General features: G+C 45.0%; 1 protein-coding gene across 1 annotated transcript; it reads right to left on the bottom strand.

Moving 5' to 3' along the window:
• Positions 1-22,736: 22,736 nt before the first annotated feature.
• On the bottom strand, positions 22,737-133,758 carry ENPP6 (ectonucleotide pyrophosphatase/phosphodiesterase 6). Its single transcript, XM_044225638.1, has 8 exons — positions 133,457-133,758; positions 80,480-80,659; positions 56,427-56,538; positions 48,050-48,191; positions 47,151-47,330; positions 43,575-43,712; positions 30,728-30,851; positions 22,737-26,170 (listed from the first exon to the last, which is right to left on the bottom strand). Exons 1-8 carry the CDS (start codon positions 133,695-133,697, stop codon positions 25,965-25,967), a joined length of 1,323 nt encoding a protein of 440 aa, XP_044081573.1. The 5' UTR covers positions 133,698-133,758; the 3' UTR covers positions 22,737-25,964.
• Between the last annotated feature and the right edge of the window lie 10,421 nt (positions 133,759-144,179).

The raw sequence follows: 144,179 nt of genomic DNA, 5'->3' as shown, positions 1-144,179 counted from the left end.
AAATAAAAATATTGACTTTAATTTTCAGTCTCTTAATTTTTCATCGTAAGATTACATATGGAATTTCCAGAAATAGAATGCACAGGAGCACCTGGTCGGCTCAGTCATGTGGCTGAACTCAGTTGGCTCAGTTACATGGCTGCCTTCAGCTCAGGATATGATCCCAGAGTCCTGGGATCCCCTATCCTTCTCCCCCTCCTCTCTGCTTGCATGCTCTCTCTCTTTTTCATGTTGTCTTTATCAAATAAATAAATAAAACCTTTAAAGAGAGAGAGAGAGAGAATGCCCCAAACTAAATCTTGCCTGTTCAGCACTTGCCTTCCTTGAGGGAGTCAACTTCTTGTACTTCATTCGTCCCTGCTTGCCAAGTGGGGGAGGGCAGCACAGCTCTGGGTGGACCCCTCTGCTCTCTCCCTCTCTGTCTCCCCAGGCTCTTGTGGTCTCACCTATCACCTCTTGACTCCAAACTCTGGATTTCCAATCCTGACATTCCATGTAATTGATCTTCTACAGAAAATGTAATGTTCATCTCTACTTTTCTCTCTCCTTGTATGACACACAGCCCTTAAATGTCAAGACTTACAACACCTTCCGAACTGGTCTTCCTCACCCTTGTGCCTTCTTGAAATCTGTCTTTCATGCTGGGTTTAGCTTATATTTTCTAAAGCAACACTTGAAACACTGGTCTTTCCCTTGGTCCTCTCTGATGCCTCTAGGGTAGGGCACTAACCCTTCCACCTGGAAGTCAAAAGGCCTTCCAGTCCTGCCCTTATTTACTGGATCAGCTTCTTTTTCCCACTACAGTCCCAGTTTAGCAGAAGCATTAAGTTAGTATGTACTGAAAGTCCTCTATTGTTAGCCATGGCTAACATGGGCCTTCATGGCTAAGGAGATGCAGTTAGAAGCAAGGTTTGTCACTTCTAGGCCTGGCTGTCACAGCCGCCGTGTGACTCCCCGGGCCTCTCCTCACGTTTCATGGCATCTTCAGAGGCCACCTGTTTCCCACATGCAGCTACGAGGAAGTGGTGGCGCCTCCCATCAGCCCAGGGGCCAGGGATCATGTGGAGTAGAGCCCCCTGCTGACCCACGTTGGAGGTGTAACCAGTCCCAGGAACCTCAGGGAGCTCTGTTGGAGGTGTAACCTCCAACGTAGTAAGAAATAAGAAATGAGTTTGGTTTTGCATCAAGTCTTTGAGATTTTAGGCTTACTTTATTACTATAATGTATTACTATTACTATAGTATTACTATACTGTAGTAATACTGTACTACAATATTACTATATTACTATTACTATAGGGTATTACTATTACTATATTACTATAGTGTAGCCTCTGCCGTCCTGGCAAACATCCGTGCAAAGGCATCTTAGGGAACTCACGATTTCTTCAGCAGCCTCGTCCACTTTTGACCAAAGAAGGTGAGGACATTGAGAGATAGTCCACGACTCTGGTTCCAGACGACCAATGCAATGATCCCCAGACTTCGAGATTTCATCAACTAATAACAACTCAAAACAAAAACAGAAAGCTTACGGAAGGGTACTGACCGAAGGAATAGAGTTTGAGAAGCGCAGCGGAAGTCCCCTAAGTAAAACTTGAAGACCTGGAAGGAGGTAGGTTGAGCTTCACTCTGAGATGTTAGCTGGCCCCTGGGAAGCTGCCTTATTTGCAGACTGCTGGCCCTTGGGACCTTTGTGTCCTGTTGAGACCTCTCGATTCTAAGCGGCACAGCAGTTACACCATCTGTGTGTGCAGGCGGGGGTTGAGGGTGTGTGTGGGTGGTGGGGGGAGCGTAGCCAGTGGTGGCTTAGGGGTCTGAACCAAGTCTCACTTTATCATGTGAGTGCCACACTACTCTTGGGACCCAGAAGATATCTGTCTGTAGATGCTCCAACAGAGCTCCCTGAGGTTCCTGGGACTGGCTCTGTTGGGGTCCTTCTTTGTCTAGTATTCCTGTTCCCAGGGCCTGGAAGCTGCCTCAGCCTCCCCTGTTGGGTCCTTCCAGGTTAGGTTAGGTCCTTCCAGGCTCAGCTGTGGGTATCCCTTCTCCTCTAAACATTGCCTAACCCCCCAAGGGAGGACTTGATCCCTCCTACTTGTGTTCTTGGAACACTGGAAATATACCTCGGTAGAGTACTTTGCAGTCGGCTGTAGTCCTCACTGCTGTGTTGCCCGATTGAGTCGCTCTAGGGCAGCGGGGAGGCCCTTATCTCTGTATTCCTATCACCTCCTGAATCCCGCACAGCCTAAATGCGGGACACATATTCATTGAATAAATGAACAAACATGCTGGAAAGCCATATTTAAAAAACGCCATCCTGAGGGCACCTGGGTGGCTTAGTTGGTTGGGCATCATGATCCCAGGATCCTGGGATGGAGCCCCATGCCGGCATCCTTGCTCAGCGGAGAGCCTGCTTCTCCCTTTCCCTATGCCTGCTACTCCGTCAGCTTGTGCTCTGTCTCTGTCTCTCTCTGTCAAATAACTAAATACAATAAAAATAAAAATAAATAAATAATAAATAAATATGCCACCCTGTTATGTTGTCTTAGGTTAGGAGGAAGGTATGTGAAATGTTCAAGAACTTTTTTTTTTTTTTAAATTATCATTACTTTAAAGGGCTGACCTTTTCCGACTTCCGTGGTATCTGACTATAACCCATTGCCATTTTAAAAGTTTAAAATAGAATCTAGCAGCTTTTCGAGCCTCCGAGGCACATTTCAGAAGGTGAATTATAAATACTTCTCACAGGGTTTCGTAAATAGGTGCCAGACTCTGTTTCTGCCATGCTTTCTGTTAGCTCTCGTCATGTCTTAGGCGCTGAAGATTTTCCACGTCTGCCTCTTGACCTGAACCTGAACGTGATGGCTTGCTTTTCTCCCATGGCAGCCCTGGTGCTTAGACGGAGGAACAGAAGGGGGAGCTCTGAGTCAGGTAATAGCGGCCCTTTGTGGGGAGGCGTTGCCTTGCTTTCGACCTCGGTGACAGCTGGGTTAGGACGGAAAAGACTTTGGGAGGCAGCAGCTGTCGTGCTGGGCCCCTCCCCCTGGAGCGAGCACCTGCGTGGGAAAGGACAGCTCCCTCCTGCTGCGGTCTGGCGGCACACCTGTCAGGTGTGAAGTGACCTTCACCGTGGGGTCCGTCCACCGTCACCCAGCATCAGCGGGCCAGGAAACGGCGCTGGGGAGCAGGGAGAGGTGCACCTGCCATCTCTCAGGCGCCCATCCCTCTCCCCTACCCACTTCGCACGCTGCAGTCCTTAGATGTCCTAGCTGGGCTGCGGGCCCCAGAGCGCTGGCCTTCCTCCCCGCTGCCTGGAGAGGCTGCAGGAAAGGGAGGAGAATCCTGGCAACCAGGCACCAGATTAAGTTTGATCCCATTCCATAGCGTTAAGTGTCTGGAGAAACTGGGGAGCCCTGTGGCCTGGCAAACCTCACCTGCTGCAAGGCACATGTCCCCCATCCCCCACCCTTGTCGGGTTTACGGGAGGTGACACCCAGAGGCGGTTTAGTGGGGACAGTCACCCCTGCACCAGCTCTCCCATTCCTCTCCCTCACCCCTGCCCATATTCACACTCGCTGGCGGTTCATGTTTTGCTTGAGAGCACTGGGAATTTTCTTCCTGGCTCTCTTTTCTCGGTTTACAAAGGCACCACCAGCTTCAAGTTCCTGCCCAAGACCCCCCAGTCGCTGAAGGACCAAGTGGAGACTGGGAAGTCGGCCCAGTCCCTTGGCTGATGACATCAGCCAGGTTCTGGTTCTGGGCTCAGACCCTCTTTTGGACTTAACAATGGCAACCTGACTTCTTCCCATGTGAAAATGACTTGTATTCTAGCTGGTCATTTACAGTTTTAGAATCTAAATTAACGTTCAGAATTCTGACAAAGAATAAATAGCAGATAACCCAAAAGCAGAGTATTTACACGTCATGACTCTGGTATCATATTGATTTTCTTTAAAAATTTTGTATTTTGAAATTACTAAATTATTTTATCATCATGAATGATTTTTGATGGAGGTAAAATTCACTTCCCGTGAAATGGACCATTTTAAAGTGAACAACTCAGTGACATGCATTACACAACACACACTGTATTGTGCCAGCCTCACATCTGTCTAATCCCAGAACATTTTCATCACCATGAAAGGAAGCTCAGACCTATCAGCCCTCACTCCCCATTCCTTCGTCCCCTTCGTCCCCTTGGCCCTGACAATCAGTGATCCCTTTATCTGTGGACTTACCCACTTTGGAAATTATGGGTGAATCTCCATGCAGTATGGGACCTTTGTGTCGGACTTCTTTGTTTATTATTTTAAAGTACCATTTTGCGCATTATGTAAAGAAAGAAACATTAAACTTAGTAAGATTATTAATGAATACTGTTACGCTGAAAAAATAAAAAGTTTTTAAAAAAGACTGCAGATGAGAGCCAACAAGAAATATATTGAACTGACAATACAGAAGCACTAAAACAATTTATTTATAAAGAAATAAGTTTTATACAAAAAAAAGATTATTAAGTGTCACTCCTTAGCTTCCTTGTTGAAGGGTATGGTGGTATTTTATTTGTTCTTCCCCCCCCCCCCACCATACTGTACATCCCATCCCCAGGACTTATTAGTCTTAACTGGAAGTTTGTACCCTTTGACCCCCACCACCCATTTTGTCTGCCCCCCCGCTCCCCGTCTCCAGCAACCTAACCAATCTCATCTGTTCTCTGTATCTGTGAGTTTGTTTGTTTGCTTGTGTTTTTATTTTCTTTTTTAAATTCCACGTAGAAACGAGTTCATAGAGTCATTTGTCTTTCTCTGACTTATTTCTCTTAGCTTAATGCCTTCAAGGTCCATTGAGGTACAACAAATAAAAAAAATACGTATTTTATTTATTCTTGATGCATTCTTTCTCCTGGCAAAGTAGTTCCACTACCTTATATATGCTTTATTATTATTATTATTATTATTATTAATATACTTGATTTTAGAACAGTTTTAAACTTACAGGAAAGTGAAGCAGATAATACAGATGGTTAGTGCCGAGAATATAGGAATATGCTATGTCTTTTACACAATTTCCCTTATTATCACTCTCTTATGTTAGTATGCTATCTTAATCACAATCGATGAACCAATATCAATACATTATTATTAACTATCCTTCTTAGTTTATTCAGATTTTCTGAGTTTTTAACCTAACGTCCGCTTTCTGTTTTAGGATCCCACTCAGGATCTCACTTTATATCAAGATGTCTTGTCTCCTTGGGCTCCCCTTCACGGTGGCAGCTTCTGGCTGTCCTTGTGTTTTTGACGACCTTGATAGTTTGGAGGGATTTGGGTCAGGCCTGTAGTAGGATGTCCCACTATTGGAATTTGTTTGATGTTTTTCCCGTGATTAGACTGGATTGTAGGTTTTTCGAGAGGAAGGTCACAAACGAGCCATTTACATTGCATGCAGTTAAGGGCGCATCTCAAGGTAATATAGGACTATGGACCTTGACCTTGGTCATCTGCCTAAAGCAGCGTTGCCGGGTTTCTCTGCTGTAAAGTTGCTCTTTTTGTCTCCTTTCCTGTTTTTTAAGTTTTGAAAAATCTTATTCCCACGAATGAATTGTGCTACCTGTGTAACCAAGTGGATGATCCTGTAGACTCAGCCAGCCTCTCGGGTTTGAACGGCCCGGCTGTCTGTTCAGCAGCACAGTGGTCCAAATACAGGTAAACAGGTTTGTGGGCTCTGTGTGCTGAAAGCCTGTCCCGGCTGCAGGAGCGTCTACAGGGTGTGACCCGCATCCAGGGCAGAAGCAGAGTTCCTGCTGGAATGTCAGACACCTTCCCGTGAGCAGCCAGCAGTTCCCGTCTGCTGGAGAGTTTACTTAAAGCTCCTCCCCATTTCATGAGTCCTGAGCTCATAGCCAGTATGAACAAGAGCGTGAATGCCGGAGCGGATAGCAGAATCAAACCTTCACATACTCACTCAACGAACATTCCCCCAGAGTGGGCACGACATTCTGCCGGGTACTTTATCTGGGTGGATAGTTAAGCTACTTGGGATGAACGAGATCATTCCTCTACAGCGTCGCACAACCCTTAACAGGAGGGAATCCTTTTAATACATGGCACATAAGGAAAGCCTCAAATGTATAGCTTCAAAACCTATGAAAATAGTCTCACTGTTGCTTCCATGAAAATCAAGGAAGAGAGGGACTTACTATGGGCTCTTGACACTTAGATTTAGGACTGTGTTTTGGCCTGGATGTTTTCAGCTGCAGACAAAAGGTAGCAAGGTAGATCCGGACACTAGAGAGATGATGCCCAGGGTCCTCCTAGCTGTACTGGGTGACACTTGCAGAGTCCTCCAGTGAAAAACTCCTAGAATAGAGAACTTGGATATGGCACATGAAAACTTCTGAGAAGAGAGAAAAATAGGCCACACCTCCTTATCCGATGACACTGAGAGGGAAATGAATAAAGTTATTTGGGTAATTGGAGGCTTTCCACAATTCTATGGAAATGAACTTTCTGGGTCAGAAGCCCTGCGCTGGAGGTGTGGCCAGGGAACAAAAGGGGGCGTGGTCCTGCCTCTGGGACTTTCTTGACTCTGTCGGGTGTTCCCACTGAAGGTCCGAGCTTCTGGAAACCCTGTGTCCCTGATGAACCAGGCTGGTCTCTCACGCTACCACCCAGCAACTGGCCCTGGGTCTCTTCATTTTAATAACATGGTTTAGGAATAATCTGGAGTCCTTTCAGTCTGAAATTGGCAACTGGCTTCAGTGCGCGTTTCTGTCCTCGCTCTCCTGGGGCATTCTGACGAGGAAGTGGGTGGCAGGTCCCGGGTCCACTGGGAAAGGTCGTAACATCCCAAGGGTCCGCTGTTTCTCAGAACCTTGGGTGAAACCTTGAAGGCCATTGCTAACCACCATGGATCCAGTAACGTCATTGTTTCTGGTTGGCTGGTCAGACTGACTCTGGAGAAAGCAAAATATTTGCAAGGCCAGGACTTGGACCAGAGAAATGGCGGTTAAAAAAAAAAGATACCAGAAAGTCCCCAGGCCTGTGGCAGAGTTGGCAAATGCCCAAAGAGGAGCTCCTTGGGGGGAACCGTGCTACACAGGGCTCCCTACAGCCTGGCTGAAAAGCTCAGAGAGGGAAGACACATCCTGCGGGGGGTTTGGAGGGGTGGGGGACGGTGGTGTCTTTCCATTTCTAGTGGAGCCTCCATTGGGACTGTCACTGCTCCTGTGACCCTAACAGCTTTGATCTCCAGGACAGGCAAAATGGACCCCTTGGATCTCCTTGAAACTGTAGTATTTATTTATGTTTCTATGCTATCTGCCGACAAGTATTACATGGGTTTCCTCTGCTGTGTTTCCTCAGCTGCACTCCCATAATTTATTCTGCCAGGCCTGGCCTGGCCTTGACATACCAAACCATTAACTTGAAATCAGAAAAGTTCTGTGAGGTCTCTAAATTCTTTCCTCTGATTATCAAGCTGAAAATAAAGTCACTGGGCTGGAGGAGGAAAAATAATTGGCCTAAATGGTCATGGAAAAAAGTCTAAACAGAAGATTTTCTTTCTCTCTTCACTTGCACTGATTTATTTGCACGGTTTTATGAGACTTTAATGAGGAAACCTTATCTATATGCCTGGTCATTATCAACCAAATTCCCATTTCCTGTCAGAAAATTCACAATAAGTAACACAAAAATGGCGGAATTGGGAGACTCTCTGGCCTCTGACCTGCGTAACTGAGGAAAAACGCATTGCCACCTGGAGTATGTGACTGTGAAGCCTGCCTGTGACTTCTCTGACACACAGCTGCTTAAACGAGATTGCCACCTCCAGTGTAGCAAAACTCGGGGCAAGGAGACTTAGAGGCTGAGGATGCCCTGAATGCTGTCCCGTGAGCTAGCTGGGTTGAGCGGGAGCAAGTACGGTCTCCCTATGACATCATATAACCTCTCATCTGGTCCAGTTCCTTCTGCTGGGTAGATGAGGTCACACCCGATGCAGAGGCCTGACAAGGTTATGAACTTCACTTGTTGAAAAGTTGAGGATTTGGTTTATTTGGGTTTGGGGAGTTTTTGTGTGCGTATGTTTTTTTTGTTTGTTTGTTTCTTACAAAGGTGGTGGTGATTGTGTGCTATGAACTGAAGCTCTTGCCTGTTACAGTTTGGGTCAGTCAGTGAAGTCACCTCGACCACTGAATTGAGACTAGGTTTGGGTGACCCCCAGCATCTTGTGATTCAAGCCGGGAGCTCGTCAGGGTGTGGCGGGTGTCTCTCAAACCGCTAAGACAGAAGGGACAGGAAGAGGAGTTCAAACGAGCTCCCCAAAAAGATGGAGGGTGGCAGGAGTGTTAGAATCTTTTTAGGGTTTTCGGGCGCCATGGCACCCAAAGCAGCCAGGAAGGCAGGATACATCTGAATGTTTATTTTCAGTTCTAGTTTAGTTTTCAAGGTGAGAATCTCTTCTCCTTACACTTTTCTCTAGGTGTAAAATTTGTTATGCTCCCAAATAACCTACACATTTATCTCTGCTTCTTCTGTCATTTGAAAAGAATATTGTTAGTGCTTTCATCATATCTTTATTGGCTACTGGGCCAATGATAAAAGAACCGAATAAGAATGTAATGGCTTGCTTTAAATTTAAAAAAAAAAAATACTCTTCCAAAATGTATTTTCAAGTCACTGTAGGTAAGACTGACTGGATAGGCTTGTATCAGGGAGAAGGTCCCCTCCAGGGAGAAAGTGTGATGGCCCCCATTTGCTCATGTCCTGTCTAGAGCTGAGGTACCAGTTCCCTCATCCTGTCTCTGCATTCCTCCCCATTCATCCCTTCCCCATGGAATAGGTAGGAGCTGGGCACCAGGAGATGGAGCTACTCTCTAGCCCTCTATGGTCACAAGTTTTGGATGTTGTTGGGGTTTCTATTATCTTTTCAGTTATTAATTCATTTATGCCTTTTGACTCTTCATATTGTGAGGGTTTTATGTCTGGCTGGTTTTTTTGAATTAAGGAGTGAGCTGGGTAAGTCCTGTCTCCTCTTTTCTCTAAAGGGGCCATTACAATTGGCCACCCCACTATGACAGCAGTGAAGAAGGGACTCTTGGCACACAGGTATTATCCAGAAGGAGCACACTGAGATCAGGGAATCCTATCATTAAAACCCGGATACCATACTGACTGAAAACAGCACTGTCCAATAGAAATACAATGTGAGTCACATGACTCATTTAAAAACTTTCAGTAACCTTCAATCAGGCAAAATGACCTACTGCTTGCAGAATATTTTTCCATGAGCAGATTACATGAAAAGAAATAATACCCTCTTTCTGGCTGCTTCAAGGATACTAGGAAAATATATAAAATAATTTTGGTCCTGGTTGGTTGTGGGGGGAGGACTTCTAGTAACCTCAAAGGAAAAAGAAAAAAGTGAAATTAATTTTAATAATATATTTTACTTAATACAGTATTTCTAAAACATCATTTTAACATGTAATAAATAGCAAAACATTAAATATATTCTTTTCTTTTTGCACTTACTTTATTTTTAAATTTAAATTCAATTAATTTACATATAATGGATTATTGGTTTAAAAAGTAGAGTTCAGTGATTCATCAGTCTTATATAATACCTACTACTCATTACATCATGTGCCCTCCTTAACGCCCATTACCCAGTGATCTTACCCCCTAATCCCTCTTCCCTCCAGCAACCCTGTTTGTTTCCTATGATGAAGAGTCTCTAAGGGTTTGTCCTCCTCTGAACTCATCTTGTTTCATTTTTCCTCCCTTTCCCTATGATCCTGTTTTGTTTCTTAAATTCCACATATGAATGAAATCATATGATCATTGTCATTCTCTGAGTGACTTATTTTGCTTAGCATAATACTCTCTAGTTCCACTCATGTCATTGCAAATGGCAAGATTTCATTTTTTGATGGCTGAGTAATATTCTACTGTATATATGTACCATTTCTTCTTTACCCATTCATCTGTCAGTGGACAGCTGGGCTCTTTCCATAGTTTGGCTATTGTGGATATTGCTGCTATAAACACCGAGGTGCAGATGCCCTTCGGATCAATGTATCTTTGGGCAAATACCTAATAGTGCCATTGCTGGGTGGTAGGGTGACTCTATTTTCAACTTTTTGAGGTGCCTCCATACTGTTTCCCAGAGTGGCTGTACCAGCTTGCATTTCCACCAACAGTGTAGGAGGGTTCCCCTTTCTCTATATCCTCACCAACATCTGTTGTTTTCCTGATGTCTTCTTCTTTGCAGAAATGTCTGTTCATGTCTTTTGACCATTACTTGATAGGATTATTTGTTCTTTAGTGTTGAGTTTGATAAATTATTGCAAATTTTGGTTAATAGCCCTTTATCTGATAAGACATTTACAAATACCTTCTCCATTCAGTCAGTTGTCTTTTGGTTTTGTCAATTGTTTCCTTTGCTTTGCAAAAACTTTTTTTTTTTTAAAGATTTTATTTATTTATTTGACAGAGATCACAAGTAGGCAGAGAGGCAGATGGGGTTGGGGTGGGGAGGAAGAAAGCTTCTGCTTAGCAGAAAGCCCAATGCAGGGCTCAATCCCAGGACCCTGAGATCATGACCTGAGCCAAAGGCAGAGGCTTTAACCCACTGAGCCACCCAGGCACCCCTGTGAAAAAGCTTTTTATCTTGATGAAGTCCCAATGTTTCATTTTTGCTTTTGTTTTCCTTGCCTTTGGAGACATGTCTAGCAAGAAGTTGCTGTGGCCAAGGTCACAGAGGTTGCTCCTGTGTTCTCCTCTAGGATTTTGATGGATTCCTTTCTCACATTTAGGTCTTTCATCCATTTTAAGTCTATTTTTGTGTGTGGTGTAAAAAAATGGTCCAGTTTCATTCTTCTGCATGTTGCTGTCCAATTTTCCCAATACATTTGTTGAAGGGACTGTCTCTTTTTCCATTGGATATTCTTTCCTGCTTTGTCAAAGATTAGTTGACCATAGAGTTGAGGGTCCATTTCTGGGCTCTCTATTCTGTTACATTGATCCACATGTCTGCTTTTCTGTCAGTACCATACTGTCTTGATGACTACTGCTGTCTCATAGAGCTTGAAGTCCAGATTTGTGATGCCACCAACTCTGGGTTTCTTTTTCAGCATCGTGCACAGCTACTTTAAATCTTAGCTTTGACTAGCCACATCTTAAGTGCTCAGTAGCCACATGCGGCTAGTGGATACCCTATGAGACAGTGTGAATATAGAATATTTATCTGCTCCAACTGACCATGTCACCTCAGCCAGCGACCATTTGTTGCTCTGGGTACACAAGTGACTGTATTTAAGAGTAATGTGGAAATGTGGAGTTTGCCCCCCAGAAGATTGTGCTTCCTCTGTGCTCTCCACTCTCCACTCTGAAGCAAAACTTAGAATCTGGAGAGGCCCAGCCCATCTCTGCCTTCAGAGGTGTCAGTTCACTACAGACCTTTGGACTGTAAAATTTAGACCAGTGACTCTCAAAGTTTGGGACTCATATTTGGCTTATGGAAGTGCAGGTTCCTAGGAAAGCTCTAGATCACCCGATGATCATTTCCAGGGGTAAGGTCTGGAGTACAGCTTTTCTCAATATCACCAGGTGATTCTCATACACCCTGAAGTCTGAGAACAGGAGCACAGCGGCTCCAATAATGTACGCAGAGTTGTCCAGGAACATCCGGGTTTCCCCATTCAGGCGGTGGAGTCACACGCATGCCAGGCCTGCAGAGCATGCGCAGAGGCTGTTCATCAGTCTCTGCACTTGAGCCGTGAGCTCATCCTTGATGACACCGTTGGAGAACACAATTCAGACAACCAGTATGGCCTGGAAAACACTGACAATAGGCCTGGGAACGAAGTAACAGTTACTATCCAACTGGAGAGAGAGTGCAGTGTGGTTGTAGCTATGTGCTTTGACACTGTAGGCATGGAATAATGGTTTTCAAATGGGGGAAGGTCAATGGGGGGCATACTCTCTCCCCCCAAATCAACTATTATCATCCATGTTACTGGCGGTGGGGATATTCAGATTGCTATTCTGAGACTACCGTGTAAGTAATGGAGCTTAAAGCACATGAGTCAATATGTTATTCTTTGTTGAGTTCAGTCCTTTCTTAGTTTTAATGACTTGATTTATGTTGTTCTTTCATATCTTCTGTTGTTTTCTTCATGTGTTTTAGTTCATCTGGAAGTGGTAAGTGATGGTTTTGATTCATCTTGTAATCGGGCCTTTCTAGCACATTTCCATGGACTGTTGGCGCAGTTCTTCTGCTCCTGTCATTTCAAAATAGTATCTTAACATGGGATGACTTTAGACTTGGTACGACTTTAATACTTCTCACAGTTTTATATGAAATTGTTTTATCTACACATTAGGAGATGTGGTTCAGGATAGTTTTTTAAATTTTGTACAGTATCTTTTTCTGTTAGTTTCATGTAATACTCAAAAATAGGGAGTCTTGTTTTCTTAGAATGGCTCCTTTTTTTTTCTTGCTATGCTTATCTGGACCTTCTCTTTCCCTCATTTCTATTGTCCCTATCTTGCTGGATTCTGATTGAACTCCCAGCAGATTCTCCTCAGGTTTGGGTCTTGTCCTAGAAGTGAGCCCTGGCTCATCAGTTTCAAGGGTTCCTAGTGGATAGACTTCACTCACTCCCTCCATCAGATTGACCAAACTCCATCAGTTTCAGCTGTTGACTTCAAAATGACATTTCCTGCTCTTCAGTGAATACACATTGACTATTTTGACCTTGTTCCTAGGTCCATCAGATGCTTCTGTGTTTTTTTTTCTCCTTCCCTCACAAACACTGTCATGACGCAGGCTTTAGAGGCATTGGTCATTTGTCCACATTCACTTGAGTCTTGGGGTTCTTGAAGATAATTTGTAACTACATTGTGTTGCAAATGTTGACCATGGGTTGCTGATTTTGCTCTCCCGTTGTCCTGCCTTGTTAATGTGGGGATTCATGAAGATGTTAAAAAAAAAAAAAAAAACTGTCATCCATCCTCATCATCTTTCCAAAATCCTTTCCAAATTTAAGCAAAATTTTAAATGTGCGCAGAACTGCATCTCCACCTGTATCATCTCAGTGCCCACCCATCAGCCACCATTTTTTTTCCCCACATCTTTTAAGTTCCACCTTTTTGAGCTACTTACCTGTGCTTTCAGTGAAGGTACCAATTATTGCTTTTGTTGCTGCTCTGATTATAAAGTTGTACAGGTTTTGAGAAGTTGTTTTCAACATTTTTCCCCATGAGCTCTGTGACATTTAGTACACAGTTTTGCAGGATGTGAAGTGTTTTGAATATCATGTTGTCACAGAGTTTGGGGTTCATGTTCATGAATGGCATGTGGGAAAGAGCACTGGGAAATAATGAAGGATCAATATTGTGAAAGTGAATGAAGGATACCTCATTTGAAATGGGGTCATGGGGCCAAAGAGGGTGATTTCATGGACTACCACCCTTTGCAAGCCTTTGCCCAGCCAGCAGGAAGATGTCTGTACTTTACTACCCCAGCAAGTGCAAGAAAGATTTTCTCTTTGCCCAGCAACAACCCAGTCAATGAGAGACTGTCATACCTCGGCTAATGAGAGGCCACTCCAAACTTCCAGTTTACTTCAGTGAACTTTTTGCTCATAACGACCCCTCCCAACTCCCCTCTCTCCCTTATTATAAAAGCGTGGTCCTCTCCTTTGTTCTCTGGTCTTGCCCGTGGTTTTGCCATAGCTTGCATATCACCAAGTACAACTCTTTGCTATTCCTGGCTGGACCCATTCTTGCTGGTAACTAACTGACAGTTTTATTTTTAAGGTCAATAATATAAAGAAAACCATGCAAGTGAGAAAAAAAAAACCAAGGCAACTGTTAACTCAGGGAAAAAACACAGCTGTTAAGAGTGGAGATCATAGCAAAGTAAACAATGTCAACACAACAATATTCTAAACCCTGTGATCACCCTAAGTAAAACCTGTGAAAGAATCGCAGGAGAGGAAAAGACCGGAGCAGTGGGCCCAGGAAGTCAATAGATATTGTCTAAAAATGTAAGAGATAGTGTCGTAAGCATGATGGTTATGGAAAGAATATGGGGATAAATATCAGAGGGGAAAAAAACTGCTGGAAAATCAAGCCTAGGATCGCAAGCCTGGAGTCAAGCCCAGAGGACTGAAAAGAACAAAGCACGGGATTCTGCTTTTCATTATCATCCCTTTGGCACCTTTTGATTTTTTTGAACATGTGCATACATTATTACTTTGTAAATAATTTGGGAAAACATTTGGAAAGCCATGCTGGATTGAAGATTATGCCTATTTTTCCAGATTCTTATGTACAGTGCCAATCTGTTCTCTGTAGGACACCCTAGTTTCCCATGGTCAGTCACCTTTCTCCTCCTGATGTGCCCTGCCAGCTGGGTGGACTTCCACTAGAGGAGTGCTCCCCACAGCTTCCCACTGCAACTGTTGAAAACAACCTCTCCCAATGGGGGAGAGAAAAATAGGATCTTATTTTCAATTCTGATTACTCCTGAAATTACAGAATTATTATATATGTTATATGATATGTACAGTTTATATATAGTATAGAATAATTTTGTGTGTTTATTAAATATCTGTTATAATAAACTATGCCCTTTATCCATTTATTTGCTGAGGCCTTAATGATTTTCTTACTGATTCCAATTTTTTTTTTAAAGATTAAGGATTTCTGTCATTTATCATAGGTACTGTAATTCTTTTTAGTGTGTTTTTGTGTCATTTGGGAATCCATTTGATTTAATTTTGTTTAGTTTTTGACATACAGAAGTTTAAAACTTTTATGTTGCCCTTTATGATTGCTGTCATGGTTCTTTTCCTTTCCTTTTCTTCTTTTGCCTTTAAAAAATCAACATAGAATGTATTATTTGTTGATTTGTTTCCGGGGTACAGGTCTGTGATTAATCAGTCTTACACAACACACAGCACACACCACAACACACACCCTCCCCAGTGTCCGTCACCCAGTTACCACATCCCTCTACCCACCTCCAATCCAGCAAACCTCAGCTTGTTTCCTGATAGTAAGAGTCTCTTATGGTTTGTCTCCCTCTCTGGTTTTGTTTTATTTTTCCCTCCCTTCCCTTATGATCTTCTTTCTGTTTTGTTTCTCAAATTCCTCATATCAGTGAGAGCCTATGATAATTGTCTTTCTCAGATGAACTTCTTTTGCTTAGCCTTATACACCCTAGCTGTGATGGTAAGAACCATCAACCATGAACTTTAAAAGTTCATCCCCCCTCTTCCATCACCCAACCAGGGTCTGAAGTTCTGAAGACTTAACATTTCTTTGTTGGGGTTTTGCTGGCATAGGGACATTCTACATTTACAGGGAAAGAAACAGAGGATGCTTGTGTCCCATTCCAGCAGGCACACATACAGTTATGTGGCGACCTTCAAAGCCTCTCAGAAGTGTTCTCCGTGGCTCTGCTGGCCCTTCCCATCCTCTCTGGACTCCTGGCAACAGCAGCTCCATTATGCCTGTGGCCCTGAGCTGACATCCACAAGCACTCAGGACAGCCTTTTCCTAGAAAGGAACAGGTCTACGTTTCAAGACACAAAATCCCTGCATGGAGTATTTGCACAGTAAATTTTATTGACTCTAAATGGGTCTCCCAACATTAAGTTGTCTGGTCCCTGCTGGATTTACAGTCAGACCGTGTTAATCAATAGATTTAATTTTCTTAGTTCAAACTGACAAGTAAACCAGGTAAGACAATTTCTCCCAAAGACAGATTAAAGTTCACCGTCCACGGCATGTCATATCTCGTGGCCTCAAACAAGGCCTGTTGCTCTTCCGGTCATCCTCTCCTGGGGACTGCCTTCTGGCTACACCAGGGGACCTATTTCTTGTTTGGCTGCTAGATATTTCTGATTAGGATTAGTGGCAAGCGACCTGCAGGAGGGCTGTGTGTAACTTGTGATTCCCCGAAGGGAGAGTGTCCATCTCCATTGTGGTCTGATTAAAAACCAAAGCCGTCTTCTGGGTTTATTACTTGATCTTTATTATAAAATACGAAAGAATTTCTAGTATACCGAGCTGTATTTTTTGTTAACATGGCAGAATACCATGTATGTCCTAATCTAGATGAATCTGAACATTAAAATTATGCAAACCATCCATGCTCCCTTCAGATTCTTAAGAGGCCCTAACTTGTACTCACGTTTTTCTTCTTTCATCACGTTTCTTTCTTACTCATGGGTATTTTTCATTTCTTGTCGAACATTAGAATCACTTGGTGAGATTTATTCCTCTGGTAATTCTGGGTGGCCAGGTTTGAGAGCCAATGCCCCAAACTAAAAACTTGAATTTATCAAGATTATTACACAAGTCCACATTATTACACATGTCCACAAACATAGTATTACTCCTTGGGAGCCTATAGAGGCCATGTGTAGGGGCTTTGGGGTCACCAGTGGAAGCTCCAGAAACAGTATCAGCCTGTGGGGGGTTCCGAAGACATTGTCTGAAGCTATTGGCAAGACAAGCTCCCTGCTTTGCCTTCCTTGTGTGTTTCTGGGGTGGGGGCTTGAGACAAGAGCGCTGACGGAGACTGGTGGGGCTAGGGCAGGTTAAGTAAGCCAGGGCTTCTCCCCGGGACTCCTACTGACCTGCACCTGTCTTTCTCCAGACTCCTCGATTGCCTGCAATAAGCAGGAGATATTGTGTGTAACACGCATTTCCGAACACCAGGCACTGGGTAAGGGGCTGCTAGTTCTAGGGTTTCAGATGGAGAGAGTAGCCTGGATCCTGGAGTGTTCAAATCCTCCTCCATAAGCCAGGTACCACTTCATACAGATTGATGGGAATGCAGATGGGAATCATGCAGATTCCCAACAGTGGTCCAGGGAAATAATGCTCATTATTCACTGGAGCTTTGACCCCGAAAGACCTCTTACATTGTTGAAATGGACTGTGGCCTGAACTCTGATAAGTCCCAGAGTTCCTTCTGCTCTTTTCTTTTAAGAGCAGGCAAAATGGCTTCCTTTTCTCCTTTTATCTACCCTTTCCCCTCCCCGTCCTACCCCTGTCCTGTCCCTCTGGCCCTTGTCGCTGACTGTGGGAGTGGAGGGGTGCCTCTGGGCACCACCTTCTTCTGGGATGTGGCAGAAATTCAGCTCCTACTTGTCCCCCTGACCTCACTCTGAGGTCAGACTATCCTAAGCAGCAGGACAGGAGAGAGGAGAGGTGTAAACAAAGCTGTCCTCAGAAGGGGATCTCTTAAACACCCCTCTCCTTCCTCTGAAAGCTCCCCTTCACCTCCTCTTGTCTCCCACTGCCCATTTCTCAGAAGCAAAGGCAGATCGGACTCAGAAGGCGTGGGAAGGGGGAAACGATGATTGGGATTCTTCCTCTTTCTCCATCTGCTACATCTTGGGCGTTCAAGGCTCTGAACTCCCTTCTGTTGTCTCCTCCAAGCCTAGGCAAATGACAGTACAAGCGTGTGTTAGTCTTGTTGAAAAGTCAAATTAAACGTGGTGAAGACAGAGCTAATTTATCTTTTCTTCTTTTCTTCCCATCTGTTTCACTTCCTCTTGTTCATGGCTAAAGAGGGGCCTGCTGAAATGCTGAGAGAGAAACTCCTGCCCTCTGGATCCCGTGTCACACAGCTAGTCATTTGTCAAACCCTGATCCTTTCTACAAAACCTTCCTGCACTTGGCTCTCCCAACCCCTTGCTGTTATAGGAGCTCTGTCCAAATCCCAGGGGCTTTTCTGATTAGAATGTACCAACTTATTCTCTCTGTTCATTCATTCATTCATTCATTCACCAGACAATTACCAACTATTTCATGGTCGACTTCGTTGGTGCTCCAGACTTTGTTCAAGGTCTTCCAAAATGGGAAGACACCATCCCACCATTCTGCTTTGCTTACACCCTGTTTGGAGAACACTTCCAAGAAAATCATTACACTGCACTGTGACTTGCTTTGTAATAAATGAAACAAGAAGAGGCCATGAAAGTATAAAGGTCTCCCAGAGAATCCAGGCCATGAAGGGTGAGTTTAAGTTTGCAGACAAAGAGTGGGAAGGGGCATGCCGGATAGAGGGGTCAAACCACGGACATGGTTTAGAAGAAGAATTTGGAATTTAATTCTGTAGGAATGGAAGACACAAGAGTGGTTTTTAATCAGGTGTGTAGCATGATCTTCCTTGCTTTTGCCAAGGGATAATTCCACAGGGAAGGTGAAGAGTAAATTGGTGGAGGAACATCCAATGGCCAAGGAGTAAGATCCCACAGGAGGCAACAGACAAGGTGCCATCAGGAACACCAGCCAATGAGCTCCCACCTCCTGCTCTCCGGCTCTAGAGCCTTCTTTCATTGTGTTACTCCCGTTTTCTCCGAAATTCTCTCTGTGCATTGCCTGTAGCAACTGAAACATTTTGCTGCACAGAAAGGAGAATTCAACTCTGCTCAAAAATGGAAGAATTAAATGACTACCTTGTAAGTTCAGGGACGGCAGTAATGGCATCTTTTCTTCTATGTGTTCCCCAAACATTCACAGTATCTGATGTGAAAGAGGGGAGGGGTCAAGAACTCCTTGATGAGCTGGACTGACGCCAAAAGCAAATGAAGCGTGTGTCAGTTTCCCATGAACGCTGTAACAAGTCTGCACCTACGAGGTATCTTAACAGAAACACAGCCTCTCACAGTGGAGGCTGGAAGTCTGAAATCAGGGTGTCGGCTAGTGTCGGCAGTGCTCCCTCTGAAGGCTCTAGGGGGGAATCATTCCTCGCCCTCTACAGCGGCTGGTGGTTGCCTGCGGTCCTTGCTGCTCTGTGGCTTATAGACATGTTATCCAGTCTCTGCCCATTCTGCCATGTGGCCTTCTTCCCTATGTCTCTGGATCTAAATCTCTCTCTTCTTAGAAGGCCACCAGTCATTGGAGTAGAGCCCACCCCAACCCAGTATGACCTCCTCTGTCTTGATTACATCTGTACAACTCTATTCCCAAATAAGGTCACATTCATAGGTATCAGGGACTTCGATTGGCCATATAACTTTTTTTGAGGGCCGTGGGGCTAGCAATTCAACCCATAACGAAGGGCGTGCTGTGCGCTATTCTTGTGTCTCTAGCAGTTTGTACCTTCTCTGAAGGGACCCACTCTACACGAGGCAGGCTGTTCCCAAGGCAGCCCCAGAACTTCCGAGGATTGTAGGACATAGTTAGTGTGCTCTTTTTTTTTTTTTTTAATTTTATTTATTTATTTGACAGACAGAGATCACAAGCAGGCAAAAAGGCAGGCAGAGAGAGAGAGGAGAAAGCAGGCTCCCCGCAGAGCAGAGAGCCCGATGTGGGGCTCAATTCCAGGACTCTGGGATCATGACCTGAGCTGAAGGCAGAGGCTTAACCCACTGAGCCACGCAGGCGCCCCTCAGTGTGCTCTTTTAAAAACAATTGGACTCATCCATTCTTCCAATGTGTGAGAACCTTCTAGGGACCTGACTCTGTTCCAGGATCTAGATATGCAGAGGTAAGCTGGACCTGGGCTCTTCCCTGATGAAATAAAATGATTCGACGGTGTTTTAAACTTGCCAAGAGTATCACAAACTCTGTCGGCAATTACATGACTAAAAGGTTTAAAATGAATCATTCTTTTGCCAGGAGTCAGGCTAAGACACACAAATGGGAGACTGTTATCTCACAGAACTATGCCTTATCTCCCTGGGCTTCTGGCAAAAACGGGAAACCCATTTGGAGTTCCGCCAAGTCCCAGCCCAGCAGAAGGCCAGGATGGCCCACAGGGCCGGGAGGGTTGAGCAAGGGCAAAGTCAAGTGAATTACCTGGAGCGTCTTTCCAAGGGCCAAATTATAGGCAGCTCTGCGGGGCCTCACCATGAACCAGGCCACACTGAGTCCTCCTCAATCACGCTGGTGACCTTCGGAACTGCCACGGTGATGCTCCCTAGGAACTTGGCCTGGCCCAGCAAGCAAGTATGCCGGGTGGCTTGGAGAAGAAACCCCCCAGCAGGTGTTTAGTGTTCAAGGAATTAACTCGGAACTGCTGTGGATTCATCTTTTTGCCTTTGGTCTTGATAGACCATTTGCTTCCCTTCTGGTAGGCTGCAGAGTACTTACAGGTCTAGGGCCTTTTGGTGGGTCAATCTGTGTGATTCAGAGGTGTGGTATTATACCCCGCATTCTCCAATAACTATCAGCTTTATTGTAATAAAGGCGATGTTTCACTCTCTATCTTTCAAACACTGGGTCTACCTCAATTACATACAAAATTAATTAGGAAGCAGGGATGCCAATTATTAGGGTCCCCGAAAGTCCTGACCCTCCAAAGAAGGAAGGAGTAAGAAAGGGGGAGGGAGGGAGGGAAGCCCTCTTCTTCCAAGAAAACTATAATATGTCATATTATAGTTTAGCATATTATCTTTATTCAAAACTATAATCTAATGAGTCAGAGAGGGAAAATGTAATTGTTCCCATATTTAGCACACAAAACAAACTCATGCAAAATAGAATGTGTTGAATTCAAGGAAATAGAAATAAAGATAATTGCGAGGTACAATATTTTTCAGTGCCAAAGGAAAACCAAGGTAAGTAATTACTTAGGAAAAATGAGGTTAGATCAAGAAGGTCAGAGGTGAGATTAAAATGGTGAAGCGGGAGCTTTAAAAAGTGTTCGTGACTTCTGTGTGTGGGGATGTAGGGGGCGGTGGTAAAAATGGGAAGAAAATGCAATAAAATGCCAAGTCATTTATGCATTCAACAGATATCCATTCAATACCTATTGTGCGTCGGGCATTTCACTGGGTGAATAAGATAGACACTGTCCCTCTCTCACTGAAATTCCAGTGAGAAAAATAGATAATATTAAACAAGATCTTTATTTATTGTATGATTAGAATTTTGATCGGTGTATGACAGAGAACAACAGAGGATGTTATGTGTAGCCGGGGTATACAGGGAGAGTATGGGGGGGCCCAACCTGGTCGGTGGGGGTGGTATGAGGAATAAACACTATGTTGCATATCCAGTGTTGACGTACAAAAAAATTCACATTTTTGGAGTTATTATTATTTTTTTAAAGTGTTTCTATCCAACAGAATCATTTTCACATTTCTCTAAAAAGTTGGTATGCTTGGCAACAAGCAATCCTGGGACAACTGGATATCCACAGGCAAAAGAATGCTGAAGCATCAGTTCCTCATACCATAAATGAAAACTTAACTCAAAGGGATCACGGACCTAAATATAAGTTAAAACCGTAACACTCCTAGAATGAATCAGAGGAGTAAATCTTCATGATCTTGGGTTGGGCAAAGTCTTCTTGAAGAGGACACAAACGCACAACTGGTGAAAGGAAAAATAGATTAATTGCACTTTGTCAAAATTAAAAACTTGTGCCATGAAGGATACTATCCAAAAAAGTGAAAAGAACATCCACAGGACAGGGAAATACAAGTTTCTGCAAAACATCTATCTGATAAAGGACTTGCATCCAGAATATATGAAGAATTCTTACAACTCAATAATAAAATGGCCAAAACCCAATTTTTTAAAAAATGGGCAAAGCATTTGAATAAACATTTCTTCAATAGAGATAGATACACGGCCATTAGGCACATGCAAAGTTGCTCAACATTATTCACCCTTGGGGAAATCCAAATCAAAACCACAATGAGATCTCACATCGTGGCTGCCAGGATGGCTATAATAAAAAAAGACACGATTCAAGTGTTGGTGAAGATGTGGAGAAAATTACACCCTCTCACACTGCTGGTGGGGATGCAAAATGGTGCAGCCAATTTGGAAAATGGTCTGATAGTTCCTCAAAAGTTTAATATAGAGTTAGCATGTGATCCTACAATTATTCTCTAGGTATATTCCCCAAACAAATGCAAATATATGTGCACAAAAATTCATACATGAATGTTCAGAGTACCAATATTCATGCTATCCAAAAAGTGAGAAAAAAACAAAGGTCCATCAAATAAATAATGGATAAATAAAATGTAGCCACTCCATACAATGGAGAATAATTTGGAAATAAAAAGAGGAAAGTACTGATTCATGCTAAGATGTTGAAAACATTGAGTGAAAGAAGCCAGCCACAAAAGACAACATATTCTTATTCCATTTTAATGAAATACCTCGAATAGGGAAACCTGTAGAGACAAAATGTAATTTAGTGGTGGCCTGAGACAGGTTGGGGGGTGGTGTTGGGCAGGAAATGGGGACTGACCCGCTAATACTATACTTGTGGATGTAGAGATCTTTGGGGGTGATAAAATTGTTCCCACGCTGATGGTGGTGACGGTTGTACAATTCTGTGACTAGACTCAAGCTGTTGAATTGCACAATTTAAGTGGATGAATTACATGGTATATGAATTAAATTTGATAAAGCTGTTATTCTAAAAGTATATTATGTTTAGTATATTCAAAATCTAATCTCTCTTCCTCCCCTTCCTCTCCTTCCCTCCTCCCTCCCTACTTTCATCCCTCCCTTCCTTTCCTTCCTTCCCCCTTCCCTTTCCTTTCTTCCTTCCTTTCTTCTCTCCTTCCTTCTTTCCTTCCATTACCAAATTCATAAGCCAGGGATGGACTATGTTAATCCATGGAATGAAGCATAATTGTATTTATCAGTTGGGTGATAAGAAAAGATAGCAAGTCAAAATTGAATCATTCTTTTAACTTGTGGAACCATAGACGAAGAGAATATCTGGAATGTAAGCAGGTCTCCTTCATGAGATTTATTTTTTTATTCAACATATATTTATGGAATATTTATTAAACATTTAAGGCACTGAACTAGGTGCTATTTTATGATTTCCAAGCAATACACACACAAGGATATTTTTCACAGCATACACCTGAGACCGAGTTTCACATGTTCTAGAACCAGTCGTCCAAGGTTACCAACACCCTTCCTTCTAGCAAGTAGTTCACAAGAGCTGACTTTGGTCTATCACAAATTGTTTAAAAAGATTAAATGCACAATCACATTTTGAAATCTTTTGCTATTTACAGAAATGCAAAAAACACTTTTTTTTTTTTTTAAAGAAAATCCATAAACCAGGCCTACATCTTCAACAATGAGTTTGTTGGAAAACGCTCTTGGGAATCCTAGACTCATGGGAATGGGGTATGGAGAAGCCAACTTTGCCCCTCTGGGTGCCTGTCTCCATCCCTGGGGCTTGCAGATCTGCTTTGGCTTAGAGAGGGCTGGAACCTTGACCGTGCTGATCAGCAGGCGATGCCAGTCCAATGGCCTCTGGAGAAACTGGTGGATTATGAAATTGCTGTCAGAAGACTCAGGTCTACCAAGGTCTAACCAGAAACTCTCTCTCCATAGAGCAAACCCAAACCTACAAGTGCTGTCTGAGGTCCCACCCAGATCTTCTGAATCTGCATTTCTGGAAGCAGGCCAGATGGCGCTTACAATCCCAGGAAGTTTGCAAATGGCCGTTGGTGACTGAACTCAGATCCACGTGGATTTCCAAGTTCTCTTTAAAAGTAGGAAGAGTTGGGACTCTATAATCAGGACTCTTGGAGGCTAGAAAGAATTCCCTGGGTCTGTTCTAATGGATGCTTAGGTCTTCAGAACTTAATTGAATTGGGTTCTGGCGATTAGACATTGGACAGGGAAAGTAGCCATTTATCTCATCTTTAACGTAAGGATCATTCCTTTGGTTTATCTTCGGCATTTGCAGGTCAGTCCAACTAACTTCCTCCTGGAATTAGCAGTGAAGTAGCAAAATACTCCAGGAGGAGAGGCGTCTATATGTACGAGATTTTACTCAAAAGGAACAGAACACATTTAGAGGAAATTTTCCTGAGGAAAATAATGTAACTTTGAAATAAAAATCCAAGGGGAAAAAATTCTAGCCAAATAATTAAGCCACTAAAATGTAGGCGTTATTTTAGGAAAAAGTTATTTTCTCCATTTAGTGTCTGGATTTTCTTTACTATTTACCAGTATTTATGATTCCAAAAGTACCTTACTATCGTTCATCTATTTAAGATTATTTATTAGCTACACTCTGTCAGACAAATATCTGAGATTTTATTATGCAACTTGAAGTCGTTAGGGATGAGTGAGGGGAAAATGACAGAAAAGAGCTGGAAACACAAAGGGTAAGACCGTGTGCCTATTTGTACTCTCTTGATTTTCATGATCCCCTTTTAACTGAATCACTTGGGTATCTCTAAGCCATCCTTCCTTCACAAGGGAGGAAGGTGGGCTCCACTGGATTCGTTTTCTGGACAAAGGGCACTTTGAACAATGGATGCCTGTTTCAACACCACTGCCCAATGTTCTGAGAGCACCAGTTTGTTTTCAGCCAAATAACAAAGGCCGGCTTGTCCTCTTTCTAATTGATTGGATGGTTGGCTGGCACTTTTAAAACACATTACCTAAATCCCTAGAAATCTCTTGTGACGACGGATTTAGTATATGTATTTGTTAAGTAGCGATCTTTCGCTCTCATGATTCAAGGCACAGAGATGTTCTCACCCTTCTCCAATCAGGGTGAGCCTTGACGCTCATTTTTCAAGGCAAACACTGTAATGGGGCTTCATCATGCTGGGGAGACCTGTTGGGCTGTCTCTTCCTGATGGAAAGTCTCTTTTGTAGGTGTGTCCCCATTTAGTGTAAACTCACTGTTAACACTATGATAGGTTTGTGTGACTCTGATCATTTAAACATGGCGTTCGTTGCCCTTTGTTTCACAGCAAGATTTCCTACAGCAACTCTAGGTCACTGACCTAAAAACATTTCAACTCAGGCTCAGTGGGTCTTCTTAGGGGTTTCCCAAGAACTTAGGTCCCTGAGGTGGCACTCCGACCAAACCGTTTCTGAATCAAATGGCTAACTGGTTAGTGACTGGGATGCGGTTCCATCGTGTTCTCTCTGTTTCTCACCCCACCCCCACCTCCACCATTTCCTTCGGGCTTCTGGGTCCCTGGGGATACACTTTGCTGGTGGTATTCCATGAGCCTTGCTCCAGACTACTGGTGCCTAGAACTTTGGCTTACCGTGCCACCATTCCAAGCAGTGAACCGAGATTTCTGCAAACATGTCCACGAGTCATCAGCGAGATGTGTAATAATAGGTCAGGTATTGCCATAGCCTATACTCCGTCTGGGGATCCAAAGCCATGCAGGGCCCGCCACGTGCCAGGCTCCATGATGGGACAGACTGAGCCTCACAGAAGCTTGGGTCTGCTGCAAGCTTTTCTGCTCCTCAAGCCAAGGGAGACATTTGTGTGCACTCCAGACTCTGGGAGGGCGCCCACGACTTCTACCCTGTTCTGTGAGTTCTTCAGTCCTTCGTACTTCTGATTGGTGATCCAAGCTAAGATATGCCCTTTCTGGGACTTGGTATAAAATGAAAAACAAACAAACAAACAAAACCCCCCAAAAACAACAAAAAAACACAAGTCCATGAACTGGGCCAGAAACAGAAGACAGCTATTGCTTTTATGTGGGCTTCGTTTTTCTGGGCTGGAAGGAGCAGGGCAGGATTGTAGCTCTAGACCCCAAGGATGGCTCCTGGGTGTGGAGGGGACACAGACAAGGGCCTGCTTTGTGCAACGCAGGACAGAGACGGGCCCAAGACTCCATGCACTATCCACTCGAGGTCTGCTTGCCCCACGGGTTGGCTCCTACTCAGATAGGTCGTCTGAGTGACCGCATGGGGACAATGCAGAGGATGACATGGAGTTGAACCAATGAGGAGCTGGATTTTCCTTACCTCCAGAAGAAATAAAGCTTGGGGTTTTTGGTGTTTGTTTGTTTGTTTTAAGAAGTAAGGACTTTAACATATGGAATCATCCAAGAACAGTATATTTACAATTTTGGTGGCTTTGATTGCGTTAATGAAGCTATTATTCAAATAGAAAATGAAAACCATCCCACCATGGAGGCACCCTTGGCTGAACATTTGGGGACAACAATAGCAGCATCTATACGAACAGTAAGAGGAGAATTGAGACCAGAACCCAGCCGTTCAGTCGGACAGACAGAGCCGAGCTGGCCTGGTCCTTCAGCATGCACATCACTCTGGACCAGGAGCCGTTGTTGGGCAGGGGAGTGACGCCCGCCACGTTGCACATGACATTGTAGACATCCACAGATCTGATTGGAGCAGCTCTGAAGTTGGATTTGAAATCTGAAAGGGAAAGGCAAGCAAACAAGTAGTTACAGCTATGCCCAGGGCAGAAAGGGGCTGAGTCACAACACAGAGAATTCTACTCAGGCTCCAGGCAGTTTTGGGACTGGAAATCAGCTCTGTCAAAGGGGCGCGGCCAAGTCACGGTGAACTTGGAAGGGGATCTGGAAGGGCTATAGCTTACAAAAGGAAGCTGTTCTCTAGGGCTCAGGGAGATGAGTTTCTTTAGAAAGACAAGTCAGCAGACTGTCTTTGTACATAACTGTGGGCCCTTCCTGACAACAGAGCTATCCTGGACAGGCGGAAGGCATCTCCGTGTTTGCTGCTCATCTCTGCCGAGCCCTGGAGAGCAGGTGTGGTCAAAAAGGCTGACTGTCTTGCTGAGCCCCCCAAACCCAATTACACGCTCTGCTTATCTTCCAGAACATCTATCTAGCAGCAGCTGGTTGGCCAGGGGGCCCCTGAGCCACTGAGGAACATCCCTTCATTTTCCTGCCACACTGAGGTCTCAGGGCTTCATGGAATGTGAACCTGTATGGTTTCCTCAGTTCTGTCCACCTCAGAAACAACAGCGATGGTTTCTTAAATATGTTTGGAGAATCAATGGAACATTCCTTGGGAGCCTTTCGCTGGCAGCTCAAACAACTTAGCCGAGGGGAAAATGAGCAAACTGGTATTGGAGTTGGGGACCCAGGTGAGGGCATCAAGAGCTCCTCGGGTTGAGGGAGAAGAGTGTGTGCTTGCTTCCACCCAGCGGCTGCCCCAGACTCCAGCGGTGACGCAGGATTCTAGAAGGCAGGGGCAGCCGTTCACAGCCTAGTGAGTGCGGACGGATTGCAGAGAGGAGTCCACTTTCTCCTTCTCTGCAGGAGGAAAGAGGAGGCTGAAAGCCAAGTCCATGTCTGTTCAGAGAATAAGTGTAAGAAGTTAATAGTGTACACAGCATTTTCTCTTTTGGTCCCCAACCCGGAGCTATACTGAGATGAATTCTAGAAGGAGGTTTGATCTAACCATATAAGACTTTGAAAGGAAATGGGTGGTTTGGGGCTGTAAAGCCAAGTTGTCTCCCTCAGAAGATAATTCTTTATAATTGCTCTGCTCAAATGATCACAAGTACTTTATTTAAAAAGCAAGCACACACCAATGGCAACAGAGTCCAGAAGTGCCAACACCAAATGCTGCTCTTACATTAAGCCTGAAATCACAAGCACAGAAGTTCTATTCAGAAAATGCGCCCACAGAGTATGTTCGACCCAGGCCTACTTCCCAAGTGATGGGTTTTGCTCACTTTGGAGAGGTAATGTTGACTCAAGCATAAGAAGTTAATGGGCTCCGCAACCAGCCCACAGCCGCTTAGTAGCTGGGCAAGCCCAGGGGAGGGCCTGGGAAGGGTACCTAAACCACGGTTCCAGGCACAGTGCATCTGCTTGATGAGCGGCAGCAGTTCTTAGTAGTAAGTGTGTAAAATAAACACCCCACAAGGGCAAACTATGGACTGGAACTATTTACCCTATAAATTATTCGGAGGATTCACTTTATTGGGGGGCAGAAAGGATAAGGGATAAGGAAGCATCACCTCATGGTAAAAACTGGTCAAAATCTGGAACCTGCATGGAGAGGAGATTTCAGACTGCCCCAGAATCCCAGCCCTTCTCAATATCAAGGCGATGGATTGCAACGCGGTGAGGACAGTGGTGACACTTGCCCAGAGAAGAATCAGCTGCGGTATGAAAAATCAATGGAAAGCTTGTCCCAGCCATGTGGCAGCAACCCGTCTTCCTCCTTGCGACTTGCCATGGACCTGGGCGTGATGACCACATCACCTCACCACATGGCGGCCATGTCCTTGTCACGTGTGTGGGTGGGGACGGTGTGGGGGTGGCAGACAAAGTAAACCCAACATGTCCTTCCCCAGCCTTCCAAATGCCCGTGTCTTTAACACTCAGCGGGAAAAACGGAGATCAAGCTCTACTGACAATAAAATTATTAGAAAACATTTTACATTGAAAGTACAAAGTTAAATCCTCTGCACATAAGCAGGAAGGAGAAAGTGTCCCCCCCTCCCCATTCCATCTGGTTCATGAATTCCTATGCTGCAGTGCTAGGACTTTGGGCCCCATGAGTAGAGGATCCAGGCTAGAATGAGAGCTTCTAGAAAACTCCTTAACAGCAGAACAATACCAGATCCAGCTGGGGAGAACCCAGCCAAGCTCTACTAACTCAAGGTGGCATGTTGAATCTGGATTGGCAATCCAGGTTATCTCTATGAATTTAAATTTTCCAGATATTGAAACTGTTGCTCCTAAAGAGAGAAGGTTCTGCAGCCGCACGCCATGCCTGGCCACTTTGGGCTGCTCTCCAGGTGAGGCTCGCTAGCTCACAGGCAGCTCACCGACTCACACTCCTGCCGTCTTATCTTGACATGTGGAGTTCTCTGGGGCGAGATTAGGTGATTCAAACTAGAAACCGGGATTAACCAGAGAAAGGCTATCTTCCAGAATTATTTCCTTTTCTTTCTGCCGGACCAGACTTACTGACTTCTAAGCTGTATCTGAGCAGCTGTAATGATGCCCAGCTTCCTCTCTGAGCGAGAAGCGCATACAATTAATCAGGAAGGATGTACCTTTATCTCAAAGTGCAGCTAGATAGCTATTAAAGGCCTCACTCTTAAATTTCCTTCAGAGTAAACAGTCAGTGTGTAAAGCTGTTCAATCTTTCATGAGAACTGGAGCCAGAAACGTGATGGTTTGAGGGAGGCTCTCAAGGCAGTATCTGCCTAGAAGCATTGTTGTAATGGGCCCAGTCCATTTCCATCAGGGGTCATCTCTCTCTCTGTAAAAGTCTTCGGCTTTTGGTTTAATAGGAACCTATGATGGAAGCTTTTGTGGATGGACAAACTTTCCTTTCTGAATTTAACTTTAAGCTCATGTAGCTCTGGATATTTTGTTTTAAAATTTTGATTTGAGGCGACATTTGCTCTATGCCTGAGACTGTTGCTTATAAACCCTCCTTCGGCTGACAACCGGTTTGCATTCACGATCTTCCTTCTCTCTTCTAAGGAAGGAAAAAGTTACGCTTTTGAATGAAAGCCCTGATGTTAAATGTTCTCCCATTGAAAGGCCGCGGCCGTGGAAAGTCTCCAGCCTAATCCATCCACCAGTTGACCTCAACAATGTCCTTGAGGCTTCCTTCGTCATTCATTATGTTTTTGAGCTTTGGTGAACGCGTGTTGAATGTAGTGTAAGAGGTTAATCCGACCTGAGGCGTGGTTGACAGGGAGCTCCTGCTAACGCCCACTCTTCATGGCCGTGTGCCTGGACATCCTCTGAACTCTCTTGGGCCGATGTTGTGAACCCAGTTAGCACTCTGTAAATGCTGGCCGCTACTGGTACTGACGCCTGCTTCAGGACTTGGGAACCCGTATCACTCATGAGAAAGGACCTGGACTAACGTGATCCCCGGGCTCAGGAGGCCAGGAGCTCCCGAGGAGCACGCGGAAATGGACAGCCCGGTGTGGTCAGCAGCTATTTTGCTTTAAGTAGAGTGACCCACGGCAAACATAGATCCTTTGTCTTGCTACATCAAGAAGAAGAGCAGACCTTCTAGGCATGATTTCTAACCTATACTTGGAAAGGGAAGCACGGACTGTCATGGGCTGAGACATTGTAATCTATGTCCAGAAAACAGCATTTGGAATACGGACATCAGGGAAAGTTACTACATTGAATAAGGACAGTGGACAGGAGTTAGACAGGAGACTAGCTTATGAGCCAGTCCACTGAGGGCTAATGGCTGCTGAAAGCCTTTTTTTTTTTAAAGAATGAAAGGGGTGTTTGGGTCATAGTATGGACTTTGAGTATTTGATAAACTTCTCCACAATGTGAATTCACAGTCCTCTGTCAGTAAAAGCAAATGACCAAACAGACCCTCTCCATCCCCCCTCTATTCCAGCCTTAGAAATGCATCTGGTCAAGGAAGGCAGAGTCATTTTTCTTTCATCCAAGGACATCCAGGTGTCCCTAGGCCTTCTGGATCATTCAAAGTCCATCTCAAGGTCATTTCCTAGCCTAGCCTTGAGCACACCCCAGCTTCTGGTTGGGCCCTAAACCGAATGACCCACCCTCACAGGGCCGGGTGCTCTAGACCGGGAGGACCTGCGGAGGAGTCAGACCCTTGACGTGATCACGTCAGCTCAGACCCACAGCTGTAGGCAACCTGGTGTCTGATAAGCTTTCCTGGACATCAGCTAGCTGTGAAATAACATTTTGATGAATTAAGTAAAACATGAATCGCAACCATGTGGAATCCATTTTCTTCACCGCACTCAAGATTTAAAATGTACAAGGAAAAGTATTTGGCCGTGTTTGCCAAACCTAAGAAGCATCTGAAAGCCGGCCAGCCAGAGATGTTTCGTGGAGACCAGCTGGATTTACTCAGCTTTGCTCATAAAGAGGGTCCGTCAAGAGATCACTGGAGCCTTTACTGGTGCTGTCAGCCCCTCCTGGAGACCGCTTCCTTGGGAATGGAGGACAAAGCATGGGGTCGTGTCTTGCCTACCGGGGCCAAAGGCCAGGAAGATGCCCCTCATGTCCATGAGCTCGTTGTCGTAGCCGTGCCACCCGTGCTGCCAGCCTTCCCTCTTGCCGGTGCTGTTCATCCAAAAAGGGAGTGTGTCTCGACTCTGAAACCAAGAGAGGCAGTCACATTACACTGTGTCCCAGCCATCGTGATGAGCGAGCTTCGGGCCCACCCACCGTGGGGTCTCCTTCTCAGCATTCCCCACTGGGGTCTTCCAACCTCAGATCCTGTCCTACTCCATCCAGGTAGCACAGACCTCGGGGGGCAGCCTGTGACATTGACAGAGAACTCTACCTATGAAGGTATTTTCTGAGCAGGACGGTACCTCGTACTCAGTTTGAAAGTCACTAAATAGATCACGTGAGAGACAGAAGGGATGGTCAAGTGTATCTGTGGTGTAGAGAAAAGTATATTTGGCCTTTGGTCCAGGTTCCAGGACCAGGGCTCCTAAAACCCTTGGAATTTCCGGAGTGATGGAGTGGTTTTTGTTATTCATAATGAGCCCCTTTCTCCCATACCTAGGGTCTGTTAATGAGATCGCTGATAGGTGGGGGGCTGCGGAGCTTCAGGAGGTCACTGGAGGGACCAACCATGAGATGGGGACGTGCTCTACCTCTAAGACTGCGTTCAGTCTTGTGGCCAAGGACAGAGTCACCCGTGCCCATGCAGTGGAACCCGAGTAAACACCCTGGAGCAATGTGGTTCAGGGAGCTTCCGGATGGAGGAACAAACCGACATGCTCGGAGGGTGGCGACCCCAGAGGCAGCCTGGGGGCTCCGTGCCCCTCACCCGCCGTCCTTTGCTCTATGCCTCTCTGAGTCGTAGCCTCTGTAAGAAAACTAGTCCTAAATAGAGCACGTTGCTGAGCTCTGTGATCCATTCTGGTCATTTATCAAACCTGAAAAGGGTTGTGAGAATCCTCCAGTCTGTAGCCAAGCCGGATACCAGTGTGCAGCCTGGGGACGCGGGACCCGGGGCTGGTGGCGGAAGTGGGGACAGTCAGGTGGGACGGAGGCCCCTAACGCGAAGGGCGGCTCCAGCTCTGGGGTTGGGACTGAACCGCAGGACACCGACTGCTGTCGGAGCGTTGTTGGAAAACACAGCGTTGAACTGAATCACCGTGTTCTCCTAGCAAAGCCATCAAAGCCCGAGCCCTTTCCGCCGCCGCATCCAACCCCACCTTCATGACCCACTGGGGACAGTTAGTTTCCTCCTCTCCGTTCAGTCAAACGTGTGAGGACGGCATGGCCGTTCCTCTTACCTAGGCTGGTCACACCTTCGTTTCCTCCAACGGCCTCCATTTGGGGTGGGGTCTGGAACCATCACTTCCCTGTCACCCTCTTTCCTTCAGAACTCAATTTCCTTAGATGGCAGATGCTGGCTTATGCGACAGCCGTGGGTCCTGAGGGACCGCTGCCAGCTGGACACGTCCCTCGCCCTTCTCCACGGACTACATTCATGCCTGACGGTCCAGGCACCTCTGCTGAGCGGGGTCTGAGATCGCAAACGCTTCAGATGCAGGAAGTGGAATGGACTGGTTGTGGCCAATGCAGGGAAGCACCAGTCCCAGGAATTCACAGGTCAGCTCATAAGACGTGTCATAGTACCAGGGATTTAGTCTGCTGAGAGCCTGTGCTGACCGTGGATGACCGTCCCACTGCGTAGTTGAAGGAACTAAGGCCCAGAGAGGTTAAGGGACCCTCTTAAAGCCGCACAGCTGTGGAGAGTCAGGGCTGGGATTGGAACCCAGGTGGGCTGTCTCCTGGTCTTCATGTACCATCCACAGCCCTACAACCAAAAGTCACTGCCTGTGACCTTGCCTCTTTACTCACCAAGGAGTGTGGCCAGTTCTCAAGTGTATAGAAAAAAAGGTTTTAAAATCAGATTCCACTTTGTCGCTTTCTGGTTCTGCAAGCTGGCTCAGATCCTGGGCAAGATACTTCTCGGAGCTTCAGTTTCCCCGCTGGGTGTGATCATACCTGCCTCCCAGAGTTTCTGGAGGAGGACAGGACTGTGCGCTATGTGCCCAGCACAGAGTAGATGCTCAGTAAATGGCTGTGGGATGGTCACCAGATGCCGCTGGCTGTGGGGCGAGGTACGCTGGTCCCGCACAGGGGGGCAGTGATGGTTGTGGGGCCTGAAGTCCCCTTTGCTTAGTTAGCTGTCATCCTGCATTGCACACCCGTCCCGTCTCACCCCATAAATCGCTCCCTTGCTTTCCAAATCACACTGTTTCACCGACTCTCCGTTTCCTGAATTTCCATCATCCCCGTCCCTCCTTCTCCAGCTGTAGCTTGTATTTTTCCATGGGAACGTTTTCATTAACTTACTGCATTTCTAACCTGTTATACCATTTTTGTTCTTTGTCTATGGTGAAGATCACAACACATCCTAATTTAGCTTTGTCGGCTAATTGGAGGTGTTGCTTCCCCCATCGGGCACCCGGGCACTGCTTCCCGCAGCACCAGAGAGAACATTCTCTTACTGACGACCTCACCAACTGTGACCCCCACAGGACATATGTGCCCTGTGACAAAGGGACAGATGAAAGGGAGACGAAGGCGGATTATCCCTGATTGACGAATTCCAGTCCGGATTCCACGAACACAAACATAGAGCCTTGAAAACCTCAGCCTGAAGGTACCAGGGGCTTTGTCCGATCGTAGGTGAATGCGTTCCTTTTTATTAAAGTGACACGTTGCTCCAGTGAAACAACTGCTCTTACTGATTTTAAAAGTAATAAGGATCTGGCAGCTTCTGGGAGAAGCTAAGCATATCCCAGATGTGACTGAATGGGTGACTTTACGTGCACAGCCTTAACTTCCAAATGGCATGAGGACGATTTTCTCCCTTTCCTTTCCTGGTGGCTTCCCCTGTTTTTGTTGTGTAACCCCACATTGTCACCCTAGATGCCTACAGATGAGGGCCTGCTGATCAATGTGTGTCCCAGGTTGCTCAGCCTCCAGAGTAGAAATCCCCAGGCTGCGGATCCTCCAGCTGCTGGGCGAGGAGACCTAACCCCAGCCCGACTCTCACAGGCCCAGGGACTAGCCACAGAGATGCACCTAAGAGACCCCCAGAGCCACCAGAGACATCACTATGTCTGGGGAGGTGCCCTGACCCTCCAGATTTGGTCAGAGCTGAGACAGGGGTAGAGTGGTGTGTGTGTCCATGGGGAAGGGGGAGGGCAGTGCTCCTAAGTTGGGGTCACTAAGAAAACTCGGCTCATGGTGGGGTTGGCAGCCAGTTCCCAGGAAACACCAGGTTCTCCTACAGCCTGTATAGAAGGCCCAAATAAGGACTCCCCACCTGGAAGGGGTTTTCCCCTCATGACTAGGTGAAGGGAGGAATCTAGAAGGAACAGGGTCTTGTTGGGGAAAGGAGCCCCAACAGGGGTGGGAGTGTCCTTATCTTCCCAAGGGAGGAGGCAGGGATCTAAGAGCCTGTCCGTTTTGTTCCACAGCTCAGCAGACACGCGCGGAGCTCTGAATCTGTTGGGCTCTCTGCTAGGCTTTTGGCTGAGGGGCACGGAGGAGGAAGGCATTCCTTCCCCTGAAAGAGCTTATCTTCTGTGAGGAAAGACGAGGGGTTACGGCCTCTGTGTATTGATTCCTGAGGTGGCCGGGACAGGCAGTGAGGTACCATGAGGCCCTGGGGAGGCCTGTGGTGGGAATCACTGTCCATGGGAAGGGCGAGCCTGGATAATGGGGGGGCCCACTGTGAGAGGCCACCCAGATGGCTCCGACAGAGTGTGGGCAGGTCCCGAGGCGTCCAGCAACGGACCTCTGGGCGCTCTGGCTGGGGGGAAGACCAGGCCAGGCAGGGACAGCTTGCTCCACCTCGTACGGGAGAAGCATGAGAAGGAAGCAGCCACGGCAGAGAAACTTTGGCCGGCATGAGGAGGAGAGAGGACCTGGCGTTCTCCCCTCTCCGTGCCTGCCTGAGGTGGTGTCAGTCAACAGGGCGACCAAGCGTCGCGCTCTGCCCAGGACTGAGGGGCTGCCGCGACACGACACTTCAGGACAGTTCCAGGGAAAACCACGACATGCTGGCTGTTCTCCAGTGAACGCTATCTTGGAAATTTAAATAAAATCTTCACCGAGTGTAATTTGTTCAGCACGTTCCAGAACTTTCTGGGACCCTTCCTCTATACACAGGTAGGGAGCCGTGCTGGGACCTTCCTTTGATGAGCTATTGAACTAATTAATCATTTCTAACAGGAAAGAACCAGAAAGAGCTCCACAAGCGGAAACACTGTGAGAAAGGGTGATTCTGTTTATACACTCGTGTTCCTCCATCTCGGTGCCTGCTTCCCAAATTCAAGCAAGCGGAGGGGAGGCATTTCCACGTGCGCCAGGGGCATCTTTATGAGACACGAGTTACAGTTTCCCGCCTAGATCTTTGTCTCAATCACCCTTAGAATTAAAAAAGAAAAAAAAAAAAGTCACATTCACTGTTTATGGCCCAAATCAGCAAACCAGTTAACGAAGTTTGTTCAACACTGCCTGGAGGTATCTCTGAATTCGCCATTTTACGGCGGATTCAGTCCATTACGGTGCTGAGCTGAGAGGTACAGGGAGCATGGTCAGATACAGGGGTAGGGTTGGGAGTGAGGGTAAAGGCAGAGGGAGGGATAGAAGGACAAGAAGCAGGAGCAGCTGGAACAATCCGTGTCATTGGTTCCTGTCTGCACATAGCCGAAGTCTTTGCTTTAGCAAAATCTCATTTTTTCTTTCATTATTGCATTCTGGGGCTCTGTTAGCACATAGAGCTCTTGCCTCTTCCTTCCGATTGCTCCTCAGTGTAGATCAGAAAATGGTTGCTAAGCTGCAGACAAAAATACTCCTGAGGAGACGGGAGGGCTGCTGGCTGCCAGGACAACATCTGGGCGCCAGCTCTTGCCCTGCACCCCAAAATGACTCTGTGTGGGGAGGCTGAGGATGCGGAAATCCACCCTGCGTGGATATCCTCCCTGGCAGTGGGGAGCTGTGGAGGGCTTTGGTGCCTCCTGCTCCGTTTGACTTCCGGTCCAGTCTTCCCCACTGGGAGCGCTCACTGTCTACACCGCTGGTTCCCAAACCTGGCCATGCAGACACTGCCCTGAGCTTATCCTGGATCTGATTTTGGGTATTTGCATTCAGTAGGCCAAGAGGAGGCAGGGAATCTCTCTGTTTAATCATCTCTGCCCAGCTGATCAGGATGCAGAGACAGGTCCGGAAACCCCTGGAAACTATTCACCAGGAACCCATCCTGTACTATGTCAAATTATCTGTCCTTTTTTAAGGATGCTTCTTATTTATACTGGATATAAATCGTCACCCCTCTTTCCAACCACTAACTGTACAAATCTTCCCGGGGAAGTGGGGTCGGGCACCAAAGTCTGTCCCCTCCCTCTCTTGAGGCGGCCTCTCCCCGAATTTCCGGGGCTCTGGGGAACCCGGGGGAAATCTGGTCAGATTAAAATAAATAAAACGGGAACACCTATCTAAAATGAAATCTACTTTATTCTCCTAGGACATGGTTAGGAGAGAAACGTCCCAGGTCCTGGAAAACACAAAATAAGCTTCTGACATCACCTCAGACTGAAAGAGGCGCCCGATACTGTCAAGTCCAGGGTGGCTACGGTTCAGACTCGGTGGCAGTGACGACGGTTTGGCTGGCTCTGGTGACTTTGCTGGGAGGGTTAAGTTTGAGCAATGGTTTCTATCACAGACCCGTTTCTTGGATTTCCCATTGCTTCCCTGAGCCGCTTCCTGTTGCCGTGGGTCCTTGAACCCCCATGGGAACGGTGGTGGGGAACACTCCGGGCTAAGAGATGTCTCTCCGACAGTGTCTCTGTGTCTTAGGAGCCTGCGTTTCTAACACAGCACCTAACTGCTCGGGCCTCGGCCCTGGTCCGACCCTGGAAAGCCGGGTGGCCACACACAGCCCAGCCCTCTGAGCAGAAAATGCCCGACAGTTGGGGCGCCTGGGTGGCTCGGCGGGTTGAGCCGCTGCCTTCGGCTCAGGTCATGAACTCCGAGTCCTCGGATCGAGCCCCACATCGGGCTCTCTGCTCAGCGGGGAGCCTGCTTCCTCCTCTCTCTCTGCCTGCCTCTCTGCCTGCTTGTGATCTCTCTCAATAAATCTCTCTCAAATAAATAAAATCTTAAAAAAAAAAATGCCCGACAGCAAAAGCAGCTTCAGTGGAGGGCTAGAGATGCACGGATTGGGCTCCCTTTTTTACCCCGCTTTTTCCCCGGGATTGTGTTTACTGAAGTGTGCCACGGGGTGGGGGCACGTGCTCCCAGACGACCCTAATCACCCCCAGAAAGTCAGCAGCTCCCAGCACCCGACATCCGACTTCCTGAAGCTCAATTAGTTGGGCCTGGACAGCACCACTCTGGCTGCCACTAACACTCAGAAGCCGCGTTTTCCAGATTGTCTTGATTTCCCCCAAATATTTTGGGTCCACGCCTAACTGCCACTCAACCCCAGGCCTTAGAATTGAGCCTGGCATTTCATATCCTTTGCCAGTTTTCAAAATAAATCTTGCCTCTGGAGACAAACATTGGCCTCCCCGAGAAGCTTGGGTCTGGCTTAGCTGCGGTGTTCTCAGGCAGGTCCGGAAGACCAACAGCGAGCACCGTGTTTCACAACCCTTCAGCGGGCTGGGGCACCATCCTGGCTTTCCGAGCACTGTGGAGTGACAGGGACGCTGTCTAGGAGAGGCTACGGGACTTAGTCCCTGCAGAGCGGGGAGGGGGTACTGGCGAGAGCCCGTGTGTCCCACAGCTGGCCTCCAGCTGTAGAGTCACGGAAGCTAGACTTGCCATCACTGGTTTGAACACCTTCTCCCTGTTCAAGTTTCTTCTCCGGCTACTGATAATGAGCCCAAAGGAAAGGCCTTCCTGACCCAGCAGACCTCTCCGTTTATTTGGTTACCGATTTACAGACATAAAGCAAACGGCCTGGGAAGAGGAACCTGGAATCAACCGCTTTAATATGTACTGATTCACTTAGCTATTCACATTCCACAAACAGGCGCGGAGCCTCTGCCACGTGCCAGGTTCCACGGAGGAAAACGAAGGCGGAGACGCCACGGGGCTGCCTGCAAGGGGTTTCCAGCCCAGGAAGGAGGGGTTCAAGGGCAGATGGACAAATGCAGCCCGCAGGGGAGTGATTCCAGCTTTCGTGGGAATGTCAGGATGGGTGTTTCCTGGGAGAGATGGTGTTTGAGCTGGGCTACAGGACGGGTGGGAGTCGAGGAGGAAAGGGCACCCCGGGGTTCTGACTGATGTTACCAGAGCCCGCTGAGTACAGGCTGATTTTTTTTAGGTACAGGTGTCCCCCGCTTTTTGAAAGTTCAAGTGACACCACTTTGCTTTTACAAAAACAGCTACTATATTGGGAGCTAACCGAAAGAAATCCGAGGAGGGTTTTCGCTTCTATGAATAAAGGTGAAAAGCAAACATGGTTCAGCATTGGGTTTTCGTAGGGACCTCGTGCAGCCAAGCAGCGGTGGAGGTGGGAGGTGCAGGGGCGGGAGGGGGAGCACTGACCAGCTCCTTCCCTGGAAACCACATTCAGCAGGAAGCCACCAGAGCCTCGAACTGTGTCTGTGAGCATCTGTGCTTTATCTCGATTTATTTTGTGCGTCCATAGCAAGATAGGGATCTAAGGTATCAAAAAAGCCTAAGAGGTGATTTTCTGGGTCTGGGAACGCTCCAAAAATTCTTCCATATGAAATAATGGTAACTGTTTTGGCTTTGCACTGCCTCTGCCTGCAAAGGGTTTTGGAGGGACACTCTGCCTCCGGACAGAGGGGGCACATGGCGGGGGACGTTGCCTATAGATGGAGGATGGAGTGGGGGATGGAAGAATGCACTTGAGTTTGGCGGAAACCACCCCTAGCATTTGCCCCCTTTGCATTTCCCTGTGCTGTCCTTGACCATCCCATATGCCGAGGACACGTGGGGCCCGCCTCCCGAGGGCCCTTGGGCCACCACATCGGAATGAAACCATGTCCAGCCCCACTGCGGATGCCTCTAGAGGAGGGAGGGGGTGCAGCAGGGGTGAGGGAAACCTCGGGAGAGGACAGGGGAGTGGGGTGGCTGGTGAAGACTGTGGCCTTTGACCCCTGGCAAGCACAAGCAAAGAGGTTCCCACAGTGGCCAGGTCTCAGGGAGACGGAGGGTGCGGGGCAGCCGTTCTGAAGAAAGGAGCCTGGCGGGGGTGCCAGGCCAGGGCTTGACCCAGGTGGGTGGCCTGGGTGTTCCCACCCTTCGTGTGTGGTCCGTCCTCTGGGAACGCGGATTCCTCAGATCGCTGCCCTTGCAGGGGGAGCGCCAGGGCCAGGGCTGGCAGTGGGAGCGCAGGAGCGGAAGCAAGCTGCGGGGAGCCGCTGGCAGAGCGGCTTTCAGCTTTCCTGCGGCAGCAACAGCGGCCACGCGGGGATGCCAGGTGACCGGCTCAACGGGCTTCCTCGTCTTTATCTTTCTCGGCGACAGCTCTCTTAGGGGCCGTTTAAAAAAAAATGAACTCAATTAAGTGTTCCCAGTAGAGCAGCAAGGCTTAGAGTCTGCAAAATGTAAAGCAGGAGCAAAAAGTTGGTGTTTAGATGGGAACCGCATCGTTGCCAAGGAAGCCGAGTCTTGCCTGTTGCTGAATGGTGGCCGTTGCTGAATGGTGGCCGTAGGGGGAAGGAAAGGGAGATGGGATTCTTTTGTTGGCCCCAACCAGCACCAATTTGTCCTGACTCAGCTGTGTTTCTAATCACGTCTAACTCAGAAAGAAAGCTTCAGCTGCTCAAACCCAGACCCGGAGAGATTGCTTTCAGGCCTGAGAAGTTGGCCCTGCTGTAGCCCCCAAGTACAGTCCAGCACAGAAACAACCTCACATGTGTTGCGCGCTGCCATGCAGGTCATGGAGCAAAACACAGCCTTCTTCTGCCGCTGGGGAGAGACTCTGCAAACAGCCATGGGGGAGACGGAGAGCCCAGCACAAAGCAGGAGCAAAGATGGTGAGCAGGGTTCTTGATTCTCTGTGTCATATAAGTATAATGACCAACAGAAAGATGTAAAAGAAAAAAGACCGAGGCAACAAGAAAGAAATGGACACTTGTCTCTAGGATTTTTCAGAAGACAAAGAGATATGTTCTATCAAGGGATAATCTGAAATTATAATTTTTACCTGTGAGTCTTGAAAATAAAGTCCATGAATTCAAGGATAGGCCTCAAAGGATAAAATTATTCATTGAGTCTAGGAAGGTACAAAAAGGAGTGGCTGAAAGACAGCTCACTTCTCTTGGGACTCAGGGACAACTAGAATTTTTCAGAGGAACATTTGTGTCTTTATGTGACAACCCTCTAAGTTACATTAATGTCACTGATTGTGCTTCCCTCTTTGAACTGGCTGCTAGGAAGTTCAGAACCATATTTGTGTTCCATGTTATGTGCTACTTTCAGGACTAACAATATCCTATTTTTATACTCATAATTTCAGAGTCACTGAAAGGAACAGAAACAGTAAGGGGGGGAGGGGAAATTTATTCAAAATAGCTGTTATTGTTGTCATTGCCCAAAATTTTAAGAAGAAATTTTTCCTAATGGATTTATTACCTGCAGAAGGGAAAATGACTTCATGTTCATGTCATTGAAACTGTGGGGGAGGAGTCATTGTAAAGCTTCTAATGAACCAGTAACGATCAATAAAGATTTGTTCTAGAACACCCATCAGTAATTAAAGCAGGAAGATAACATTGATAGTCCCGATATTTAATGGGTCAACACTAAACCTTTCAGAATCTTATTTTTTCACATCCTATTGATCTTCCTTCTGGTTTCTTTCTTTAAAACACAAAACACTTTCTGCTTCAAATATTTAAAAAATCACCCCAAATTTCCTTTTTGAAATAATTATAGATATTTTTAAAAGCTTTTCAAGTAATCCTCAGCTGTTAGACATTCTTCCTTTCTGTTCTGGTGGCTTCTCCCCTGCTTCTGAAGCCATACAGTTAACTGGGTAGCCCCTGACTTAGTTCTAATTCACACAAACATATGTATGTGTATTGTGTAATTACAAAAGTAATATAAGGTAACATAGTATATAATATGGTATGGGCTGGCTCTCAGAAGACACAGTGGTCGGCAGGCTTCCTGCAAAAGAGCAGGTACGTGGACCCTCAGTGCAGAGGGGAGGGATGCTGGGAGGTCAGGGAGGCAGCAATGGGGCCCCATCAGCTCTGTCACTGGGCTCTGTGAGTGGGCTGCGCGCTTCATTCCGCAGCCTCTACATCCCATTTGTCTTGTGACTGTGGCTGTAGGTCAGTCCACATTGCAGCATAGTGCTAGAACTTAGGACCAAAGTGGACTTGAGGCAGGAATTTTCTAGCCACACTGCTAGAAACTGTTAGAATCTGCTGTTTCTGGATAAAACCTAAGAAGAGGCTTGCTACTGGGGTCTGGGCAGAAGTGGATTAACGAACGGTGCAGTTAGAGTAGCTTAATCATCAGGGCTTCTCACTCTCATGCATTTCTTCTGAGTCCCTACACCTAATTTTTTAAATATATTTTTTGGATTTTATTTATTTATTTGACAGAGATCACAAGTAGGCAGAGAGGCAGGCAGAGAGAGAGAGATGGGGAAGCAGGCTCCCTGCTGAGCAGAGAGCCCGATGTGAGGTTCAATCCCAGGACTCTGGGATCATGACCTGAGCCGAAGGCAGAGGCTCAACCCACTGAGCCACCCAGGCACCCCCTTACACATATTTTTATACTCATAATTACATATTTTTTTCAAATTTTGTAATTGTCAGAGTTCCATGAAACCGGTATCGGCCTCTGAATCTGGGGTTATATTTTTTGTTCCCCGATAAAACTAAGAGACATACAAGAAGAAGCCATACCCTTTCTTTTCTGTTTGGGATGACCTGGAGGGATGTGATGGTTTGGGCTGCAGCAGCCATTTTGCAACCCTGAAGAGAAAGCCAAAAGAATGGCAGAAGAGCTGACTCAGGGTCTTGATATGACCGATACGACTGACCTGCTGGATGAACGTCGACTTCTAGTTATATAAGGTAATAAGACTTCATTATTTAAGGCACATGTATTCAAGTGGTATACGAATGATAACGAGGAGCATCTTGCTGATACTTCTAGATCCCCCGCCAGTGTGTTTTAGTCACTCCCTGGAAAAACATGCATCTCCTTGCTGGATGTGCTACTGCTAAGACTCTTACCTTCCAGAAAGCACTCAAAGCTAGAGCAGCTTTCCTGGTGCTCATCCCACCCTACTGGAGGCTCTGGGGCCTCTCCTACTGGAATGGAGAAGGCATCTCATGAGTTGTGCTGTGTCTTTGGCTTTGCCACTCTTATTTGTCTTAGATAGATGGCTTTCCCATAAATTACTCCAAATCACCTCAATCGCCCCTTCCTATCATGAACCAGCTTCTCAGTGCACTTGATTTCAGCTAAATATGAGAAAGGAAACAGGAGAGGCACATAATCATCCTAAGAAATGATTGCCAGGTACCCAGACTGACCCTCATCACCTCTTTGCTTTGAACAAGTCAAAGCTTTCCACCAGAACTTCCTAAACTGAGAAACTTTCAAAATGCAAGCCCTGTTGAGTGACTTGGGAAAGCTGGCTATCCGGAACACAGCCGAGTACACACCTAGCCAGGTCACATAATCGACTGCCCGTGTGTTCGTGCAAAGCTGTGAGCAAACCACTGTGCGTGAAAATCCTGGGAGCCCAGAATAATCTCATCCCGGGAAAACATCAAACGGTGTGCTAGAATGAAGAAAGAAGCGTGGGGAGGCACAGAGGGACCGTCTTGGAGATTTACGCTCACGTGGTGTGGAAGCCGAAGCCCGCTGATTCGGTGGGCCCCGCTGGGTCTCAGGACTGTGCGGACTGACAGCTCTGTCCGGGTCTGTTCTGTTTCCTTGGTGACCAGATGCTCCTCTTTGAGAGCACACAGGAATGACTCAGTCCTCCTCAATGACCTGGTTTCATGCCAAGGAACACTCATTTTTCCACACCTAGGTCCCTAGACTTCCATCCATTTGCCTGATCCGTCTTTCTGCTGATCCTCTCTCTGGCAGATAAATGCTAGTCCTAGGCCTTAGATCTCATTGGCATCGACCAACGACCCCCAGGCACCAATACCTACCTTTCTCTTTCATCCTGCAAGCTGGTCTGTTTGAGAAGGGTCTCCAAACTCAGCTAGGATAAGCCACACCCTCCCCGAGTACTGATTCTAGATCAGCCTTGACCCGGGTTCCCCTGAAGGCGGGGGTGGGGCACACCAGCCAGCAATCCGAGGTTGATCGGAGAGCCCGGTGAGCTGGCCGTCAAGGCAGGCAGGCTGGAGCTGCTAAAGTCCATTTTGTGCAAGGCAATGAGGTTTGGAGCCCAAACGCAAGGTAATCTCCTCTACAAAATCCAGTGGGGAACCTGGATCTCTGCACTTGCATTTGCCAAACATTTTTCTTAAAGGTGGAAGCAAAGCTGAGCATCTCCTGGATTTCCACTGCCCTGAAGCAACGGCTTTGGTTCACGGTAATTGTTGCACTTAAAACTGAATCGGTTACATTGTAAGCCTGGGTAATTGAGTTAAGGGCAGTTTGTTAAAATACAGTGAGTCTGGAGCCACGATGTCTGAACAGTGGCTCTGGGTCTACGTCTGCCATTGTGTGTCTACAAAGTCACTGGATCAAGGCGACTTGGGCCTCTAAAGATGGGAGAAGGCCATGAAGGGCACTTAAGTGAAAACAGAATCTTTAACGTGCAAAAGCCGAGTAATTATTTACCTTTGGGTGTTTGACAGAATTTGTATAATTACCTCAGTTATGAACCATCCTTCGTCAGCCACTAAGGTCAAAGGAGAGACAAATTTCCCTTTCTTGTAGTAGAACCTGCTTGGTATGGCTTCTTTCTCGTAGACAGTCATGTGTTCCACGGTTCTCAGTTTGTCATATACCTGCAGAGAGAACAAGAGTCAGCAGTTTGGCATTCTCTTTCTTAACCATATATGAATATTTACAGCACATGCAAGAGAGGGAGAACTTTATAGACCAAAGAAATGACCAAAGCACCTGATTCGTTTGACTACATAAGAATGAGGAACTTCTGTATGTCTCAGAAAACAAGGTGGGTTCATCTCTTTTTTTTTTTTTTAAGATTTTATTTATTTATTTGTCAGAGAGAGAGAGAGCCAGAGTGAGCACAGGCAGAGTGGCAGACAGAGTCAGAGGAAGAAGCAGGCTCCCTGTGGAGCAAGGAGCCCGATGTGGGACTCGATCCCAGGACGCTGGGATCATGACCTGAGCCGAAGGCAGCTGCCTAACCAACTGAGCCACCCAGGCGTCCCGGTGGGTTCATCTCTTAAGGCTGAAGATCCACACATCCTGTGACCTAAAAAGTTAGCCACAAGGAACCTAGCAAGAACCCTTCACACTCATGCACCGGGAGACACAGAGAGGGACATAGACTGCAGACGGGAACAGCCCAAATGCCCAGCAACTGTGGAAGGTAGAAATGACTCACGAGGTTCTCTGGGGGAAATACTATACAGCAACGAACAGGGACAGATTACAGCTCCACAGGGCACCTGCCATCATCTCAGGAATCTCAGTTTGAGAAGACAGAATGAAGCAAGTTGCAGAAGAATACAAACAGGATTATTAAGATTATTATTGTTATTTTTTTCCCAATTTATTTATTTTCAGAAAAACAGTATTCATTATTTTTTCACCACACCCAGTGCTCCATGCAATACTCTCTATATACCCACCACGTGGTACCTCAACCTCCCACCCCCCCGCCACTTCAAACCCCTCAGATTGTTTTTCAGAGTCCATAGTCTCTCATGGTTCATCTCCCCTTCCATTATTATTATTGTTATTATTTGCAGTTTGAGTAACTATAAAACTAAAGAACATAGGCAGTAAAACTATAAGGAGAATTATGGAAATGATAACTTCATACTTTTCAATATTTTATAATAATTTGTTTACTCAACAGTTAATAAACAAATTACGAAAGCTTGTCTATGTCAAAAACTCTATAATAAAATTAAAAGGCAAATGAGGGGGTGCCTGGGTGGCTCAGTGGGTTAAGCCTCTGTCTTCAGCTCAGGTCATGATCTCAGGGTCCTGGGATCGAGCCCCACATTGGGCGCTGCTCAGCAGGGAACCTGCTTCCCCCTCTCTCTCTGTCTGCCTCTCTGCCTACTTGTGATCTCTCTCTGTGTGTCAAATAAGTAAATAAAATCTTAAAAAAAAAAAGGCAAATGAGGAATTGGTCTGCCTAATGTTAAATATAACAAAGATCAAAGAAAGGGGATTTGTTCTTTGACTTGACCTAGAGCACATCTTATCTGCACCTGAACCTTAAAATTATTAGTCATCTGTCTGCCCTTCATTACACTGCTAATTTCATGATGAGGGGTATAAACTTTGCACATATTTCCAATATCTACCAGCCGCTTAAATATTTATGGCTGGCATTGAAATCAATGGACTGATGTTGACTCATTGGCCCTTAGTCCAAGGAGGTCCATCTTTCTGGGTGGAGGTGAATATAAAATTGAGTTTTTCAGCTCACATCTGGAGAATTAGCCTTGAGGCTTAAAGCAGAGCATTTCTGATGACCCCACGAGTGATGATTTCCTACTTGAGAAAATCCATCATTCTTAAGGGAAGTGGGACGCATCTGCAGCCAGATTTCGGATTCGTAAAAAATCCGATGACACACACCGGGTTGCACAAACTGCTGTGCCCGTCACATGATGAACTGTCACCCAAACACAGTCCCCACTGTGGAATAATCCACCAACTGCTTCAGGCGGCTCGAAGCCGCCTGGCTAGAACGTCATGTTGGAAGAAGCTCTTCCCAGCTCGTAAATTGCCTATCCTCAGGCATTCTGGAGGCAGCCCGTCCCCCGAGCGCCAAGCTGGAGACGGAGATCATCTTCCTCGCCAAGGAAACAACTTCTTTGCAAGAAGCCATTTTCTGGGGGGCCTGCCAATGTGTAGAGCACTCCTCCTGGCTTCATACTGAGGGATTTCACGAGCTGCTGTACAAATGGTCAGCACTTCTGCTTCCTGACCACGGAACTTGAATAAAAGGGGCGACCACCTAGGAAATGGGACAAGGCTGGAGAGGAGCGGCACTGTTGGCAACTGTGTTGCTCCATCCCCAAATGGACAGATCTCAGACTTTGATATGGGAGCGGGCAGGAGGAAGTCGAAAGGACCAGGGGAGAGATGCTGGCCTCCCGCGGGCTGTGTGCATCCACACCAGTGAGCTTCCACTGTCAACCACAGTCATGCCATGAGGATGGGTGGAGGCATCAGGCTCCTAGGCCAGTTCCTGGCACCCTGGGGTTGGCACTGCCAGGGACAGCAGTCTGAGCCTCCCCCAAGAAAGTGACCCACCTCCTGGTCCAGAGCACGAAGTGTTCTCTGGGAGAGGGTGGAAGTCCCAGAGCTTGCCCTAGAACGTGACAAGGCAACATGGGGTGAAGCAGGAGGATCAGATGCTGCTTGTCCCTTATTTTCTCATCATGATTTGCAAAGTACTGCAGATAATTATGGTTCGGAGAGAAGGGTGAGAAACGTCTTGCCATCTCAGAGTGTTGAGCAGGGCAGTGCGTGTGGGGAGCACCCCCTTGGAAATGCCCCCCTGCAGTGGTGATCACTGTAATAAGTGGCCCATATGTCGTCCTTGAGGTGGGCCCAGCATGGTTCTGTGGGTTTCTAGCAGCCCAGGAGGACAGCTTTGATGGCATCGCCACCCGCGTGGACTTGGAAGAAAAGCAGAGGGACCGGATCAGGGAGCCGTGGGTTACCGGTCCGTGATCGGGCGGGGATCTGCACCCAAGCAGCGTGCCTCCTTAGATAAGGAGCTGACCTATGACACGCACAACCTCAGCCCCTGTTCATTCATCACGTTCCTATCTCCGGTTCCCTGATGAAAACAGATCAGATGGGCAGCTTTGCTCCGAAGAGCATTCCCTGCATGCATCCGCTCTCCCTGGGGTTTGCCTGGGAAGCGCCGCATTTCAGCCAATAAGAACACAGCCCTACTAAGGGCTAAGAGCTTAACATGCCAAGCACCGCACATCCTTTATCTCATTTAATTTCCACCAACATCTATGGAGCAGAGTCCATCACACCCATTTCAGAGAAGAGAAGACACACATGGGAGGAGGGGCAGCTTGGCAGAGGTCAAGGGAGCGCGAGGTAGGTCACGTGGCCTGGGCAGCCCAGCTCCTGGCATAGCTCCCTGCTTCAGCGCTGAAGCACCAGGGCAAAGATCAAGTGTGGAGCCATGGGAAGGGGGCGTGTTTCAGCCCCTCCCCCTCCCAGGCCCCTCCCCCTCCCCATTGCTCTCCCTCCCATCAGGAGCTTCTTGCCTCAGAGTGCTTCCCAGGGGCTGGCCAGAGGCTCACAACAGGGCCTCGGTCCTTCACTTGTTGCAGGTCGTTGAGGTTGATGTACTTATTGAGCTCGATCACTTTGTCCATCCAGAAAATGTCGGTCATCCCATGATCCGAGAAGATGATGACATTGAGGTGCTCCTGAAGCTCCCGCTCCTGTGGGCGGACAAAGGCCGTCAGGACAGTGACCCGGCTGAGATGCACTCACTCTGGCAGGTCTCGCAAACTCTAAGTTACGGGGGCAAGGATCCTCCCTCACTCAGAGACTGAATCATCTCCTCTTCTGCCCTGATGAGACCGGCTGGATGTCACCATAGAAGCACCCAGAGGGGGGCAATGCGAGAGCGCACTCCCCTTTCCAGAAGTGCTAGCAATCATCCCTCCTGGGCTGGAGCCCTTGGAGCTACTTTGTCTGATCTCCGCTCCGGCTCTTTCAGCAGACCAGTGTGCTAAGATGGGAGCTCTCACTCCCCCATTCCACAAACGTGGAAAATAAGGCCCAGGAAAGCTTTACCTTGTTGGGCGTCAGCAGGCAAGGGGGTGGCAGGCTCAGGGACAGAACCCAGGTCTGGTCTCCACGTCCGCTTGGACCTGGTTCACAGACTTACTAGGTTTGGTAAAGGACCGTGCTGGCTAACAAGCCAGGTAGGATGCCAATCCGGCCATTTCAGTCCTGCTGGGCTGGTCGTAAAGCAAGGGATCCCCTGGTGTCTGAGCAGGGGTTGGGTGAAGAAAAGAGCCCCATCCCAGCCTGGTGCTGGCCTCGTCCGCCAGGACCAGCGAGAAGGAAGACGCTGAGGGCTTATGACAGCCAACGAGGCAGGAAGAAACTGACAAGAGGGGAGCTCAGCCTCGTGGTCCTTGTCGCCAGTTACCTGGATCCACGTGGTCATGTACTTGAGGACGGTGTCCACGGCCTTCAGTGCGTCTTTCCGCTGAGGCGATGAGGGGCCGTAGTGGTGGCCTTCCACATCGATGCGCTCATAGTATATGGCTGCCAGGTCCGCCCGGCCACTCCTGGAGGGAGCAGAGTGAGAGGGATGCGGGTCAGGGAGGCCCTCAGCAGCTTTCTCCCCCTCCAACCAGCAGGCCTCTGTGAAAACCCTGGGGTCCCCAGACCCCTGCTGTGGGCCAGGCAAAGCGGACACCTTAAAACAAACATGGTGATCGCCAAGGAAGAAACATGACCGCTGCATCTAGGCCTGACAATCCTGAGCTCCTCGGTGCCACAGGCCGAGAGCATGGTCAGGGGACATCTGTTCTCTGGGCTCATGTGGCATCGCTCGTCGTGCCCCAAGAGCTGGAGGGGGCAGGAACAGGCAGGGGACAGTTCTCAGAGCTCTACTCTACCACCCATTGTTGCCATAAGATCAGAACAACTAGAGGCAATCATTTGAATCACGACTGTTCGATTATTGCTGGACCTGAAGGAGTTATCTAAATACGACAGCAGACTGTGTGTTCGACCCCGTAAAGAAGAGAGTAAGCTTTTCTAGCACGGCCTGGGGGAGGCAAACAGGTCAGCGTCCAGGGCCTGCTGTCAGCAGACACTGACGTGAAGCTGACCCTTCATAGAGGAAATGAACGGTCAGCTCCAGGGTGAACACAGAGTGAATTCTAACAGTGACCACACTTCTGTGGGTACCAGGGAGACCCTGGCTCTGGAAAAACTTTCCCTCTTGGCCAGCGTGCTGATGATACTGATAATGGCAGAGTACCAATAATCCAAGCCCTTGATGCTGGGCTAAGAATGACCAGGAACTAGTGATCTCAACTGGAGCAGGAGGCCTGCAGAGTCAGGGAGGGGAGAAAAAAGCGGTGTGAGGTACCTCCCTCCCTCACACAGTGCTTTCCACCACCCCCCCCCCCGCCAAGCTTTGCCCACGACTTCCCCCCAAAGCACCCAAATGAAATAGTCATCAGGCTGATGATGACGCTTATGACAGGAGCAGTTATAGTGACTGACAGAAGTTGAAGCAATGCAGAAGAAATTCAAGCTAATTCCTTTGCTTGCGCTTTACAGAAGCTAATAATCAATACTTTTGGTGGATTGCCTTATTTCTCCAGAAGAGCCATATTCTAAGGGCACGCACACCAGTGAGATGGCGTGGTGTCTCCCGATGAGTCTGCCTCAACACTTGGAACATGAGCAGTAAAAGAACGTGTGACCTCAGAGCCTGCTGTGCCTTGGGTCTTGCAATCCACAGAGGAGGGAAAATTGCCTCCCGGAAGTTCAGAGAGTGTGGTTTGCACGGCCAGAGTTAAAAACAGCTCCCACGCCTCCTCCAGGTCTCAGGGGAGATGGTGCCTCTCCCAGGAAGCTGGCTCTGGTGCCCCAGGCTCAGCTGGGCAGCCCCCCTGGATGCCCCTGCGGCTCTCCAGACTCATATCCTGGTAAACACTCTTCCATGCTGGGCTGTAGTTGCCTCTTGATGACTCTAAGCTGTGAAGCTCTTTGGGGGGATATCGATTCCTGCTCTATTGTAGCTCAGTTGTAGACTACTGTATTTGGCATACAGTTGGTGCTCTATAACAGTTGAAAGTCTACTAATAGTAAGTGCTCAGTAAATGACACACTATGTTGAAGGCTTTTCCATCATTATTTAATCCTCACAGCAACCGTTTAGGATAGGAATGCATTGAACAGAGAGCTCAGTACAGTTGCCTGCATTAAACAGCCAGTGAGAGATGGAACCAGGACTCAAACCCATGTTGGGCTGACTACAAAACCTGGACCACAACCACTAAAAACTCAACGGCCCACAATAATGGGGCAGCATTCGGCTTATTCTTCTTGTGGAAATGGTCCTTACTGTCTTATAAGAATCCCTTCTTGAAGGATAATGTGCCATGTCTGTGGGTTGGATTGTCTTGGATTTCCGGAACTACTATGTGAAGCGTCCTTATAGAAATGCATTTGAACATTTTTCAGATGGGGAATAGGCCAGAAAGGATTCTAGGACATACTCAAGGCCTCAGAGACATAGCTAGACCTGGAAACGTGAATCTCCAAGATCAGAACATTCTACCAGTCCGGGGTTTTTGGAAAGTCCGTGTCTACTCCTTTCACTACCCCGGGGACGGTTTTCAGACAATATCGCACCTAGCATCTTCCTTCATTATGGTCCTGCTTGCCCCGAGGGCGTGCCCTTTAATGATGCTGTGACGTTCTACGCATTCCCTGGGGGGCACTTCATTTATGTTTTTGAGGGGACATTCGTTTCAAGTTAAGTGAAATTGCTGGTCAGTTGTTTTCTTTTTTTAGAACACAGAAAACCGGCCCTTCCTTAACAAATACCATTACCACTCTCCTCCTCCGCAACCGGGACCGGGTCAGGTGTTTTTCAAAAGTGATATTATCATTCTTCATACCCGCTAATGTGTGAATGACTCACCCATCTATAGATGGTAGAGAACAAAAAGTCACCGCAAGGCCTGCAAGGGTGTGGGCGGTGCATAAAATGTCTCGCCAGGAAATGGCACTTGCATACACATCCCTAAACTGCTGTGAGGCCCGTGATGGTCACATGGATAAACTAATGGACGCGATGCAACCTTCCAGAAAATCTCGCCCTCAGATGAGCCTCAGCCTTTACATGCTTTACACACTTGCACATGTAGCTGCTCAGATGTGCAGGTTCACACAGGGTATCCCGGGTTCAAGTGTGCACGCTTCCAGGGTAGGGCTTGCATGGGGGAAATTTGCACAAATGGGCTGACAGGTGCTTTCAATTTCAATGACATGGTTTTAGGTCACTGCAATGCAGACACTTCCCCTGAACGTAGCAGACTCTTGGTTAGTCTCCTGCAGGCTCTGCGCCATACCCACAAATCTCTGTGTGATCGGGAAGCCAATGCCACAGATTTACCTGATGACTTCCTTCGAAGGAGTTGTCGACCCCAGGTGCCAGGAACACTGGAGTTTGGATGCGGGCAAGTCAGGGATTTATGCGGCCGCCTTTGGAAAAGATTTCCAGGCTGGAGCTCCGTTGATTTGTAAAGGACCCAAGTCTTCGAGGGCTGAGAACTCTTGCCTGTTTGTAGTTTAGCGGACAGACTCTTGGTTGGCAGCAGTTTTCCACATGGATCTGGTCTTCATCACGGGTCAGCTCATTTGTAATGGAGCAGTTGGGTGAGGAGCGATGGGTGGAAATGCCTGCAGACCTCTTGTTGGCCGTTTATAATTTATAGCTTTAGGGGGTCCAGGAACTGAGCCTAAGGACTTGGGGCTGTTGGCCCAGTACTTGAGAGCTGCAAGAAGCCCTCAGCCCTAGGGTCTCAGAGACACCCAGGTCCCCCATCATCTTACGAAGCCGTCCAGATCTCTTTTCAGTGTAAAAGTTCATAACCTCACATCCGTTTTCCTGACTGAAGTGAGTTGGAAGGAGAAGACTTAGGGAGAGAGAAATGGGGGGCAATTCAAAGGGATGGTTGAAGTTATCAACTGTTAAGAAAAATGATCCAAAACTTAGAAATTAGGCCCCCCAAACAGCTGTCTGTCATGCCCGTGTCCTAAAAGACAGGTGTCTAATAAACTTACTTATGGGTCACCGGATTTTATGACCCACTCGAGCCCGGACTGTGTAAACTTAGCTGTTAATCTGTAGGAAGCCAGTAAGATGAAGATTATTTTCCCTGATGGAGAAAGCAGTCTCAGAGATCATGGTCTGGTTGTCCTCTAAGTTGGGAAGCATTTTTGGCTTTTCATGATAACCGTACGTCATCGTCCTCTATCATTCTTTTCCTTCACACGAGTGCTTCTCACATTCTCCATTCAAGCAGCCGGGTCATCCCCGGATCCCCTCAAAAATAAAGTGATTTGAACTTGGGCATAGTTCTCACATACGTATGTACTGAGCACATGACAGAAGTTAGTTTTGAAGATAACACTTCGATAGGGCATTGGAAATACACATATCTGGGTTCAAAGATGGGAACCTTGCTATGCGGGTGGTCTCGAGAACAGCAGAAATATCTGGAAGCCTCGACGTGCCATGTGAAAGACCTCCACAGAGGACGACACTGGGTATGAAACAAGCTGATGTCTGTAAAGTGCTTGACACACAGCAACAGGGAGGCAAAGGGAAGGGGATGCCTTCCGTTTCTCTCTTCCTTCCAGATGTGGCCGGACCAACCTGTGTGCTGAGCCCCTTCCCTTAGAGTCCACGGGGAGGAGGGACGAAGGCCAGGACAATTGCACCAGCTGCCCGGTGGTCTGTGGAAAAAACCATCTCATCATCCATCTGTTCCTTTATGGCCACCAGCAGCCACTGATGTTCTGGGATCTTAATGGAATTCCTCTGGAGCTGTTTTCCATAGAGCTTGACAATGGACAGGAGCTGTGTCCACTGCTCCCATTGCCTGGTTGTTACTTGACCAATCCTTTCGAGAGGCAGCATCAGGCATCTCCTGGGAGCAGCCTCCTGGCCCCTCCAGGCCGTCAGAGCTGCCTGTGGCTGTCACCACTGTCAAAACTGCTGCCCCCACACCCTGTAACCCCCAGATGAGCTACTCATGCCCCTTTTCCTGCCTGCCAAAGCATGACTAGCCTACAAACAGAGCTTCCAGGAGGAAGTTCTAAGTGATGCGATGGCAAACAGCTTCCTGTTGTGGCTGTGGGGGTGGGGGAATCGCTTCACTGTCCCCGTGTGTGGAGTCATGGCAACTAACATGCCTGTGACCGAGGCCGTGTACTGCTGGACATGGCAAAGAGAAGGCAGACCACAATGGCTGCCAGTCCACCTCAGGCCCTCGTGAGCCCTGGACCCAGGACAGCCCCACAGGGATGACTTGGAAGAAGCCATCCCCTCCAGCCTCTCCATCTGATTGGGTTTGGGGGCATGTCAGAGGTATGGGTGCAGACCAGAAGAAGAGCTGCAACGTGGACTCTGAAACATCCAGGCGCTTCTCGCTCAGACCTGGGCTCCGGCTCCACCACCTGCTAGCTGTGGGTGACCCAAGGCAATGAACGTAAGGAGAGTCAGCGGGCTCTTCGTAAGAGGGGGAAGACGACACCTGAGCAGTCCAGTAGATGTGACAGCAGAACGGGTCAACGGCAATGGCGCCTTTGACACAATGCTAGCCGGTGGGTGTTGAAGACATGAATTCTTTTCACCTTCTCCTTCCCTCTCGGCTAGAGGTTGTCTAGGTGCTGAGGTAGCATCTACTGTGGATATGATTTGGGTCAATAAAGCTTTATGAGGCCTAGAAGGCAATGCCCAGATCAAACATGGAAATGGGACTAGCCCTTCCTACAGAACCGTGCAGCTTCTTGGCTGAGCTGGACCCTTTGCTGAAACGCTGTCCATAGGTCAATCTTAACTGCCTTCTGTAAAAACGTACCTACCCTCTATCCTATTCTCTCTGCCTCTCAGACTAAGAGCAGAGCAGACAGAGACACTCTGAAAGCAGGACTGATCAGGAAAAATGCGTGTGTGCCTGTGTTTGCACACTCGTGTGAACTCAAATGATAGCTAGGAATTTTGAGACAGAGCTGAGCAGAAACCAAGAGGTAAGCTATGGAGTCCCAAGTTTGCTCCTAGTTTGTGGGCCATCTGATGGAAAGATAAATAATAGTGTGTCTTTGCCTAACACACAGAGAAAAAGAATTCAAACACAAATGTTAGGGGTGCTTGGGTGACTCAGTCAGCTAAGGGTCGGACTCTTGGTTTCAGCTCAGGTCATGATCTCAGGGTCCTGTGATCAAGCCCCACGTTGGGCTCCATGGAACCTGCTTAAGAGTCTCTCTCTCCCTCTCCCTCTACCCCTCATGTCCCCGCTCTAAACCAATCAGTCAATCAATCTGCATAGGTTGGTTAAAGGAGGTTCCTTCTTTTTCTTTGCAAGAGAGCCTAGCTCATCTTACTGCTTCCCACAGGCAATAGGTATCATCTGGCCTATTGTCTTTCTTCCTTTTATCTCTCTGTCTCATTTCAAGCCCTGACTAGTTTTAGAAATGGTCGCTCTCCAGCTTTCCAACCAGTATTCACAGGGGCCCTTTCTGGTGACCCTGTTAACTTTAACAGTATGAAGACCCCACAAGACCATTGCACGGGCCTGATTCCATCCTGCCTAGGCCTTCACTGCCCAACTGCAGAAGCATTGTTCCCTGGTAGATCACATGCATGCCATCCCCTGGAGTTCAAGGTCTTTCATGTAGACTACAGTGTGAATGGTGCCAATTGAACAATGTGGTGGCGTCAGGTCACACCAGGTAGAGGCCTAGCCTAGGGCCAGCTTCTTGGGCCTGCAGTTCTTGGTAGCCTTTTCTGTCCAGGGGAGCCCAATGCCTTTGCTAAACACACACACACACACACACACACACACATCCCTTAATCCTTCCCCTTTCTAAATGCTGTGCTCTAAGGTAAAGATGTTCCCTAGTGTTCCAGAGCTTTGCCATGTTGCTTGAAAAGGGAAAAAGTAAAACTTCTCTAGAAACAGAGAAGCAGAACTTTCTCTAGGAGTCAGAGCCCAGCACTCGTTCCTCTAGCATGCCGTGATGCCTCAGGACGAGGAAGCCTGCTTGGATGGGCCAAGCTAGCGGGCACTGGCTAACCTGAGCCTGTTGGGTCTGTTTGCCTCCCCACCTGCTGAATCACTGGGTTGCATACAGTGAGGGACCATTCGGCTGTCAAGGCAAGATGAATGTGAAAATGATTACACTCCCGGAATGCTGGGTTCTTTGGAGGTATCTGAATGACAACTATGTTCTAAATGTTCATATTTAGTGTGGCCACAGTCTGTAGGGGCGGCCAGCTTTTTGGATATGTTGGAAACAGCACTGTATGGACACAGAGCTATTCCAGAATTCCAGCTCTGCTCATCTGCTGTGCGTGTAGTACCCTGCTGCTTTGCACAAACTAGTTTGTAACATGATATTCCAGGCCATCACATGTGTGTGTGGTTTTCTAGCACTTGTGGGCAAGGAAAAGAAAGCAGAGTAGGTAGGAGGCAGGATCGTATAACACACATGATTTACAAACCATATGTTGAAGAATATTTATTCAATAGTTAATAATATTTATTTAAAGTTCATTCCAGACCCTGTCCCTTCCCTCTTCCCTCCAGAAAAAAAAACCTAAACTTTAAAATTTGTTACATCTCAGTTTTTAAGTATTTCAAACCTATTTTCTCTCCAATCTGTCAGAGCCTGAACCTTCCTGTGCCTCAAAGCACCCCCCCTTGGTAGGTTTCATGGAAATGGAATTATTCTAAGAAGCAGCGAAGGGAGGGGTGTTGTTTTCTCCCTGTACAGTTTTGTGGGGGTGACTGGTGCTCCCTGTGATGTTTGGGGTGGTGATGGCAAGAATGGGATTCATAACTGGTCAGTCTATACCTGGGGCAATCTCAGCTATGGGCCAATTCATGTGGTTTCCGCTGGTGAGTTGTACGTAGTGCCTAGGATCTGGTGGCCCTTGGAGTCTGCCCAGCTTTAAAACCAGGCTCTTTCTCCTGGGAGGATAACGGTCCCTGCCTGGTGTCCAAACTGAATGCTATGGGTCTTCTGCCTTGATGCTACCCAGGAGACCCACTCAGCAGCCAAGGCGACTGCAAATCTGGTCCTGGAAATGAGAGAGCTCCCAACATCTATGGCCTCTTGGTTGCTGATTACTCAGGTACAGCCCACCTGGTCTCCCATCTTGACTTCCACATCTAGCGAGGTCTGAGACTGCCTTGAGGCTTTCTCCTGACCTTTCTGGTTGATCAGATTCTCTGACAGACTCTTGTGTGCTATTTTAGACACCATTAATGATTTCTGCATTTTTAAAGTTCTGTGTCATTGTTCCATGTGGGAGGAATAAAAGGTTCTATCTTCTAATGCACTAATGTGTTTCACACATTGCCAAGAAATGGGGAGAGCAGGCAATTTTTTCAAATTTACTTCCCCAAAGATCCACCCTTTTAACCAAATAATGACATTTTCTGAAATTCAAGCATTCCCTAAATCTTAATTAGAGAGATGTTGACCTTCATATTGCTTCTCTATGGTCCGTCAACGTAAAGGAGAAAGTCTCAAACCCTTTCGGACTTTCTTGCTCTTGATTCAACATTTATGAAGAGTGCCCCTACCTGAAAGGACTCACTCACAATGACTCTCCAGTAGCAGTTAACGGTCATCACGCAAGAGGTTAACCACCTCTTGGAGACATTACTCCACCTGTACCAAACCTTCTTAATTCACTTTAGCATTCATTAGTGGTCCTGGAAATAATGAAGAACAATGATTGGCTGAAACTTTGGGACACTTACTTGAGGGAGTCAAGAGCATCGCTCACAGCATTGGCAAAATTGATATCTGTCGGGACGTTTTTATATTCTAGGCAGTAAGTAGGTCTGACCCCAAGAATCTCCACCTCACAGCCTAAGAAGGAAAAAGATGGTAAATGGTTACTTTCTTTAATAATTAAGGTAGGTTTTTGAGCTTATTTCAGGAAGCAAACACCATTAGTCAAAATAAAATCTTGGTTCATTTTCATGAAATAAAAGAACTTACTGCTGATAAGTGGCATATTTAACTGCAATTTTGTTTAACCGGAGCAGAGGTTCTCAAATGTCGTTCCTATGGGACATGGGTGTCCCATAACAGGGACCAGCAAAAATTGGATAATGTTGGTCTTTCCCAACTTGAAACAAAATTAATTCATACACAGAAAGCTCCCATTTAAAACTTTTTTCCATAGAATTTTTTTCATAACTGCTAAGTCTTCTAGTGTGTCTTTGTCTATTCTAAAATCAAGTATTAGGTAGTATCTGATTAGTTCTGGAATAAAAAAATAAGTATTTCTGTAGTCTAACTGAACTTAGAAATACCACACCCCATCAACAGATGAATGGATCAAGAAGATGTGGTATATATACACAATGGAATACTATGCAGCCATCAAAAGAAACAAAATCTTGCCATTTGCGACAACATGGATGGAACTAGAGCATATCATGCTTAGCGAAATAAGTCAAGCGGAGAAAGACAACTATCATATGATCTCCCTGATAGGAGGGAGTGGTGATGCAACATGGGGGCTTAAGTGGGTAGGAGAAGAATCCATGAAACAAGATGGGATAGGGAGGGAGACAAACCATAAGTGACTCTTAATCTCACGAAACAAACTGTGGGTTGCTGGGGGGAGGGGGGTTGGGAGAAGGGGGGTAGTGTTATGGACATTGGGGAGGGTATGTGCTTTTGGGTAAATTGGAAGGGGAGATGAACCATGAGAGACTATGGACTCTGAAAAACAATCTGAGGGGTTTGAAGTGGCGGGGGGGTGGGAGGTTGGGGTACCAGGTGGTGGGTATTATAGAGGGCACAGCTTGCATGGAGCACTGGGTGTGGTGAAAAAATAATGAATACTGTTTTTCTGAAAATAAATAAATTGGAAAAAAAAAAAAAAGAAAATAAAAAAAAAAAAAAAAAAAAAAAAGAAATACCACACCAAATTAGCAAGCCTAAAAATCACTGAATTAAAGCGAGGATCTGAGACATGTCTTTGCCTCTCCCAAAATGAAGGAAAAGAATTTTTTAAAAGATTTTATTTATTTATTTCAGATGGAGAGAGCACATGAGCGGGGTGCGGGGAGAGGAGAAGGTGGGGAAGAGAAGAGGGATAGGGACAAGCAGCCTCCTTGTTGAGCACAGAGCTGGGCATGGGGCTTGATCCCATGAGCCTGAGATCATGACCTGAGCTGAAATCAAGAGTCAGAGGCCAAACTGACTGAGCCACCCAGCACCCCAAAACGAAGTAAAAGAATTAAGGGCATTCTGATGTTAGGAGTTACTACAGCCTCAGCTTCACTGCCCCAGATTCCTGGATGAGTAGAAGTATTTGCTCTGAGGAAGAGATACCCAACCTTATTATCGAACTATAGGGCAGAAGAGGGATGAGCAAGTCTCAGTTTAAGTTCGTTGACTATTACTGGGTACCTACTATGAACTAGTCACTGTGATCAGACATAGCGGAAACAAAAATGTGTCAGTCAGGGTCTCTATCCTAGAGCATTCGGGAATCTAGTCTAGTGGGAGGAGACCTTTGGGGAAAAAAGTGTAACATATGAAGTTTAAAATGAGGTGCAAGGCAACAGCTCATCAGAGGCTGGGGGCAGAACATCAGAGGCGAGGGGGATCTTCCAAGCTGCAGAAAGCTGAGGACACTGCTGAAGAGAAAAAGAACTCAGTGATTCAAAAAGTAGGAAACGTAAACTTTCCATGTAAAGACCGGAGAGTTCTCCGCTGGACAAATTCCAAGGCCTGATAAAGGGATAATTGTTATCTTCCCTCAGGACATTTGAAACTAGTGGCAAAGTAAATCTAACTAAAGCTTCAAAATCCCGCAGACCAAGCTCAACTACAGATTAGATTGACTTAGCCTCCACCCTAAAGGTCTAACATAGGAAGAGGCATGAATTTTTCTCAGGGGAAGTATCATTTGTTACACCCTCTACTGTTCTTTTTCACATAATGTTTGGCATATAATAAAAAATCATGAGATGTACTAAGAAGTAATAAAATGTGCCTCCTAATCAAGAGAAAAATATTCAATAGAACCAGGTCCACAGATGATACAAATGTGGGCCAGAAAGGGTAAACATTTAAGAAATTTCTTTAAGAGATGATTGACTATTTAAAGCAAAATTTGAAACAATATATTATGGGATTTGCAATATATGCATAAGTAAAATAGATGACAATAATAATATAAAGAATGTATAAGTGGATAAATGGCATTATAAAATTTAAAAACTCTAAATTCATTGTGAAGTAATATAGTATTATTTCAGGGTAGAACGTGAAAAAGCTAAAGATGCATGTTGGTATGTCTAGAGTAACCATTAGAAAAAAAAAACAATAAAATCTGAAATCAATATAAGAGAAAGCCAACTATACTTGTTTCAAAATAAATGTGAATGGATTAAGCTCTGAAAGAATTTGTGAAGATGAAACAAACAAAATCCAACTATAAAATACTTTAAAAATTTACACTTGATATAAAATGACACAGAAATTTTAGATACAAAGAATGGATGAAACCCACCCCCTGAACCAAAAAAACACCCCAAAGGTAGTCTCAAAAACCTGAAACAGCTATAAATCCACATTAACAGTTAAGAAGGTGTATGCTTGTTAAGAGGGGAGATCTTAAAAGTTCTCATCATAAGAAAGAATAAGTTATGACTATGTGTGGTAAGGAACGTTAACTAGACTTATTGTGATAATTATTTCACATTGTTTCTCAGCCTTTTGGCTAAGATCAAGTGTGATAATTATTTCACCATATATGTGTCAAATGATTTTGTTGTATACCTGAAAAAATACAATTTTAATATAATTTTATCTCAATAAAAATAAATAATAAGAATGGGTATGATTGTTTACATATCATTAACCTACATTCTAACTGGTATAAAGTGGTATCTCAATGTGGTTTTGATTTGAACCTCCCTGATGGCTAATGATGATGAATATTTTTCATGTGTCAGTTAGCCATTTGTATGTCTTCTTTGGAGAAGTGTCTGTTTATGTCTTCTGCCCATTTTTTGACATGATTATCTGTTTTGTCTGTGTTGAGTTTGAGTAGGTCTTGGATATCAGCCCTTTGTCTGTATTGTCAATTGCAAATATCTTCTCCCATTCTGTGTGCTGCCTCTTGGTTTTGTTGTCTGTTTCCTTTGCTGTGGAGAAGCTTTTAATCTTGATGAAATTCCAAACAACACACACACAGTAGTCTTGGGAAAATAAAGTGCAAATCTGCAATCTTGGTGGAAGATTTTAATGACAATTTAAGAAATAAAGAATAAATGATATATAAGATATAGCTACATAAAGATATAGAGGATTTGAATTTTTTAATTTAAATTCAATTAATTAACATATAATGTATTATTAGTTTCAGAGGTAGAGGTCAATGATTCATAAGTCTTATATAATATCCAGTGCTCATTATAACACATACCTTCCCCAATGTCCATCACCTATTACCCAACCCACACCCCCTTCCCCTCCAGCAACCCTGTTTGTTTCCTATGATTAAGAGTCTCTTATAGTTTATCTCCCTCTCTGATTTCATCTTGTTTTATTCACAGATATAGAGGATTTGAATGTCACTAACAATACACTGGATTCAAGAGATATTGAAAATTTTACTAATACAGAATATTCAATATTATCAAACCGAAGAGAAAAGTTGATCGTATTCCAGTCCACAAAGAAAATCTCAATAACTTCCAAAAAGCAGAAGTTTTATGGGGCACCATGCATGTTATCTGACCTCAGGCAATCAAATTAGGGATTAATCCTAACAGTTCACTAAATATAAACCCAACTGCTTCTAAATGAAAAAGAAACCCCTTATGTAACTTGATGTAAAGAGGAAATGAGACTTTCACTGATGCACTAGATATTAACTACGGTGAAAATTCTCCTTTTTGAAACTTCATTTAGGTCGGAAGCAAATCAGGAATGTTGCCATCCCTGCTGCAATTTATTATGGTTATAAAACTTCTTATCAAGGCAGTTAACAAGAAAAGGAAATTTAAAAAATGAGTGTTGGAAACCAGAATGCATGCCTGAAGAGCTCATCTACAGGAACATTTCTAGGGGTGCCTGGGTGATTCCGTGGGTTAAGCCTCTGCCTTTGCCTTTGAGCCCTGCATCAGGCTCTCTGCTCAGCAGGGAACCTGCTTCTCTCTCTCTCTCTGCCTACCTCTCTGCCTACTTGTGATCTCTCTGTCAAATAAATAAGTAAAATTTTAAAAAAGAAAAAAAAAACGTTTTTTCTGTAACTTGTGGCAAAATACTCATATTGATTCATGAAACAGTACAGAAACACAGCAGATACAAAAAAGTTTCACCAAACTATGAACAATGCAGGCTCATATTTCCTTGTTCTATTCTATTCTGGTTTTTTTTGTTGTTGTTGTTTAATACTGATTAGCAATCCATAGATTGGTTTCACTGTCCTCTATGGATCAAGTCTTGTGTTTGGAAAACATATACATATGTGTGAATTCCTGAGTCCCTCTCATCCTTTGAGAATAAGTTAAGTGATATTTACACAATTTTTATTGTATGCATGCTTCCCCTAGGCAAACCACTTCTAGAAACATATTCTAAGAAAGTTGTATATGTAAGCATCTTTATTACGCTCTCTACTGAGTAGGGAGCCCCATGTGGGTCTCAATCCTGGGGCCCTGGGATAATGACCTGAGCCAAAGACAGAAATGTAACTGACTGAGCCACCCAAGCATCCCATCATTTTTATAAATATGGAGTCTGCTTCAGATTCTCTTTCCCTCTCCCTCTGCCTCTCCTCATGCTCTCTCTCTCTCTCAAATAAATAGATAAATCTTTTTTTAAAACGAATATCTGAACTTTACTCTTGGCCTATTTGCCTGCTCTTGTGTAAATACTATTTTGTGTTCATTTTTGCAGTTTTAAAATGTCTGTATTTAATGGTGTAAATCTTCCAGTTTTATTCATTTGAGTCAAGATTGTTTTTGCTATTCTTTTTTTTTAAGATTTTATTTATTTGACAGAGAGAGATCATGAGTAGGCAGAGAGGCAGGCAGAGAGAGAGAGAGAGAGGAGGAAGCAGGCTCCCTGCTGAGCAGAGAGCCCGATGCGGGACTCGATGCCAAGACCGTGAGATCATGACCTGAGCCGAAGGCAGCGGCTTAACCCGGTGAGCCACCCAGGCACCCTGTTTTTGCTATTCTTGAACCTGAATTTCCATATAAATTTTAGAATTGACCTGTCAATTCACACACACAGAAATAAACACAAGTTGCTAAAATTTTGATTGGGATTATACTGAATCTATAGATCAACTTTGGGAAAGTTGATGTAATATTAAGATTTCCAGTTCATTAACATAATATATGCCTCCACTTTTTAAGGTCTTTTTATATTTCTCTAAATTATTTTCCAAGTAAAGTTCTCAAGCTATTTTTGTTAGATTTATTTCTTTTTTTGTGTGTGTTTTGATTCTATTGTAAATAATACTGGTCTTATTTTTTTTTTAAGATTTTTTTAATTTATTGACACAGATTGAGAGAGAGAGGGAGAGTGTGCACAAGCAGAGTCAGCAGCAGGCAGAGGGAGAGGCAGGCTTCCCGGTAAATAGAGATCCCGACATGGGGCTCGATCCCAGGACTTTGGGATCATGACCCAGGCTGAAACCAGATACTCAACCGACTGAGCCACCCAGTCACCCCAATGATATTGGTTTTTAAATTTCATTTTCTACGTTTTTGTTCCTAGTATATATAAATAGAATAGTTTTTAAATATTGATCTTATATCAATAGACTTATCTCATTAACTCTAAACATGAATTCTTTTGGGATTTTTGCAGAGTCATCTAGAATAATGATGATTTTTTTTTCCTTCTTTTTGTTTTATTTTTACCCCTGCCCTCCCCCACCACATCCCCCAACTGGATAGGACCTCTAAATATAATTCTGAATAGAAGTTATGGTAGGAGGTATCCTTATCTCATTCTTGAACCCATTTACTATCAACTATTATGTTTAGCTATTGGATTATTGGTAGTTAGTCTTTTTCAGATTAAGAAGGTATTTTACTAGTTACCAAGTCCATTCTAATAAATTCCAGTTTTGTTTCACCTAGAGTTTTTTTTATGAATGTTTGTTGATATTTATCAAATAGTTTTTGTGTATCTACTAAGATGATCAATTTTTTAAAATTTTATTGTTGCTATTGTGAATTACATGGATAGATTTTAAAATATGAAACCTATTTTTTATTCCTGTAATAAACCCAATTTGGTTAGCATATATTTTTCTATTTATATATTGATTGATTGAGTTTACAAATATGTTGTTTAGAATTTTTACATCTCTGTTCATGAAAAAAGTTCCTATAATTTAACTTTCCTTTGCTATTCTTGCCACATTTCAGTATCAGCCTTGTACTGACCTCATTATGGATGTGATTAATCATTATACATTCTCTGAAAGACTTTGTGTAAGATTGGTGTTACTTCTCCCTCACATGTTTGTAAACTTCACTAGTGGAGGCATCTAATACTAGGGCATTTTACTTTTATTTATTTTTTATTATTATTTTTAAAGATATTTATTTATTTGGGGAGAAAGAGAGAACCAAGCTGGGCAAAGAGCAGAGGGAAAGGGAGAAGCAGACTCCCTGCAGAGCAAGGAGTCCAACGTTGGACTCGATCCCAGTACCCTGGGATCATGACCTGAGCCAAAGGCAGATGCTTAACTGACTAAGTCACCCAGGCACCCCTAGGGAAGGCTTTTAAAGATTTAATTTTAAAATATATATAAAAGTATTCCAATTTTCTATTTCTTTTTGTCCACTTGGTCATTTTTCTCCAGAAATCTATTTCATTTACATTTTCAAATACATTGGCATAATATTTTTCATAATATTATTTTGCTGGCTTTTTAATGCCTCTAGTTTCCATATTGATGTTCCCTTTTCCATTTTATTATTGGTTATTTGTGTCTTCTCTTTTTATTCCTTGATAAGTCTTGTCAAGGTTTTACCCATTTATTAGTTTTCTCTTTTTTTTAAAGATTTTATTTACCTGTTTATTTATTTAGAGATAGTGCAAGCTGGGGGGAGAAACAGGGAGAGAGACAAGCAGACTGTGCTGAGCGCTGAGCCCAACATGGGGCTTGATCCCATGACCCTGAGATCATGACCTGAGCCAAAATCGAGAGTAAGACAACTGACAGCCAGCCGAGCACCCTTCATTTTTTTCTAGTAACAAATGTGGCTTTGTCAACCCCCCTCTCTCATATGTTTGCTCTCTACTTCATTTCTGTTCTTATTGTTTTATTGCCTTTTTTTCCATTTGGTGGAATTTAATTTTCTTTGAGATGAAGACAGATTATTGATTTTCAGTCATTATTTTTATCTACATATGCAAGCATTCATATTTGCATATGTAGATATATATATATTGAGCTTTCAGTTCAAATGACCTTAGCTTGGAAATATCAAAGACTTCGTGCAAGGATTTTTTTTAAAAGGCATTTCCTTTTAGAAACACTTAACTACCATCCAATAGGAGTATTGATTTCTTTTCAGTCATGAGTTTAGTTGCATCCCATTTATCCTGCTACATTCATTATATGTAGTATTTTCACTAACCTTCCATTCAAGATATTTTCTAAATTTCAACAGTACCTTCTTCTCTGGACCATGAATTATTTAGAAGTCTCTGGCTATTTTCCCAATACATGAGGTTTTTAAAGTCTTCTATTACTGACTGTACTTTAATTACACTGTGGTCAGAGAACACATTCTGTATGATTTCACACTTTCCAATTTGTTGATAAGTGGTTTATGACTAACATATGGTCATTTTTTACAAATGTTCTGTGTAGACTTCAGAATAATGTGTATTCATCAGTTGTTGGGTGAAGTGTTTTAGTAATGTCAATTAGGTAAATATGTTAAGTATGTTGTATAAATTTTCTGTACCCTTCTCATTTTTTTGTTCTTTTATCAGTTACTGAAAAGAGGTTTTAAAAATCTTCTAATATCATTGTGAACATACCTATCACTGCTTTAGCTCTGTCAATTTTTGCTTTATTTATTTTGAGATTGTACAATTAGGAGCATTACAGTTTAGAATTGTTACATTTTCTTGGTGGATTGAACCCTATATCAATGTAAAGTATTCTTCTTTATTTTAAAAAATAGTCTAGGTTTTTAGTGTACATTGATTGATATTCATATAGCTGTACCAGCTCTCTCTTGGTTAATTTCCTGTGTGTCGTATATCTTTTTAAAAATGTTATTACTTTAAATTTTTTCACATACTTACGTTTAATGTATGCCTTTTTTTTAACATTTCAGATTTTTATGTCCTTATGAATTAACCTTTTTTTTTTTGTTTTTTTGTTTTGTTTTGTTTTTAATTTTTTATTTTTTATAAACATATATTTTTATCCCCAGGGGTACAGGTCTGTGAATCGCCAGGTTTACACACTTCACAGCACTCACCAAAGCACATACCCTCCCCAATGTCCATAACCCACCCCCCTTCTCCCAACCCCCCTCCCCCCAGCAACCCTCAGTTTGTTTTGTGAGATTAAGAGTCACTTATGGTTTGTCTCCCTCCCAGTCCCATCTTGTTTCATTTATTCTTCTCCTACCCACTTAAGCCCCCATGTTGCATCACCACAATGGAATACTATGCAGCCATCAAAAGAAATGAGATCTTGCCATTTGCAACAACATGGATGGAACTAGAGCATATCATGCTTAGCGAAATAAGTCAAGCAGAGAAAGACAACTACCATATGATCTCCCTGATATGAGGAAGTGGTAATGTATTCCTTTTATAAGCAGTATCTATTAGGTTTTATTTTTGTCCTGATGATAGTTGTTTTTAAAGCAAATGTCTATTAAAGTTTAACAGAGACGCAAAATGAATAGATCATAATTGCACAGGTTAATGAACTCCTATAAAGTGAATGCAGCTGTGTAACCAGCACACCGATCTGGAGACGGAACATCACTATCACACACAGGCACCTCTAGTCCCTGTTTTCCCAAGTGCAAACACTATTCTAACAATGTGAATGAATTTCGCCTGCTTTTGAATTTGAAACAGATAGAATAACTCAGATTAATTGAAATAATAAAATATCAGTAAAAAAGTAAACTTCTACATGTAATGTATTTACTGATATCTTTGTGTTTCAATCAGCCGTCTAACTAAATGCCATGTATTCATCACATATTGGATAGTTTTTCTCTTTTCTCGGTTTCTTTTGCATTAAGTATGTATTGTTATTGTTGTTCCATTTTCAGTCTTTATTAGTTTTCTATTTATATATTTTAATTAATAACTTCTTGGCATAGAGCTCTGGATATGACAAAAAATTAAAATATTGATCTACTGAAGTCTAATATAAATTTGTACTTCTGTAACTTTCTAGAAAATACAAAGATGTTTGCATACTTTAAATTTTACGTTTCTAGGGCGCCTGGGTGGCTCAGTGGGTTAAAGCCTCTGCCTTTGGCTCAGGTCATGATCCCAGGGTCCTGGGATAGAGTCTCGAATTCCCTGATCAGCAGGGAGTCTGCTTCTGCCTCTTTCCCTCACCCCACTCGTGCTCTCTCGGTCTCAGATCAATAAATAAAACAAAACAAAAAATAAATGCATTTCATAATTAAAGGAATAGGGATGCTTTTGAAAATCAATTCACATACCCATGGATGAATACGGCTGATCTAGAATAAGACAATTTCAGAATCCACTCCGTCCCTATTAAGTCTAAGTGCTAAGAGAGTTGTTCACATAAATAAGTAGATGGAAATAGAAGAAGTTTGTTGTACCAATGTCATTTAATTCTTTGAACTGCTTCTTCGAATGCCAACATTCACATAGTGATCTATCATCATAAATTTTTAAATAATGTTTCAGCTGACAACTCAATTAAGCTTTTCCTAAATAATTTAAAAGCAAGCAGTGGAAAATACTTGATTTTTTTTTTAAGTTTTGTTATTTTATCCCTAGATGTATTCACTTTCTCAACACCTACACCAGTGTTTTGAACTGTCCCTTTGGTACCTAGAGGCTTTCATTGATCAGAGTGATACACCTTAGTAAGGTTCTGCATGGCCGATGGGTATTCCTTGCTTATGTAAAGTATGGAAAGGGCATGTTTTTAGTCAAGACAATAGGTGCAATGTGCATGAAACTTTAGGATCTTAGAACTGATTTCCTTAAAAGTAATTTTGCTTTCGTAAATCCCTGGGAACCCAGTTTGAAGACCCCCGAACTAGGAAATCAGGCAGCAGTAGCTCTACTCTATGGGAACTGTAACTTGTTCAGAAAGCAGCTGGGCATCAAGTGTGGGGAGTTGGAGGTGACATATGACTGATGGTTGTATGATCTGTTCTCCTCTAGGTTGTCCCACAACTGAAGCTCTGTGAGCAAAGAGAGAGAAAGAACCTTCAAAGCAGAGCACCTGGGGCATTATAATTTGCTATCTGCTCAGGTAATCAGATCCAGATGATGGAGCGAACGGATTGTATCTCAACCCATTAGAGATGCCCTGAATCCAAGTCCTGCAAACACAGTTAATTTTGATAGAACCTATATACCTCCCTGGGCCCCTGAGAAGAGATTCAACTAGTACCCAGGTGGACAGAAATTGGGACAAGGGTAAGCCTTCTGCTCTGTCCATCCGGAATGGTCTCTCTTTGGTGAGATCTCAAAAGGCAGACACATCCACCATACCTTTAATTTTATAACCTAGAATGAATAAATGACTGGCAAAGGAAATAGCTAGCAACAGATGACAGCCACAATGCCAGGGAACATGAAATTAATGAAACTGGTGGTTTTAGAAAGAACAAGGCTAATTATTCCTAAGTGAATTACTGTAGATATTTTGTTTTATTTTCTTTAGTCTTTGTCTGATGGAATTCAGCAGACTGGTGTGGGGGGCTGTTGTGTGGCTTGCATGAGATAGTTTTCTAATCAGGATTCTGTGTGCCATTCCGGATCTACCACAGGCCCAATCTGTGCAAAGTGGGTGAGTTGCTCAACCTCTGAGTTTGCTGCCTTCAGGCCATTTCCATGGCTTCAGGGAAAGCCTGGAATCTGGTCAATGGAGGTCACTGTAGGTCACTTCAACATGACTGAGGAAAACAGGATTCCTAGATCTCTGCACGGGGATCTGTGGAGAAACAAAGGCCATGGCCTGGATCTCATAGTTTGAAAAAGTAACCAGGAACTCTGGAGTAAGATTTTGGTTTCGTGAACACCATGAAGGCATGTTTTGGCTTTACTTCACCTTGTTTCCTCATGTTCCCAGGGAAATTTGAGAAGAATTGCCCTGGGTTCATTTTTTAGGACCCATCCTATCTCTGCCTAGAGTCCACCTTCCTGATGGACGTTCCAACCTCGCACTGGGTGAGTATCCTCTTCTACAACCTAATAAAAATATCCTGAGTAGAAAATATGAAGTCAGAGGGAATTTAAAGGACAAAGAGGGTCACCACTAAGCCCATGCATGATTTTTTTAAAAGGCATTTCCTTTTAGAAAACACCTAACTACCATCCAACAGAGACTTACTTGAATACTCGATTCTATCAAAACACTTGACTTGCCGTAGGCCAAAGTGTTGTCAAAATAAATATGAAAATCTACTCTGTCTATAATGTGAACGATGTTCCCATGGATGTGGCATCCTTGCACAACTCACAGCTCACAGCCCTTCAGGAAAGCCTTACATCAAACCCCTCTATTTTAGAGAGAAATCAAGGGCCTCCCATGGGCAAAGTGAACGTCCCAAGGTCTCCAGGCCAGCTGATGATCAGCTTTCCCAGCTGAGGCATTTTTCTACTAGGCACACTGCTTTCCTGAATGACCCTTGCTTCCGGGCAGCTCTATCCAAAGACCACCAAGTTGAGCCCATAAAAAAAGTCACATTTCCCCAACTTCCAAGAGCACGGGTCTCACCTTCCGAGTGCAGCTCAGCTTGCCAACTTTGACACATCTTGTAACAATAACCCTTGCGAGCTGTGTTTTATGTGAGATGAGGCAGGTGTACAAGTGTTGAATACATGTCTCAAGAGAGCTTATTAAAACAGCTAAGCCAATTAACTCTCTTAGAAACATGTAACCTTTTCCAGGAAAATACATCTGAGGCACGGGAGCTTGTGGGAACAGGTCCTTGGGGAAAGTATGGCCTTTGATCTCCAAGACCCTTTCCCCAGGGTTGGCCTAGCCCAAGGAGCTGGAAGACCTCTGATGACAGCTCTCTTCTGAAGTAGGGAAAGGGCGGTGGGTTGGCCTGAACACAGGACGCCACGGAGGACTGGTTTTGTGTGCAGGGGCAGAGAGCAAGACCAGGAGACACATGAGATGAGAGACAACTCATCCATTAGAGAAGATTCTGAAAACTCAACTGAAAATGACTCACTAGGCATAAAAGGAGACTAATGGGGAACCAAGGTGAGAAGGAATGTATGCCTAACCCAAGCTGAGTCCCTGCGTTAGGAAGGCGCTGGTGAAACCACAGCAAGGCATAATGAAGCCAAAGGTGAAGATTTAATCTCTGCATCTGCCAGTTAGTTTTAGATGGGGAAAATCTCTGGCCCAGGGTCAAGGACTGCACCCCTCCCAAGTGGGACCAGGTGATGAACCAATGACTGCTCCTGGAATGACATCCCTGAGTGCCCCCTCACAGAAGCTATCAGCAGTGTCTCTGGGTCAGGAGCACCAGCTTCAGGATTATCTAAATCTTACGGCTAATTACATGATTACAGTGATACCACGCTTCCGAAGGAAGCCATCTTGACTTCTGCCCCGCATGGTATCCCAAAGACTCTTTCTCTAAGTGGTCGCCTGTCATTTAGATGGCAGCAGACTGGACCTACTTAGGATGTAAGATGCCGACGAACCCCTGCCCACAGAGCTCAGCCCCATCAGCTACTCTGCTAGAATTCTAGCACCTATCCAGAGATCCCTCACCCCCAACCCCAAATCTGAGCTATGATTGCCAAGTCTTACAAGTAGCCCTTTCTCTCCAGATAAATGGAGGTCCCTTGCCCTCCCCACCTTCTGAGGTGGCTCTGAGCCACTACTAGGGAAATCTGGGACCAGGACTGAGTGCTTGGTGTGAGCCTTGCAAAGTTACTTCTCTGCAATCTTTAGGCAAACAGCCTGTGGCCAGTCCAGTGGCTACACTGCCCAGCATTAGGTTCTCCGTCTCATGTGGTGTTGGGAATGCTAATCCTGTCCATAGCTTCTGAGACATCGAACAGGCAGGCTCTCCCCTTTCTTTCTCTGAAGACCCAGTGGTCAGCCCCCTCTGTCTACCTCTTTCCTAGAAACACTCTCCTCCCATTCCTAACTGGCCCGATGACCTGTCCCAGAATTCTCTTAGTGATTTAAAATAGGACTTGGGGCGCCTGGGTGGCTCAGTGGGTTAAAGCCTCTGCCTTCAGCTCAGGTCATGATCCCAGAGTCCTGGAATTGAACCCTGCATCGGGCTCTCTGCTCAGCGGGAAGCCTTCTTCCCTTCCTCTCTCTGCCTGCCTCTCTGCCTACTTGTGATCTCTGCCTGTCAAATAAATAAATAAAAATCTTCAAAAAAATAAAATAAAATAAAATAGGACTTGCATATCGCTCTATGGTGTTTGCTGCAAATGTATATTTGCATTCTTGATGTGACCTTGCAGCTTTATTTTAAGCTAAGAGGGACCTGGCTCAGAGGACTCTCCCTATATGACTTGAAGTCGGTACAAACTGATGACCCTTTTTTTAGAATCTGGGGGCCAGAGGTGTATTACAGTGATTAAGCATTTGCTCTGGTCAGATTTTCTACATGTCTAATCTCATGTCATATGCCAACAAGCCTAAGAGGTACATACGGTCACTCCTGTTGGCTAGATGATGAAACTGGAGCACAGAGACATTTAAGTGACTATCCCCAGGTCCCACAGCAAGGAAGGAGCTGAACTGGTCTACAGCCACATTCTGGCTCCTTTCTTTAAATCTCCCCGAGGTTTCCCAAGTGCTTCAGTGAAGTGCTGGAAACACAGCAGGAGGGGCAGGAGGGGACAGAGGTCCCCGCACACGAAGCGCTGCCTCTTTGTCCCATACAGCGAAATCTCTTTGACGAACAGCCAGCCGCCCACCAAGCCACACGAGGAAGGCACAGGAGTGGTGGCTGGGCCCACCTGCCCACGTGGAGGGCTTTGGGACCAGCAGAGTCTGTGGCACAGACCCTCCTAGGAGGAGTGGCTCCAGCCACCAAGAACTAAGACTCCTGCATTCTCTACCGAGGGCTGGTGTAATACAGGAGCACCAACTTTGGGCCCCTTCCTTCACTTTGCCAGCCCCCTCCGCCTGGATCCCAGCTGGCTCTGCTCTGGGGAGTTGGGCTGGCAAGCCTGGGAAGGACAGTGGGTACCCCAGGAGCACAAGACCCTCCCCAGCCTTGGCCGAGGTTCGGGTACGGGGCGGGGGTGGACCTTGCCTGGGACGTGGAGTCAGACAGCCCCAGGGGCAGCCCAGCTCCTTGCTTCCCAGCTGCATGCTCTCTCTGGAACTTGCATGTCCTCCATGGTAAAGTGGGGAAAGAAGCAGTCATTTCTCATGACTGTTCTGAGGATATAATAAAGGGATGTGTGCAAAGTGCCCAGTTTACTTTAGACGCTCAACCCTCCCAGTCTTTCCCTTGTTGGCATCAGAGAAGGCCAAAGTGACTTCATTTCAAACATGCTGGAGCAGAGTGACCCCGGGGGGTTCTCTAGTCATGACTTGGGCAGGTAAAGAGGATCTGCAGGACAGTGTGGCTAGCCTGGGACCGTGAGAGGGGCCAGAGACGGCACATTGGGTCGCAGACACACGGCCGAGTGTCTCTGAGCAAGGGCTCTCGGCCCCGGCTGCCCAGGAGAGTCACTGGGGGAGCTTCTACAATCACTGACGGAGGGGCCCTCCCTCCAAACCAGTTACGTTGGACCCTCTGAGAGAACAGCTTGGGCCCTGGCATTTTACAATGGCCTCGTGTAATTCTTACCTGCATCCAGGGTGGAGTGTCTCTCCTTTGGAGGGAGAAACAAGGACAGAAACTTAAAAAATAAAATTGCCTCGGGGCGCCTGGGTGGCTCAGTGGATTAAAACCTCTGGCTTCAGCTCAGGTCATGACTCCAGGGTCCTGGGATCCAGCCCCACAACACGCTCCCTGCTGAGCAGGGAGCCTCCTTCCTCCTCTCTCTCTGCCTGCCTCTCTGCCTACTTGTGATCCCTGTCAAATAAATAAATAAAATCTTTAAAAAAAATGCCTCTAAACAGACAAGAGAGGAGAACCCAGTGGGGAGTAGAGAGGATTGGTGGAGGCCATCCTGCTGGGTAAGGAATTCTGATTTGTAATCTGCTAACCCCAGGAAAGAGCCTGGGACCCAGACACTGCACTGAATGGGAAGGTGTGGGGGGGGGAGTGCAGCATTTTCCACGGAGCTCCTCTGGTGAGATCCCTGCAGGAGAAAGGGTCCTCACTGGGGCAACCAAGGCTTCCCAGACAGCCCGAGGTAAGAGTTCAGTGCAGGGCCTAATGCAGGAAGCAAAAGGAGGTGGTTAGACTCTCAGGACTTCTGAGCCTCCCATACCAGCCTCAGCTCTGGGCCAGATGGAGCTATCGGAGGGAATTAACCTTGACCCCAAACAAGCTCCAGAGCTGGCAGAATGCCCCAGTCAGCCCAGAGAGAGGCCACTCACCTGATCCTAGAGAATAAAACTTTCTTCCTCCTTGGGTTCTACCCTGAAGGCTATCATTCCTGAATTGGTCAATTGTTCCTTTAAATGAGCAAGGCCCTAGGAGCTGTTAGAATAAAAGACGGTCTGCCTGGAGATACCAGATCACTAGCCCGAGTTACAACCTCTCGATGGGACCAGCAGGCAGGGGGGCACTGAGGGAGGGAAGGCAGGTGGTACACAGGGTGAGGCAGGGCTCAGGGAGCTCTGGGCTGGCACGTGGCTTGGGAAGCCAGACCGGTGGAGTGTGGCCGTGAGCCCTGAGCACCCAGGAGGAGCAGGAGGAACGCCCAGCCCTTCCGAGTCCCAATGAAGGCAGGAACAGGAGCCCTGAAAATCCAGTTGCCTTGTTCTGATTTGCTTGTTTCTGGCACGTCCGCCTCCTCACTTAGTCTAACAAATGTTGGGGTAATATCTGTCTCTCACTCTTCCCTTCTTCCTTCTTTTCCATCTTTCCTTCCTTCCCTTCTGCTTTGGTGTGTTCAGGCGGCCGTAATAAAATACCATCCACTGGATGGTTTTTAACCAGCAAACGTTTATTCTCAATGTTCTCGGAGCTGGGAAGTTCAAGATCAAGGTGCTGCCAGATCTGGGGTCTGGTGAGGCACCTTTTCCTGGCTTGCAAAGGGTCACCTTCTCACTGTGCAGCTGAGAGAGTTCTGGTATCTTCCTCTTCCTGTAAGGGCACTGAGCCCAGCATGGAAGCCCTGGCCTCTGGACCTCATGTAAATCTAATTTGTCTCCCACAGGCCCCGCCCCCAAATACCATCCAAGACACAAAATTTGGGGGGGAACACATTTCAGTCCCAAACAGTGTCTGCATTATTATTTAGAGAGTTGACTGCGGGTCGGGAACACCGGTTTGGGGCTTTCTGTGGACCAAAAAAAAAAATATATATTTCTATAGGGTGAAGCCACTGAGACCTTGAGGCTTTTCTGTTTCCACAATTGACATGAACTTACTAATATACTCTGCCCCCTGAACTCAAATCCCTTTACATAGCATATAAAGATCTGGCTATTTCAAGTTTTCTACCTTTTCATGCCCGCCATAGTCTGTCAGCTGCCCCCTTGTTTTCCTCTGCAGCTCGGCAAAGAGGACATGCCTCGCTTTGTCTTTGAACCACAGACCTCTATCCTTTCCTCTGCTTCGAATGCTCCTAGAGATCCGGCCCACTTGCTCATGCAATACTGTGTGTCTTGCAGAATCCCAGCATGGGTCAGGGTGGACGGGAGCTGCCGACCTCTCGTCTGCCTCCCGACCCGAGGAAATGTGCCTCGTTTCTCATTAGCATGTACCAACTCTTAATGGCATTCAAAACAGTCACTGACCAGAAAAAAAGGTGTTGGGTTTTTTTTTTTTTTTTTTTCACCATCTTTCCCTGTTTAACTGAAAATTAAACAGTTATCTTTGCGGGAGAAATCATGCCAAATTTTACTGTTTGTATATTTTGTTTTTTTCAAAACCAATTCTAGGGTCGCCTGGGTGGCTCCGTGGGTTGAACCTCTGCCTTCGGCTCAGGTCATGATCTCAGGGTCCTGGGATGGAGTCCCGCATTGGGCTCTCTGCTCAGCAGGTAGCCTGCTTCCCCCTCTTTCTCTGCCTACTTGTGATTTCTCTCTGTGTGTGTCAAATAAATAAAATCTTTAAAAAAAATTCTAGATGAAGTATAAAAATCAGTGTTGCTATTAAAATCAAGACTCTCGTGCAATAGACAGAAATTAAAGGGTACCCTGCGTTATTAATAAGAATTTTTATTAGTCTAATTTAGAAAATGCTAAAGAGATGAAACTTCCACAAAGTTCAGAGCTTGCCCGTGACATCTCTGATGACAAACCCAGACCCCCTCTGTAGCCTCTGTATATCTCTCAACAGGAAGGACTGATGGTGGCCTCTCTCATCTTGAAACCATTTTACTCCTTTGGTTTCTGTGACAAGAGATATCCACTGGAGTCACTCCCTCAGGGACACCTTTCCCTGCTCTCGGATGAGACCAAGCCCCTTATTAGGCGCCTTTATCAAGGGATATCGCTGTTCTTTGTTACACAGTCCACAACTCTTCTGCTTATAATCCTGCTTCTCAAGCTACTGCTTCTTTGTTTCCTCCACAGGCTCCCCTCCATGTGATCATTCATTTCCTCAATGTGTCTGGGACCCTCTCTTCTTCTCAGGTCTGTTCCTTCCCTAGGTGAGCTTCTGCACCCACATGGCACCAAGGACCCCCGAGCCACCACCATGAACCACACCGCAGTACCTCCAACTCTCTTCCCCGAGCTCCAGGCCTGCCCGGTCCCCATGTCTCCAAGTCAACACAGAGCTGATGTTCCTTTTCCCCCAAACCATTCCTCTTCCAGCTTCCCCCATTTAAGTGAAGACTCACCACCCACACAGTTCTGTCAGCCAGAAACCCGATGTCACGCCTGTCATTGCTCAATCCCAAATCCAGTTCATCGCCAGGTCCTGGCGATTTTAATTCCTAAACATGTCCCCAATCATTCCATTTCTCACCATTTCTAAGCTAGTGTCACCTCCTTCCCAGGTCCATACCAGCTCCCAACTATGCCATCCCCTTGGGGGGCCATATACATTCTCCACATAGTAGCCAGACTGGTCTTGTCAAAATGCAAGTAGAACACTGCCTCCTTCTTCCTTAAAGCCTTCCAGTGACTTCTTCTCCCTCTCAGGATAGGAACAAATTCTCCTTGTTTTGGCCCGCAGCACCTGGCCTGGCTTCTCTCCGTCTCATCCACACCACGTCATCCTCCCCTCTCAGTTTCCTGAGCCTGCTGCTTCTCGCATCCCCGCCAGACCTGGAGACCGCTGTTCCCTCAGCCCTGGTGCTCCCTCCCACCAACTCCCTGAATCACCCAAGGTGTTAGTCAGTCTCTCTGATGAAACCAGATCCCTCATTAGATAACATCATAATGCAATCTACTTTTCATTATTATAGTTTTAACAAGCGGATTTCTACATTTATTTGGGCAAGTGTAAGATTATCATCGGCCTCCTTCATGGGATGGTGAGTTCCTGGAGGGAGGGGGCTTGGAGTGAGGACAGCCTGATCTGGTTTTGCTCATAGTTGTCTCCTTACAGGGCCTGGAGTCACACACCCTTTTAAGAGGTTTTAGGAAGAAACGGACTTGCCATGACTTGTGAAGACCAGAAGTTCATCTCTGGATTTCTCTTTAAGGCTTTCTAATTGCCATCATGGGTGCTGCTGAGAGACGGTGAGCTCTTTTGGCCAAGATGCCAGCCTGGTCGAGGAGACAGCATGTGGTTGGACAGCTAAGAAAACTTTCCAGCACTGGAGGAGTTGTTCCTGCCTGCAGTGGTCCAGAGAGGCAACACCTCCTTAGTTTCTCTAGGGCAGAGATCCTTGACGCCTAGAAGTCCTGCAGAATGCTTTGGAAGATCACTTCCTTGAGACAACCTCCAACCGGAAATGAGAATTCATGATCTTTTTCTGGATGACACAGACAGAAACATCAGGGGTGCAGACCTGACCAAGGTTCCTGACCAACAAAGGAAATGACTCAAGGGTGAATTCAACCCAAAGAGTCTTAGAAAATTTTGACCCAGGCCCACCCTAGCCAGACAAGATGAATTACAGGAGCTTGAGTTTCGCTTGGTACTTCGGTGACTTTTAACACGCGTTTCTATCACATTAAAAAAAATCAAATTAATTAGATATAGATTAGATATATGTGTGTTGCTATGTCAAAGACCATTTGTCAGTCCTCATCGTTGTAGTTTCTTATATTACATGAGCACAAAATCATAAGTGTTGTATGCATGGGTGTGTTTTTCTTCAAAGGGGACCCATAGTTTTGAGAAGCCTCCTAAAGAGGTCTTGATTTACAAGTGTAGGAATCAGCAAACTACATACTAGGGCCTCTTTAGGTTCTAAAATCACATACATCTTAAAGTCTAACGTTAAACTGGCAATATTATTGGAAATTTTAGTGAAACTCTGGATCCCTTGCATTCATGATGTCAAATATTTGTCTGAAAAGAAAATTTCAGTTTTTATTCAGATATTTGGAGTCCTGTCATAGGGTCAAAGAACTGAGGCATTCATAACGTTAACTCACACATTTGTATAACCGGTACTGGATCCCTAATCTTCCCTGTGCCTTAGTGTATACCAAGATCAGCCCAGCTGAAGGCTGTCGGGAACCCACCACCACAGGACACAGGAAGAGGCTGTGAACAATTCCTAATTCTCAGTCAATAGCTAATCCATGTCCCCTTACTCACAAAGATGAAATCACTCTGCTTGTAACAACCTAAATTTGGTATGAGCTCAGTTACTCACCTCTAAAGTCCCCACCCAGCTCACCTCTGGAAAGTAGAGAACAGAAGTTAGGTGGAAATGTGTCCTTCCCCACACAGAAGGTGCCCCATGTATCTGAACACCTGCATAGGACAGGAAGAGGTCTGTAGAAGAGCCTAGACCTACCCCCAGCCCTGTCCAGAGCCATATGAATGGCTGCTCCCCAGTACCCCCGAATGCTTGGCTATAGGGAGTTCACACTGCAAACCCCATGATAAAAGACAGAGAACTCAGAGTCTCCAAACACTCCAAGGAGTTTTAATCGGAGACTTCTAAGAAGTTGCTAATCTTTGTTCCTTTTTGGCATTTCGCGAGAGCCATAAGAATGAACTTTAAAACCACACGGACTAAAACTCTGTTTCCACATGGTGTCGGACTTAACCTCCCATTTCCCTCTCATTTTTCCTCCTCCTCCGTCCTTCTCTGTTTTGGGTTGCTCTTACTATGAAGCGACTATCGGAGCCTCTTCCTTCTCCCCCCTCAATAAAATTTCTTTGATCTCAAACCAAAGGGACGGAATAGGGGACAAAGTTATCGAACGACACACACACTGCTCTTATCCTTTGCAGAACACTGCTAGGCCCCTGTTGTACCGTTCCTGGATGATTTCTTTGGGCTTCCCAAAGAAATATTTGACTTAGGGCCGGGGATCACCTCCCATGGTACCCTTCTCCCTGCACAGATCAATAGCACCATTGGGTGGGGTAATGAAGGGTCTGCTTACAACATTAAATTTATCGAGACTTGAGGAGGGCTATTTTGGACTCTTCACCACTGATGAATTTTGCCGTCTGCTGCTTTATCTACCTGACAGGAAAACTTGAACTACTGCCATTTCTAAATTGCACTTCTAAATATTGACTTCACGGCGAGACTCGAAGTGTCATAACACAGCTCACTGGAGCAATGAAAATTGTCCAGGCCTCATCCAGAGGCCTGTACAATGTCCTGTGGGAAGTGGAGAAGGAAGAGGAGGATTTGGGAAGAAAAATAAAATCAAGTCATGTTTAGAAGAAATGCCACTGCACTTCACTTAATCTTGTAGAGACAAATGAACGCTCACTGGACTGTTGGCTGTGCGGAGGGGCTGGAGGGGACCTGGGTGGAGGCAGAAAGGACAGCAGTGACCGTTAATCTCTCAGTTGTCACTAGTAAGAATGGACAGTGCCAGAGGACTCCTGGCTGGGTCAGGGGGTGGGGCCTTCAGAGACCTTTGTTGGAATGTCCAGCCTAGAAGGACAGGACAGTGTCTGAGAAACAAGAGATTGCTCATCTGATTTCGATCAAGATTTCAACGTGGCCAGATCTGTAGCTAATCTTCATTTAGGTCGCTGAGGAAATCCTAGGAGACTTTCTTTTTAGCTTCTTTCCTCCCAATAACTAACACTATAAACTGATCATAAGGTGTATTTGTCACATCACATTGGCTGTTAAACTGTGACTCAAAAGAAGCGATTGGCCCTTTCTTGCCCTTAAGGAGCTGTTTTGGAGGAAAACATGGTATTTTACATGCAAATTGGCATTGAGGGTTTTGGTTTTTTTTTGTTTTTGGGTTTTTTTTTAGATATTCAGAGATGTAAAACTTCAAGTTCTTCATTATCCTGAAGGAGCCAGAGCCTCCAGGATGAGATAGAGAATAGCACTCTGTAATGCTGTACAGAGAGCTCTGAAATATGGCAACCATCTCCCTTCTACTGCTATGAAAGGCCACTGGCAGGAGATCATGGGTAGAGGAAGCAACACGTAGGGAGCTGGGAGAGATGATGAGGGATGTGCTCTTCAGAGCACAAAAAGCTCAAGTTCCAAGACATAGGAAATCAAATTAACCAGCTACCATGGAAGCTGACCCTTACAGCACTGGGCCAACTTGTGTCTTGATGGTCCTTAGATTTATCTAAGGTGGTCCCTAAGTCAGAGTGTCCAATCTGCTCCTTCTCCTAGGCCCATGCACATGGGCCCTTGTACTTGTTAATAATGATTTCTGGGGCACCTGGGTGGCTCAGTGGGTTAAAGCCTCTGCCTTCGGCTCAGGTCGTGATCCCAGGGTCCTGGGATCCAGCCCCAAATCAGGCTCTCTGCTCAGTAGGGAGCCTGCTTCCTCCTCTCTCTCTGCCTGCCTCTCTGCCTACTTGTGATCTCTGTCTGTCAAATAAATAAATAAAATCTTAAAAATAAAAAATAAAAAAATAATGATTTCTGAGAATGAACTCAAAGTGTATTTTTTGGCTTGAGACCTCATCACACTGGGCTGATCCATAAGCCTCGCTCCTCTAGCAAGTCTGGTTAGCTTGGCCAGTACACGGACTTCTTTTCTTAATCTCATGTCTGACCCGGAAAAGTTGAGTCTCCATTTAAGGTAATGAAGTCCCCTAAAACCTTCCCTTGCTTGAAAGCTTCTCATGTCAGCTGAGGTAGCGGCTACGGGCAGAACCCCAGGTGTCTTCTGAAGAAACTCCAGTCCTCTCTCTGAAAGTCTACCTGCGAGCCGAGCCAGCCTGGGTCTAATTGTTCTTCTGCCCAGTTTCTAATTTATGCAGCCTGCTCCGACCTTCGTGGGCTCACCTATGGATGCTAGTCTCCGCTTTGTGGCAGTTTTCCAGGCACTTACCCCAGCACGGCTGTGGGTCTGTTTTCCAGGGTCTCCATCTGTCTGTGCTCCGTGCTCCTCCAAGAGCTGGCATGGCCTTGAGTGTCCTGAGCAGCTCTCCACATGACCGCCTTCACCCAGCATCCTCCAAACTCCTGCTGAAGGCCCACGCCCTCAGTGTGGGCCATCTGTGATTCAGCCTCAGCTTACTCATCCTTCTCTCTGTTCTTCCAGAACCCACCTACCACTGTCCCCCACAACCCACCGTGCTCCCACAATTCTATCAGGCTGCTGCTGTCCTCCAACCCAGGCCAGTGAGCTTCCCCAGCTGCCTCTCCCCGTTAATCCCTTCATTTCTTCCAGGCCTCCTCTGATATCTTCTTTCATCGTGGCAATCAGCAGTATTACACCATTAAGAATTGGGAAAAAGAGCGTCTATAGCCATGTACATCGGGAAGTCAAATTACCCACTTACCTAAAGAATGAATCTCACCAATGGGAAGACAACTATAAATGGATTATTTTGTTAGCACTGAAACCTCTCATCCTTAGTGCAAGATTTTAACTGCCAAGATGAGACTATTCTGAAGACTTCTCACAGCAGCCAGGGTAGTTTGCATGATGACTTACCTCCTTGCAGTAAGTAAAGTAATTTAGTTTCTCATTGATCTATGATGTATGGGAGGAATATTAATACAAGGAGACTTCATTTAATGTAGCACCAAAAAGTTGTAAGTGCTTTGAATTGTCTTTTCAACATTGTAGGGGAGCTCAAAATGTATAGAAACAGTATGCCAAATTCTTTTGTAAAGCAGAGAAGCAACACATAATTTACCTCTTTTGACTGTCCAAAAATTTTGCACATGAAGAAGTGTGATCTACTACAACAATGTTGCTGAAGCAAGGAAATCAGGAAATAGCATTGTGTCTGGTCAGATGTTAGCTCAAAACAAAAGTTTAGAAAACATGCCCATAAGACATATTTCTTGTAAGGATCCCACTTTTCAAACTCTGGCTTGGTCTTTGAACATGACAACTACATCATTTGTCTTAAAAGCCTCCATGGTGTTTGAGATTTGGAAGGCTGGAGGGACCTGGGTGTCAACACACACTCACCTGGCCAGTAGTACATGTAGACCTTCTTTTTGGCCTTGGTCAGAGTGACCCATAGAGGTTCTGATCCGTTCCACCACAGAGGCATCAGGCTGTCTCTGTTGACACCAATGTCAAATGACTTGTTGGTGGTCGGGTCCCACATGTAGTTCCCAATCATCTGGTGGACCTCACAATGGCGGCCTACATTAATGAGAACACAAGGCCGTCAGTTCATTGTTCTGGTCTTTTCATACTTCATCTTTTTATAAAAGCCATTTTCTCTTTTCTGTTTATAAAAGCCACTCGTGCACAGTTAGGAAATACAGAACAGCATGAAGACTCACTTTTGGTTTTTTTCTAAATCATAGAGGTTTCTTCTCTCTTAGATTGTACCACAAAGACAAATGAGAAGTCTAAAAATCGGGTGAGGATGGGGTCATTTTGTGTGAAGATAATTTCCCATCCTATTTTAAGTTATACTGAAGACGTAGTGCACAAAATTTGACCCATTGTTCATGGCTTGATATCTAAATGTGAATCTATACGGAAATTGTAGCTTCCCATGGGGCTGGGATGAGATCTTCACCCCAGGGCACCCCTTTGAAACCTCCCCCCACAAAGTCATGAATCTAGATGCTGTGGAGTTTATGCCCTTGTTTTCCTGGATAAGAGGAGTTATTGCTTCAGCGCAGAACAATGATAGAATCTACGACATTTGGAACAGAATGGTGAAAAATAGATTCAACTTTGAAAAACAAAGCAAGAAAACAGCCCTCCAAATGGAGTGTTACATAGAAATGAGGATTGCTTCTGTTGGGCACAGCTTAGTCCCAGAAGAGAAGCCAGAAGTGAAAGACGCAAGCGCTTGGACTCTTTTGAAACGTTAGGCTTAAATTATTTATTTTGGAGCAATCTGCTACATCTTTAAAGTAAAAATAACACAAACATTGGCAAGTGCATCAAAAATTGCTGCAATTTTCGTGAGCGTCATTTGGCATCAGGATGAAACACGCTTCACTGGGCTCACTAACTAGGCTTCATCAAAGTGGCTTTTTTTGGGTTTGTTTGCTGTTCTTCTTTCTTCTTGAGCACCTCTACCCTACCTCAACACACACACAACAGATTCATTTTTAAACAAAAACAAAGAGAAACCATAAAAATGCATTTTTGAAAATTTGGAGACCCAAAATATGATAAAGGAAAAACCTTTTATTTCATCATAGGAACCCAGGCCTTCTACAAATCAGGCTTTGAACTTAAAGCCCAGAAATCCAAACAAAATGGTGTTTTACCCAAGGATGCAGAGTTAGTTTTTAAACCCTGACCACAGCTTTCACATGTGGACTGATGAGATTAAAAAATAAATAAATAAATAAAACTTTGAGCAATTTCTCCAATGGTTAAGGCATTTAGTTATATTTATTCCTTCAACTAACATGTATTCAATAGCTCCTATGGGCTCCACATTGTGATAGGCATAGAGATTCAAAATCAATACATGTTGTTCCTATCCTCAAGGGCCTTGTAATGTAATACTTAACAGAGTTTCTTCCTTGAGCTGAGGCTAAGAAGGGGACCAGGATGCCACCTTAACTTATAAGACATGGAGGTATTCTCATCCACTCTTTTGAAGATAACTCCTAGTATGTTCTAACTCATTAAAAGTAGGAGCATCCTTCTTATTGGTTGATTATGTTTGTTTGTTTGTTTTTAGCATATCAGAGTTTAATAATATCAAGGTGATCCTCTCTTGAGTAAGATTTCTTACCTATACAGCATCCTATACCGAAGACATTTTTAATTATCCTACTAGTGCTCACCCTTTTCACAAGGCAAGATAATCATGGTAATATTCACTGGGAACTGTGTCCTTTTTAGTCTTTTCTACTGTCGTCCTAAGGGCAGAGGTATCTCATCTGGAGCTGGTGTCACAGACGTGACAAGGGTGCAAACTTGGAATGGGGTGTGGAAAAAAGCATTACCAAAGTCAGTAAACCATACGTTTCTAGACGAATCACAGGAAAGGGCTGGAAGGGCTAGGATAATGGGAAGAGACACCAAGTGGGAGGGGTATAGGGAATTTCTGTTTTTACCTGAAAATGTTTTGACTATTTTAGAAGAAATGCCTGAAACTCAATCTAAAGCAGGGGCCTCATGTGATCCAGTTTCCACAAGGTGCTACTTTCAAGGAAGAATGAAGCAACTGAAAATAATGTTCAAAGTACTTATAAATTGTGTATCTCAGAAATCCCACAATATCATTTGATAAAATGTTTCTCTTCTTTTCAACCCTCACACTCAACCGTCTAGACCCTTGAGGGTGCAAACTCTCTCACCCTCTTTTGTTTTTTAGCTAAAAAATTATAAGGAGCCTCCTGTGGATTGTAGAGCTGTCTTATGACTGGATTGTGGGAGGTGTGTTTGTGAGAGAGAGAGAGAGAATGAACATTCTTCCAGAGAATTTCTGTTAAATTAAATTCTCCATCTCTTTTTTTGAAATATCCATAGAGCCTCACTGAGGAGAGACAGGATCTATATGTGCCATTAACACAGAGTTCTGGCATATTTTAAAGTTTCAAATGATGAAATCTTGTTTCCTGTGGTTATCTGAGTCCCTTAGCTTTTTTTGTGATGGATCTTCTCTCCTCCCCATTATGTAAGATGTAGCACTAGCCTTGATACTCCTTTTACACACCAGCTGAATCCATGGTGCCCACTGACTCAACTGAGCTCTGATAACTTTAATTATGGCATTCTTTGGGAAGAATTTTTAAGACAAGGACCCAAGGGTGGCTTTGGTTTCTGTTCCCATCTAGCACACTGATTGGTCTAGCCCAGAGTGGCTCATCCATTCTCTCTCTCTCTCTTTTTTTTTTTTTTAAGATTTTATTTATTTATTTGACAGAGAGAGAGAGAGAGATCACAAGTAGACAGAGAGGCAGGCAGAGAGAGAGAGGGTGAAGCAGGCTCCCTGCTGAGTGGAGAGCCCGATGTGGGGCTCAATCCCAGGACCCTGAGATCATGACCTGAGCTGAAAGCAGAGGCTTAACCCACTGAGCCACCCAGGTGCCCCTGGCTCATCCATTCTAAAGGAAACACAGATGTATGGAGATCATCACTTCTCCAAAGGCTGGAAGTGATATACTTCCTGCTCACTTCCTGTAAATAAATGGTACCTAAAGAAGATCCTGGGACCAGTGGTTCTCTCTATTTGAGTTAAAGGGTTTCCAAGTGTTGACTGGAGCTCTTTCAACAAGACTAACCTCAGACCCCTGTTTAGAAAGTAGGTTTTATTCTTTTGGTAGTTTGGGGCCTTTAAAATGGGAGGGTGTATTCTTCAAAGGCTTAATCATAGATGCTGTGCTAGTCCCCAGGGGCATCCCTTTGTTCTGGGAAGCATTGCCTTTCTTGGAAGCCAGCAGGAGGATGTATGTTCCCCATCTCATGTCTGCTCTGAATCTCCTCTCCCAGATGAGCTGATTTCTTTCCACAAATATATTAAGGCTGGCAGCCTGTGCTTATAACAGTCTGAGTCCGCTCTTACTCAAGCTGGTTTCCTTACCTACTCTGTCTCTCTCTTGCTCTTTCATTTTTATTGCCTGGGCAAATGCGGTGGCTGTAAAAACAGAACAGAACAAAACACAATGTACTGGCTTCTGCAGCCCACAAGCTCTCATCTCCATATTTCTGCCTGACCCATATCTATTTTTATACATCTGCCACTCTTCTTGGTTTTCCTCTGGTTTGGGCTTTCCAAACAGAGCTTTGCTCAAAGTTTGATTATTTGGACCCTTTCCTCAAGACTTCAACAGGAACTTTCCTGACATGGACACAAACCACAAATCTCGGGTGGTTTTCAGGTATGATGTAAAGAAGGCCTACTTCTGTTCATCCCCTCCTCCAAACCAGGTGGGACTTTAAAAATTTGTTCCAGAAGGTGTAGCACTCACTCTGAAAATGGGGACAGCTCCTGGTACAAAATTTCCAAACACAGTTGAATGTTTTTCTCTTTTTCCCTCCTGAAGAGTTTATAAATTTGTTAACACAAAATGTGGCAATCAACCCGATACTTGAAGGACTTGTGGCCTTTTTTAAAAAATGAGTTTCAGGGGTAGAATTTAGTGATTCATCAGTTGCATACAATACCCATTGCTCATTCCATCAAGAGCCCTCTAAAGAATTTGTGGATCCTTAAAGCCCATCCATAGATGCCCTTCAGTTTAGGAGCTGTTGCACTTGACTAGGGGCTGCCAGTGGCTTCAGGCTAGTGGCAAGTTCAGGGGCTACTGCCTGCCTTTCTCAGAGGAAGCTCATGGAACAGTTTCCACACCTAGAACTACTGTAATGAAAGGAGAAGGATAGGAAACCTTCATTCTTTAATCCCCAAAGTCTTTGTCAAGTGTGTTCTGAGGTAATGACCATCACCAGAAGCTTCTTAGCAAATACCCATAATCCTCTGCATCTGTTATATGTCTCTAAACATCTCAGAAATGGCTGGCCTTCACATCAAATGAAATGACTGCAAATCTGTCTATTTTATCTGTAACTGATGGATATCTATAAAGTTGCTGTTACCTAGTCTTCAATCACTCTTAATTTTTTCTCATTATTTTCAAACAGTAAATGTTACTTCCTTTTATAGTTCTTCATTTCATTTATTCTTTTTTTTTCATTCACTCAATGTGTATTTATCAAATGTTTATACACCAGGCATTAAGGATCACAAGCTATGATCCCTCTCTTTGAAGTGCTCACAGCTTGGTAGGGGCAACATTGTGGTATAACGGTTAAGGGGGCAGGTCTTAGAGGCAGACTGCACCGATGTATATCCAAGCTCTACTATTTACTTTCTGTATGACCTTGGATAAGTAGCTTAGACTCTGTAAAGCATCAATTTTCTCATCAGAGTAATAAGGATGGTAATAATTACTGTGATATATACATAAGGATATGCAGTTCTCCCTTTGCATGGTAGTGTAGGACCATAAAAATGACCAAGCACAAAAATAAAGAGAAATAAAACCCAGTATATCACTAAAGAAAGTCAACAAACCCTGAGAGAAGAAAGTAAGAGAAGAAAGGAACAGAGAAGAACTACAGAAATAACCATAAAACAAGGAACAAGATGGTAATAAATACATACCTATCAATAATTACTTTGAATGTAAATGTACTAAATGCTCCAATCGAAAGACAAGGGGAGACAAAATGAACAAAAAAGCAAGACCCATCTATTTGCTTCCTACAAGATACTCATTTCAAGACACACACTGAAAGTGAAAGTGATGGGAAAACATTTAACACGCAAAGGGAAGTGAAGAGAAAACTGAGGAAGCAATACTTATTTCAGACAAAATAGACTTTAAAACAACGATTATAATAAGAGACAAAGAAGGACACTAATCATAAAGGGAAAAATTGAACTAGAAGATATAACAATTGTAAATATTTATGCATCCAACATAGGAGCACCAAAATACATAAAGCAACTAGTAACAAACATAGAGAAAGTAATTGACAGTAATACAATAATAGTAGGGGATTTTAACATCCCACTTACATCAATAGATAGATCATCCAAACATAGAATCAACAAGGAAACAGTGGCTTTGAATGACATATTGGACCAGATGGATCTAACAGATATATTCAGAACATTCCATCCTAAAACAGAAGAATACACATTCTTTTCAAGTGCAGATGGAACATTCTCCAGAATAGATCACATATTAGGCTACAAAACAAGTCTCAAAAATTGAAAAAAATCAAAGTCATAAATGAATCTTTTCCAACCACAGTGCTATGAAACTAGAAATTGACAAAGAGAAAAAAATCTTTAAAGACTACAAATACATGGAAGTTAAAGATCATACTACTAAACAATGAATGGGTCAACCAATAAATCAAAAAGGAAATTTAAAAAAATACATGGAGATGAATGAAAATGAAAATGCATGGTCTAAAATCTCTGGGATGCAGCAAAAGCTGTTCTAAGAGTGAAGTTTATAGCAATACAGAGCTACCTTAAGAACAAGAAAAATCTCAAGTAAACAACCTAATCTTACACCTAAAGGAGTTAGAAAAGGAAGAACAAATAAAATCCAAATCCAGTAGAAGAAAATAATAAAGATTAAGCAGAAATAGATGAAATAGATACTAAAAAGCCAATAGAATGGATCGATGAAGCCAGGGGAAGGTTCTTTAAAAAGATCAACAAAATTTGATAAACCTTTAGCCAGACTCATCAAAAAAGCGTGGGGGGACTCAAATAAACAAAATCCGAAATGAAAGAGGAAAATTAAACCACACCACAGACATACAAAGGATTATAAGAGAATATCCTGAAAAATTATATGCCAACAGATTCGACAATCTAGAAGAAATGGATGAATGCCTAAAAACATATAACCTCCCAAAACTGAATCAAGAAGAAAGGGAACATTTGAAAAGACAAGTTACTAGCAATGAAACTGAATCAGTATACAAAAAACTCCAAAAAACAAAAGTCCTAAACCTGACAGCTTCAGAGATGAATTCTGCTAAACATTTAAAAGAGAGTTAATAATACCTATTATTCTCAAACTATTCCCAAAAAATAGAAGAGGAAGGAAAGCTTCTCAATTCATTCTATGAGGCCAGCATTACTCTGATACCAAAACCAGATAAAGATACTACAAAAAAAGAGAACTATAGACCAGTATCTCTGGTGAACACAGATGAAAAAATCCTCAAAAAATATTAGCAAACTGAATCCAACAATACATTAAAAAAATTATTCACCACTATCAGGTTATATTTACTCCCAGGATACAAATGTGGTCCAATATTTGCAAATCAATCAACATGATACATCACATTAATAAAAGAAAGGATAAGAACCATATGATCCTTTAAATATATACAGAAAATACCTTAGACAAAGTACAACATCCATTCATGATAAAAACCCTCAACAAAATATGTCTGGAAGTAATGTATTTCAACATAATAAAGACCATATATAAAAAAGCCACAGCTTACATCACACTCAATGGTAAAACACTAAAAACGTTTCCCCTAAGGTCAGGAACAAGACAAGGATGTCCACTCTCATCACTTTTATTCAACATAATACTGGAAATCCTAGCCACAACAATCAGACAACAAAAAGAAATAAAAGGCATCCAAATTGGTAAGAAAAGGGCATTTGGGTGGCTCAGTTGATTAAGTATCTGCCTTCAGGTCAGGTCATGATCCTGGAGTCCAGGACCGAGCCTTCCATCAGGCTCTCTGCTCAGCAGGGTGTCTGCTTCTCCCTTTACCTCACCCCCACTCCTCTTCTCACTCTTCCCCCATCTCTCTCAAATAAATAAATAAATAAATAGATAGATAAAATAAATCTTAAAAAAAAAACAAATTGGTAAGGAAGAAGTAAAACTTTCAATATTTGCAGATGACAAAAAAAAAAACCTAAAATCCCTAGAAAACCCTAAAGACTCCACCAAGAAATATTAGAACTGATAAATGAATTCAGTAAGGTCACAGGATACAAAATCAATATATGGAAATCCATTGCATTTCTATATACCAATAATGAAGTAGCATAAAGAGGAGTTAAGAAAATAATCCCATCTACAATTGCACCCAAAATAATAAAATACCTAGGAATAAACTTAAGCTAGGAGGTCTGAGAACTATAAAACAGGGATGAAAGAAATTGAAGATGACATAAACAAATGGAAAGATATCCCATGCTCATGGATTGGAAGGACAAATTTTATTAAAATGTCCATACTACCCAAAGCAATCTAAATATTTAATGCTATCCCTATTAAAATATCAACAACATTTCTCACAGAACTAGCACAAACAATCCTAAGATTTGTATGGAACCACACAAAGACCCTGAATAACCAAAGCAATCTCGAAAAAGGAGAACAAAACTGGAAGTCTCACATTCCCAGATTTCAAGATATACTACAAAGCTGAGTAATCAAGATAGTATGGTACTGGCACAGAAACAGACAGAGATCAAAGGAACAGAATAAAGAGCTTATAAATAAACCTACGATTATATGGTCAATTGTTCTTCGACAAAAGAGGAAAGAATATGCCATGGGAAAAAGATAGTCTCTTCTACAAAGAGGTGTTGGGAAAATTGAACAGCTATATGCAAAAGAATGAAAGTGGACCACTTGCTTACACCATACACAGAATTAACTCAAAATAGATTAAAGACCCAAATACGAGACCTAAAACCATAAATTTGCTAGAAGAGGGGCACCTGGGAGGCTCAGTGGGTTAAAGCCTCTGCCATCGGCTCAGGTCATGATTCCAGGGTCCTGGGATTGAGCCCTGCATCTGGCTCTCTGCTCAGCGGGGAGCCTGTTCCTCCACTCTCTCTCTCTGCCTACTTGTGATCTCTGTCTGTCGAATCAATAAATAAAATCTTCAAAAAAAAATCCTAGAAGACAGTACAGGCAGTAATTTCTTTGACATTGGCCATAGCAACATTTTTCTAGATATGTTTTCTGAGGCAAGGGAAACAAAAGCAAAAATAAATTATTAGGACTACATCAAAATGAAAAGTTTTTGCACGACAAGGGAAACAATCAACAAAATGAAGTCAAACTACTGTATGAGAGAAGATCTGTGCAAAGGACATATCCAATAAAGGGTTAGTCTCCAAATGTATAAAGAACTTCTACAACTCAACACCTAAAAGACAAATAATTTAATTTAAAAATGGGCAGAAGACATGGACAGACATTTCTCCAAAGAAGACATACAGATGGCCAACACTCATGAAAAGATGTTCAACATCACTCATCATCAAGGAAATGCAAATGAAAACAACAATGAAATATCACCTCACATCTGTCAGAATGGCTGAATTAAAAAAGACGAGACAATATGTGTTGGTGAAGGTGTGGAGAAAAAAGAATCCTCGTGCACTGTTGGTGGGATGCAAACTCGGGCAGCCACTGTGGAAAACAGTATGGAGGTTCCTCCAAAAATTAAAAATAGAACCACCATATGATCCAGTAATTCCACTACTGGGTACTTACCCCCCAAAATATGAAAGCACTAATTCAAAGGGTTATATGCACTCCTGTTTATTAGAGCATTATTTACAATAGCCAAACTACGAAAGCAGCCCAAGTGTTTATCAATTGATGAATGGATAAAGAAGATGTGGTATATACATATGCAGTGGAATATTACTCAGCCATAAAAAAGCATGAAATCTTGACTTTTGCAAAAACATGGATGGATTTAGAGGGTATACTGCTAAGAGATATAAGTCAATCAGAGAAAGACAAATACCATATGATTTCATTCGTATACGGAATTTAAGAAACAAAACAAATGAACAAATTAAAAAAGAGACTATGGAGAACAAACAGATAGTTATGGGGGGGTGAAACAGGCGATGGGGATTGAAGCACACTTATAATGAGCACTGAGTAATGTCTAGAACTGCTGAATATTGTATACCTGAAACTAATAGAATGCTGTATGTAAACGATCCTGGAATTAAGTTTTTTGAAAACTGACCATGCAATCTGAAACCAGGCAAAACTATCCTAATAATCAGTGGGAAAAATTAAAATTCTTCCATGGCTTTTAGTATTTTTGTCAAAATATTAGAAGTTCTCTTACTGGAAGTAATAACTATATAGAGAAATGAAGAAATTAATAAAATTAATACTTATTAGTACACTGTAATTTAAAACATTAGCAATATTGACAAAGAGTCTTATTTCTTTGTAAAAATAAAACTTATCACCCTGGTTTGAAAGTGCTCACCTTCTTCTTCCTAAGATAAAACACAATACAAGTGAGCATATTTTCCTTGTCTTAGCAAACTGTCCTACCCTTTCTAAGTTTGCATCAGCTTCAAACATTTTATCCTTTATGCTTTCATTATCATGAGATATCTCTGAGAATTCTTCTAATATGAAGATCCTCTCTGCTCTCACTTTAGGACATCTTCTTCCTTGTCATCACAGCTGCTTCCTTCATTTATGTCAATAGGTTCACCTTTGCTAAGTTCCTCTGGCTGCACAGTGACAGTGTCCAATAACACCTGGAATTAGCATCCTCCCGATCAACTATTTCCTCTTTGGGTTCAGCTCCTGCAAAGGTATTTGCACAAAGCAGTACACTTCTGCCATGTCCTACTTCTAGACTCTTCTTTAAATGTTTAGTAGAATTCATCTCTGAAGCTGTCTGGTTTAGGACTTTTGTTTTTTGGGAGTTTTTTGTATACTGATTCAATTTCATTGCTAGTAATTTGTCTTTTCAAATGTCCACTTTCTTCTTGATTCAGTTTTGGGAGGTTGTATGTTTTTAGGAATTCATCCATTTCTTCTAGATTGTCGAATCTGTTGGCATATAATTTTTCAGGATATTCTCTTATAATCCTTTGTATGTCTGTGGTGTGGTTTAGTTTTCCTCTTTCATTTCGGATTTTGTTTATTTGAGTTCCCCCACCCTTTTTTGATGAGTCTGGCTAAAGGTTTATCAAATTTTGTTGATCTTTTTAAAGAACCTTCTCCTGGCTTCATCGATCCATTCTATTGGCTTTTTAGTGTCTATTTCATCTAATTCTGCTTCTACGAGGCGTGGATGTTTTCAGCTGTGTGTTTAGGTCATATTTCTTCCAAAACTTAACTAAAGAACCTGCATGATCTCCCACTGTAATGCCATAGCTTGGTCAACAGCCCGTCTAAGAAAATAGGCTTTGAAGAGTTGAAATAGTGCCTTGATCTATTTGCTAGATTACTGAAGATGTCTTTGTAGTAAAAAGCACATTTTCCCACCTTTGTTCAAGGGTTGAAGAGAAGGAGGGTGACCTGGAGCAGCATTATCCAGCAACAGGTGTGCATTCTAGTTAAATTACGTGGGTTTATCGCTGGGAGGTGGGGAAGCAACACAGTTACATGTTTTGCTGTCTGTGCCTGAACTAAATAACATGTGCAACAACCAATTACCCAGAAACCTTGAAAGAAGTGATGCGATTGGTCACTGATCGTGATACACATTTGTTATTTACAAAGTGGTCTGTGGACTGAGGAGCTAGCAGTGAATTATACTTTATGCTACAACAGCTACGATTAAGATTGCCATATTTATTTTAGTTAATATGGGGTGGCAACTGAAGTTAGAATCCTGTTGCCGGAGAACTGGTATTATTTAACGCAACTCTGGTAAGTGGATCTTGTACTTCCTCAAACTGAACAGAGTGAGGAGTGTGTTTGCATATACACAGACATATGTGCAAGCACAAACACACATACACACACACATATATATACACATATATACACACACATACATATACATAGCACATAGTAAGCATTGTTAACATTCACGTTTATTGCTATTATTAGGGTGGAGAATCACAGAAACAAATATAATCTAGAGATCAGCTGCAGATGCATTTCTCTTGCACTCTCCACATGAATGGTTGCAACCCTATTTCCACCAAGATTCTTGCAAACTCCCACATCATTGGAGCCACCTTCTCTTCTACACTCTTGCTTCCATTATACATGGCACCCCAGAAATGAAGCTCAGTCATTTACTACATTGCATGACATTTCTACGAAGAACCACCCCCCCAACAAAATTTTCCTCCTTGGCCCCTCACTGTAAAGGTCCCAGCCTTGTCCATCTCACTGATTCATCTCCTGTCCATTTTCTGCTCCATGGCACCTACCAGCCAAATTTCTCTCCAGACCTCAGTGTTTTCAAAAGCAATTCAGTCCTTCAGAACGCCTGCTCAACTCGCTAATTTGCATACTCATTAGCTCATAGAATGCTGGAAAAAAGGAAGGAAGGGAGAAAGGAAAGAGGAGGAAAAAGAAAAAGTATTTCTTTAAACAGGAGCCACCCACTTTAGAAGGCCATTGTCATTAGAGTTGCCAGGTTTATTTTAGGGGGGGAAAAAAGAGAGAAAAGGAAAAAGACAAAGATGAATAATTCTCAGTTAAATTTGAATTTCAGATAACAATGAAATTTTTTCCTCTATAAGTGTGTCCCATTTTCCATGGAACATACTTCTGCTAAAATATTATTTGTTGTTTATCTCAAATTCAAAAATGGCCGGGCACCCTGTATTTTACCTGGCAGCTCTCACTGTCAGGCTGAGTAGTGCCCTCTCTGTTGCTCTCTCCTGGGAACGGTGAAGCACGAGAAGCCAGTTAGGAGGGACACAGGGAGCCCATGAGGAATGCAGAGTGAGGGGAGGCCAACCCAGCCTGCAAGAGTCAGGGAAAGCCTCTAGAGGAGCTGGGAATTGAAAGCTAAGGAGGAATTTTCAGGCACAAAAAGTACTGCACACGGAGGTGAGGGCAAGCACAAAATGGAAAAGAGATGAGAGAGGGGGAGTTTCTTACTCAGGTAAAACAGAATTTTACTTTCCGTCACTCATCGTTCACTTTCCTTAAAGGGCGAGAAGCTCTTAATGATATGTTGTGCTGGTACAATTCAAGGTGGTCATGGCCTGATTGGGTCAAGGTCCTGGCACAGTAAACAGATGGTACAGCTTTACAAAGCGGTGGCCAGGGTTTGGGGGAACCAACGAGAGATGGCGAAGCAACCCAAGGTTAGTGTGGCAGAGGGCCAGCACCCCTCCCCCACCGCACTGAGGCTCAAGAGCAAGCAGAGGAGTGTAGCCAGCGCTCAGCGAGGGAGTCAGGACCGGTCTCCCGAATTCAATCTCCTCCCCATGTCCAGCTGAGGCCATCCAGGAGGTCAGCCTCCCAGAGCTCCAGGAGGGCGAGGGGAGGTGGAGAGGCACAAACAGATAAATAGAGAAGACCCAGCATAAAAGAAAACCCTAAGCCAGAGATTTTTCAAGAAAAATCACATTGACCTCAGAAATGGAGGGAACAGCTGGGGGCCTCCAGGTCTACCTAATCCTCTACCTGTGCATTCAGAGGGAAGGAATAACTCTCTGCATTATGTAGATATAAGGTGTGAAAGGGTCGAATACTTGCCCAAGGTCACAGTGCTAACCGGTGGCACACACGGTACAGGGGCCAAGAGAACAAAAGCAACTTGAACTCTGATCCCTTGTCTTTCAATATAATGTTCTTTTGCTCTTCATTTTTCATGACTACAATAGAGTTAGTGGTCATATTTGTATTCCGGAACACATGTTTATGCTGATCTCAAGAGGAGACCTCTTGGCTTTTTTTTTTTTTTTAAACCATTTGCTTGTGTCTGTAAATATACCTGCAGAAAACGACCACGTAGCCTATTGTATCACTGAACACTCAGGTTCCACAGCCAATGAGGAACCAGGAGAGGAATTTCTCTATTCTACAAAAGCTTTCTTAACTCTGATGTATAACCACTCTTACAAAGTAATACGAATCTTTAATTTCTAAAGTCATTCGTTGTATTTTTCTGGCATCCACCAGTGTTTCCATTGGATGAATGGGGCCGTGTCTAATCAATATTACAACAGCTCATTGGAAAGGGAGAAATGAAGTTGCACGTTAGGCCCATCAGTTTAGTTGAAACATGGTGATGTGAATACAGGTTCAGATGAGGATCTGGGAAATGATTGTTCTAGAACACATTTTCACCCAGGGGCAGCCCTCAAGAGGCTGAGGCCAGAGTTGCAGGCAGGCCTCTGGGGCCACCTGCTGGAAATCAGTGTCACAATCGCGTGTGACGGGCACCCTGGGACAGGCGGCCGGCAGCCTGTCCACCCCCGGAGATGATGGCTACCATGGAGAGATGGCGGGCATGTGGCCAGACACACCAGGTCTAGGCTAAGGGCTCTCCCCTTCTTCAGCTGTGGGAATTGAGGTTAATCCTTACCTTCTCAGAGCTTCATTTTTTTTTTTTTCCATCTCCAAAATGGGAATAATAGTACTTTCCAGGCAGTGGTATTAAAAATAAAAGCTGTCCACACTGCAGTGCCTGCTGTGTTTCAAGTACTGTTCTCAGTTCATATGTTATAGGTTGAGTTGTGTCCTCCCAAAACAGGTATGTTCGAGGCCTAACCCTAGTACCTGAAAATGTAACCTTATATAGAAACTGGGTCTTTAGAGAGGATTATCAAATTAAAACTGAAGTCATTAGGGTTGGCCCTAATTTAATATGACTGATGCCCTTATAAAAGGGGAGATTTGGGCACAGAGAGAGACACATGCCAGGGAAGATGCTGTGTAGACAGGGGGAGAAGACGGCCGTCTATAAGCCAAGGGGCACCGAGAGCTACCAGAAGCTAGAAGAGGCACGGAAGGATACTCCCTCCGAGCTTTTAAATGTGGTGGGACCCTACCGACACCCTGATTTCTGACACTGGCATCCAGTAAGTGTGTGCTGATTTATTGTAACAGCTCTCAGAAACTAACGTAGCCCTCAACCCTGACAGCAACTCAGGGGATTGGTACTATTGTTAGCCCACTTTATAGATGAAGTAACTGAGGCCCTGAGAGGTGACATTCCTGAAGTCTCCCAGCAGCATGTTTGGTGGAGCCAGGACTCAACTCAGGAGCCTGGGGCCGGAGGCCTTGCCCTTCCCTGGGATGATCCGCTAATGCTAGCTGGAAAGGGCAGGCACCGGCCCCCTGTGCAGCCCACAGCACTCCGTGGGCCCTGAGGGAGGCTGTTGCTGCCGCTGCGGTACATGCTATCACGCAACCTGGAATGCTTCCCCCTCAAGGACGAGATGGCTTCGGGGAACCGGCTCTGTCCAGGAAGAAGGTGGCAGGAAGTACTTCAATCGGGGCAATGCACAGGTGGGCTAGAGGCCCAGTTAGACTCACTCAGGTCTTACCACCTGAAGGCCAAAGGTGTGAACCAATCTGGCAGGTAATAAGCTTAGTAACAAGACCGATCAACTTAGTAGTAAGACTCATTCTTGGCTACCACGTATGGATCTGGAATTAGGTGCTTTATGCTTCCATCTCAGTATTCAACGAAAGTCCCAGAGATGCACACTGTTATCCTCATTTGCAGGTGGAGAACTAAGGCTCAAAATGGCAACACAGCTGGTAAGAAGGCAGAGCCCCAATTCAAAAGCCAGATCCCACTGATTCGGTGCCCTTGTGCTCCCCACCATCCACTCCCCTCCAGCCACCAGGCTGCTGATCAGCCCATCAGGACTTGCTCATCTTAAGAGAAATTGCCTCATAACCCAGGGTTGCTTCTGAGACTCTCACCAAGGTAACCGCATGGACGGGCGCAGATCTCCAGAAAGCCAGACCCTTTGATCTTTTACAACTGACTATCGTGCACAGACATTACTATAAATATCTCTAAAGAAGGGAATGCCGCCAAACAAGGGATACTAACGAAGCAGATAGAGATCATACCTTCTGTCTTCCTCTGGAAAAAGTCCAGTTGTGAAAAGAGAGGCTCCCAAAGGTCTGAAATCCGGGGGTCTCAAGTTAATGGGTGCATTTAAAGACTGAGTATATACACAACACCTCAAATTGATGTGGCTCCAAGAAGTCACCATATTGCTGATTCAGAGCCAGGCAAGCGAGAATGTTCTAAGTCAGACTTTGTACTGCTAGACCCCTCTCAGCACTTCCTGAGCATTTGGAAGCTCTAACGGTGAGTTTAGACCCTACTTAGATGGGTGAACTTTCGAAGGACTATTTGATACCCAGGACACTTCAAAGAATTAAGAATGTCTTGCTCAAGGCACCTAACTTACAAGTTGACATTGGTTTTAAGGATCACCTCACTCGGGAAATACATCTTATTTTCTTAACTTGTTCAAAGACAGAATTTGGTATGTTCAAGAAGGGGCTTCAAATGAAACATGCACGGTCAAGTTGAAAGAAAAGCTCAAAACTTGCACGTTTTTAAATGCAACTACTGATCTATGTGCCAGACACAGTCATGATTAGAGTCTGAGTCACAGATATTGCAAGACCAAGATATCAGGCTTTGATTATAGTGTGAAGTGTAGGGAATGCAACAGAAATAACCCCAAATGTTAAAAAGGAGAGCTAGTTTTTATTAGAGACATTCACACTTGTAGTTTTGAGGTCACTGGACTAAAAAAAAAAAAGTACAGTTTTATTTTTCTGGTATGAACTAGATGGGTGCAATTATTTAACAACGGAACACAGGAGAAGAAACAAAAATTATCTTCTTGCGTAAGGACAAAAATGTAAGTTTTGGAGATTTTATTTTAAACGCTTTTTATTTTTGGAAAGCTAATCAAAGCTCCAAGAAATTTCCAAACAATTTAATCTATAAATTGTTCTCACCTCTATATACAAGAGGTGTTAGAAACAAGCCTGAACTAATTATTGCATTAATATGGAATCTCTTTTGAGAGACACATTTCCATTTTTCTGAGTACTTCTAGGGACTTCGAGAGATGGAAGGTATTTGAAGGGAGAAACTTCTTATTCTGCATACACGAGTGAAATTCTGCCCGAAGTGAAAAATCCCTCCCCCCGTCCCTGCCCTGCACACCCCCCCCCCCGGCAATGAACTGCCTTCTTCTCCCCCAGTGATATAAGCTTGGCCACATTCCTCACACCACTTGGGGTAGTTACTTGGGCACAAAACAGGTTCCAGCCCCCTCCCATCCTATCTGCCTGCAAGTGTTTACATTATCTCCTCTCACCCAGGACAGCAGCTCTTGCCAGAGCAGGGGGAGGGGCAAGGGGTGGTTCTAGTTCTCCAGTTGTCCCACCTGTGGCTGGGGGAGGGTTGGGGGGCAAGGATGGAGAGTTCAACTCAGTAAAAAAAAATGAAAAAGAAAAAAGAAAGGCACATGTAGTTCTTGGATCCAACCCACATTCTCCAATCCGGCTTTTCCATTGGTGTAGAATCTGGGATGACCGATGGGTGATCTCCAACAACAGGGACCAGATATCAAAATATTATTGGATCAACCATTAATTCCAGAAACTGATAAAAAATCATCAAATGCAGCTGTTCAGGAGTATGAGGTAAACAGCAATGTCAATGGCTCAATCTAGTGTGGACCAATCTATAAACCAATCTATAAAAATGAAAACCATTCCACCCCACCCCTGCCTTTTTTGGGGGGGGGGCGGTAGGAACCAAATGGAAGAAAACTAACTTTTTTTTTTTTTCAAGATTATTTATTTATTTATTTGACAGACAGAGAACACAAGTAGGCAGAGAGGCAGGCAGAGAGAGAGAGAGAGGAGGAAGCAGGCTCCATGCTGAGCAGACAACCCGACTGGGGGCTTGATCCCAGGACCCTGGGATCATGACCTAATCTGAAGACAGAGGCTTAACCCACTGAGCCACCCAGGTGCCCCAAGAAAACTAACTTTTGTCAGTGTGATTAGTTTCGTTGCTAGAATGTGTGAGGTATGATGCTGGTCTGTCCAAGTTCATTATACACTGGGCCAGGTGTGACCGTGGAGAAGTGAGACCGGCTTCCCAAGTCATAGGAAACATGGGAAACAGTTCAGGTCACCATTGTAGCCATGGTTCATCTGCTCTGATCAATGAGCACCAGCGACCAGCACGTAAGTGGACAGTTTCGGAGGTGACACTCCGCCTCACCTAATGATTTGTATATATAATTCTCCTTGGGTGCTCTTAGCATACATAAAACCTGTCGAAGGAAAATTTGCCTTGCAGATGAAAGAGGAACTCAGATGAGCAATTCATCACTCGGCTAGGTGTGAGAAGTATCTTTTTGATGTCCTGGTACTTTCCCAGTCCAAGGAGTCCACACCGCTGGAACAGAGGAGCTTTTTGAGTTAAAAATAGCAGCTCAGGCAGGATGAGAACAGGCAGGAACTGCGGACCTGTGAGAAGCATGTGGCCTGGGGCATGGTGTGCTGGAGGCCAACAGACCGCAGTCGGGACCCTACCCCGGCGGTGGGAGTTCACACAAGTCACTGAACTTCAACGAGCCTTCATTTCCTCATCTGAAAAATGGAGGTAATCATACTTTCTCACAGAGTTAAAGAACGGCAGTGGCCAAAACGTTAACACACAGTAGGCACACAGCAGGCTCTTGGTGGGTGCACAGCGTTACCTAAAGCCCCCTGCAAAGGGCCGTGCTACGAGCGAGCTCGCCAGCTGCCGGTGTCAGGGGCTTCTAGGGCGGGATGCGGCTGGGCCGCCTAGCTCCTGTTTCGTGCTTGCACAACACGGTCAGAGCAGACTCTCAGATCCTCGAAGGAACAGAAAAGAAGCATTGCCACATGTGTGCCTTGCTCGGGAAGGTCTGGGAGGCCTGAATCCCACATTCAAAACCTAACCAAGGGCCCAGGAGGGCTGAGAAAACGGCTCCCCTGTGCCCGGGACATGCGTGGCCCGACACTGCCCTCTACTGGCGGTCACCAAAAACGCCACCACCTGCAGCAACGCCCGGGTGACGCTAAGCGCCCGTCGCCTGTGCCAGCCTCACCTTTGCATTTCAGGGTTGGAAGGCACCCCAGGATTCTTAAAGCTGCCTGTAGAGATGCTAAACATGCCAAGAATCCGGGCGGAGGCAGGCGACGAGGTCTGGGGGTCAGGGGGGATCCTTCAGTCGCGCAGATGCAGAGCCAGGAGCGATCTCCGGTATGAACGTCACTCATTTTAATTCTCCTGCTGTTTCCTGTCCTCAGCCACCTGACCTCCCATCCTGATCTTTGTTTTGTTTCACTTTTCTTTTTACTTGCTTCTATTTGGTACTGGCTTCTTATTCGGCATTTGATTCTATTCAGTCTTTTATTATCCTACTCTTTATCACCCTCCTCTTCCTTTCTCTTTGCCTTCAGGTCAGTGATTTTTCACCCCAATTTGTAAGGGTCACTGCCCTGAGCATTTAACTTCTCTAGCCCCCCTGTGTCCTTCTGGGAGCCGCTACCCCTGTCCCTTGGGAAATGCCTCCCCCCAACACACGGTCCATTCAGCAGCTTCTATGACCAGACCTCTCTGACTACAGTGAGTGGGAAAAGGGGGCCACGGACACCAAGCCGGGCCCCGCTCGTCCTGCAGTAACAGCTGCTCGAGGATCTGGAATGTGCGGGTCAGGCACCTGCGCCTGCATTCCCCGCGTTGGAGAACCCATTCCTTTTGGTGGCCAAAGCTGGGAAGATGTGTCCCCAGCGTAAAGATGTGCTCTCTGGGCCGGAGAACCTCGGGCTGCAGTAGGGGCATGTGTGGGCGGCAGGAAGGGAGCAGTAGAGATGGAGTGGGGGCTGAGTCCTGGCAGCGTTTCATCCTTAGCTCTGCTTGCAGCTCCCTTGTGTGCCTCTGGACGGAGGAGCTGCCCGAGTCTTTATCTCCAGCAGCAGGCGTGGATTGCCTCTACTCAGTCCTTTACCTTTCCCAGGACTCCCCTCCCTGCAGCATCACACAGGCTCTGTGGGCATTTCTGGACACTTGGCCGTCTTCGCTCTCAGCTCACAGTGTCGGGCCAGGGCCCTGGCTGTTGAGCACACTGCCCACGACCCTTTAGAGTGAGGTCCTGGACCTGGTGGCACATGGCGCTGAGTACCAAGTCTTAGCATGGTGGCTTTGTGCCTCCCTCCAGGCTGAGCCGCCCATGGCAAATCTCAGTCTTATTTGTGTTCAAGTGCTTCTGGGCTCAGTGTAAGTGTATCTCTTCTGAAGAGCTTAAAGTTTAAAAGTTTTCTTTTATGGGAATGTTCAAACGTACAGAAAGAATAGGATAAACAACAACAAAGAACATTCTGCCTTGGTTTCATGTTTCCCTTCCCCACTGGAATATTTGTAAAGTAAATCCCAGACATCATATTTTAAATCTTAAATAAATCTTCTATTTCTTATATTGAAGAATTTTTTTTAAAGATTTTATTTATTTATTTGACAGACAGAGATCATAAGTAGGCAGAGAGGCAGGCAGAGAGAGAGAGGGAAGCAGGCTCCCCACTGAGCAGAGAGCCCGATGCGGGACTCGATCCCAGGACCCTGAGATCATGACCTGAGCCGAAGGCAGCGGCTTAACCCACTGAGCCACCCAGGCGCCCCTATTGAAGAATTTTTTAAAGTATTTTATTTATTTACTCATTTATTTATTTGGCAGAGAGAGCATGAGTAGGGGAAGCAGCAGGCAGAGGGTGAGGGAGAAGCAGGCTTCCTGCTGAGCGGGAAGCCCAATGTCGGGCTTGAGCATAAGGATATACAGGCCAAATGGAAATTCCAAAACAAATCCGTTTCCAAAAGATTGCTTCACTTGGGAAGGGAGGGATTTTGTAACCCTGGTGAAAGGAATGGATGTAGGTGTTGACCGTCGGTGGTTGTTGCTGAAATCAGTAGATGAAGGTTTACGGGAAACTTGAGAGTAAATGGATTAGGCTGACACCATCCAAACCCACAGGTCAAGTTTAACGAAAAGTTAGAGAACCAGACGTTATGAGCGTAGGAGGGGACACAAGACCAAGAAAACGGTCCCATCGATGATGGATTCTTGCCTTAAAAAATACTGAACCTGGGGCACCTGGGTGGCTCAGTGGGTTAGGCCGCTGCCTTCGGCTCAGGTCATGATCTCGCGTCCCGGGATCGAGTCCCGCGTCAGGCTCTCTGCTCAGCAGGAAGCCTGCTTCCTCCTCTCTCTCTCTGCCTGCCTCTCTGCCTACTTGTGATCTCTCTCTGTCAAATAAATAAATAAAATCTTAAAAAAAAAATACTGAACCTGAATCCAATCAGACCACTGGATGGAACTCATACTTTTCAAGAAATATAGGAGATGCAGGAACGTATTAAGACTGCCCAAGGCTATAAGAGGCCAAATCTACAACATGAGACATTTTGAGGACAAAAGACCTAGTTTTGACAATTAAAAAAATATCTGAGGGGGCGCCTAGGTTGCTCAGTGGGTTAAAACCTTTACCTTCGGCTCAGGTCATGATCTCAGGGTCCTGGGATTGAGCCCCGCATCGGGCTCTCTGCTTGGTGGGAAGCCTGCATCCCCCCCTCTCTCTGCGTGCCTCTCTGCCTACTTGTGATCTCTCTCTCTCTGTCTCAAATAAATAAAATCTTTTTTTAAAATTGAGAATAAATAATAAATAAATAAAATAGAGGACTTGTTGGTTAAAGGAGACTAACGGCCACACCCAAAAAACAAATATGGTTTTGTTTGGATCCTGATTCAAAGAGATCAACGGCACAGGCATTTTTGAGATAGAGAACTCAGAACATGGACTGTGTAACAGATGCTATTGAATAATTATCATTCATTTTATTGGGTATGAAACAACATCATTTTTTAAAAAAAGTTCTTCAATGTGGAGTGCCTGGGTGGCTCAGTGGGTTAAGCATCTGCCTTGGGCTCAGGTCATGATCCCAGGGTCCTGGAATTGAGTCCCACATGGGGTTCTCTGTTCAGCAGGGAGTCTATTTCTCCCTCTCATTCTCCTCTGTGTTCTCTCTCCGTCTCTCAAATAAATAAATAAAATCTTAAAAAAAAAAAAAAGAAATTAGGACAAACTAGGAGGAAGGGGCAAGAGCTAAAGAAACACCTTTGCTGGATAGTGAAAGAGGAAGCTCTTAGAAGAGTCCCTAAGTACTTTTTTTGAAATAAAATCGGGTATCAGTCAATCATCCAATCAATTAGAAAAGATCTTAATGCTTTAATTCTCTGCCAAACTAATGAAATATACAAGATACTGTATGTCTGCAACATACCTAATAATAACCAATGAGAACCATATGAGAACAGAAGCTTCTACTATGTGCCAGGTACTGTGCTGAGAGGTTTCCAGAATTATTTCACCTTATCTTCACATTAGCCTTATGTAACAGATCGTTTACAGATGGGACAACTGCGGCCCAGATAATGAAGTAAGTTATGTAAGTTCCCCTGGCAGGATTGGAACTAATCTATATTTAATTTGTACCCAAAAGTATCTTAAAATATTATTTTGTAATGAAGTATGCCCATTTGAGTTTACTGCTCTGTTCTCAGGGATTACTGGAATTCCCCAGGGGACACGAAGGGGCAAAGATAGTGACATTTGCATGGCCTGCAACTGCGCAAGCCCTCAAGTCCCTGGAGCCCCACAGGGCGGTGTGGTTCCAGCGATCACTCAGCTGGTCACCTTGGGGATCTCTCAGTTCCTTCATCGTCGCCCGCTAATCCCGCACTTGTATGCACTCACTGGAAATAATCCACTCCCATAAAAGCATTAAGAAACAGTGTACCCTTTGCTGAAGATTTCCTAACAATACACTGCGCACAGCACGTACACCAAATCCCCGGGAGAGACAGTGCTCCGGTTGGTCTCTCTTCTCCCCAGGCGGCTCCCAGGACCTATCTCTCTCCATCCCCACCTCCGTACTCCAAAGTGCTCAGGTTTGGTTCCCGACTCCCTCCCACCCAGATCGACCCCCTTGCTCCCTAGGCCTCTCATTTGCTCTTTAACCTCCAGCAGAGCCCTTTTGCTTGTTCCAAGTCCCAGTTTCCAAACCTGCAGACCCCCATGCATCTCTGCCTGCATAAACTAGGATCCACTCCCCGTCCAGATCAGAGGAAGACTGTAAATCACATGTTATTTTTTCCTCTTACAGGGGATGAAAGAAAAGTGATTCATGTAAGCGAATCACCTAATGATCATTGGATTAAAGGCAACGATTCTTTCCATAATAGTCCTGCTCTCTTCCCTTCTCCACCACGACTCAGTTGATGCCAAAGGCAAATGGCAGAGAAGCCCTTCCTTCGGGGCCACAGCTGCAGAAGAGGGCATTATATCCCACCACTGGGAAAATCTAAGCCAGCACTGGAATGGGAATCTCCGGGGACAGACTAGGAAGGACTGAGTCAATATCCCAAGGTTGTGTGTTTGTTAGGCGGCAGAGCTCGAATCCAACCCCAACGGTATGACTCCAGAGCCAGCACCGGCGGCCAACAGAGCGAGGCCTTTCCCAGAGTCATCTTCCCCATCGCAGCGAACAGGTACCAAAAACGAAGTCTGCGCCAAACAGAATATAAGGTGCATCACCAGCATTACTTTTTTAATCCTCACACCCACCCCGTGAAGTAGACACATCATCATCATCTTTTTATCTAGGTGAGCAGATGGAAGCCCAGAGAAGCGAAGTGGCCTACTCAAGGTGACGAGGTGACAGACACAAGCATGTGCACAGGCCACCGGACTGGGGTTATGGCTTCTGAGCCGCATGCCGTGCTGTCTTAGGAGCACACCTTCTATATGGGACCGCAGGAGGGGAAGGATTTGGTGAGGATCAGAGCTCTAGGTACCACCAGATCAGAGGCGTGATCTGTAATGGACATTGTTACCAGCTCGGGCTGGTGCGGCCCGAAGCAAAACCCTCTGGAGGTGACGGAACCTTTTACAAAGTGACTCAGTAAGAAACTTTCATCATGGGAATTAACATAGGACTATGAAAACACCAAAACATAAGTGGCGGCTCTCTGCACACCATCCTTACTGCCCAGGCTCGGATGGTTGTCCTGGCAGCGGAAATGCGGCCAAGAGGAAGGAATCCGGCCTGGAGAGAGACTCGGTCTTCAGCTACAACGTGAGGCTCAGCTTTCTCACCACTAAGGTGGGACTCAAAGAATCTTACCCCTTTGCACTAGATTAAGAAATCCTAAGGATATATGAGTTAATAATATAAAAATATTCGAGAGCTCTTTGGAAGAAAGGTGCTAGAGAAACGTGACATGATATATGTCCAGAGTCATGCTTGTATTTATTCGAGAGATTCACGCTTCCTGCTCGTACTGGACCTCCTAGATGGTCAGACAAATGGCAAGTAACCAGAATACATGATTTTGTTAGGCAGATATTGAGTGTGTAGAAATATGCGAATAACTTTTACTTTTAGACCGCCAGCTACTGTTGCCAGCTACCGCACAGACAATGAAATAGATTAAACGGGAACATTTGGAGCTTAGATGCTTTCTGCCATCAACAGGCGTGTGCGAACGCTGATGTTAAGGCTGGCAGGTTAGGTACTCGGAAGGGTTCTCCCCCTACGATATAACTACAATATATAATGTAACTAGATCCTAGATACAATATACCGCACACGTACACCGACACACACACACACACACACACACACACACACGCACACACACATAGTGTTTAAAATTTTGCTAAGCTCCCAAGTGGTCCCAGATTAGTAGTGTGCCTTCTTTCCTGTAGAAGCAATTGAATCTCTTCTCTCAAGGAAAGTCCCAATTTAAGGCCTCAGCTTTCCCACAGAGTAGGTTCAATCAAATATGAGCTTTAAAAAAAAAAAAAAAGGACCAGACACACAGAGAAATAAAGCAGGTGGCACGGGCAGGTAGTTCTCAACAAATGTCTCTTGCCTTCCTTCCATAGGGACTAATTGTTGCTGGGAAGCAAAGTTCAGCCAGCATTGATAGTTTCCAGCCACCCTTGAATCTAGGTGGAGCTGTGAATGCACTTTGGCCAACATAAAGAAGGCAGAATTGGTTAAAAAAAAAAAAAATTCTCGGCCTGGTCCACAATGACTACCTCTGTGATCCTCTGCAATCTCTCCCTGTCCACTTGCGGGATGCTGGTGCTCAGGGGGACGTTGGAAGCCACGTGCGGAATATGGCACAGCCTTTGCCAGTCAAGGTCCCTTGATGACTGCATGGAGCGAAGTCCTACCCCAATCCACCCACTTGACATAATGCAAGTAAGAAAAGAGATTTAGGGGACGCCTGGTGGCTCAGTGGGTTAAGCCTCTGCCTTTGGCTCAGGTCATGATCCCAGCATCCTGGGATCAAGTCCCACATCAGGCTCCTTGCTCAGCGGGAGCCTGCTTCTCTGTCTGCCTCTGCCTGCCACTCTGTCTGCCTGTGCTCACTCTGACAAATAAATAAATAAAATCTTTAAAGAAAAAAAGAAGAAGAAGAAGAAAAAAGAAAAGACATTTAGAACGCTAAGCCACTGAGGTTTTGGAGTTTAAGTGTATAAGAAGTCAGTTTGACTTTAACTAACTAATCAGTCACTGTGAGAGTCAGCAGAAACAACTCAAATTTAGCACCAGGGGTTTAAAAGTTTGGGACTCCCATATCTAGAATATAAAATGAGATTTATGACATGTTTGATAAAAGAGAATCAAAATTAACAAGGAACCAAAGACTGTCAAGAAAAACTGGGGAGGCATTTTCACATTAAAAAATACAATCATTTAAGTTAAAATTTTGGTGGTCAGCTAAATAGCGGAATAAACACATTTAAAAAGATAATAAACTGGAATATAAAACTGAAAGACCCAGAAGTCAGCATATAAGGGAAAGAGAGTAAAATATGACATAGAGACTGTAGTGAGTTTGAGTGGTGGCTCCTCCAAAGATGTCTACCCAGAACCTGCGGATGTGACCTTATTTGGGAAAAGGATTTTTACATGTGGAATTAACTTAGGAAACTTTAGATGAGATCCTCCTGGATCATCCACGGGTCTTTCCAAGAAGAGGAGAAGACACAGACACACACAGGAGAAGGCCATGTGTTGAAGGAGACAAGGATCAGTGATGAATCTACAAGCCCAGGATTCTGGCGGTCCCAGAAGCTAGGAGAGAGGGATGGACAGATCCTCCCTTGGAGCCTCTAGAAGGAACCAACCTTGCCGACATCTGGATTCTGACTCTGGCCTCCAGAGCTGTGAGAGAATACACTGCTGTTGTTTAAAGTCACCTTGTTGGTAGTTTATGGCAGCCCTAGGAAGCTAATACAAGGACTCAAGAGATAGGAAGGGTGGAATGAGAGGTTCTAATTCACAACTAATAAGAGACCCAGGGGGAAGAATAGAGAGACTGGAGGAAAGTCAGTATTACAAGAGATGATGGCAGATAATTTTCCAAACTAATGAAATACATGAATCCTTAGGTAACTGCAGCATATAAAAAAGCAGGTTAAACTGTAATATCAAAATTCATACCAAAACAAATGTAGTGAGGACGCAGAACATCCCTTTCTTCAAAGTATAAACCTGAGAGGGGCGCCTGGGTGGCTCAGTGGGTTAAAGCCTCTGCCTATGGCTCGGGTCATGATCCCAGGGTCCTGGGATCGAGCCCCGAATGGAGTTCTCTGCTTAGCAGGGAGCCTGCCCGCCTGCCTCTCTGCCTACTTGTGATCTTTGTCAAATAAATAAATTTTTTTAAAAAAATCTAAAAAGAAAAAAGTATATACCTGGGAGTAGAATTACCTGAATTACCTAGTCATGGGTAGAGTTTACCCCAGAGAGTCATGGTTTATACCCGTTGTTCCAAAGTAATGATTCTTAGCAACTTTTCCTTCTCAAAAGTGTCCTGATCGATTGCATAGATTTTGAATGTCGCCTAGTCGCCCCATAAAGACAAACAGGATCTACAGCAAAACTGAAAATGCATCCTGTGATCCTTAAGGGTAAATCCTATAGGACCAACCCAACCAATGCTGCAGAGAGCTACATGGTCTCAGCATATGTGTGGGGGCAACAGAAGGGCAGCTGTGACCCTTTTCTAGAAGAACGCCAACACCCTGAGACCCTTTGACACACATCACCATCTTCCAACTTACATGACATCTTGTCCTGGTTTGGATTTTAAAAAATTGTAGTACTGTTGCAAAAAAAAAAAAAGTTTATCTGAATCTAGCCACGAAGAAAAATCAGACAAATCCAAAATGCGGCCGGTTTATAAAAGAACTGGCTGGGCTTTTCAAGAATGTTAACATTACAAAAGTCCAAACAAAACAAAAAAGCAAGGATAATATTCTTAATAGAGACCAAAAATCATGGCAACCAAATGTACAATTTGAATCTTGATTAGAAGTTTTATTTCAAAAAAAGTTATAAAGGACACTATTTGGGCAATTGAGAAAATGTGAAAATGACCATGGTTATATGGGGGAACATTCTGTACATGCTGAATTATTTAGAGATGAAGTGCCATGATGTGGCTAACTTACTTGCAACTGATTCAACAAAAACAAAAACAAAACAAAGCAGAAGCCTCTGTTTCTCAAGTGGGAATAAAGAAAATGTGTCAAATGTTAACAATTAGAGAACCAAGTGAAGGGCACATGAACGTTCCCTAATTCCCAATACTCTCAGGATTTCTTTAGCTTGAAGATTTTTTATTGTAAAAATCTGGAAAATATTCAGATGATAGACTTCTATTCAGCAATTTAAAAAGGAACAAACCATGGATATGAACCTCAAAGCTATTCTGTTCTCATCAGTAGACGAAGCAAGACCCAAGGGACCATGTACTGAACGACTCCATTTATATGAAATATCCAGGGGTTCCTGGGTGGCTCAGTTGGTTAAGCAACTGGCTTCGACTCAGGTCGTGATCCCAGAGTCCTGGGATCGAGTCCCACATCGGGCTCCCAGCTCCATGTGGAGTCTGCTTCTCCCTCTGACCTCCCCTTTCATGCTCTCTTACTCTGTCTGTCTCAAATAAATAAAATCTTTTAAAAATAATAATAAATAAATAAGTAAATAATATATGAAATATCCATAGGAGGCAAAGCTAAAAAGTCATAAAGGGGATTAGTGGTTGCCTAGGGTTGAGGGAGTGACAAACGGGAGTTATGGACAAATGTGTGCGAGCAGTCAGCCACCGAGATGAGAAGAGAAAACAAGAAGAACTAGAACCAAACTCTGAGGAGCCCCAGTGTGAAGGCACTGGCAAGAAAAAAAAAAAAAAAGAGTCAGTGGAAGTTACACGAAGGTGATATTGAAAGGAGAGAGACACTCAGAACCCAACAGAAATAGTCTCTAGAAGGTAGGCGTGGTCAAAAGGTAAAATGCCACAGAAAGAGGCTGGAGGATGTCACTGGATCTTGTTATTGGAAGGTCTTGGGTTGACTTAGGAAGAGCAGTTATGGTAGAAAGATGACATCCAAAGTCAAACTGTACTTCACATACCTGCCCAACCGCAGTCTGAGCTGAAGCCTCCGAGCAGTCTTCCTGCTTCCGCACTAATCCCAGTTGGGTCCTCGTCTCCGCGCCCCAGTCACCAGAGTGATCTTTCTAAAATGAAAGATGCTCTCACTCTGCTCTTCTACTCAAACCCCCCCAGACGTGTTCCCCATACTCAGGATAAGATCCAAAGTCCGCACCATGACCTACAGAGACCTGACGTGGCCTTGGGTTAGTTCAGGTCCTTCGAGAAGGAAACACTGAGCCAAGGCTATACACACTCGAGATGTCCTGGAGGAAGCATCTATGACGGATGCAGGGGAGGACTCGAGAGTTGGCAGGAAATGGCTGACACGTGTGAGAGGAGGCAGAGAAGGAAAGGATTGGGTAGAAAGAACCTCACAATTCTAAGAAATTTGGGCCAGGTCGATGGCGGGGGGGGGTGTCCTTCAACCAAAGTCACCAGCAAGGGAACGGGCCTGCCCTCAGATCCCAGCCTTGCTCAGTCATCGGCGAAGATCAGCCTGGGGGGGCTGCGGCACTGTGGGTTAACTGTAAAATCTGGAGATCGGAGCAGTGCACGTTCACGGCTGCCACACCACTTGGTCCTTCTCAGACCTCATCTGCCAACTCTCCCCACCACTCACCTCACGTCACACGTCACACATCACACCAACGTCCCCAGCACATACCAGCCTCGGACCTTCCATCCCTGCTGGTCCCTCTGCCTGGAATGCTTTGCCCTCAGATACCTACCTGGCAGGCCCCCTTATTTTCTTTAGGTCTCTGCTCAAATGCCAACTAATCAGAGTCATTTCCAGAACACTGTCAAGTGGCACTCTTGTCATTTTCAGTGCCCTCGACCTGCTTTAATTTTCTCCATAGACTTTATTGCCACCCGACGTTTATAACCTATCCGTTTATTTGTGGTACTTCACAGGAACAGGCGTTTCATGAGGGCAGAAACTTCACCCTGTTTTGTTCATGGGAGTCCCCAGCGCCTAGAATTGTGTATCTCTGGGCCCGGGGAAGGCACTGGATACTTTCTGAATGAATGATAAGTGGAGGATGAGCAGCTTTTATGTCCACAGAGCTAGTGTTCTGCGAATACTTATTTAACGAATGAATGAGTCAGGTGCTTTTCTGGGAGTGGGGCATAGAGAACTGAATGAGACCGAGTCCCCGATATCATGGAGCATATATTCCATAATAAAAATAAAACACTGATGACCGCTTGCTGGAGCCTAGTAGATCATTTATGAAAGCAGAGGCATCTTGTCCTAAGTTCCTTTAAGTTCACTTTCAAGGAGCAAGGTCTTACAGGAGACTATCTCAGGAAAGAAGGCAGATGGCCCACAGGTGGAAGGAGCCCAGCAGTCTTTGTTTTTAGCCGCGAGTTTATATTTTAATTCTAGAAGTCAAGCATTGGTTTACTTTGCGCCTGAAGCCTTTCCCAGTGGTGTCTCCTTAAGAAAACGTTAACGCAGCTTGCCTTCTGTGAACTCAATTCTGAGACTTACGGAGCAAACATTTTCTTAAAATATCAACCTAGTTCTGTTCAACAAAATCAAACATCGTCTGAGGTTTTTCCTCCAAGTTAAAAATAAATAAATAAAAGGCTCTTTCACTCTTCCTGATATCATCCAAAGACTTGGGAAGCCATGCTCTGCTTGGGTCATCTGCAGGCACGTGACGAGAAGCTTCCCTATGAGCTGCGTCTTGGCCTTGCCACTGTGTTTATTGCTGGTCCCTCGGACCACAGACCGACGGACGTCCGAGGAAGAACGTACCAAGAGCTCAGGAGAAGCCACACGTGAAAACTGAAACCAAGGAGCTCCAGTGCTCTGAATATGCACGAACAATGTGACATCAAGGAGCAGCGATTATGAGGAGAAAAGATTAAGGAGACTAAGGCCCATTAAATGGTGGAGACATTTCAAAATAAAGACATCAAACTGCAAACCCAAGATTCATTCCTAATCCCCCAGGCCCACTCATAAAGTCATTTTTGCATCTCACTGTTTTTCCCTTAGGTGATCAAGGAGGTCCTGATGACCACGTAGGAGTCAAGCTCTGGCCGTATGATCACTTGGACCTGAAACCGAATCCGTCTGGAAAGAGGCATAGGGCCCCAAAATGACAGATAAGGGGATCAAGCAAACCAATGTACTTGCCATTCTTTCAAAACTGAATTTCCTGGATTTTCCCTTCGTAACCCACCCGGGCGGCCACTCAGCCCTTCAGGCCGTCTCACGGGCTGGGGCTCGGGCCGAGCAGCTCTGTGTGTCCAGCTGGTCGGCAACTGCGTGGGGGAAATGGACGAGGGCTGAGAGGATAAATAGATCCTCGTGGTCACATGGGGACTTCTTCCCTTGGCCGCCCCTCTTTTCACAGCCATGACTCTGTGTGGGGGTTCCTGAGACCAGAGGGGGATGGAGTCCATGAGGTTATTTCCCCCAAAGCATTAAACTTTATTCCTCTAGGAAACGGGTAGTGAAGGATGTGATTTTAAATAGAAATTTCTGGCCTAGGTTTCTAATCCCCCAAATCCTACCTCAAGCCAGGCCATTTTCCTTCTTTTTAAAAATCATAAGGCTGCATCTTAACAGGGCAGGGGTGCGTGTAAAAACTAAATTCATGGTTTGCGACGTCAATGTAGGGACATAAGGCTTCCAATGCTAAGCAAAGCTACAGGTCCAGCTCGGTCCCCTAGGGATGGCACTGAGGAGGGGACACAAGGTCCAATAACAACACTACCTTTCCTTTGACAGGAGCTGGGGTCGGAAAGTTTAGGGGGAACACATCCTAACAACAGATAAGAAACAGCCCCTTGGTACTGGGATTCCTGTCCCAGGAGCCCTCAACTCCCTCATTTTTTTTTTTTTTTTTTTTTTTAAAGAAAAGAAATGAACCGAGAAAGACTCTGAGGCCACAAAGTCAAGAGAGTGCCATGGGCTGGACTAGAACCTACTTCTCTTGCTGCCAGTTCATGGCTCCCCTCACGCAGATCTCTTCAAGAGACCGGAGAAGCGACCAGGCCAACACCTAACATTGGCTTATTAACGTGGACAGGAAGGGACTCCCGTGAGGGGAGAAGGGGTCGGATTTGGCAGTGAATTGAAAAAATATAAAATACAGCTAAGCAAAATGCAGAGCAATCCTGTTTTGGCAGAAGCATTGCCTTTTTATTTCATTTTATTAAGGAATTCTTATTCTCCTGCTGACCACAAAGCCACCTGGAAGGGGAAGCTGGGCCGAGGCAGGACACCTTCTACCTCACACCGTGTCGCCCCAGGGAACTATTGTTTCTGAGAACTTTTCCAGACTCTCCATTATCAATGTCTTAAACTCCCAAACCCGAAATCTCTGGGGAGTACAAAAGAAGTCATGTCAAATCACCAGAGCGCTGCTTTACTCACCAATTTGGAATTTAGTGAAAAGGCAAAACGTAAGCATTTTAAGTTGGGTGTCTGCTTGGTTCTTAAAATATTTGAGTTCACAAGGGCCTTTATGATACCCGTTTCTGCTTTGTAAATCGAGGACACGTCCTGGGTTGGGTTGGACCGGCCTGGGGGAGAAAAGGGCAGACAGAATCACAGAGCTCTGCCCAGGGCGATCTTTGCCATTTCTGCTCGGATCTTTCTCCCGCTGTGAGACTGAGGACGTCCCCCTTGGCAGACCGGCAGCGGGACCTCCCTTTCTGTTAGCAGTGGGGGTGGGATGGGGAAGAGAGAAACTGGCCTAGTGTTTAAAATAAAGTGGTTTCCAAGTAACTTTAAAACCAATACAAAGAGGCATTTAGTGAGTTCCTACTGGGTGTCAGGGAGCATGAGTGGGATGTGGAGCAACTCAGACTCCCTCTCCATTGAGGGGCTGCCGTGGCCTCCCAGGCGCCCAGAACCAAGGATAATTAGAAGCAACAGCCCAGAGATGCATCTTGGTGGTCTGGGTCAGGATCCCAGATGTGGCTTATCAAAAGAGGCCTGTTTAAACCATTCTTTGCAACTGTTCAGCCTCAGCCATTTGAGATGAGTAGCTGAGTGTCCGAGGTTGAATCCTCTCTTATACCCGCCCCCAGAAGCGCTCATTGTTCACATTGTCCATTGAGGCTCACAAAGGAGGGTTTAAAAACACAGTTGCCCATGAGGTCGCTTAGTCTGGAGGAAGCCTGGAAAGGCACGGACTCTTGCACTGTGGGGAGCTGTGCGCGCAGGCATATGCCACGCGTGTAAAGCAGCACGAGCTCTCTGTCCGAGGGACAGACACTCAGATGGCCACACAGATGGCCACACAGCGTGGAGCTGCCCTGAGGGCCACTTCCTTGGAGGCAGGAAAGGAGAGGCAGCGTGAGGCCCCGGGAGGAACACAGGATTTTGTACTCCTGGTTGTTCTGTTGCTTGGCTTTGTGATCTCGGGCAAGTAATTTACTACCTCACAGCCTTGATCTCCTCATCTGTGAAATGGGGATAACTATGCCTACCGAACGGGGTGTTATGAGGATTGACAGACGCAGTATTTGAAAACACCCAGGACTGAGCGCTACAGATGTACAGACATATAAATACTGCAGACATCTGGGAAATGTACATTCTGCTTCCTGCTTGACTGTATCTGGAAGACAATAGGAGTGCTGTAGAGATGTAGGCCATCCATTGTCTTTTCTACCAACCAGAAGCAGCATGGCGAAAACGCTGACTGTTGGATGGGGGTAGGAAGTCCTCTGCCCTGGTCCTATGTACGCACTTCCTGGCTAGGTAGCCTCAGACAAGCTGCTTACCCTCTCCAGACTTAAGGTCTGTCATCTGCAGAAATGCCCTTATGTAACTCCCAACTATAAAGATGATTATAAAGATCGTGATTATAAAAATCAATCGAAGGCATCAAGATGAGAAAGAAAGAATCATCTTAATTTGCAGGCAACATGATCTTGCATATTCTTGTATGCACAGAATCTGATGGAACCCACGAAATACTATTAGAACTAATAAACGAGGGGCACCTGGGTGGCTTAATGGATTAAAGCCTCTGCCTTCGGCTCAGGTCATGATCTCAGGGTCCTGGGATCAAGCCCCACATCTCTGCTCAGCAGGAAGCCTGCTTCCTCCTCTCTCTCTCTCTCTCTCTCTCTCTCTCTGCCTGCCTCTCTGCCTACTTGTGATCTGTCTGTCAAATAAATAAATAAAAATCTTAAAAAAAAAACAACTAATAAACAAGTTCAGCAAGGTCGCCATTTACTAGATCAACACCCCCAAACCACTGGGCTTACGTATGCTGCAAAAAGGAAATTAAGGAAATAATTCCATTCAGAATAATATAAAAAAAAGTAAAGTGCTTAGAAATATCTTGCAAAAGAAGTGCAAGACTTATGCACGGAAAACTATCAAACATGACTAAAAAGGTTTAGAACGTGAGTAAACGGAAACCCATCCCATGTTTACAGATCAAAAGACATCATGTTGCTGAGGTGGTGACGTTTTCTAAATTGTTCTAGATTCAGTACAATCCCTATCAAAATCCTAGCTGGGTTTCTTTTTTTTTTTTCCCCCAGAGGTTGATAAGCTTATCCTAAAACTCACTGGGCAATACAAGTGACTGAGAATAGCCAAAACAATCTTTAAAAACAAGCACAAAGGCTAGGCGGGGAGGGCTGGAATTACATCCTGATTTCAAAACTTACTACAAAACTAAGTAATCACAGCAGTATGGTCCTGGCATAAGGAGGGACATATGGAATAAAATGGAGAGCCCAGGAATAAACTCTAACATTTATGGTCAGTTGCTTTTCAACAAAAGTGTCAAGAAAATTCAGTAGGAAATAAATACTCTTTTTGACAAATGGTGCTGGGTTACTGCCTCACACGACACACGAAAATTAACTCAAAATGGATCACAAACCTAAATGTAAGAGCTAAAAGTACAAAACTCTTAAAAGAAAACACAGGGGTAAATCTTCATGACATTGGCTTAAGCAGCTATTTCTTACATATGACATGAAAAGTACAAGTGATAAAGGAAAAAAAAAAATCAATGAATAGACTTCATTAAATGCTTTTACACTTGAGGCCATGCCATTAGGAAGGTGAAAAACAGCCTGACTCCTAAAAGAAAAATATTTGCAAATCATATTTCCTCTAAGAGAAGTATATCCAAAATGTATGAAAAATTCCTATGACTAATAATAGAAACAGATAACCCTGTTTTTAACAATGGGTAATATAATTTGAATAGACATTCCTCCCAAGAAGTTATAAAATAGCCACTCAGTGTGTTATGTCAAGCATCACTAATTATTAGGGAAATGCAACTCAAAACCACAGTGAGATACCACTTCTCACCCACTAGAATGGCGATAATGATAAAAGACAATGGCAAGTGTTATTGAGGATATAGGGAAATGGGACCCCTCATACATCACCCGTGGGAACGTGAAGTCAGGCAGCCATTTTGAGAGCCAGTCTGTCAGTTTCTCAAAATGTTAAACATAAAATTACCACATGACTCAGCAATCCTACTCCAAAGTACCTATGCAGAAGAAATGACAACATACGTCTAGACAAACACTCTGTACACGAACGTTTGTAGCAGCATTATTCGCAACAGTCGAAGACTGGAAACAACCCAAATGTTCATCAGCTGGTGGACGGACAAACGCAATGTGGTCTGTCTGTGTAATGGCGACTCCTTGCCAGTGGAAAAAAATGATCGACTGATAGGACATGGATGAACCCCAAAACCACTATGAAGAGTGAAAGAAGCCAGATCCCCCAAAAAACACATATCCTATGGTTCAATTTATATAAAATGTCCAGAAAAAGCTAACCTTTAGAGAAAGAAGGTAGATTAGTGGTTGCCTAATGTAGTTGCTAGAAGTAGGAATGAGGAGCAAATACAGGGTACAAGGTTTTGTTGAGAGGTGATGGAAACAGTCTAAAATTTTATTGTGATGATAGCTGCATACCTCTGTAAATATACTAAAAATCATTGAATTCTACACTATAAATGGTTGGATTTTATGGCATGTAAAGTATACCTCAATAAAATTGTAATAATAATTTTAAAAGATCAGTGGAGATCACAACTATATAGACCCATAAACCAGCATATCGACAGACAAACACCAGCCCCCGAATCCTCCAAATACAGAATTCATCTACAAAGCATTGTCCCTCCTTTCCATCTCCCTACTGGTCTCCAATCCCTGCTGCTACGTGCAAGCCCCCTAATCTAATGACTTACTGTTTCTTCTTTTCTTTAATTCTTCTGTATGATAATTCTGTCTCCTGTTGAAAAATCTTTTTCCTTGATTCCTTTGACCCTGTTTGACTCCTGCTGATTTTCATTTTGGGTCTTTGCTACAATGGTCTGTGATGGGTCTGTATTTCTTCTTTCTCCTTCTATATCACGCTCCCTAAAGTAAGCAAGGTCCCTCAAGGTTTCCTCCCGACCTCTTTTTCTTCTCTTGCTATAATCTTCCCAAGGGGATCTCATCTACTCATATAATTTCCTACCTCTCTGAGGATGACTCTGAAATCTTCATCCCTAAACCATCATGACTGGTAAAGAAATCACCACCCAGATAGCTTGCAAGTACCCAAGGTATGAGAATATAAATGATTTCATATAAACAATTATAAATAAACATAAAATCAGTTCTAAATGTAAAACTGATTTATATTTTTGTTACTGCAGTGAGATATTTTACTGAAATATGAACTAGCTTGTTCTCTTTTTAGATATTTCCTTCCATTGTGTTTCAAGAGGGCACCCAGCTCCTTTTGTCTTTGGAGTGGTCTATGTTTCTGGAACAACAGCTGATACTGCCTGCTGGACACATTCTTTCCCCCGGGACACTTTATCATCTCAAAGGAGCTCATTTGAACATACTGTGAACACATCTCTGCAGGGGAGAATATAAGGAAGGCTTATTTGCCTTTGAGGGAAGCAAGGAAGAAAAAAAGGCGGGGTGGACTACGTAATTGCCAGGACCTAGTGCAACAGAACCATGTGGTGGGGATAAAAATATATATTTATAAAAAATAAAAAAATTTATTAAAAAAAAAAAACAGAACCATGTGGGATCCCTTGTTCATGAATTAGTAAGAATTTCAAAGTGGTTACAGCAGAGCATGAAAGCACGTGCAGGGTCCCTATAAGCATGGGGCCCATTGTGACGGTATAGGTCACACAATCGTGAAACTCATCCTGGTGGAAATTTTTCCTCCAGACCAGGGAGAGCTAAGAAGGATTTGCTGGTCCAGTGAGAGCAGAAAATGATGCACTGCTCGGTGGCGGAACTCCATGGAGAGGATTGACATTTGAGAGACACAACAGGGGAGGCTGGAGTCAAGGCTTCAGTGATCAGAGCAGCTCAGAGCAGCAGAGCCTGGTTTCTGGAGCCACATGGATTGACATGGACCAATGACAAGGGCTGCTGTCCTCAATGCCTTCGGACTATATATGACCCAGGACCTTTGCATTACCCTAGATGTGGAAGAAAAGTCACCCCACTACCCACCCAGCACTGACTGAGACTGAATTTCCACTGAGCTCAATGGGATGGGAGTCAGAGTCAGATTTAGGATTTTTTTTTTTTTTAGTTGTGGCAAAATACATGTAATATAAAAATCATCATTTTAACACCATTTTTCAGTGTGCAGTTCAGTAGCATTAAGTGCATTCATGCTATTGTGCAATATCTCCATCATCCACTTCCAGAACTTTCCTTATTCCAAACCGAAACTCTCTCCTGTTAAACACTAACTTCCCATTCCTCCCAGCCTGCAGTTACCACCATTGTACTTGCCGCGTCTATGAATCTGACTACCCTGGGTACTTCACATAAGGGGAATCCGCTAATATTTTTCCTTTTCTGTAGGGCTAATTTGACTCAGCATGTTTTCAGGTTCACTCACAGATTTGGATTTGGGGAGGGTGGTCAGACATAGGAGGCCAACTTATTTGGGGTTAAATTGTAAATTTCTATTTTTTCTTTTAATTTTTTTCATATTTTTATTTAAATTCGACTTAGTTAACATACAGTGTAATATTGTTTTCAGGAGGAGAATTTACTGATTCGTCACTTGCATAGATGATTTTTTTTTAAGACTATAATAAAGACACGCACTGTTTCTTACGCATTCGAGATTGTGAACTTGGATCCACTTTACATACAGATCAATTCATTAACATTACCAAAAGACGAGCTTCAGTTCTTGTCTGATACTGAGACTTTTTTTTTTCTCTGAACCTCCACATCCAACCTGTCTTGGCCATTCCCTCTCCACAGAGCCCAGCATCTCCTTGACTCCAGGTTCATTCTGCCTCTGAGGACCTGACTCCCAGGCGAGCTCTCACTGCCGACCTGGATGGCCTCCCACAGACCCGCAATGCTCAGAAATGTCACAGTAGGCGTCTCAAAGCCCAGTCCCGCTCTCCACACAGTCCTCATCATTCCGGCCTCTGTCCCTTGACTTGCGTAAGACCAGCCACCCTTAAGGCCCTTCCTCCAAGTCTCAACCAAGTCCAAATCCTTCGGCTTTATTTAAATATCAGCACCTCAGCAAGACTTTCCTCTTCCCCACGCACTCTCAGAAAGGGTCTCTGTGTCCCCTGTGCCTATTCTATTCTGTCCTGTGATTCTATTTATTTCAACACATATTTAGTTGCTTAATTCCAAGTTCACCCAAGACAGAAGCTATGTCCTGGTCATCCCTAGACTAGCGACTTATTTAGGAGAGTAAATGTTTGCTATATTCTCGCATACAGAGGATTCACGCATGAGGGTACTGTATGTGTATACGGCCACATTATATGTTGTCGCAGTTAGCAAATTCTGTGGTTCAGACAGTAAGCGGTAAAGGAGTTAGCAAACTCGAAGCACCACCCAGCTCTGAAAGGTCCCTATCTGTGGGTCAAGGCCCTTTACGGGAAATACATCTTATTTGGACTTGCAGGAGAGGGACAGGTGGAGGGAAGCTGGCACGTGGGCTGGAGCGGAGGCTTGGGGGTTCCAGGGAGGACGGGAGCAGAATCCTTCCACAAGCAGTAAGTAGCATCAGCAAAGGAAAGGACTGAGAGTTCCCAGAGAGGCCTCCAACAAAATTAGTGAGGTGACAAGGGAGAGGTGAAGACATCATTCTCCAGAATTCCATTCTAGTAGGGATTTCACAACTGGCCAACAGGACCCTAAATGGTAGGGACGAATCTGATGTCCACTGAGGGGAACCTCCTGAGGTGAATTTTCGAGACACCCACACAGCTGGCTACTCATTTCAAAGGAACAAACAGATGGCTGGGATTTGGTCAATAAAGTCATTTTTTTCCCCATCTGATTATTTTAGTTTTTAGCTAGATGTTGAAATACATGCAGACACAGTCTGAGAGTAAATTCTCTGGAACGGGATCTTCTTATCTGTTCCATCAGAACTTGGGGGAGGTTTTTAAGAAGCTTAAAGGATAGCAGCCAGCCTTCAGTGACCGTCCGTGGCACCGGGAAGTAGGGAGGATGGCTCAGCCGTGTCCAAACACCAGCCTCGTCTTCTAGGTAGTTCTACCTCCTCCTTGATCAGATCTTGGAGGAAATCTCACGGAAAGCTACTTTGACTCTCATTCCATTTCAGCTTATACATCCTGGGAGAGGTTAATAAGGGTGAGGGAAGAAGCAAGAGCCGCCCAGGCAGGGAAGCCCCGCTCTGAAAGAGGGGTGGGTCTGCCGCAGAGCTGAGAGCCCAGCAGAGCAACCCACCGGACAAACAGGCAGGCAGGGTCACAAAGGACGCCTGGGCTTCTGTCCCTGTGCATTCGAGGGACGCCAGACCCCAGTCGGCCAGCCGCGGAGCCCTGTGCTTGGTGAGGCTCTGCCCTTACCTAGCCGCTGGGTCTGAATCTTAGGCCTCGGTCTCCTGTTCTGCACAATGAGACAAACAAATGCACCAGCATTTCACATTGTGTGATTCTGAATGCCTCTGGGGGAAGTTCTGGATTGGGATATAGTGGGTTTTGTTACATATTCCCAAGCTCATTCCCATAGTTATAATGTTCTATTTTACACTGACGAATGCATGCTAAAATGGACTCTGACTGTACAGGGAGGGGTGCCATGGTTTGGGACGAGGCCAGCTGGCTAACCTGCAGGGGAAGGGGCTGGACTGGGAGTCGGAAGGGGAACATGGAATCGGATCCACCCACAGAGCCCAGCACAAGGGAGGACAGCCCTGCCTGCTGGGGAGTCCAGGATGACGGGCTAAAAGCAGCGACGGTGTTGCTACGAGCCCCGGAGGAGGAGAAGCACATTCGGTGTGAACGTGAAGGGGGGGACTGAGAAGCCTATGAAATACGCCCAGAAGGACTCCAGAACCCAGTGAGATCGACACAGATATATGAATGCACCAGTGGTTTGTTAAAGAGTGGAGGAACCTTAGTAGGGAATGTTCAGCAACAAAATTCTATAGAGTCTACAAAAAAGATAGATGACATAAGGCTTTCCCCCAGGGGTCGGACAGAAGTCCTATTACTAGTTGAACCAGCAAGGTCTGACAAACAATGGCTCTTCTGAGCAAGCCCCGGACCCAGACACAGACAACTAACACTCCCTTCCCCATGAGCAGGCGTAGACCAAAAGCAGGACGGATTGCTGTGCAGACTGGTTTTGTCCGCAGGGGTAGTTGGAAGGACCCACCTAGGGAATAGAAGAGCCTTCAGAGGGTAGGAACAAGGTTGGGCCTGAGAGATTGTCTTCAGTCCTGCTTCTCGCGGGGCAGTGGCAGCTCCCCTGAGGTGACAGTGTTCCATGAAGGGAAGGGTGATGGGAGTGGCCTTCACCATGATCTCCTGAGCCCTGGCTGGTTGTTGCTGGAAAGCCTGCGGTATAGACTGAGAAGACCAAAGCAAACCACAGAACAGTGCTTTATGCCCACTAGGCTGGAGGGCATCTTTTTAAAAACTCTTTCAGTGTGAATATATTTCTTTAAGTCACAAGGGCAGTGCAATGGACCAAATGTCCAAAGTTATACACTGAAGTCCAATTTCCAACGTGATGTTATTAAGAGGCTGGGCCTTTCGGTGGTGCTTAGGTCATGGGGATGGAACCCTCATGAATGAGATTAGTGCCCTTATAAAAGGGACCTCAGAGAACTCTCTCACCCTCCTTCTGCCAGGTGGGTACACGATGAGAACAGGGCCATTTGCAACCCAGAAGAGTTGCAAGAATCCTCGCCAGAACCAGACCCGCTGACATGCTGATCAGAGACTTCAAGCCCCCAGAACTGCAAAAAGTAAATTTCTGTTGTTTGTAAGCTGTATAACCTATGGTTCTTTGTTAGAGCAGCCTGAAGGAAAACAGGGGTCCTTATTAATGCTAAATTAAAACGTCTACTTACTCAAATAGAGATGAACACATTCCACTGGATATGGATATATATATATTTTTAATTAATTTATTTTCAGATAAACCGTATTCATTATTTTTTCACCACACCCAGTGCTCCATGCAATCCGTGCCCTCTATAATACCCACCACCTGGTACCCCAACCTCCCACCCCCCTGCCACTTCAAACCCCTCAGATTGTTTTTCAGAGTCCATATATATATATATTTTTAAAGATTTTTATTTATTTTTTTGACAGACAGAGATCACAAGTAGGCAGAGAGGCAGGCAGAGAGAGAGGAGGAAGCAGGCTCCCCGCTGAGCAGAGAGCCCGATGCGGGGCTCGATCCCAGGACCCTGAGATCATGGCCTGAGCCGAAGGCAGAGGTTTAACCCACTGAGCCACCCAGGCGCCCCCGGCTATGGATATATTTTTAATTTAATATTTTGAGTAGAGAAATCATATTGTTCAAAAGACGGGCAATAAGACATCGCCCTTCTCTCTTTGTCCCTCACATACCTACAAGAGGGAACCGTGGCTCTAGTTTCTTGTCTATTTTTAAGGGTCGGTTTTGCCTCCACTTGGCAAAAATCCTTGCCAGGGCCCCAGTGACCTTGAATGGGGGTGTCTTCCAGCAGAGGTTGCTTGTGTCTCCTGCCTCCTGGTGGGGCCCGGCCAGGCGGAGGGTGGGAGACAGTGTTTCTGACCGGAGACCGGGAGAACATGTGTGAAAATTCTAAAAAATAACTGACCACTCACACAGAGTACATGGCCTGGCAGTTGGGAACAGCTCAGGGAGAGGGGTTTGGGGACATTTTTCAGGAGTGTAGACGCTGGTGACTGCTCTGAGGGGTCCTCGTGGCCTGACATGGCCTGGCCTCACATTGCCCTCTTTGATGGACTCTTGGCGGGGTGTCTCTGCAGGTCAGGGTGTTTCCTGCAATTGCAATTGCAATTGCAGGAAATTGCAGGAAATTGCTCCGCAGAGCACACCCAAAGCCTGGAAAGGGAGCTCACACCAAAGCCCGGAAAGGGTGAACCTGTGGGACAACCCTTTAATAGGCTTCCATTCCCTGTACCCTCCACAGGGGCAGGGGCTGGCGCAGGTGGGGAGCATGTTTGAGGCTGGGGCTGTATCTGCCAGGGAATGAATGACTAGAAGCCCAATATTGGAGGTTTTCTCCCAAACACCTATGTTTGTTTAAGGTTTTTGCCTTCAACCATTAGAGCAGAACGTTTCCTCAAGACCACCCGAGGAAGTCAAATCCTTATACGTATAGATATTTTTCAGGGAGAACTAGACAGCCACAGAGGCACTGGGCTCAATTATTTGGCTTGTGTGCAGAATCCGGAAGAATACCCAAGGCCCAGGGATCCCTCAGGCAAACTCTAGGGGTGGCTGACTCCTACATCACTAGAAGGGGGCACCTCCATCCACTGCCTCTCACCCTCCCCTCAGACCGGCATCCTTGTCCGGGGCCATCAGCAGCCAGTGGGGTGAACCACAGACTACTTCCTTTAAATGCATAAGAGAGGTCAAAGGGGACTCGCTGTGACCCTAACAGAAGGAGGCAGAACATCACTGAGAGCCCCATCCGATCACCCTCTCCCTCCGCCCCACCGTGGTCCTGGAGAATCTCCATTTTAGCCTCATGACCATTCCCAGCACCTAGAACAGGGCACTTAGAACATTCCCAGCATGTAACTGGCACTCAGTAAGTGCACAGTTAACCCCACGGCTCGTTCCCAGGCCTTCTATCTTTTTCTTTTTCTTTTCTTTTTTTTTTTTTAATTTCTTTTCAACATAACAGTATTCATTGTTTTTGCACCACACCCAGTGCTCCATGCAATCCATGCCCTCTGTAATACCCACCATCTGGTACCCTGACCTCCCACCCCTGCCCCTTCAAAACCCTCAGATGGTTTTTCAGAGTCCATAGTCTCTCATGGTTCACCTCCCCTTCCAATTTCCCTCAACTCCCTTCTCCTCTCTAACTCCCCATGTCCTCCATGCTATTTGTTATGCTCCACAAATAAGTGAAACCATATGATAATTGACTCTCTCTGCTTGACTTATTTCACTCAGCATAATGTCTTCCAGTCCCGTCCATGCTGATACAAAAGTTGGGTATTCGTCCTTTCTGATGGAGGCATAATACTCCATAGTGTATATGGACCACATCTTCCTTATCCATTTGTCCTTTGAAGGGCATCTTGGTTCTTTCCACAGTTTGGCGACCGTGGCCATTGCTGCTATAAACATTGGGGTACAGATGGCCCTTCTTTTCACGACATCTGTGTCTTTGGGGTGAATACCCAGTAGTGCAATTGCAGGGTCATAGGGAAGCTCTATTTTTAATTTCTTGAGGAATCTCCCCACTGTTCTCCAAAGTGGCTGCACCAACTTGCATTCCCACCACCAGTGGAAGAGGGTTCCCCTTTCTCCACATCCTCTCCAACACACGTTGTTTCCTGTCTGGCTAATTTTGGCCACTTTAACTGGTGTCAGGTGGTATCTCATCTTAAAGCCGTGGGAACTCAGGGGTGGGAAGATGACAAGACTTATCTGATGCCCAGCAGTCCTGGCAGAGTCAGGAGCCAAACCTGGCACCCTGCCCTCCCTCCTGCGCCCTCTCTGCTCCGCCAGCGCTTCCCGACCTGCTTCGCATCAGGGGTTGGACAACGTGGCATGAACACACAAGGCTGCTCATCCCCAGGGGACTGGGCAGGGACCAGGACCCCAGCACCCAGGCCAGGACCCTGTGCTGCAGACAAGTGCACGGCGACCCCACTCATCCTCCTGCGGCACACCTGGTGACCACCGAAGCTTTTCGAGGCAGGCAGCCAGGGGCCGTGACTTCATCGAGGGGTAAAATATCCCCAGTAACCCCGACTACAAGTCTGTTCATGATCCCAGCCTGAGCAGCCCTTTGCCCAAATGAGACGGCTCCACGTGGTTCCCTGACCTGTCTGCCGGACCCTTTCTCCCTGGGAAGGAAATGGCAGAAGGTAGGACCAGGTTATGACTGAGCGCAGTATCCGACAAGAGCCAAATGCTACACACGGGAGCCAGAGGAGCCCCAGACCTGCCCCGGGTCCTTGCCTGGGAGACGGTGGACACAATGGCGCTATTCATGCGAGGGGACTCTGAAACTTGAGTATGTGTTGTTTAAAATGTCTCTGAAATAAATGTTATTAGCACGCTGACTCAGGCTCCCTCCAAAATGATTTTAAATGTCCTTTAACCCATTTCTGGCATATCGTTCATGATGAAGCAGGTACTGAGAGCAGCGTGCTTCAACCAAACTCCCAGAAGCCTTGGCAAGAGGAATACGGTCCTATCAATCAACACTGGGGGACGGGACGGGGGAGGGGAGAGCAGCCATGGTTAGAGGACCGTGCCGGAGAACCTTCTGGAAAAGGGTTTGCTGTTATTATAATCAAAAGCTTTCACCACATTTTTAAGCTTTACCCACAGCCCGAAACCGTTCCCTTCTTCAAGGATCAGGTTCCAGCAGCTGAATGCCATATAACAAGAACGCCCTCTCATTACCATGGAAGCCAAGAGAAACAGACTTCTTGAAAAGTGGCACTTTGGTGTAGAGAAGTCTGCTGATGGGAGCTTAAATAATGACACACCGGGAAAGATTATTTTTGTACATTCCAGGAACACATTTTTTTCTCTGAGCCTGAGCCGGGTCCTGCCCTTCACACTTCTGTGGCCCTGTACTTGACCCAGCCAGCCTGCTTCTTGAGGCCGCGTGACCAGGACCCGTAAGAAAGATGCGGCTCGGTGTCCCTGGGAGGTAAATGACAAAATGCAGACCGAGCTCAGGCAGACGGGAAGAGAGATTTAACTGTGTGTCTGTAAGAAACACCCAGAGAGAAAAGAAGTCCATTCACTGGGGGCCCATTGGGATCCACTGCAGCATTTTCCGCCTTTGTTATTCTGCATGTTTCTGGAACTGTCCTTTAAGACACTCTCTCTGATCCCCTAAAGGGCCAATTCAGATGACTCTCCTACTTCAACTTGAAATCTATTCTGATAAAATCTACTTCCCCCGGGTGCCTAGGTGGCTCAGTGGGTTAAAGCCTCTGCCTTCGGCTCGGGTCATGATCTCAGGTCCTGGGATTGAGCCCCGCGCCAGGCTCTCTGCTCAGCGGGGAGCCTGCTTCCCTTCCTCTCTCTCTGTGGGTCTCTCTGCCTATTTGTGATCTCTGTCAAATAAATAAATTAAATCTTTAAAAAAAAAAATCTACTTCCCCAAAGAGATGGGTCTCCAAGCTTCCCCGTCTCTGGTCTCTGCTCACAGGAGCCCCGAGCTCTGAGGACCTCCGGGTCCTCAAATCCATTCCTGCTCCCTTCCTCGTACTTCCTCCTACCCTCTCAGTGCCGAGTGGGCCTCCGTGGGGGCTGCCTTCAAGCTGCTCCTCAAACTCAACCCCTCACGTACAGACCATCATGAAGAATAGAGGCTTAAACGTTTCAAGTGGAGGAGGAAGAAAGGAGGAACCTACTGGGCTGTTTTCACTGCAGCTTTCAAAGCCTTCCACCAACTGCACGTCTTTTCTTTTTTTTCCCCAAATTTACCCCTCCAGCCCTTCAGCCCACACTCAAGTGGTGAATGGGTTTAGCGCCCTTTCACCTGCCTTGTTCTGCTTCTCTGGCTTGCATGTGCTGTGACTCTCACATTGGCAGATTTCACAGATTTTTCTTTCTTTCTTTCTTTCTTTCTTTCTTTCTTTCTTTTTTTTTTCTTAAGATCTGGCCCCAAACACATCTCCTGCTAAAAATCTTTCCACTCATCTTTCAGTGTTTAGTTCTAGATGGAACTAAATGGAAACGTCCAAGCCCAGAATAACTCCCAAGAATACTTCTCCGCCTGCCTTGCAGACACGTACACGCCATTCCTTCTCACGAAGACCCACAAGCTTCTTATCAAATGCGGCTAGTGCCCGTTCAGTGTGCGTGATATGCTGCATTAATGTTCAAGACAGTTCCTGTCCCCACTATGACCTACTGGCATCAAGCTTGGCCATATAATTTGCTTTGCCCAATGGAATGAGTAGATGTGATTTGTGCTACTTGGAGCAAAGGTTCTAAGCATTACCACGTCATTCTGCCAGGTTCCCTTTGTCCCTTAGCCACGTGAATAGCTCATCCCATACAGAAGTTCCTTTTTCAGCCTAGATCTCAAAATGAAGAGGAAATGGGGCAGAGTTAATCCTTAAAGTCCATACATGAGTGAGAGATAAATCATGGTTATAAGCCTCTGATACAGCTTGTTACTACAACACAATTTTGCCTAATCTTAGTGATAAAGGGTGTAATAGTACAGTTTTTATAATGGTGGCTTTACATGAAGGGTCTCACAAGCCTGGTGGGTAAGTTTTCCTTTCTCCATTCTAATGACAGATAATATTCAAACTTGCAAGAACTTGTTCAAATTCTGGAAGTTAAGAGGTGACAGAATAGATGAAATCAGGTCTTCTGCAGCAAATTCATAGCTCTTTCCACTCTACCATGTGTAAGGGGCTGACTGTGCTCCCCAAAAACATGTGGAGGTTCTATCCCATAGTACCTGTTGAGTGTTTGCAGATATAGTCAAGTAAAATGAATTCATTAGGATGGACCCTAATCCAGTGAAGCTGGTGTCCTTATAAGAAGAGAAGAGACACGGAGATACAAAGGGAGAACACCAGGAGACAACGGAGGCTAGAGTGAGACGTCAGTGCATCGACAGGCCAGGGAAGACCAAGGATTGCTGGCAACACCAGAAACTAAGAGAAAAGCATGGGAGAGATCCTCTGCTACAGTCTTCCAGAGAGCATGGGTCTGCTAACACCTTGATTTCTGATCACCAGCCTCCAAAACCGTGAAGGAATAAATTCCTGGTGTTTCAAGCCTCCCAGCATGTTGGAAATCAGTGCATCATGTTACAGCAGCCCTAGGAAATCAATGCACCATGACTAACTCAATTCTGAGGTGGGAACCCCTAGAAACTCTCAGAATATGGGGGACAGAGGAGGTCTGTCTAAAAACACCTCACTCTTCCGTTGGCAGACTTGAATCACCCTCCTGACTATGTTTGTTTCCAAGAGCTGACATAGCGTACCATGCCAGGCAGCTTACACAAGAATTTCTGCTTCACAATTCCGGGGGCTAGACATCTGGTAGCAAGATGTCATCACAACTGGACTCTTCTAACGCCCCTCTCGTTGGCCTGTAGATGGCCACCTTCTTCCCGTGTCTTCACATGGCCTTCCCTCTGTGCCCACCTGTGTCCTAATCCCTTCTTTCAAGGACATTAATCATATTGGGTTAGGCCCCACCAGATATAAATCTGCAGGGTCGGAGGACGCGATTCAGCCCCCAATGCGATCTCGTGTTTCCAAATGTCTACAGAGCCTGTCATGATGCCTGGGTTCCCACCTCGGCCACTTAAACAATCTGGGATGGAGGCTCAGAACATAAGGATGGCCCTTCCAGCCCTTCAAGTTGCCAGATCCGACCCAGGGTCCGACAGCCAGGACCACACGAAACTTATCCTTCATTGTCCTCTCACGGATGTTCAGGTGGTTCTGAGCCATTGGCCTTGCTCGAGTTTTAATGTTGCCTCTGCTTTCTTGGCTTCAGCAATCTTGGTGAGAATCAGGTTCTCGCTTGGGCTATGCTGATGACTAGTTTCCTAGTTAAATCTCCTCCCAATGCCCCATGCCTTTGATCTCCTACTTTGGCACAGTCCCCTCCTCATGGGTGACTTTCCTTTCAACCCTCTTATTGCCTCCAACCTTATAGTCAAAATTTAAAACAAAATCGATGACATGTTTTGAGATATATGAGACTATTAGACATAGCTAGTAATTAGTTCTCCTAAATGGCTGTTAATTGCTTCCATAGAGCAGAGCATAATTTCAGGTTTTTCCCTTCTTTTTAGTTGAGGAGTTATCTAGAACCAAAATAATAACTGACAAGTTCCTTGAAACTCTGAAAGTTTTAATCATTATTATAATACTGTTTCATGATAACACATTTTATTTAAAGAAGGCAGAATAAATAGTCCACAGTGCGGAGATGAAGAATAAGGAGAGAGAGAGAGAGAGAGAGAGAGAGAATGATGGAGTCACGTGGGCTCCTCAGGTAGTGAGTGGGGAAGGCAGATCACTGCAGTGACTTCAGGAAAGAAATCTGAAAAAAGAAGGGGCGTAAACCTTGAGTCTTTCTGGGGGAAAGCATTCCAGAGGTGGCCACCTGCCTGGAACAGGCGAGAAGCAAGGGGAAGAGGGTCAGGCATGAGCTGGGAAAGGAACGGGATGGCCGTATGGGGCCAGTTCTCAAAGAACTTTGGATTCTACTTGGAGTGAAAGCAGGATCTGTTGGAGGGTCTGAATGGAGGAGCGACGTGGTCGGATTCATGCTGTAAAAGGACTACTCCGGTTGTCTGTGGAGATGCACAGAAGGGTGGGCAGGGGGTTGGAGGGAACAGGGGCTGTTGGGCAGTTCTGGCAATAGAGGGTGTGGACTCTAGGGCTGGAGGTAAGAGGAGTACAGACTTGGCCATGCACCTGGAAAGGACAACCCTCTTGGGCTGTGAGGGAGAGTGAGGTAAGGAAGGGACCAAGGAGCGAGCAGTCGGTACAATCCGAGGAAACTGAGAGGGCTATCGGGAAGGAGCAGCAGGGTCCAGCCCAGCGCTGCTGCTGGGCCGGAAATAGAAGCTTGAGGATTGACATTTGACCATATGAGGTCTTTGGTGAAAACAAAAAGTGGAACTGGGTTTTGTGCAAGAGAGAAAGAGAGGAGAAGGAGAGGGCATACTGGATATTGTGTATTCAAGGAGGCGTCTAAATCAAGGGACGCTAACGTGCTGGGATGAATGTCCCTGAGCAGATGCTGAGCTTGGGGGAAGGAGGGTGCCCTGGAGGCCACGTCCACACTGCTAGTGCTGTGGGGATGTAGGGGTCTGTGGGCAGTCCATCAGGTAAAACCTGAGTTCTCCAGAAGACTGAGGAGGCAGGCTGTTTTCAAAACGTGATTTCTCAAGTACTTTCTATAGTGATTTCGGTTGGTTCAAGTGACAGCCGGTTTTCATTTAAATCAGCTATTTTCGCAAAAGCAGGGAAAAGCGTAGCTTACCCTGCAATATCTTACTCCATGATATTGCATCCTTGGTAACTGGGAAGAATTTGTGTCCATGTAATTTCTAGGAGTGCAACAGGAAAGACGTTGGCACAAATATTAATTCTAATGGTTAACATCCTTGGTTTCCTTGGATTCCAGTAGATCAATGAAGCACCTTTACTCAGGCTCTAATTGTCTCCTGGACTGGTCTTGAGGAGACTTCTGTCCCCAGGTCCCAGGTCTGACACGTGACCTCCTCGGCACTCCAGGACGGGGGTCAGAGTCCTGCTAATTGCTGGTAAGAACCTGACCTCTGGCACCTGCCCTCTATTGTTCGTCCTGTTACTGACATTGCTTGGTGTCTGGAGTGAGGTACCCAACCTCCCTGTATTTTATTTACAAGTTTTTAAATGTTGAACTGATAATGGCAAATTGCCGAACAAGCTAATCTCAGCATATGCTTGTCTCCTTGTAGATTATCTTCAGTAAAGATGAAATTCTAGACCAGCTTCCCTGCTACTCAGGACATTTCTAGACCACTTTCTGCAAATGCTTAATCAGAAGCATTCAAGAATTACAAACAAACATTGCCATCCGCCTTGATAAAATGATACTAAGTTATACTTCCTCAAAAATATCCACCATTTTCTCTTACCCATGATTTGGATTGAACACATCATTGCTTTTCTTCCATGGATTTTTATGTTAAACTTTACTTAACTGTGAATTAACCTCAGAGAGAGAATAACTTTACAACGAGATCTACAGTAAGAGAGATCAAAACAGAAAGCAGGGGCACCTGGGGGGCTCCATTGGTTAAGTGTCTGCCTTTGGCTCAGGTCATGATCCCAGGGTCCAGGGACGAGTCCCATGTCAGGTTCTCTACTCAGTGGGAAGTCTGCTTCTTTCTCCGTCCCCCCCCCCCGTATATCCGCCACACACACACACACTCTCTCTCTCTCTTTCTCTCAAATCAATATATATATTTTTAAAATTAAAAACAAAACAGAAAGCAGAGCAGTGGTTGTGTTTACACTGCAACTGTGTTTTAACTGAAAAAAGGCTGGTCCACACAGCTCTTCAGAAAGAGAGCTGATGCACAGAGGAAGATCTACACCTGTGTGGGCCATGCGCTGGGCTCTTGCCTCCGGCTCACAGCCCACCTCCTTCAAAATGCTTCACCTGCCACCACCACTGGAAGAACACTCTCCTCCTTCTGATCTCCTGCAGCATATGAGGAAAGGACCCTCAGGCTATCTGTGTATTCGTTTGCTAGAGCTGCATAACAAAATACTGGGCAGCCAAACAGCAGTGCTGGAGGCTGGAAATCCAAGGTCAAGGTGCCAGCAGATTTCATTTCTGGTGAGGCCTCTCTCCTTGGCTTGCAGATGGCGCCTGATCACTATGTCCTCGCGGGGCCTTTTCTCTGAGTACATTTATTCTTGGTGTCTCTTCCTCTTCTGAAAGAATATCAGTCAGATTGGATTGGGTCCTCTCTAACAGCCTTGCTACACCTTACTCACTCTCTGAAGACTGTATCTTTACAGTCATTACTGTATATACTACATTCAGAGATACTAGGGGTTGGGACTTCAATACATAAATTTTGGAGGGAAACAATTCAGCCCTTTTCATTCATCTTAGAATATTAGTAGGTACCCAATGTGTTTGTCCTCCTCAACTTGATGGTGGGCTCCCCGGATGAAAGGCCCTGTTTTAAGATCCCGTGTATCCCCGGCAATCAATCGTTTGATGGATCTTCTTGATCACTATTAGAATTTTGTTCACATTGGTCCTGCTGCCAATATGTATTTTGACAGAGAAAAAAAATCAGCCACAGTGGGTTCGTGTCAGTGACGAGGCTAGACAATTTCCCAGGTTCCTTATGCATCCCGTTACTGTTCATTCCCCATCACCATCCATGTGGCTTCCCAAAAAATTCTCCTCTCTAGGGCGTCAGACATTTGCTTCATTTCTCATATTTAGGCCTCCCAAGAGTTGCCAGTCCTAATTTTTTTTTTTAATTCCCTATGTACTGCTTATTTTCATGTCTACATCTGGCAGTGCCTGAGGTCCTAGCCTGACCTAGGATCTGGAAGCTGAGGGAACAGGCTCAGGGCAGTGCATTGGGCTGCCCGAAGTTGTCCGGCACCATCCTGACCCCGGGAAGACTCCAACCAAGTATTTCCAGCTCCAAGACCAATAGCCTAATATTCCTCATTATGCAAAGTAAGAACACCAAAGGCTTTATGTCTTGTGGGCAGTAATTCATGTAATGAAGTGAGATCATCATCTCTCTTAGGAATTCTGATGAACCTTATAACAGTATAACTTTTAGTACCAAAGGATCCAGCATGCTCCTTTTGTCGATTCATAAAATGCTCAAATGCTCAAACCATATGTTTAAGTACAATTCCCAATGGATATATTCTTCCTTAAATGAAAACGGGAATTTTTCAACATCAGGTGGAAAACTCAGCATGGCCATTGGGAGGAATTGTCTCGACATAGCCCCGAGTCAGTTCCAGGGCAGTGGAGATAAAACCAGCTTTGTGGCCTGGTGCTCCCGGCCCCCAAGCTTGCTCTAGGCCATATGCTCACTCGGTAGGTACGAGACAAACCCATAGACACATGTGCGTGAACGTGAGCCTTGTTAGACACGTTCTGTGTACCATACTGGTTCCATGGGGTGTCTGGGTGGCACAGTCCCTTAGGCATCCAACTCTTGGTTTCAGCGCAGGTAGTGATCTCAGGGTCATGAGATCGAGTCCCACGGGGGGCTCTGCGCTCAGTATGGAGTCTGTGTGAGACTCTCTGTCCTTCTCCCTCTGCACCTCCCACTCGTGTTCTCTCCCTCTCTCAAATAAATAAATAAATATTTTTAAAAATATTGCTTCTATAAAAGTGTAAGTAAGGCTTTCAAATACTACTTCTTACCACCTAAAAATATTCAGGCAGAACATGTATGGAGCTCAGGCTAGCCTCGGTCTGACAGTGAAGGTGAGCTCATTGCCAGACACTCATGGGCTCTGCCTGTCCCATCACGGAAAGGGCTCTCTGTCACAAGGAGACAAGTGAAAAAAACCCTAGTCTGAGAAGAAGGTATGTCCCCGCGTGACTGGCATTTTGTGCCAATCATTCGTTGTGCCAATATCAGGAATGTGGGTCTGACGAACAAAAGGCCAGGCCACCGGCTTGGTTTTGCTGTGCAGGCTGTCACAGTCCCCTTCTCCTCGCTGGAGCCTGGCTCTCTAAAATGGATTTTGTTCATTCTCCACTGGCCTGGAGAAAACTGCACGTGGCTCTTTATGAATTGGGTCTCCCAGCAAGACTCTGCGAGACAACCGGGGTGGGGGTGGTCTGCGTGTGTGAAACTGCCGGGACAGAACTGGAGTCAGGCTGTGACACACAATGTGTGGCCCAGCAGCCTGCGAACCGGCTCCCTGCAAGGGCAGAAGCATGCCAAGTGGGGACGAGAGGACTTTTGTTCATTCTCTTTATCTTACTGAGGCTGGTTGTTTGTCTGTTGGGGGAAATTAAAAAACAAGCAAATAAATTCCTTGCCTGGGTGCTGTCTGGATTTTTTTACTCCCTATGCTTTCATTCCTAATTCTCCAAAGTATCTTCCCCCCTAAATTTTATGGCATTTTTATGTACAGATGCATCCACTACCTACGCATGAAGTCAGAAGTATCAATTTGTCTTTCTAGACTCCTTCGGGTTTGCCTCGGTGTGGAGATCCATAATGAGATCCAAGAGGTCTCCTCCTCTTCCCATTAATATAATTTATAGAGTTTTCCTTATGCTCAGAGCACGTAGCAAAGTCCTGTGTAAGCAGCACTAACAGCGCATTCTTAACAGCCTCCCTGGACAGTTTGCTAAATTCTTTCTGAAAGCCTCTTGCTGGCCCTAACAAAGGTTAACTAAAAAACAAACCAGAGGCTGGGAATCCCACTGTGAGAGCAGAAAATATGCACAGATAGCCCTCTATCTATTGTACAGATAGAGGACTGAGTTTGTACAATCACATTTGGCATTCTGGAAATCCCTGGTGAAGATCATTTTTAGGCAAAAAATCAGCTTCCCAAACCCAACCGTGCTCTGGGGTTGGCTAGGGTTTTGTTTTGTTTTGTAACTAAAAGTTAAAGATGGGAATCCAAACCATGAAACGATTTTTTTTTTTCTTCTCCATGTCATTTTACTTGGCCCAAGAAAGCAAAAGAGGGACAAATGGCATTGCTCAGTAGTTCTTCAGGGAATGACCTACACATTTTCTCCACACAATCCAGGAATCCTGTATGTAATTTTCATCATCCAGCACATTGATAAACAAGCGAAAACACCTCCAGGATGACAGATGACTGCAGAGCAAAGGGACAGAAGGAATTTGGTACCAACACACATGCCTTTTTAGCTTGAACTTAGAAAGTACAGAGTTGACTAGAAGTTTTATTGGTGAAACAAATAACTACTTCTAAAATCATCTATTTATGTCACGTGTTCTCCACACCAAAACAGGTCCTTGGGATAACTTTTGGAGAACAACACAACTGTGGAAAAAAAAAAAAAAGTCTCAGCCAAGAACTTTGGCGGCCCAAAGGGCTAGGGAAACCTGAACATTTAAATCAGACTTCGATGCCAGGAGCTCATTGTCCCCTGTTGGGACTCTGGCCACCACCCCCACGCCTCCCAGAAGAGGACACAGTACTCACCAGTCATTAGGGTGTAGTAATTGGGGTAAGACAGACTGGGAAAGTCGGGGGTCAAGTAATCCACTTTTACTCCCCGGCTCACAATCTCTTTGAAGCCAGGCAAGGACTCCAGGGCCTCATCACTGATGTAGTCAGAGCGAAAACCATCCAGCAGAAACACCAGGAGCTTCCGGCCGGCCGCGGCTGGCTGCGCCAGGCTGAGCGCGAGGACCAGCAGGAGGGCCCTGAGCTTCATGGCCATGCTGCCAGGAGCCTGTCCGCCCGCCCGCCCGGCTGGCACAGCCGTCCCCTTGCAAAGACTGAGGATGGAGAATCTGTAGCTATTCTCTCTTCTAGGGGCTGGACCTTGACTGCTGGCCTTCCTGAGCCAAGTTCACTTTCAGAATTTAAAGGTACAGCACCCCCTTTTAAAAACATCTATGCTCACCCTTTACTAGAAAGTCCGGAGACCAAGTCCTTCAGAGAAGCCAGGTCCCCAAACAACCCAGAATCGACACCAGGGGAGACAGGGTGACCTTATTATTTTGGATGAGCGTTCCAGAAATACAGGCAACCACAGAGAGGTAGAAATTTAGAAGATGACGGAAGTCCACGCTAACTTTGCAGTTGGGCTAACCAAGGGCTGGGGTCAAGGGAAAGGACAATCTTTTAATTTGCTGCCATCCTGCGTCTCTGCCCAATCTGAACTCTCTGACTTTTTCGCTTACAATTTAGTAACACGAACCTCTTCATTCAGGATATAAACAAGAGATGATAAAAACAGGTGGGCCCCATTTCTGAACTTTCCACCGGTGTCTCTGTTACCATCACATTTAAAAAACGTATTGTCTAGGTCTCAGCCACTTTTTTTTTTTTTCCTATGGATCTGTATACAGTGTTTATTGTTCTGTTTTTCAAGTTGCCGGTGTCTGAACTCATCTGCAGAAGGAGGTGGTTCTCACCGTTTGGGGAAGGAAGGGCGGCCTGAGCTCCCTTGGGGAAAGGTCTCTGAATTTTAAGGATGCGTATACACTGGGGTCTCCACTTTCCTCTGCCGCTATCGGGGGGCACGACCCAAAATGCAGCTCCCTGAGAATCCACAGGTCCGCAGACGCTCTCAAGCCTCCACTGACAGTGATTGTGACGTATCTGGGGAGGGCACTGCTGATATGGCTTATCTTGTTTTACATGATCTTACTGTTTTATGATCACATTTAGATCATACTCTAAAGTTTTAGGTCAATAAGTTATTGGAAATAAGCCCCTTTGGTATACATACCAACACACAAGAAAAGAAAGAAACATATGGAATAGAATTCAAAACAAATCCCAGCATTGCCTACACTAAGATGCCCCCTAATCTTTTACCTTCTGGCCTGGAAAACATTGGAAATAAAAGCTAAAAGGCAGTAGGTCAGAGAATGTGGTTAATATTAACTGCCCAAAGTCTTATGGTCCAAAGTCTGTGTTTGTTCTCTGGAGGATCTTGTTTGGATATGGTTATCAACACCTAACACTTAAGAATGAGTACTTCCTGCTACTTGTTTTTCAAAGGTAGACAATGCTGCAAGGTCATTTGCCACAGTAGTTTAACCCGGACAATGCAGAAAAATGGAAAATTTCCTCCCAAATCTGGAACCATCTTTGTGTTGAAAGTTGTTCTGTTCCAGGTCTTGCTAGTGTCATGCATGAGCTCTCCAGAGTGTGCCACCCACATGTGTCAGCACTTTTGAGCCTCGCCTCCATGGAAAAGAAGGTGACATGGCAGAAAAGAAATCAAGGCTTGTAGAAAGAAGACAGGATTCCATGGTCTGGCTTCTGGCATTATGCAATTGTGTGATTCTGAGAAGTTGCCTTTCCATGCTTCAGTGTTCTCCTCTGAAAAGCGATAGAAGCTTTCCGGTCTAGCTAAGGACCTGAATAGACATTTTTTCCAAAGAAGATATCCAGATAGATGGCCAACAGGTACATAAAAAGATTCTCAGTGTTGCTCATCATCAGGGAAATGCAAATCAAAACCACAGTGAGCTATCAACTCACACCTCTCAGGATGGCTAGCCTCAGAAAGATGAAAAATAACAAGTGTTGGTGACGATATGGAGAAGGAAATAAAAATCCCTACTCTAAAGAGCTAGCTGCACCCCCAAGTTTACTGTAGTATTATTCACAATAGCAATAAATGGAAACAACCTGCATGTCCATTGATGAGTGAAACCAGAAAGAAGACAGGGTATATATACATATATAAGAGGATATTATTTAGCCACGAGAAAGAAGGAAATTCTGCCATTTGCAATGATATGGATGGACCCTGAAGGCATTTTGCTAAGCAAAACAAGTCAGACAGAGAAAGATAACTCTATGTTCTCACTTGTGTGTGGAGTCTAAAAAAAAAAAAATCATAGAAACAGAGAGTAGAATGGTGGTTGGTTGCTAGGGGCTGTAGGGTAGGGGAAATGGGGAGATACTGAGAACAAACTCCCAGTTACGAGATGAGTAAGTTCTAGGATCTAACAACGTACAGTATGATGACCACAATTAATGCTATCCTTGAAAGTTGTTGAGAGAGTAGATCTTCATTGTTCTACCACACACACAAAAGCCCGAACAGTGATTATGTAGGGTGATGGGGGTGTTACTAGCCTTACTGGGGTAATCATCTCGTAATACATATGTGTGTAATGAATCAAAGAGAGCGAGTGGGTGAGTACTCGGGCAAGTATGAGAGTGAACACTAAAACGGGGTCCAAGGTAGTATTAGAAAAAGTCCATATGAGAATCATTCTATTTGTTCCCGCCAGAAAAGTAATCTTTGTGCACTTTTTAAATGAAAAAGGTCTCCCAAGAACAGACTCTCTCTTTAAAAGGCAGCTGACTAAGCAGGATCACACGAATACAAAGTGGAGTATCTAGAAACCATTAGCCTGAGTCGTCCATCATCTCACGCGTTTCCAGGTCGGAGGCAGGGATCCTTTCTTTCCGGTCGTCAGCAAACCCTGTTCGCCTTCGGACCTGGCCCCAGACTCACACGTACTGTGGTGGAACTCCACGGGGCTCACCTGTCCAGAGTACAGGTAAGGGCTGAACCCACCCCACCACGATCCCAGTCAGGAAGATTGAGCCAATGTGGCTTCTCAAGTTCCTCATTTGATTCTGGTCAAAGCCAGGCTCAGGAAACACTGTAGATAATGCCACATAGCAGCGGACAAAGCTGAGCACGGTCACATCATTGTCCCAGTTTGCATGTTAGCAAATAGTCTCTGGAGGCCATGGGGGCGGGGAGCTTCATTTGGACCTTCTGAGAACTTTATAAGGTGGGTATTTTTGTTTTGTTTTCTTAATTTAATTTTTTTTCAGTGTTCCAAAATTCATTGTTTATGCACCACACCCGCTGCTTCACGCAATCCATGCCCTCCATAATACCCACCACTGGGCTCACCCAACCCCGCACTCCCTCTCCCCTCCAAAACCCTCAAGTTTGTTTCTCAGAGTCCACAGTCTCTCATGGTTCGTCTCCCCCTCCGATCTCCCCCAGTTTACTTCTCTCCATCTCCCAAATGTCCTCCGTGTTATTCCTTATGCTCCACATGTAAGTGAAACCGTATAATTGACTCTCTGCTTGACTTATTTCACTCAGCATAATCTCTTCCAGTCCCATCCATGTTGATACAAAAGTTGGGTATTCATCCTTTCTGATGGAGGTGTAAAACTCCATTGTATATATGAACCATATCTTCTTTATCATTTGTCTGTTGAAGGGCATCTTGGTACTTTCCATGTGCCTCTGTGATACAAAGGAAATGCAAGGCTCAGGGAAGCCTAATGCCAAAGAGCCCGAAGCATCAGAACGGAAATTCAAGTCCAGGTCTCTTTAGAGTCCCATGTCTGGGGGGAAAACATTCAATTTTTGAAATTAGGAAGAGGAATCAAAGCCTGAGTAAAAGAAAAAAATAATAAATCCCCTAAGTATCTTTCATTTATCTTGATTGAAGTGAGGGAGGAAATAGGAAATCACCATTAGGACACTAGAGACATGACTATCCTGGGCAACATACACGGATGGATGCCAGACTCCGTGGAAGAAAGTCAGGAAGTGATCAGAAGAACAAAAGGATGGGGTGTGTCAAAGGGGTGTGGGAGCCAAACTGAAAGGGCTCCCAGTGGCCAAAGCCAGAACAATCTGCATCATAAACTAAGCAATGCAATATTGGAATATTAACCCAGAGTACAAAAGAAATATAGAAGTCCATAATGTAAAATGAATTGTTGAGGAAACAAATAAATAGGGGAGAAGTAACAAATATTCCTTTCAAAAGAATTCCAAACAAAACATGTCGATACCCTCACTCCAGGGATTGGACTTGATCCCTACTCCCTCGCCATCAAGGTTAGGCCAGACCTAGAGACCCATTTTCAAAGAACAAAGTAGAGAAAGGAACAAGTAACTTTGCAGGGGAGAAGTCTGGCAAACCCAGCATTACAGGTGATGGAGGTTAATATCACCAAAAATGTCACATGGACATCATGTACCCCCGTCATCTCATAAGATGGGACAGGCACTTGGCTCTGCAAGGTGTTCTTTCCAAAAATCCATAACCCCAACCTAATCGTGAGCAAAACACCAGACAAAACCAGACTGGGGAATTTTCTACAGGATAACTATCAAGTACTCCTTAAGAATATCGAGGTCATGGGACGCCTGGGTGGCTCAGTGGGTTAAAGCCTCTGCCTTCAGCTCAGGTCACGTTCCCAGAGTCCTGGGATCAAGTCCCGCATCCGGCTCTCTGCTCAGCAGGGAGCCTGCTTCCTCCTCTCTCTCTCTGCCAGGCTCTCTGCTTACTTGTGATCTCTATCTGTCAAATAAATAAATGAAATCTTAAAAAAAAAAAAAAGGAATATCAAGGTCATGAAAAACAAGGGAAGACCAAGACATGGGTCACAAACCAGAGGCAGTTGAGGCAACATGACAACCAACTGCCATATGACCCAGGACCCTGGATGGGGTCCGTGAACAGAAGGAGACAGGAAGGGAAAACTGGTACATGCAGATAAAGTCGTCCACTTAATTGTTCTGAACCAACATTAGTTTTGGAAACTGTTCTCTGGAGACACACAATGCTAACCTCAGGCAAAGGTAGGGGAAGGGCTTATGGGAATACTCTGCCTTGTTTGTGCAACTTTTCAGTAAGTCTAAAATTTTTTCAAAATGAAAAGTTAAAAAACAAAATTGAAACTAGAAGCCTGGTCATCAGTAACGGGCATCTTGGGAAGATAAAAGTGCTTTTGAGAAAAACAAAGCAATGGAGTCCTCTGTTTGGGAGCTGGGGGTGAAGATTACTGCAAATACGTGCACACTAGCAGCGGTCCGTCCACACTGATGCTGCCCCTTGCCATGGTACACGTAAGGCTTCTTACTGAAACAGGCAAGAAAGCTTTTCTATACTATCCAAAGATTTGTTTTAGTGGCTCCCAAAAGAGGAAGCTTATAACCCTGTGACCAGAAAAGTATGCTAAGAGAAATCAAGGTTCTGTACCACAGGAGTGTCTGGACACCGGTGCCGTACTCCACCAGGCCCCAGAGAAGCTCTCACTGTCTGTACAAGGATCTAGGCACGTGGGCATTTACTGCAGCAGTGTCTAATGGTAAAAAATTAGAAACAGTCTAAATGTCCACTAGTGACAGTATGAATAAGTGACAGCAACATTCGTCTAATAGAACACGACACGACTGCTCAAAAGAATGAACCCCAAGGGTCCGTAGCCCCCATGGGCAGTCCCACTTTCCATGGTTTGTTACCTGTGGTCACCCATGGTCAGGATCAGATGATCCTGCTTCTGCCACAGAATCAGAAGGTCAGTAATAGCCTAGCCTGAAGCTGGGTCACACCTACCTCATTCACCTCGCTGCCTCTCACCAGGGAGGCATCTGATCGTCCCCCAGCACCACAGGAAGAAGGAGGGGTATAGGACAGTAAGAGATTTTGTGACCACATTCACACAACTCTTACTACAGCATGCTGTTATAACTGTTCTATTTCATTGTTAGTTACTGTTGTTAATCTCTTCCTGTGCCTAATTTATAAATTAAACTTCATCAGAGGTGTGTATGTATAGGAAAGAACACAGTATATATTAGAGTTCAGAACTATCTGCGGTTGGTCCTGGAATGTATCGCCCACAGAGAAGGGGGAACGACTGTAGACTTAAATGTCTAGTTCCTGGACGGATCTCAAGAACAACGTTGAATGGGAAAAACAAACGGCAGGTAGATACAAACAATATAAAATATTAACATTCAGACATGCAGCCCAATATATAATAGTATCAGCACCGAGGAAATTAAAAACAGCACAATCAGGGTTGAGGTTTCCTCTCGAAAGGAAGAGAGTAGAATGAAATTGGAGAGACACACACTGGGGGGTTTCAACTATGTCTGTTATGTTCTGTTTATTTAAAAAACAAAGCAAAAACCCAAGGTTGATAGATTTGTGACAAAATGCTACAATTTCACAAACCTGAAGGTTGGTACCAGGGTGTCATTTATATTACACTCTCAGATTTTCTGTAGGCCAGAAACATAGTATAACTTATTTTTTTTTTTTTTAAATCAGCAGGTCTTGGTGATTAATTGAACATGTGGGTGGTGAGAGAGAGGGAAAGGTCCTGGATGGAGCCCAAGGTTCTGCCTTGGATGACGGAGTGATACCATTTGTCCAGATCGGTACTGTCGGAGAATTGCCATCTTTAAGCAATCACCTCGTCATATAAATCAGAAAAAAAAGAGAGAAGTTAACCTAATTCAAACCATGGTCCAAGGTAACAAAGGAACTTTATCTTCAAAATAGAACTAGGGAAGTGATCTCAGCACACCCGTCAAGAATGAGCAATTCTGAGTCCCGGTTCAAATATTCTTGTACAAATGACCTAATGTTCTCTCTTTATGTCTTTGCAGGATAAATAGAAATCATCACGGATGCAGAGGGAAGTAAAATGAATTATTTAATAATTATGCAACAGTTGCATGTCAAAACTCACAACCAATTGAAACTGCTTGGTGTTTTTTTGGTTTGGGGTTTTTTTTTTTTTTTTAAGAAAACTGGGAAAATGATTAGTCAAAGCAATGTGTATGTTTGAGTTTATCTTGACTGTGTTGAAGTGCGAAAGGACAATGCGTGTCCACTGGAAATGCCTTGACAAAAGGTTGCCGCATCTTGGTTGCTGCCAGATGGGAAGAACTGCTTTGAAAAAAGGAATTGGGACCCCAGGATTGCAGAACCGTAAACACAGAAGGGATTGCAGAAATGATCCAACTGTACTCTCTTCATTTTGGAGAAGAGAGAGCTGAGTGTCGAGTGGGTATAGGAACTTGCCTATGGGAATGCAAAGGTAAATAAGGGCAGAGTTGTCTCCCATATGAATGCTTTTTTCGATTTCAACTTTATTCTGTGTCTCCTTCCACTCCAACTCTCCCTTTTATTGTTTATTTGTCTGTCATATATTTATTACTTGCTTTCAATGGGGCCAGCTCCACAATCCCTTATTTGAAATGCTTGGGGCCAGCTATGTTTTGAAATTGAGGTGTTTTTCTGATTTAAAAAAAGAATGCAGTGCACATCGAGTATATTCTACAAAGCTCTGCAGCATCTGAGGCATCACTCAGTCAAGTGTGTTAACATTTCTACAGAAAATATATATACATTCACACTAAGTGGGAAAAACACAAACTGTAAGTGGCTTCACGTTGGATCAAGGTGGATGTACGCCACCCAGTGAGTTCATGTAAGATCAGGATTCTCCCCAAGTAAGTTATTAAAATATTTACGTTTTCAGAGCTTTTGGAATTCCGGAATTGAGGACAGGGGCATAAACTTGATGTTTTGGAGAAACCCTCAATGTTATTGGGTAAGGATATTTACTTTGCTTCTAGTCCATGGGGCTTGGTGAGGCCTTGTCAATGTAGAATACTGTTAGAAAGACAGAAAGGACAAGCCCTCCCTTTGTCCTAATAAAATGCCCAGTGCCATAAGAAGCCCTAGAAGGTAGAGGTGCCTCAAAACTAGCAAGAGGGAGGAACGAGTTGCTAATTTGGAAAGCCATAAACATGTATGTGATTGTTAGAATGCAAGCACCAACCACCTTTGCTCTGGAGGATACTAGTTTAAATCCCAGCAATAGGCATTTGTCCTCTCGTGGACACACCAAGCCCCTTGGAAGTATTCTCTTCTACACAGCCTTGCCCGGGCCCCAGTCCCCACTGGAGGGCAGCCTTCCTATTAGCCATTTGTGTGTCAGAGAACTCCGCCCTATGACCTGACCACAGCTGATGGGTCGAGGGTGGGCCTGTGACCCGAGGCAAGCTGGTTTAACAGCTTGTATAGGCCTCAAGGGACAAGATGAACATGGCCACAAGATTGCCCCCTCTGGGAACCGGCACTTGGATCATTGCCAGAGACATATGTAAGCTGAAGCCATGAAGAAGCAGAAACCATTAAATAAGCAGAGGAATCAAGGTGGTGGACAGGAGCAAATGAAGAGCAAGAAGCAGAAACAGATGTGGGAGATACTGTATGTCCATAAAGCAGAGAAACAGCATGTAGCCAGGCCCACTTCCACCTTGGATCCTTGCCAGCTCTGCCTTGAGTCCATGGAATCCTCTCAGTGAACCCCATTTTCTTAAGGGGCTCTGCAGGGGACTCTGATCTTTGCACCAACAACCACCTAAGCACTAAGGCTACTAGGTCACACAAAGTACCTCTTTCCAGTCCAGGGTCTGACAAGCGGGGTCTAGAAAGAAGTTTCCAGCTTCCTGCCTTAAAAAATGTTAAAAAAAATGTTAACTATGCACCTGCCCGAACTGGTTCAAGCAGAGCCAGAAGCAGCCCAGATCACCCAGGGATATGTTTTCCAGGACTATGTTTATCCAGGCAGAAGGGCTTGGTCTTCGTGTGACCCAAGATCTCTCCTTATTGTAAGAGGCTGACCCCGAATGTTGAGCTCTCGGAGTCTCTTCTCTAAAGACACCCATGGATCAGAGCAATTTTGCAAATATGCATTTATTACTGTGAGCTTGTCTTATAAAAACAGAGACTACTTTGAACACCAAATGCCATCATCATGCAAAAGGTGGGCAGCACTCTTCTACGCTCTAAGAGCTAGGTATGCAGAGAATGTACATTCCAAGTCAATGTATGTTGCTAGCAACTGAAGCTGAATTTTAAATTTGGTTCTAGAGGTAAATAAAACTTGGTGGTGATGTCATTTCTAGGATCAAGTGTAGGAATATGATGAACTAAATACCAGGTGTCACCTGCTTGCTGAAATCAACTAAAAAAATTACCAACTAATTTCTTTAAAATATTTGTGAAATGTATTAACAATCTCGAAAGAAAGAAAAGAATCACTGGGACCCCAAACCAAGTGAACACAAGAAGCCAGACTGATCAAACGCTAAGATCAGCTCTCACCATGAGCACACTTGCCAGATAGGGGTGATCTGGAGGTTTGCTCTATTTTTTTTATTTATTTTTACATTTTTTATTTAAATGTAATTTAATTAACATATAGTGTATTATTACTTTCAGGAGTAGAATTTAGGGATTCGTCAGTTGCATATAATACCCAGTGCTCATTATAATGAGTGCCCTCCTTAATTACCATCACCCAACTACCCCATGTGCCCATTCTCCTCCCCTCCAGCAACCCTCAGTTTGTTTCCTATAGGTAGAAGTCTCTTATAGCTTGCCTCTTTCACCATTTTTATCGTATTTTATTTTTACTGCTTTTTAAAGTGTCACTCCCAGCAGGGAACAAGAGACAAACCGTAGGCCAGGCAAAGATGAGGGGGAGTCTAATAGAATCATAAAAAGGGAACTCCATACAACAGATGAAAGACCATCACTAAAAACGGAAAAACAAAACAAAACAAAAACCATCTCTCTATTACTCTGAGACAACAAGAAAGGAAAATTGCCCTTCTTGAAATTCTGGTGAGGAAAAGTCCATGAGAATTCTTAATGACAAGCTAGCGCCCAGGTGAGTTTGAACCCAAATGCACACTGTTTGCGTAGTCAAATAAACGGCAGGTGAAGGATGTGGCTTCAAATTACCCCAAACTGATAGTGCCCACAGGCACCTGGAATTAGTAAATATTAATTATAATGCTTATGTAAATGCTGAAGTAATTTGCCTTGAACCAAACAAATTCCACAACTGAAGAGTAAAATAAACACGATTTCAAACTTAGAGGAAGTTTTAATAAAAGATTAGACAAAGTTGAATAAAGCATTAATGAACTGGAAAGCAGAGCTGAGAAAATAATGCAGAATGCAGTACAGAAAGAAAAAAGGAAAGGAAATACGAAAGCATGGTTAGAGGTGGAGGACACCGAACATTTAAACATAATTCCTAAAGTAGAGGAAGAAATGGGCAGGGTAATGTTGGAAGAGTATTAGTGGAGTCTTGCCCAGAAGCAACCAAGGTCAATAGCCTTCTGATTCAGGATGCCCGATAAGTTCCAGATAGGTTAATAAGAAGTAATGCTTACGGATAAACAAGGAGGACATTCAGCTAAATTACATAAGCCAGATGTAGAAGGACAAATACTGCATGATCTCACTTAAATGTGGAATCTAAAAAAAGTTGAACTCATAAAAACAGAGAGTAGGATGGTGGTTGCTGGGGGCTGAGTGGTAGAGAAAATGGGGAGATGTTGGTCAGAAGGAACAAACTTCCAGTTACACATGAT

The sequence above is a fragment of the Neovison vison genome, chromosome 11 (assembly GCF_020171115.1).
Source record: "Neovison vison isolate M4711 chromosome 11, ASM_NN_V1, whole genome shotgun sequence".
NCBI classification, from domain to species: domain Eukaryota; kingdom Metazoa; phylum Chordata; class Mammalia; order Carnivora; family Mustelidae; genus Neogale; species Neogale vison.
This window is presented reverse-complemented; position numbering and strand designations above follow the sequence as displayed.

Bases quoted from the DNA above. Each gene is read 5' to 3' on its own strand.
- ENPP6 (XM_044225638.1), bottom strand. From the start codon at position 133,697: ATGGCCATGAAGCTCAGGGCCCTCCTGCTGGTCCTCGCGCTCAGCCTG. The intron at 30,852-43,574 runs GTAATTATACAA...TCTTGGTTTCAG, and splicing joins AAGGATGGTTCATAACTGAG to AGTCGAGACACACTCCCTTT. The intron at 26,171-30,727 runs GTAGGCAAGACA...TTTCCCTTTCAG, and splicing joins CTTCCTGGCCTTTGGCCCCG to ATTTCAAATCCAACTTCAGA.